This window comes from Panthera pardus, unplaced genomic scaffold, assembly GCF_024362965.1.
Source record: "Panthera pardus isolate Hobbes unplaced genomic scaffold, ASM2436296v1 HiC_scaffold_16, whole genome shotgun sequence".
NCBI classification, from domain to species: Eukaryota; Metazoa; Chordata; class Mammalia; order Carnivora; family Felidae; genus Panthera; species Panthera pardus.
Genome location: NW_026526721.1, coordinates 150,166,744 through 150,285,348, shown reverse-complemented (window position 1 = coordinate 150,285,348; position 118,605 = coordinate 150,166,744). Strand labels below are relative to the sequence as shown.

Below are 118,605 nucleotides of genomic sequence, written 5' to 3'. Positions count from 1 at the left end.
CCCAAGGAGCACTTTCCCTCTCCATGGTGGCTGGCTCAGCTCACACTGGCACAAGGCACACCCCACATTGCCAAGAAGTGCCCATGAATCATGTCCCCACCAAAAGGCCCCCCACCACCTACTCAGCCATTGACCTCTGTTTTCCCTTCCACCCAATGCCCTATCCTAACCCAAAGGTATCTTCAATTTATGCTTTGCAAGAGAAAGGCATGGCCTTGAGCTGGGAAAGTAGTTCTCCAGACCATCATGGCCATACATAGGACCGTGCCCGGGGCCTCACAGGGCTTGTAAGCCTGAAGGAATGAAGGGCTGGTTTGACATTTATTTCAAAATCCCTGATAGAGGACTTTTGTTTTTGTTTTTGTATTAGTGTATATCATTTCATATGGATATGATTCTGTTAAGTAAATTGGTTTTCAAAACAATGTCTATGACTACTCTGCATTTTGCAACTTAGAAATGAAGAAATATGATCATCACAATTTAAAAGAAACAGAGCAGATTTGACAATAAGACACTGTTGGAGAAAAGTCTGGTGAACTAGAAAAACATAAGAAGAAATTACAAAGGAGAACAGAAGGACAGAAAATCAGAAAGAGAAGATACACAGAAGGTAAAATGAAAACGTCAAACATCTAGTTGGGAATTGCAGCAGGAGAGGAGAGAGAGAATGAGGAAAGTCGGTGTCAAAAAGAAAAGGCTGAGAAACTTTCTGAAATTCTCATGCATCCACAAATTCAGGAATCCCACTGTGTACCAAGTAGATCAATTTTTAAAAACGTATCCTTTACGTTGTTGAGGAATCATGGAAACACCCAAAAACGAAAGTGTTCTTGAAAGCAGCCAAGGAGACAAGAATACCCGAGTGTTCCCATCAATGGTGACAGGAGACGGTCGAATGAGAAAAATGAATGGTCCACCCAGCTCTGTTATCCAAGAACTGGGATAATCTAAAGACTTTTCCAGAAAACAAAAAGTTAAGAAGGGGGTGGCAAAAGTGATGCCAGAAGGAGCTGTGGCCAAGAGTGCTCGTGGTCCACCAATGTCCATCCTTCCTTCTTCCGTAGTAACAGGTCCCCTGATTTTTGTAGCTGGGCATAGACTGAGAAGCTGGTACCTCAGATTACCTGGTGGTAGAATGTTTGGTCAGGTTTTATTACCTGCGTTATTTTGGAGGGGTGGACTACAATTTGATCGATTATGTAGCATTAGCGAAATGGTAGGAAAGATCCAGAATGATGGCCTATGTTGACCATTTTTTGACTGCTTGGAGCAAAGTCATGAGAGAGACAAGAACTCCAGCTAATTCCAGCCAGCCACTAAAGCAGAAATGGAAGGATCCAGAGTTTTGCTAATATAGGCACATTCTACCTCTGGTCTCCATATACTCAGCCAGATATTTCTGTTATAACAAGTCAAACAGTTATGAGCTATGCATCTGGAGGGGCAGACTTTAAAGGAGATAACATTCTCACTCATTGGAAAGATGGCGTGAAGGAAGGCGAGAGTAAAGTAAGATCCACGTGTTCTTTTCCATTACAAACCCACCATCAACAAGAAAGAAATCTGGTAAAATCAGATTATGGTAACAGGGCTTGGAACAGGAGCTCTCACACTCTCTGGTGGGGGCGTATAAATTGGTACAGTTTGGCATTATTTAGTAACATCCTTAGAGATGCATTCCTTGGTGGTAAACATTATTGAAACGAAGAAAGCATCCAATTTCTGCGGTTAAAACCAAAAAGAGGGGGAAAAAAAAGCATTCAATAAAATATATACAAAGAGCAGAGGGGGCATTTCGAAGATAAAGTGTTTCAATGAATTTGTTAATAAGAGAGGTTAACATGTCAGCTTTAGACTAGAGAATGTCGGGGCACCTGGGTGGCTCAGTCTGTCAAGCGTCTGACTTCATTCGGCTCAAGTCAGGATCTCACAGCTGGTGAGTTCGAGCCCCACATTGGGCTCTGTGCTGACAGCTCAGAGCCTGAAGCCTGCTTCGGATTCTGTGTCTCCTTATCTCTTTCTCTGCACACCCCCCTCATGCTCTGTCTCTCTCTCTCTCTCTCAAAAAGAAACACTAAAAACAATTTAGAATAGAAGAATGTCTCTCATCCCCACTCATTATATAATACAACCTTGCCACCATCTCATGGGTGGAATCTGTGTCCTCCTTTAACCTGCGTGGAACTTTGCAACTCCCTCCACTAATAAGCAACAGTGGAAACGATGCTGGGTGGTTTCCAAGGATCGAGCATAAGAGTGCCCACCCCCTTCGGCCTGGGTCTCTTGGGACACTTGTTCTGGGAACACAGCCAGCATCCAGTGCAGAAGCCCTCTTGGAGAAGAAGCAAGGCCCCCTGCTCCCAGACCCGCGACCGCCGCTGCTAGCCCACGGCCTGCATTCGCTTTCCAGGCATGGGGGTGATCCGGACTGGAAGTGGATGGGTCCGGTCTCAGCTTGAGCCATCTCTGCGGATGCCGTGTGGAGCCAAGGGGAAGTCATTCCTGTCAAGCTCTGTCGACACTTGAGTGTTTGTGAGCGGAAGAAATGAAAAAGCGGCTTCACTTTGGGAAAGTTGGTTCTTCACGATAGACAGCTGCTGTGATGGAAAATCCTCGAGGCATTTTCACCACGGTCAGAAAGAAACGGATGCCCGCTATCACCGCTCCTTTGCATCATAGCAATGAACTTCTCAGGCGATGCGGTTAGGCAATTATACACCACAAGAGCCAACGGTCTTTCCTACAGAATTGACGGTAAGCACTTCTCCGTGATATTTTAGCGTTTGTACCTATTGCATAGGTCAGTTATGTAATGAACTGTTACGTGGCCACCACGTAGTTTGTGTGTTTGTTTTCCTATTTTTTCACATTTTACAAAATTTCTCCTTTTACAAACACAGCTATCGTGAAAAATCCTTGCGGCTCGTGGACCACATGACAGGGACATTTTCTGAACTCGCAGGTTTAGTAGCGACAAAAGAGAGTTTGGGGGTTCAGAGTATCATCGCCCACCATACAAAGCACTGACTTTTGTTAATTGATTCATGGTTGTTTCTTTGCCTTTCACCTTAGGTGGAGAGCAACTGCTGACCTGTTTTGATTTCAATATCCAGGGAGAGGCGGCAAGGCTCACTGCTTTGAGTATTTCGCCATGCCACGAGAAATGGGTCTTGGTAGGGGCGCCTGGGCGGCTCAGTCGGTTAAGCGTCCGACTTCGGCTCAGGTCATGATCTCGCAGTTTGTGGGTTCAAGCCCCGTGTCAGGCTCTGTGTCTCTGTGTCTGTCGGATTCTGTGTCTCCCCCTCTCTCTGCCCCTTCCCTGCTCATGCTCTGTGTCTCTCTGTCTCTCAGTAATAAATAAATGTTAAAAAATATGTATTTTTTAAAGGAAATGGGTCTTGGTAGCATACGATCCCCTCTACCGGCAATAATCTATGCATAAGGTGATCAAATAAAAAGCCACTGCCTGCCAGTGCTGCAAAAACAAAGAGAAAAATACTGTAAACTCTTACACCTTGTAATTTTGCTACTCAACGATATTTGCTGAAAACAATGTGCTCTTCCTTGAGCTAGGAACATGGGGATCTATTTCTATCTTTTTTTTCTCCCTACCCTCCAGGAATTTACCCTGCAGTTTGGAAAGAAGACAAATAGAAAGGCATGTATCATGTGAAGGCACTAAAAAGCAGAGAGAGAGAGAGAAAGAGAGAGATCTATACCACTTCTTTTTTTCCTGTAAAATGCTTGGTTTATGAATTAAAGATACAGTACTTGAGAAAAACCTTCCATTTGCTTTTTCAAAGAATTTGTATCTTTCACCTTACCCATGCCTGTAGTAGAGACTACCATCTAAATTGGGAAAGTGGAGGAATTTATGGCTTTAGTTCATCTAAATCCACAAACCTAAGCAGGCCACCTGACAGGTCACTATCAGTCATCCTGTTAACCACAGGAGGGCAGAGGATCTCCGCATGTGACGGTTCCTTGCTAGTACTTTTGCAAACCCTGGTGAGGATCTGTGCCTTTCCCACCATCTGAGATCTGGTGCTCAGGACCAGAACGTGACACCCGGTGCTTAAAACGTGGCTTCTCACCTGTCACTCGGGCTCTCACCTTCACAAGGGATCCATCAAGAGACAGGTCAAAGGCTGGGGGGAAGGCGTCCCTTTTGTGACAGATTCACAAGGAATTGCTTGGAACCCCTCGTATCTTGCCAGTGATGGGCAATCCGAGGGGCTCAGTATCACCAGAGGACTTCCTCCAACTCAGATCAGTGGGACATTCACAATGAGAAGGCGTGGTTGGGAACGGGCGTCTTTCTCACCACACCTTCTTGAGGCTGAGAAGGACATACTGGCCCATCCCGGTTGCCATCCCAGTCTGAGCAGGCCCAGAATGACCCTATCTTGGGTTGCTTTTTCTTGTCTTTTGTCTTAGACGATTTCATTTTGTTCGAACCTTCCAGGACCCACGCTAGTACATTACTTACCAAAGCACAGACCCCAACCACCCGTTAAAATGCCATCTACCATTGTTCAGGAGACCAGCACCTTAAATATGAGACTGAAAATTTTCAGTGAAGTAAAGAATATCCAGTTTAACTCTGCACAAAGAACCTGGTGCGTATTATACACATCCCAGATTGAGGTCTGCTTTTGTGGAACAACCCAGATAAATCTAATTGAGTTCTTGTTCTTGCCTTCTAAAGAATCCCCTCAGACAGCAGCTTAGCCGCTCCACTTGGGAGGTGACAGCTTATTACCACTCTGGAACTCCTCTGGGGTGCCCCCCTCTCAAAGTCCTTAGCTCAAGGGGCTTTGAAGTATTTTCCAAGGTGAGAAATCCTTATAAGAGAATGAACTAAATTTCTCATAAAAACTGAAAGAAGTTTGGAATCAATGAGGCAAATAAAAGGGCAGTTAAACTGCATATTACCACTTGGGATGGAAAATAGAAATTGACTCTTATGAGCAAGACCAGGTTCTATGACTTCTAATCTGGTTCCAAAAGCTATTTCCAGTGAGGAGTCCTAAACATGTTTTGCGTTTTTTTTTTTAATCATTTATTTGTTTCTTTAAATGTTCATTTATTTTTGAGAGAGAGATAAAGCCTGAGCGGGGAAGGGTCAGAGAAAGAGAGAGGAAGACACAGAATCCAAAGCAGGCTCCAGGCTCTGAGCCATCAGCACAGAGCCCGACGCGGGGCTCGAACCCACGAACTGTGAGATCATGACCTGAGCAGAAGTCGGACGCTTAACTGACTGAGCCCCCCAGGCACCCCCCTAAACGTGGCACCTAAAGGGCAACATTCCTGTGCAAGTGCCATCTGTAGTTTAAGGGTCAGTCATGAAACTCGACCCATATTTCACAGAACTTTGCTGGACCCGCTTTTGGAATGGCCAAGCTGCTTCTATCAGACGATCTCGCACGAATGACTACTAAAATCTCTGCGGGGGAAATGTCAAAAACTGTTGCTGTAAGATACTAAAAAAAAAAAAAAAAAAGTAAGCGGAAAGTGGATCCTGGAAGGGAGTTGACCCCTACAAGAATTAAGCCACTGGATAAGTTTTCCATTTTTTGTAGCCGTTATCTTTTGTTTACCTCGGTCCACCGGAGCACAACAGCTAAAGCTGGAATGGAATCCGGCGGTCTTCCAGCAGGAGTCGTGACAACTAGTTGGAGGCAATTTAGTTAAAGTACCTGTAACCCCACTGGCACTTACTGGCCATCATCTCCTACAAGGAAAGGAATGCCTTTTCTGCCCATGTTCTCACACGTGCAAGGATGGCAATGTGTACCTGAGGCCGTTCAAGGACAAAGGACGCCTTTGTGACATGACCAGCCACAGGAGGTACAGCACGTGGCAGGCATCCGGCGACTGTTTCCTTCCTTCTCAAGAAAGAGTAACAACATTCTTAGAGTTCAGATGTCACCTCCCCAAATTCCTCTTTGGGTCGTCCCTTCTCTGAGCTTGGTTATTGTCTAAAAAAAAGAAGGGCGTCTGTCTACGGACGCTGGATCTCAAGTGTAAATCCCAAGTCCAAATCACTGCTGGGGAAAAAGAACAGCAAGAAGGAGTTTGGTGGGAAAAGTAGCTTTGGGGGGACACTTAATATTTGAAGGAAAAAGGACCCAGTGGCCGACAAACAGCTAAGGCTGCTTCTTTCGTCCAGAAACAGGCAGTGGTAGGATAAAGGCATCGAACCTCGGGCCACCTACGGAGGATTTAAGGGTCGTCCCTGTCCCGGCTACCGTCACAACCGGGCCTTCATAATTCTATCATCTTTGTTGACGTTCGTGCATTTGTCTGTTTCCACGGCGTGGGCTTCGGAAACTCACCTGTCCCGCCTCCGTGGTGGCTAAATCCACTGGTGAAGGGCTAAATCCAACCGCGTCTGTCAAGGTCTTTGTCAGACAAGACTGACTCTTGGTAAAAGCTCTTGGTAAAAGCGGCCAAGTCTGGTCTAAGCCTCGACGTGGAGAACAGGAGCTGCGTGTTGGGGATCAGGACACCTCAGGGTTTTCACGGCTCACACGATCCCTTTGTTCTAAGTCACTGAGGTCAGCCCTCGGTCTTCAGTGTTCCAGCCACAAGCGGGTAGCCCGTGAGCGAGCACTTGGCTGGGCAGCCGGCGAGACCTTCTGAGCACTCGCCCTCAGCCAGTCCGGGAAGAGCCCGCAGGAGGGAAAAGACGTGGCGGTGGGCCTGGGCTAAGCGCTCTCCTCGGGTCTCACCTTCTGGAGGAGTGAGATGGTAAAGCAGAGGGTGGAGAGAAGGTTGACTCTCTTCTCTTTAGGGCCCGGATCCGGGGCCCCTTTTCTTAGAAAAGCAAGCTCAGGAGCACCGCAGAGAGAGAATTATTGTAAACCTGACGTCCTGAGTGAACTCCTGAATGCGAAGTCAATCGAATGGGAGGACCATTTTCCGAGACCTCGCCCTGATTCCTCCTCCCGCTTCATTTTCAGTCTTCAGAAGTGCCTGGGCTGAGAGATCAGCCTGAGAGAAGGCTGGCCCGGTGAGTCAGCCCTGCGAGTGGCCAGAGCAGAGCATGGAGCCACGGAGAGGAGAAGGGGAAGCTGGGCGCCCCCAGCTCTCAGGGTCGCACGCTGTACTGCTGACGTCCTCCAGACTCTCCAGGGTCATCTTCTGAGGTCAACATCTGGATGGGGCAATCGGACCCCTGCAGCGACTGTGGATGAGGAAGGGGACCTGTCCAAACATGTCTCGCGAGGGGCGCCTGGGTGGCTTGGTCCATTAAACGTCTGACTCTTGATTTTGGCTCAGGTCACGATCTCCCAGTTTGCGAGTTCAAACCCAGCACTGTCAGCGCAGAGCCGGCCTGGGATTTCTCCCCCCCACCCCCTCTGCCCCTCTCTGGCTTGCACTCTCTCAATAGTAAGTAAATATTTAAAAAAAATTTTAACATGTCTTATGATAAACTTTTTTAAAAACTAAAACAAAAATTAAAAAAAACCAACCTGTCTCAAGGCACAGAGGAACTTGTCAACTTGAAGATTCTCATCCTGCACTCCCAGAGATTCCTGGCAATTCCCGGGACTCCATATTTCCAAGAGGTTCTCCAGGCCATTCTGACACAGGGGGGCTCCATGTAAAAAAATAATAATAATTGAGGAAACGCTTTTTTAGAAACTCTCGTGTGGAGGTGCTGTGACAGGGTCCGGACAGAGAAGTGGAAGAGGGAAGAGTGGGGAGAAGAAATAGTTTGAATAGTATACAAGCCGTCTGTTGCTACAGGGCACTGTACCTCAACTCAGTAACACTTGAAGTCGAGATTCCGCCGGGTGCTTCCTCTGGTCCGGGCCAGGCTCAGCAGACCTGGGCTGGGCTTCCTCACATGTCTGGGGTCAGGTGGCAGGAGGGCTGGGAGCTGGATCATTCCCGACGGCTTCTCTCTCAGCCGGGTCTTTATGGGCACCATGCCGTGTATCAGAAGAGTCGGGGTTTGCTCAAATGGAGGGAGGCAGGTTTTCAGGAGGAGCAGGCAAGTTCTGAGTTTCCTTTTGCTTCACCTTTGCTATTGTCTTATTGGCCAAAGCAAGTCCCCTGTCCAAGCCCAGTCTCAAGATGTGAAGGTTCCCCAAGTCTGGGTACAGGAAGGCATGAGCACATGCAGGGGCCGCGGTGACCCCGTGGAAGGATGAGAGGAGACAAGAGGCAACTAACCATAAGATAAAAAACTAGGGAAGTTCCTGAGATTGGGCGGCACAGGTGATCGGGGGCCCTGACCTCAGGAAGCAAGCAGGGTGACAAAGGCCACCGGGGCGCAGCTGCCCTGGGGGGAGGGTTTCAGAAAGCAGAGCTGTCAGAAGCTGAAGTCAGAGAAGTTCCCTGCCCCAGTCCCCCACAGCCTCTAACACTGGAGTCTGTGCTCAAACAGGTCGGGAAGGGCGCACAGGAATATGGGGGACTGAGTGCAGTCCCCTATCCCTCGCGGCACCGCGCGCGCGGCATCTCGGGGCTCCCGGCAGGGGCGGCCCTGGACTTACAGCGACCGGACATCGCCCCTCCCCCATCCCCTCCCCCCATCCCCCCCCATGCTAGGGGGCTCGGCCTCCGCGCCACCACACCTGCTCCTTGCCCCGGGGGCGCCCTCGCCCTGCAGACCACAGGGGCGCCGAGACCGGGGGGCTGCTCCAGGGCACCACGGTGCTCCCTCATCTGCCAGGGCCTCGGCGACTGGGGGCTCCTGTCGGATTCCTCCTCACTCCAGGTCCAGGGCACCAGCGGGCCCCCCAGCGCCTACCCTTTGGACCCCACCTTCCAGCCCTGTTTGTCTCGGGCCACCCGCACTGAGCGCAGGCCTCCCTCCCTCAGTGCTCTCAGCAACTGTCTACAATAGCCGGCCGATCCCCAAAGGCCCCCACTCAGTTCACGAGGGCACCCAGCCAATCCCCAAGGACACCCAGTCAGCCCCCAGGTAAAGCCAGCCCATCCCCAAGGGTTCTGGGTCAGCCTCCAAAGGCCCCCAGTCAGCCCTTAAAGGCCTCCAGCCAGTCTCCAATGGCACCCAGTCAGCCCCCAAGTGAATCCGGTCAATCCCCAACGGTCCCCTGCCAGCCTCCAAAGGCCTCCAACCAATCTCCAACGGTCCCCGGCCAACCCAGATCAGCCTCCAATAGCCCTCAATGACCCAGCATTCAGAATTTAATCTCCGTCACTGGTGGGGTGGGGCTGGCGCTGGGAGGGCCCTAGGGGACGCTGTATTTAAGTGGGGGCAGGAAGGCTGAGGAGTTGCCAACGAGGAAGGTCTGCAGGGTGTTGCAGGCTGAGGGGAGGAAGGTGCCTGGAGAAGTCATAACTTGGGGGAGCCTCTCTGGTTACCTAGTGTGCAGCTTAGAGCTGGGGGAGAGGGGAGTGGACAGCACTGGGCAGGAGAGTGGAAGAGGGTCAGGAGGCCTCTATGCTCGAATGGAGAGGGTTGAGTGGTGCGGTCAGATGTGTGGTGTGGAAGGAAGCTCTGGGGCCGGGGTGGGGGGGGACAATGGATGAAGTTCCTAGGCAAGTCCAGGGTGGGAAGCTGGCCAGGAGATTGTGTGGCTGAGCGACCAAGGAGAGGAGGTGGCCTGGGTTAGAAGACGGTCCTTTCGGGTGGAGAATTGTGGACTTGTTTTTAAAACTGTAAGTAAGAGGAACACACATCACAGACCAGTCGGGACAGTGGGGACAGGGCTTTGAAGACAGTGGGCCAAGGGTGAAGGTGGCTGAGTTGCCCCTGCCCCTACCTGAGATGAGGAAGCAGCAGTAAAAGAAGGTAGGGCTGTGGTGGGGAGGGGCGGGGGGAGGCCGAGTTCAATTTGGGAACGTTTTGTTTGTAAGCAGAGATACCCTGAGCCCATCCAGGATTCACAGGGAGAGGGGTCCAGGCTGTGGACATGGGGGTCTGATATGGGCTGGATTCACCAGCATGTACCGGAGCCACTGGATGAAATCAGAGAGCTGGGCTCAGCCCCGTCCCAGGGCCAGGTAGAGGGAGAGAAAGTTCCCAGGAGGCTGAGGGGGGCCAGGCAAGAGAAGAAAATCAAAAGTAAAGGTGTCTTAAAGGCTGATGGAAAAAAATCCGCCTTGGAATGGAGTTTGGAGTAGATATTCGGCCGCACTCGTGAAAATCGAAATGTCATTCTACCAGGAAGAAATGTCATTCCTGCCAGGAAGACAGAGGGAGGGAGCAGTCTATCCCTGCGGGCAATAATAAGGGGTGTGTTGGGCAGAATTTAAAAGGAGCTATCGGACCAAAAGCGTGTCTGCTTCTAATTGTCATTATTCACTAGGAGTTCTGACCAAAGGCCTTGGTAGAGTCCTCCCCACTCTAGCCCCCCGCTGCCTTAAGCCCCTCCGGCTGGGCACGGGGCTAGTGCCAACCTTACCGCTGCGTTGTTTGTAACAGGAACTCTGGGAACATCCTACATGTCCATCCACAGGGGAGACGCAGAACCAGAGATGGTCCGTGCATGTGATAAAAACAGGACATACGCCGGCTAACCAGGAATCCACATACCTATGTATCTGAATAGATTCTAAAAACACTGCTGAACAAGCAAAAGTAGACGAATATAGTCACGTGGACATTTTTTTTTTTTTTTAGTGAAAAAATACCTCCTGGGGCGCCTGGGTGGTTCAGTCAGTTAAGCAGTTAAGCCTCCGACTCTTGGTTTCGGCTCAGGTCATGATCTTAGGTTCGTGAGATCGAGCCCCGCTTGGGATTCTGTCTCTCCCCACTCTCCCTGCTTGCGCCTTCTCTCTCTCTCAGATAAACTTAAAACAAAGACAACAAAACTCCTATGTATTAAGGGGTATATGTATATGAATATAAAGTGTAAGGAGGGGCCTGGAGAGAGACACCCCAGAAGTGGTTATACTGAGCAGGACTTGAGGGCACAGGGGTTTAGAGAGATACCAAAGAGGATTTGAACTTCGATTTCCAACAAAGAAAACACACAGATGCAAAGTTACTGGTATAATTAAAAATGACACAACTGGAAGTAAACAAGTATTTTTTTAGTTTTTGAAAAATGTTTTATTTATTTCTGAGACAGAGAGAGAGAGAGAGAGGGAGCACAAGCAGGGGAGGGTGGAGAGAGAGGGGAACAGAGGATCTGAAGCAGGCTCTTTGCGGACAGCAGACAGCCAGATGCGGGGCTCGAACTCACACACGGTGAGATGATGACCTCAGCAGAAGTCAGGAGCTTAACTGACTGAGCCACCCAGGTGCCCAAACAAGTATTTTTTTAAAAAGTACCTATGATGATGGGGCATCTGGGTGGCTCAGTCGGTTGAGCATCCGATTTTGGCTCAGGTCCTGATCTCACGGTTGGTGGGTTCGAGCCCCGCATCAGGCCCTGTGCTGACAGCTCGGAGCCTAGAGCCTGCTTCGGATTCTGTGTCTCCTTCTCTCTCTGCCCGCCCCCCGCCCCCACTCTCTGTCTCTCCCTGTCAAAAATAAACATTAAAATAAAATAAAATAAAATAAAATAAAATAAAATAAAATAAAATAAAAGTACCTATGATGGAAAAAGGCATAAGCCTCTTTACTCCCAGATTGGCAGGCTTTCAAGCAGGCCGAGGCAGGGTTCCCAGGGAGGTGGGAGGTTTGGGGCCCGTCTGCGTCTCCTTGATGACCGTTCCTCTGTCTATACTGGCGCCCCCACCGACCTCTGCAAAAGGCCGAGAACCTTTGTAGTCTACGCCCAAGAAAGGAAAAGATAAGAGGGGGGCGTCTTCTTGATTCTGAGCTGACTTGGAGCCCCCCTCCTGCCCTTCCCCAGCCTGGCCGGCATCCCCGCTCATTCTGTCCTTTGCACAGTTCTCCAGCCGCATGCAAGATCAAGGCAGCTGAAAGCCCAGCCTCGGGACAGGATGCCTCCACTCTGGAAGAGGCGTCTTCTGTCCTCTGGCGGCCACCTGCTCATCTACAGGCCTTGGAGGGACAGTGCGTGTCTGTGTGAGTGTCTTAAGTGTGTGGATGTGTGTTTGTTGGCGTGGCCGCCCTGGAGAAGCCGGTGTGTTTAGCGGAAGGAAGGGGAGAGGTCCTCAGTTTAGCCGAGGGGACTGAGTATCCCAGATGTGTGGGCATGGGGGGGCCCCAGGTGGAGACCTCTGAAGGGAGTGGAGGAGAAAGAGATGCTTTCGCCTTCCCTCGGACCAGGCTCACGGGGCTGCCCAGAGGGCTCCGGGGGAGGGCACAGTGGCCAACAGGCCCCAGGATGCTTACTGAGGCCTCAGAAACGTTTTCCCAGGGAAGAGAGCCCTTTCCTACCACCCGCCGTGCTGCGCCCCGGTAGTTTTTTAAAAGTGCCTTTGGAGGGGAGCTGGAGCCCTGAGTCTTGGTAGGGAGGGGGTCACGTTGAAGCCTTTCCAAATCAACTGTGTGCCCAGGAATGGGAGGGTCACTCTTGGGGTAATCACGGCAGGCCGGGGGCTTGTGGTTTCCCCCCACTTCCTGTATCCCCTGTGAACCCTCCCCCCTCACTTCTTTAAGCCCCTCCCCCAGCCCTTGTTTCCCCTGTGACATCCTAGCTTCTTCCCATCCCAACTAAGGACGCCCCCTTCTGGCCTTGGCTGGGAAGTAAACCTGTATGCTTTTGCCACAGATATCAGAACGTTTGTTGCGAAGGACAACTCTACCAGGGCAGCGCGTGAAGGAAAGGAAGTTCTGGAAAACGTGAAATGTCATAACCATCCCCTCGAAGCATTCTTCTAAGAACATATTGAACCATGCAGAGAGGCCAGCGGGTGGCTGTGAGAGGCAGGTGGGAAACCCAGGGGTCGGAGGGGAGAGGCAGGTGCCCGCGCAGAGGGACCCGAAGGACGCTGTCATTTTTAGGAAGGGTGTTAATTTTAACATGGTGAGGGGAAAGCCGGGTGTAGAGGCCGGAGGCTGAGGAGCTGGCCCAATGGCACTGAGTAGTTAGTGGTGGCGGGGGTAGCTATTAAGAGGGTGCCATTTCTGTGTTTTTTTAATATACTCAAGAAGTTGTGCAACCTTCTTCCTACTCAATTTTAGAACATTTTCCTTATCCCGAAAAGAAACCACGCCCATTAGCAGTTATCCCCGATTTCCCTTTCCCACCTCCCTTCTCTTTCTCCAACCCTAGGCAACTGCTAATGTGCTGTCTCTATAGATACCTTCTGTTCTGGACGTTTCGTATAAAAGGAATCATACAACATATGGTCCTTAGCCCTTTGTGACTGGTTTCTTACTTGAGCATGATGTTCTCAAGATTCATCCATATTGTAGCATGGGGCAGGACTTTTTTCTTTAAGCTTATTTATTTTGGGAGATAAAGTGCCCTCCAACAAGAGCAGGGGAGGGATAGAGAGAGAGGGAGAGACAGAGAATCCCAAGCAGGCTCTACACCGTCAGGGGCTCGAATTCATGAACCATGAGATCATGACCTGAGCCCAAATCACAAGTCAGACGCTTAACCAGCTGAGCCACCCAGGCACCCCAGTGCGTTATTTCTTTTTCTTGCGGAATAACCTACCATCGTGTGGATATGCCACACTGAAAAAATCTGTTTCCCAGTTGATGGACACTTGGGTTGTTTCCACTTTTGAGCTGTTATAAATAATGCTATTACGAACGTTTGTGTACAAGTGTTTGTGTGGGTATATGGTTTCATTTCTTTTGCTCAGATCCCTAGGAGTGGAATTGCTGGATTATACCTTAAGAAACTACTAGACGGTTTTCCAAGGTGGCTGGGCCATTTTACATTCCCATCGGCAGTGGGCGATGATTTCTCTTTATGTCCCCACCAGTACTGGCATTATCTGCCTTTTACGTTGCGGTGTCGACGTGCACCTCCCTGATGACCACATGCCTATTGGCCATCTGTTTTCCTTCTTTTAGAGAGCTATCTATCCGGATCCTTTGCCCGCTTTCGAATTGGGTCCGTTTGGTTTTGAGTTTCCTGTAATGGAAGCATAGCACGTTTACTATGCTTTGTGTGATCTGTTTCCTTTCCTCGGTGTTATTTTTGTGCTTCCGTCAACAGTCGCCATGCTCCTGTCGAGTCATTCACGACACGTCCTGCTGTAACAAAACACCACGGACTGGGCAGTTTATGGTCAACAGAAATGTATTGCTCACAGCTCTGGAGACTGGAAGTTACAGATCAGGATGGCAGCATGGTCAAATGAGGGTCCTCTTCTGGGTCAGGGTAGAAGGGCTAGGGAGCTCTGTGACATCTATCTGTTAAGAGCACTGATTCCATTTCTGAGGGCTCCACCCCATGGCCTAATCACCTCCCAAGGCCCCATGTCCTAATACCATCACATTTAAGGGTAGGATTTCACCATACACATTTTGGAGGGCACAGACATTCAGACCATAGCAACTGCAATGGTCATTTGAATTATTTCTAGGTTCTGGCCATTACCAATAAGGGTGTTTGAACATTTTGGATAGAGCCTGGTGTGCTAGAACTTCTCCACTGTGGGTCTTAAACTCTAACTTATGTCAAATGGTTTCATAACTGTATATAAAATCCTATGAATAGCCACAACCCTCAGCACATTCTGTTGAAAACCCCATCCTTTCTTCATTGTGTAGAACTGTTACCTCTCAGAAATCCAGGGTCCATCCATGCAAGGTCTGATCCTGGTTTCTCTGTTCTTCCCCAGCTAGCTCTATGAGTCTGTCCCTAGGCCAATGCTACATTCTCCTAATTACTAAAGCTCTATGCTTTATCATGGCATAAGGTAGGGCAGATTTTTTTTACCTCTGGATTTTGGTTAGAGGAAGATCATATTTTGCATGGTCGGGGTCAGGGTATATACCAAAGCCATGGATCAGAATAAATGGGGAGATCCATTGTCACCAGGTAAAGCGATAGCTGTGATTGGAAAGAACACTTAATACAGGATTGGCCAGAGGGCTCGTGGTACAGAACAAAAGGAGTAAAGTCTTGGGGTGCAAACAGGACTCTCCATGATCCTTTGTTTTTCCTTCTTGTGGTCTTTTCCCCTAAAGGGAGGTCACAAGATTGTTCCGAATACTTCCCACTGTTCCTTGATCAGTCCTGTCTTCTGTATCCCCGCGTCAGAGTGCTGAAAGATTACTTACATCTTGGAAAATAATCATTAAAAGAGAAGGAGGATGTCTGGGTGGCTCAGTCAGTTAAGCATCTGACTTCGACTCAGGTCATGATCTTAGTTCGTGAGTTTGAGCCCCACTTCAGGAGAACACAAGCCCCTCTTCTCTCTCTCTCTGTCTCTCTCTCTCTCTCTCTCTCTGCCCCTTGCTCACTTGCACCCTCTCTCTCTCAAAAGAAAAAAAAAATAGGAAAATGCTTGCAGATTTCACCAAGGAGGATTATCACTTTGTACATCACAGAGAAAAGGAACTTAAAAACTCAGAGCAAAGTTCCCTGATTCTGATTATAGAAACAGCTATGGATTTCTCCACTTTCCTATGAATATAAGAAAGTGCTGTCCAAACCACACAGAATAAACTCTTAATCCTTCTTCAAATTAAATAGTCCACCTAGCATCTTTATAAAGAAAGGGAATAGCATTATGAGCAATGTAATAAAATAGAAAACACCAGAAAATCACTCCTAATGTGATTGAGCAGGGTTTGGTGAAATTGCGTTTCAGTTATTTATAGCATGAGTGAACAAATTCAAGATGCCAAATGCATTCTTAATGTAGGTCTTGTCAAAGATAGATTGTTAAATACAGAATTCTGACAACAGATCTAGGTGTCAGCTTGAGCTGGAGAAACTTCTGAACGGTCTGTGTAGAATTCTGTCCCCGGGGAGCCCTGGGCGGATGCTTTGGCCCTTGGAAACCACTGTGAGTAAGAGGTATGTCTCCACTGTGGGGTCTTACTTTGGCTTTCTCTTCTTTCCATTAGATAGAAAGTCAATAGAAGTCATATTAGATAGGTCTAGAACTGGGCCAGGAAGAGGTATCTACCTACTTTTATGCAGATAAATGAGTTTAACAGAATTTTCCTACCCTTCTTGTTTGGTCTAATAAAATATAGATATGTATATATTTGGTCTTTGTCCCCAGTTCCTGGCACAGAGCTCCTAAAATCCTTGGCAATTCCTGAGGGAGAAGAAGAGTGCCCTGTATGCTAAGATGACTCAAAGTGGGGTCCCCTAGATCACTTCAGGATGGCAGCTGCTCACCCAGAAAGCAGCCAGGTGATCAGAAGGCCAGAACTTTCAGCACAGCCCTAACCCTGTGACCTCCAGGGAGGCAACAGGGACCAGAGATTGTGTTCAATCAGCAATGATGGACAATTTAATCAATCGTGCTTAAGTGATGAAACCTTGATTTAAATAAAGAGAAAAAGAGGGGCACCGGGGTGGCTCCGTCGGTTAAGCGTCCCACTCTTGGTTTCAGCTCAGGTCATGATCGCACAGTTTTGTGAGTTCGAGCTCGCATCAGGCTCTGTGCAGAGCCTGCTTGGGATTCTCTCTCTCCCTCGCTCTCTGCCCCTCCCCCGCTCACACTGTCTCTGTCTCTCTCAAATAAAGAAATAAATTTAAGAAAAAAAGAAAAATAAAAAAAAAGATAAAAGGAAAATAAAGTATCCTTTAAAGAGCTTCTGGGTGGGGGTGCCTGGCTGGCTCAGTTGGGAGAGCATATGACTCAATCTTGGGTCTCAAGTTGGAGCCCACATTGGGTATAGAGATTACTTAAAAATACAAATACAAATAAGATAAAAACGTAGAGTGCTTCTGGGTTGAAGGACTCATCGGAATGTGGCTGTCTCAGAGAGGACACATGACATCTGTACAGACCACCCCCCACCCCCTGCACTGAAATATCTCTTCCCCATTTTTCTTCCATTTGACGATTCCTGAATTAGGTCCTTTTTTTTTTTTTTTTTTTCCCTTAAAGTTTATGTATTTGGAGAGAGAGTGAGAGAGAGAGAGAGTGGGGGAGGGGCAGGGAGAGAGAGGGAGAGAGAGAATCCCAAGCAGGCTCTGCGCTGTCAGCACAGAGCCTGACGCTGGGCTCAATCCCACCAACTGTGACGTTAGGACCTGAGCCGAAATCGAGAGTCAGACGCTCAACCCACCGAGCCACCCAGGTGCCCCCTGAGTTGGTAGGTCCTTTATAATAAACTAGCAATATAAGTAAAGCTAGGGGGCCATTTATTTTTATGTATAATAATTTATCGAGCGAGTCACTCCCGCATGTCACATAAGGAGATTCCTCTCAGAATTAGAAAAGCCCTCCACAGAAGACAAATTCCAATCCCACACTTATTGTCAAAAAAAAGGCAATTTTAGGGGCGCCTGGGTGGCTCAGTGAGTTAAGCGTGGGACTTCGGCTCAGCTCACGATCTCACGGTTCGTGGGTTGGAGCCCTACGTTGGGCTCTGTGCTGACAGCTCGGAGCCTGGAGCCTGCTTTAAATTCTGTCTCCCCTGCCCCGCCCACTCTGTCTCTCCTTCCAAAATAAATAAACATTAAAAAAAATTTTTTTAAGGCAATTTTAGAAAGCTTGCTTTGTCCTGCCTTCCAATGATCAAAGTTCCAGAAATATAAAAATCACCTTCCTGTTACTGGACAGAGGGTCTTGGGACCTCGCGATGGTACCATACACTATTTGTCTTTTTTGTGACTGGCTTATTACAGCAGCGTGTTTTCCTCACAATTATTATTACTCTTATCCGAAAATGAAAAACGAAAACACAGAACCTTGAGATAGAGTCACGATCTAGCCTCTTGAGAGCCATTTGATTAATGTGAGACTGAGGATTTTTTGTTTGTTTTCAGTGTATCTCCGGCCCCCTTGTTCTTCTGTTGCTCTTTTCTGGCCTTCTCTTGGGCTCCTCGTAACATTTGCAGAATTCCACCCTGATCTATATCGTGCTTTAGTATATCATTTCGTCAAAATTTGTTTGGTAGTTGCTCTAGATGTGACAATACACATACGTAACTTCTCGATTAGCCAAGTGCAGAAACCTTACTTCCATTTACGACCCTTTGCTTCTCACTTTTAAAATGTAATTGTCTTAAGTATTCCCACTATATACATTGAGAACACCCAATGGTGTTATTTTTGCTTCCAACCATCGTGTCTGATGTGAGAAACACATAAGTAGGATAGTCTATTTTATAATATCCCTATTTTTACCCAATTTTTACCTCCCCCCAACCTTAAAAAAATTTTTTAGTGTCTAATTTTGAGAGAGAGAGTAAATAAATAAAATTTTAAAAAAAAGATTAGAGGGGTGCCTGGGTGGCTCAGTCACTTATGCGTCTGACTCTTGATTTCAGCTCAAGATCTTGTGGTTTGTGAAATCAAGCCCCACATCTGGCTCAGTGCTGACAGTTAAGAGCCTGCTTGGGATTCTCTCTCTCCCTCTCTCTCTCTCTCTCTCTGCCCCTCCCCAGCTTGTGCGCTCTCTCTCTCAAAAATAAATAAGCATTAAAAAAATAGATTGGAGATAAGAAGGGTGCCCTGTTGTCTCAGAAAAGCATGTGACTCTTGATCTGCTGTGTGAGTTTGAGCCTCACGATGCGTGTGGAGGTTATTAAAAAAAAATAAACTTAAAAAGAAAAACTTAAAAAAGATAGGAGAAACTTTGTTTTTATGTGCTCTCTCTTTAACCATATCTTTTTTGTGTGTTTGTTTATTTTGAGAGAGACAGAGACAGCATGAGGGAGGGAGGGGCAGAGTGAGAGGGAGAGAGAGAGAATCCCAAGCAGGCTCCCCACTGTTAGTACAGTCTGATCTGGGGCTCGATCTCATAGACCATGAGCTCATGATCTGAGTGGAAGCCAAGAGTCAGCCGCTTAACCGACTGAACCACCCAGGTGCCCCTAGAATTTGACTTAAAAAAAAAAAAATTTTTTTTTAACGTTTATTATTGAGAGACAGAGCATGAGCATGGGAGGGGCAGAGAGAGGAGGAGACAGAATTTGAAGCAGGCTCCAGGCTCTGAGCTGTCAGCACAGAGCCTGATTCAGGGCTCGAACTCACAAACCGCGAGATCATGACCTGAGGACACTTAACAGACTGAGCCACTTGGCGACCCTAGAATTTGATGTTTAAACTTCTGATCCTTTCCCTCTTTCCCCACCAAAATAGTGTGTGTGGGCCTGGGGGGGGGGGAGTGAAAATGGGGGGTAAATGAAACAAGAAAGGAAAATACTGTTACTGGAAGTAGGTAAAAACAAATACAGAATTCTCCCTGAATTTTGTGTATATTTAAAAAAATTCTTCATAATAAAAACAAGTTACCAAGTTATCATGCCGAACACTGTGATTCACTGAAATCTACTGAGCAAAAAACCAAATCAATATTAAATATTTAAATGAATAAATGAAAACACTGACCGTAAAATACCATCTCCTCGGCATGTTTCCTGAAATAAAGATCGTGTTCAACCAAAGTTTTCATGGAATCGTGGTTTGGGGCCTTGTTGTTTTTCTTTTCTTCTAAACCAGTCGCTGCAAGTAAGTCATATTCAAAACGTTAAATTATTTGCAGAGAGATTCGAATCTCATGTTATAAAATAACTCTGATTGTGACCCACTATGGTCAAATCTGTACAAAGACTGAGGGCATTTGTCCTTAGAGTGTAAAACCACACTTTGTGCGACTAACAAAGACACTGCAGATGTTGAGAGACACTACACGTTCCTTATTTGCATGCCTGGGTGCCCTGCCCTTCAGTATTTATTTCTTCCAGTCACTGGTTCCACGAGACCAAGTCTATAGCCTCATGAGTGTGGACTTCATGGCTTTGCTGCGGGTCACTACGGTTGGATATGTGTCTATCTGCAGTGTCCAAATGTTCAAGCATAAAGTGGTTTTCCTTTAGTAACCAGTGTTGCACATTTATAGAATTTAACATATCCTGTATCCATAATCGGTTCATATTATCTTGTTTTTAAAAAAAGGTTTTTTAAGGTTTATTTACTTTGAGAGAGTAAGCGAGCAGGGGAGGGGCAGAGAGAGAGAGGGAGTGAGAGAATCCCAAGCAGGCTCCACACCGTCAGTGCAGAGCCCAACGCAGGACTCAATCCCACAGACCATGAGATCATGACCTGAGCCGAAATCAAGAGTCAGACGCTTAACCGACTGAGCCACCCAGGTGCCTCGTGTTCGTATTATTTTAAAAAAGAGTATATCTAGAAGCTAATAGCAGTCTAAAACTGAGTGGTGGGTAGCACCTTCATATGGAGAGGCCCCAGTCTCAGAAGCTGCTAATGCACCTGTTGGAGCAGGAACTGGTTATAGGACCAAGGACTGTCGCGGCATCTGCCTTAGCAGCAAACAGAAGCAAACACTTGGCTGAATCGTGCCAAAAGTTTAGGATGACCTAGGGCTCAGTTGGTCCAGGTGGGGAATGCCTTCCCTTACAAGGTAGATACAGCTTCCAGGTTTGATGAGGCTCCATATTTTATGAAGGAATAAAGGGCAAGGCTCATGGGAAGACCATCCTGTGGTCTGTACTTAGGTTGGGATCCCCCTGAAGTAGACCCAGGGGCAAGGAATCTAGTACAAGTAATTTACTGGGGTGGGGGGCCATCTCAGGAAGCCTGGGCACTTAGCAGAGTGGGGAAGGGAAACTGGGGACATCACTGGGTAGGCAAGTGCTGTGGCCAAGTGGGCGATCCATCCACTGGGGACTCTGGAGGCAGGTCTCAACAGAGAGGTGCTGGGCAGGGTGGGAACTGATTACCAAGTTCCTCAGGTTTAATGATAATTGTGATTTGCTAAAGCTTCAAACACTGAAGTCGTTTGGTGCTCCATTCATCGACTATTGAGCAGAGTTATGATGAATTTTGAACAAAAACACAACCCAAATTTAAAATAATTCGTTTACAGGAGGGGCCTGGGTGGCTCAGTCGGTTAAGAGCCAACTCTGGCTCCTGTCATGATCTCAGGGTTCTTGTGCCCCATGAGAGGGCGCAGCGCAGGCTCCGTGGAACCGGATGTAGATTTTCCTCCAATGAGGCTGCACTTGCCCAGAAACCAAACTTGGAGTCAAGAGAAGAGGAGGAGGGTCACTTGGAACTTTAGATGCAAACTGCAGTAAAGACTGTGTTAAAGATCGTCTGTTGTCAGTCACGTGTGTGCTGTCTACACTTAATGTAGACTTTAGATTTACAGGATCAGAAGCCAGATTTTTAGTGTGTCAAGGGGCAATAAGTTAGAGAAGCCAGAGGTATTATTCTATAATAATACAGTGTGGGCAGTGTGATAGGCACTTTTATTTTTGAAGCAGATTACATGGCAACTGTGATTTTCTCAAGGCACTTTCTCAACAAACTACCAGGTAACAAAATGGTACATTCTTGGCTGTTTGGCAAGCCTAAAATTAAAAACAAAGACAGTTCTTTTTTTTTTTTTTTTTTTTTAATAAGATTATTCCCATTAAGGTCGGGCCGCATCTCACTGTGTGTATTTCCTGTCTCTAGATAACTGACATCACTAACTAGAATCAGGGGTCCCTCACTGCAGCCTGCTGACATGTGACAGATACCCTTCTTGACCAACCTCAGTCAGGCTCCTTTGGTGCCTCTTTCCAATTAGGCCTCGACCTTGGGACTTCCAAGTCTGTCTTTGCCTTGACCAATTTGAACAAGAATCTGGCTAAGTCAGTTTATCGAGAATCCCCCAGCCCATCTCTGACCAAATTCCTCACCCCCACCACCTCCAGGTGGATGCCTGATCTCCCTGGCTCACCTGCAGCAAGGACACTGTCAAGCTGCTTCAGCCAGAAGTACCCCATCTCTGGGTACCCATCTCTGCGACTGTGAGATCATGATCTGAGCCGAAATCAAGAGTTGGATGCTTAAACAACTGAGACATCGGGGCGTCCCTTTCTTTCTCTTTCTTTCTTTCTTTCTTTCTTTCTTTCTTTCTTTCTTTCTTTCTTTCTTTCTCTCCTTCTTTCCTTCTTTCTTTCCTTCTTTCTTTCTCTCTCTCTTTCTTTCTTCTTTCTTTCTTTCTTTCTTTCTTTCTTTCTTTCTTTCTTTCTTTCTTTCGCCTCTTGGTAATTTTCTACCCACCAGTTCCTCCAACCTGCTCCTTGGCTATAAATCCCCACCGTCCCTATTGTATTTGGGATTGAACCCAGGTTTGTATCAAAGTCTCTTTCCCCCTATTGCAATAGTTCCTGAATAAAATCTATCTTTAACCCTACTGATAGGCTCCGGTTTTCTTTAACGCATCACACCGACACATTCATATCCTGAGTCTCTCCTTTTGCTAGAAGCCTTGCATCTTGCTACCCTGTGTCCACCTTTTCCCGCTCTAGCGGTAATATTATAAGGACTAAATCCACGCACAGGGCCCAGGAAGCTGAGTAGCAAAGGCATGTCTGCCGCAGACCGGGTTTTAACACAGCAACTTGGACAAAACCAGACCCTCAATTAGGGAACACAATGTACATGATTGCAGGTCCCCACTGGCCAGAACACAATTGTGACTGGCCCCTGGCTTAGTGCAGAGGGAGAGAGGGATTGGGTGTGGAGCCTGGGAACACACAGAGGCTTTGTCTGAGCGGCTGGCGGCTCAGTTGGTATCATAATCCTCTGTTTACCATCGAAAGTTGGGCTCTGTGTAGTCCAAGATCTACAAGACCAAGGTCAAAGTCTTGGAGGAGACAGGTTTGCTCTGAAAGCGAGGATTGAAGGGCAGACTAGAAACCATTGACTTTTGTTTCTCTCAGATGTAATCAACCAATTATTTGTCTTGTAATAATTAAATGCTCTTACAGTTATTTATAAAACTCCCTTCCCCCTCCCCCATATTCTACAGGAAAAAATAGCATTCTTGTTAGGAATCTGAAAATCTCTCGCTTGTCTTTTATCCTTTTAATCAAAAAGCAACTTTTACAACACATATTTTGATACATAATTTGATAGGGAGAAGGGCTTATCTAATAACGGTGGATACGACTTTATGTACATTTTGTACATTTCAGTTTTTAGGTGAAACATGGGGATGTCTTTATCTCACCGATGACTTTCCTAGAGTAATTTTCTCCTGTAGATGAGTCACTCATTTTATACTCATTGTCAGTCATCCCTCTAACAAAATATTTGCCATACTCTCTAACCTATTGAATGCTTGACTCTCTATGTGCTGATATAAAATAGTATTATGTCTGAGTGCTAATAAGTTGGGGTTTGTTTTTAGAGTGATGAAAATTTTATAGAACTAGGTAGTGGTGATGCCTCCACACCCTTGTGGACATACTAAAAATCTCTGAATTTTACATCACAGAATTGTGAATTCCATGGTATGTAAATTATATCTCAATTAAAACAATTACTGCATTTGTTGCTTAAAGGTGGCAGGTTAGGGGCGCCTGTCTGGCTCAGTTGGTGGAGCATGAAGCTCTTGATCTTGGGATTGCAGGTTCGAGCCCCACACTGGGTGTGGAGATTGCTTAAAAATAAAATTTTAAAAAAAATGTATTGTAGAAAAGTGCCAGGTTAACTCCACATGCTTATTTTATTTCCTCTCTCTTCCAAAAAATTATCAAAATTATGGTAGTAAAAAGTATCCTTTTAAAAAGTGAAGAATTAAAAAAATATTTTATTCCAGAGGGGCAGTAGAGAATTTTTTAAAAGTTTTAGCCCCCCAAGAAAGGGAGACACCAAAAGGTGAGCGATTAGAACCCATTTTGGGGACATACAGACTTGGTGGAGGAAAGTAACTGACCTGGCAGAGTGGAGGAGATTCCAATGTAAGTGCTCTCAAAGGGTGTCTGGGTGGTTCAGTTGGTTGGGCGTCCGACTGTTGATTTCAGCTCAGGTCCACAATCTCACGGTTCAGGGGATCGAGCCCCACGTGGAACTGTGTGCTGACAGCACGGAGCCTGCTTGGGATTCTCTCTCTCCCTCTCTCTCTGCCCCTCCCCCATTTGCATGCACAGGAGCACTCCCTCTCTCAAAATAAATAAATAAGCTTAATGTTTATTTATTTTTGAGAGAGAGAAAGACAGACAGCACACGAGTGGAGAAAGGGCAGAGAGAGAGAGAGAGGGAGACACAGAATCCGAAGCAGGCTCCAGGCTCCCAGCTGTCAGCACAGAGCCCGATGTGGGGCTCGAACTCACGAACTGTGAGATCATGACTTAAGCCGGTTAGATGTTGAACCGACTGAGCCACCCAGGCTCCCCTAAAATAAATAAATACGCTTAAAAAGTTTTAACTGCTTTCAGTGGCGATGGCAGAAAAAACAGGACAAATGTATGTGCTAGGATGCTGGGAGTGTCCACATGGAAGTGCCAGTCATGAAAGCCAACATCCTGAATGGATTTCCAGGTTCACTGCACCAACTTGCTCCGGTCACTGGAAGTTTATTATGGAGAAATTTCCAGACTCAGCATCTGTGGAGAGCAGAGGTGATGGGCAGGGCTTGCAAAGGGGACACATCCGCAGAGTCGTGCAGTCCCTAGCCTCTCCTGATCACAGAATCAGTAGCAAGATATTCAAATTCCCCTACCATCCCTACTCCTTCCAGGCTGGAGAACGCATTGCTCCTCCCTGAACAAACTGAATGACCCTAGGGGAAAATCTTCCAGCTACTTAGGTTTTCAAATCTGCCCACACAAAGGCCAGAGTGGCTGCCCATTGGACCACTCGTCAACAAGCCCTGTGCTGGTACTTGGGGCATCCAGTCACCCCCTGAATGCCTAACGGACAGAAAGAGACAGTGAAGGTCAGCAGACAAAGGAGGGAGCTTTCAACAGGAAGAGGAGAGATGAAAACAACAGAAGGATGAAGGAATCTGGAATAAGCTTGCTAATTCAATTTAAGGAACAAAGCCAACAAAGAAGCAAACAAAACAAAAGTAATGAACAAATCCCACATAGTATAGTTACTATCTTCCTGGGGCTTAGAGAAAAGACGATGTGCTTTGAAAGAGGGAACGTCAGCAAACAAGAAAGAATTGAAAAATCTGATCGCCGAAAGAAAATATACAATGGTATACAATGAATAAAATAAGAAAACTTCATGAAAGGTGGAACCAAAAGTCAAAGAACTGAAAGCTAGGAAAGAGAGGAATGAGGAACAATTTGGAGGATCCATTTAGTTTTCTATCATTACTTTTCAAGAGCCAACCAATAAAAGTTTTCAGGCAGAAGAAAGAAAGTGGACAGGGATAATGAATAAAAACTACATAAAAATTAAAGAATAGAGCGTTACAAATTTCCAGGGGAAAATGACCTACCAAGTGGGGATGAGAAAACACTCACGTTGAAGGAATGGGGGGGGGGGGGTTTCAGGACAATTAGGGTGAAAATAAGACCTTGAACATTTCCAGACATTTGTTAAAAATCACAAAAGGAGGGGCGCCTGGGTGACTCAGTCAGTTAAGTCTTCGACTTCGGCTCAGGTCATGATCTCACAGTTCGTGGGTTTGAGCCCCGCATCAGGCTCGCTGCTGACAGCTCAGAGCCCGGAGCCTGCTTCGGATTCTGTGTCTCCGTCTCTCTCTTCCCTTCCCCTGCTCGTATTCTCTCTCTCTCTCAAAAAAAAAAAAAAAAAAAACATTTTTAAAAAAATCACAAAAAGAATGGGAATCTGAAAGGCCTAGACCTTTTCAACAATAAGTTGCCCTGTAGGAAAAAAACACAGAAAAACAATAACAGTCACAATTCTGAGGAACTCTAGTTTTCTGTTTTTTAATTTTAATTTTTTTTTTTTTACTGCTTATTTATTTTTGAAAGAGAGAGAGAGACAGAGAAGGAGCAGGGAGGGGCAGAGAGAGAGGGAGACACAGAATCCAAAGCAGGCTCCAGGCTCTGAGCTGTCAGTGCTTGAACCCACAAACCATGAGATCATAACCTGAGCTGAAGTCAGACCTTTAATCAACTGGTGCCCCTTTAATTTAAAATTAAAAAGAATTTTTTTAAATTTGATTTTAGAGAGAGAGAGTGAGAGCATGGGAGGGGGAGAGGGAGAGAGAGAGAGAATCTTAACCAGGCTCCAGGCTCAGTACAGAGCCTGATGCGGGGCTCAATCCCATGATTCTTGTATCATGACTGCCAAAATCAAGAGTCAGATATTCGAATGACTGATCCACCCACGTGGCCCAGAACTCTAATTTTCAACACAGAATTCTATACCCAGACAAACAAGCAACCAAGTGTGAGAATAGAATAGAGCAGTTTTCAGGTATTCGAGCACTCGAAAAGATTCATTTTACATGTGTGGTAAAACCTTGGATTGCAAGTAACTTGTTCTGTGAGTTTTCCACAAGATGAGCAAACATTTCTAATAAATTTTAACTTAATAAACGAGCGATGTCTTGCAATATGAGTAGTAGGTGACACTGAATGTCACGTGATCACAACTGAGCCAATGGTTCCTGAAATTCACTTTGATATACAAGTGCTTTGGATTACAAGCATATTTCCAGAATGGATTTTGCTTGCAAACCATGGTTTTATTGTATATACATATATATCCTTTCTAAGGAAGATACTAGAGGTTGTGCTTCAGGAAAATGAGGGGGCAAAGCAAAAATGAGAATGACATGGGATCCAGGGCACTGGTGATCTATTACAGGAAAGCAATGAAAGGGAGTCCCCGCCCTGCACTGGCTTTGAGAGCATCCAGTCTAAAAACAGAACAATTAGAGAATAGACAATCACAGAAGACAATAGATGGAAATGATTATTTGATGGATAGGAATGCTTGAGAAAATTATTGATAGATATTTGAGAGATCTGCTGGAATATTTGGAAAAAAATGAATGATACATAAATAAAAAACTAAGCAAATTAAAATAAATAAATGAAAGCAAAAACAGGATAATTATTAACTCCAAAAAAAAAATGAAGTTGTAAAGAGGAAGGAAATAATAGAGTTGATTACAAGTTCTGTAGGAAATAATATCTATCATCTATCTATCTATCTATCTATCTATTTATTTTTAAATATTTATTTATTTTTGAGAGAGAGAGAGAGAGAGAGCACAAGCAGGGGAGGGGCAGAAAGAGGGAGACACAGAATCCAAAGCAGGCTCCAGGCTCCAAGTGGTCATCACAGAGCCTGACGGGGCTTAAACTCAAGAACCGTGAGATCACGACCTGAGCCGAAGTCAGGCGCTTAACCCACTGAGCCACCCAGGCACCCTCGTAGGAAATAATGTTTATAGGAATAGATATACTGACTGACAAGACTACATTCAGTGGGTGAAGGAGAAGAGAGAGCAAAGAGTAGAGAGTAAGAAAATGAAACCCTCATTAAGAAGTCAAAAGCCTACAATAAATAATAAGTATATAAATGGGGTGTGGTTCGGAGATGATGTTTGGTTTGGTTGGACCTGGCATGTGGTTTGATGTGCCATGGAGTTGGTATGGCGTGAGCCTTGGTGAGGGCTTTGACATGGAGTGTTGATTATGTGGGATGAAGAAGGTGGGGGACTGAAATATTCGAGTGTATGTGGAGATATAGTGTGGATGTGGGGTGCGCATATGTGTGGGTTTGTGTGTGTGTATAGTATGGCTGTGGCTCAGCTTAGCTTTTGTTTAGATTTTCCTTTGCCCTTTGTTTTTGTCTTTGTTTTTGTCTTTGTTTGGCCTTTGTTTTGTCTTTGTTTCACTCTTTGTTTAAACTTTCTTTGGCTTTTGTTTGGTCTTTCTTTAGCCTTTTGTTTAAACCTTGTGTGGCCTTTTTGTAGTCTTTGTGTGGCTTTTGTTTTTAAGTGGATCTTGGCTGAGAACCCATCAAAAATACCTTGTGTAATGAAAAACCCGGATATATAATCTCTCCCTATATATTCTGCATGCATTGAGGTAGCCTCAACCCCCCCCACAGGGACCCGATCCGGTGGAGCCTCTTTCACACAACTGCTACTTGAAGGTAAGGGAATTCCATAGTTTTTCATCTTCAGGTTGTACTTCATGTTCAAGTGGCAAGTGCACATTTTGGTGTGGGCCATTTCATTATATTCCAGGGGCAGTTTGGCGTAATAGCAGTCAAGATCGGGAGAACATAAGATGGTGGAGAAAACAAGAGCAGAGGACACCAAGGTTATTCTAATGTGAGCAGAGGGCCCTCCTGGAATGGGAATTGTCTGAGCCTGGGGAAGAGGTTCCAAACCCTAACTCAGATTCTTTCAGGTTTAAAGCTTGATGTTCCTGGAACTAGATTAATGGAGCCATTAGCTTCTTTTTCTATGTATGCGTTTATCATTTGTCACGATTTGAAAATGAGTTGTTTTCTTCTTATCTAGGAAAAAGTCTTCCTTCATGCAGCTGGGCTTATGTATGGGGGATACTTATGGAACAAGAAAGCCCAAATCTTGTTAGAATTTTGCTCCCTGTAGACTAACAACCTTAAATGGAAAGATGTTCAAGCTCAATCTTGTGCAGAATCTCTTAGAAACCAGAGTTTTCCAGTGTGTGGGGGGTAGAGCAAGGAAAGAAAAGATTATGTGTCATGGGAATAAAACAATTAACTTGGCTAGAGTACTAGGTGAAAAATAGGGAAAATCATTTTTACTGCTTTGTGAAATCAAACAGGAAGGAAAAAAACAGATCACTGTTATATGTACAGCTATGCTATTTTATGTTTATTTGGATTAGCGGGAGAATGCCTTCGTGAGTGGATTTTAAAAATTGTTTCGGGGGCGCCTGGGTGGCTCAGCTGGTAGAGCGTGCAACTCTTGATCTTGGGGTTGTGAGTTCGAGCCCCATGTTGAGTGTTGAGTCTGCTTTAAGAAATTGTCACAGATTTGCAGAAAAACTGCAAACCGTACAAAAATTCCAGATGTACTCAGATCACCCAAATGTTGACATTTTACCACATTTTCTTTGTCAGTCTCTCTCCTTTTTCTCTATAGACACTATATGTATTTTTTTCTAAGCCGTTTGAGATGAATTTCCAGACACGATCAAAACTGAAAACCAACATTGAGAAAATACTGTTATCTAATCCACAGACACGTAGATTTTGTCAATTGTCCCAGGTTTCAGTTCCAGATCATGCATGATTTTACTTGCCATGTGTCTATAGTGTCCTTTAGTCTGGAAGAGCACCTGAGACAGTCATTCTCGTTCATGACCTTGAGAAATTTAGAAATTTAAAGAGTATAGAGAAATTTAAAGAGTATAGGCCTTTTCTTTGGTTAAATGTCCCTCAGTATAGGTTTGATCTGATGTCTTCACATGATTAGGTCCAGATTAGGCAGTTTTGTAAGGAATATGCTTGCATTTCAGACTGTATGTCTCCAAATTTATCCTTGAATCTGATTGTACAGACTTCTAACTTGGGGTCTGGGTTTGCTAATGGTAACTAGAATTTTAAATGAGTTCTTAGGGGCGCCTAGGTGGCTCAGTCGGTTAAGTGTTTGACTTTGGCTCAGGTCATTATCTCACAGTTCATGAGTTCAAGCCTGGCTTTGGGCTCTGTGCTGACAGCTCATAGTCTCGAACCTGCTTCGGATTCTGTGTCTCCCTCTCTCTCAGCCCCTCCCCTGCTCACCTCTGTCTTTCTCTCTCTCAGAAATAAATAAACATTAAAAAAAATTTAAAGGAGTACCTAAAATCTTACAAGAAAACACACACACACAAAATCTAAAATCTAGAGCTTTTACAGATAATTCTCAAGTATTCATCAAAAGTGTGTAAGTGCTGCCCTTTTGTTAAAAATAACAATTGCAACAATATGTACATGAACTTGGTAGGTATATAGTGAAGTTTTTAACGTAGATTCTTTGCATGTGCTGGTTCATATCTACTGCTTTATGAGTGTTCATTTCGTGAATGTGATTGTTCCTTTCTAAGCATCCACTGAAAACATACAGTTCACAAAAAGTGGTCTTGGATAGCCACTCCAGGCCTGCTGGTGACCTTTAGCACATTGGCAGGGTGCTAGAAAAGAAAGAAATTTCATTCTATTTGCGAGAAAACCTCTGTTTGGAGGTGACTGACAGTTTTATCATTCTGAAGGTGGAGACTAACTTCTTAACAGACTTCCTCTCTTTTGGGAAAGTTATTTAAATAGATTCTTAAGATTTCCAAATAGAAAGCATCCATTTTTTTCCCCCTAGAGAAAATGCTGAAGTCATCATAACATAAATGTAAAGCAGTTGTTAACTTCTTATAGGATCTTTGTAGTCAAGTAAATGTATTATGGCTTTAACAGGACTGTTCCCTGGATAAGGTATATAGATATTTTCTTTCCTAATATGGAATTAGATTAGAAATTTAGAGTTCTGGGGGCTCCTGGGTGGCTCAGTCAGTTGAGCATCCGACTTTGGCTCAGGTCATGATCTCGCGGTCCGTGGGTTCGAGCTTCGTGTCGGGCTCTGTGCTGACAGCTCAGAGCCTGGAGCCTGTTTCTGATTCTGTGTCTCCCTCTTTCTCTGACCCTCCCCTGTTCATGCTCTCTCTCTCTCTGTCTCAAAAATAAATAAACATTAAAAAAAATTTTTTTTTTAAGAAAAAATTAAAAAAATAAAAAAAAAAGAAATTTAGAATTCTGGACATACAACTATTTACTATGGAGGAACTCAGCTTTTGGGAAAATGTAGCATTAGCTGTTTTGATTGTCTTATCTGGAAGTCACCCTGGAGTTTGAAAAAATGATTTTTACTTAGAGGATTATGTGTTCCCATAATGAGCCATCCTGGGTTGAAAAATGAGGTCCTCCTTCTCTCACTTAGCCAAAAGAATTGGGGGCCAGTACATGGAAGCCTTGGAGGGCCAGAAGAGTCTTATGGATGGGAATTGAGTTTCTTTCCACAATATAGAAGTCTGCTGGGCTGGGCTGGGCTGGGACCCTAGGATTAGTTTCCATTGTGTAGGCTCCAAAAGTGACCTCTTTTTGGCTATGCAGGCCTCTCTGATTTCTGTAACCCTGTTACCCCTGATGTACAGGTAAAAACTTGGAGGTATTAGCTGTGCTCTGGGTGAGTAAAAGACCAGTCTGTTTAAAAGTGTACTCAGGATTTTGTTTTTATTTAGGCTTGAGGAGGGCAGCAGACCAGAAGATGATTGCCATTGATAAGATTGTTACTCACAGTTACCAAAAGGAGGGCATATGCCTGACCATGCAGGGCCACATGAGGAAGCACCAGGGTGATCAGAAGCCAGAGGGAATGAGGGGAAAGCATGGGCAAGAGCTTTACTGTGTGTTTTGGAGGGAGGACTGGGTAAGGCAGTGTAAACAGGCTAGGTAAATTCAGGATGAGCTAGTTTGAATAATTTCAGTGGGTTCTGGGAAGGCCTGTTGAGAAGGGCTCTTCTGATTTGTCTGGTTCCTGGCCTTGGGGTGTTTAGGACAGGAATGCTGGCTTAATCTGCGGGACCTTGATAAAGAGGGTAATTGACAAGGGTAGGCTCTCGATTGGTTGGTTTGTATATGAAAGACATACTCATAGAGAAGTCCTGTGCGCCCCCAGGTATTCTAATGATGATTTTCTATTTCCCTCATTGCTTCTACATGTACTCATTTGAAATATTCCTTAAGGGAGAGTATCTCTTCGTTTGTTTTGATTTTTTAGATTCCACATTTAGATGTAAAATCATCTAGTATTTGTCGTCCTCTGTCTGACTCATTTCACTCAGCATAATACCCTCTAGGTCCATCCATGTTGTCACAAATGACAAGATCTCATTCTTTTTTATAGCTGAGTCATATTCCATTGCACGGATATGTACGTACCACATCCTTATTCATTCATCTATCAAGGGACGCTGGGGTTACTTTCATATGTTGGCTATTATAAATAATGCTGCAATAAATGTGGGGTGCATATACCTTTTCAAATTAGTGTTTTCATTTTCTTTGGGCAAATAACCCCTAGTGGAATTACTGGGTCATATGGTACTTCTATTTTTAACTTTTTGAGGAAACTCCATACTGTTTTCCATGGTGGTTGCACCAATTTGCAGTCCCAAAACAGTGCAGGAAGGTTCCCTTTTCTCCACCCGCTCACCAACACCTGTTCTTGTCTTTTTGATACTCGCCATTCTGACAGGTGTGAGGTGGTATCTCATTGCAATTTTGATTTGCATCTCCCTGGTGAGTAGAGATGTTGAGCATCTTTTCATGCGTCTTGTTGGCCACCTGTATGTTTTCTTTGGAAAATGCTTATTCAGGTCCTCTACCCATTTTTAAATTGGATTATTCCTCTTTTTTGGGGGGTGGGGTGTTGAGCTGCATAAGTTCTCTTTGTATTTAAGATATTAACCCCTCATGGGTGTTGACCAAATAAGAATTCACTGAAAATTTAAGAGGCACGTATCCTAGCAAGTAGAATTGTAATAAGGGAAACACAGATTCAGATAGAAACCTGAATTATGTTCAGAGAAAGACTAAGAGGGGACAGGGTTATAAAGGCAAAAGGTCACAAGTGCAGTTCTCAGTCAGGTCTGTTATGCAAAACAGGGATTGGATCGAGGTGAACTGGGATTGGTTGGGTTAATATGCAAATGAGGGATTGAGACGTGTCAAATCTCACTGGCTCCTTTGGGAGTTGAAGAATGGTGAAGATTCTGGTGTCTTGGTGAGGAAGGAGTCCAGCCCTAGGGCTTGTAGCTGGTGAAGAGTTCACAGTTCCTTCAGGAGAACGTGCATAAATTCCTTCTCCCTTATGGCCTCCTGGCCCTATTTTATTTCATTTTAAAGGTTTATATTTTTAAGTAATGTCTACAGCCAACTTGGGGTTCAAATTTATAACCCCAAGATCAATAGTTGAATGCTCTGCCAACTGAGTTAGGTAGGTACCTGCATCCCTGCCCTATTTTTTTTTTTTTTTAAAGAGATCCTTTATCTCGGCTCACTTGCTGTATCTTGAAATCTCATTTTCATTAGGTATGTTATTTGCAAATATCTTCTCCCTTTCGGTATGTTGGCTTTTCATTTTGTTCATGGTTTCCTTCCCTGTGAAAAGGTTTTCATTTTAGTGTAGTCTCAATAGTTTATTTTTGCAATGCACTTAAAAATTTTTTTTAATGTTTATTTATTTTTAAGAGAGAGAGAGAGAGGGAGTGCAAGCATGGGAGGGACTCAGAGAGAGGGAGACACAGAATCCGAAGCAGGCTCCAGGCTCCCAGCCATCAGCACAGAGCCCAGCTCGGGGCTTGAACTCATGAGCCATGAGATCATGACCTGAGCCAAAGCCAGACGCTCAACCGACTGAGTCACCCAGGCACCCCTTTGCAATGTACTTTTTAAAACTTAATTTAAATTGGGGCACCTGGGTGGCTCAGTCGGTTGAGCGTCCGACTTCAGCTCAGGTATGATCTCACGGTTTGTGAGTTCGATCCCTGCGTCGGGCTGTCTGGGCTCTGTGCTGATAGCTCAGAGCCTGGAGCCTGCTTTGGATTCTGTGTCTCCTTCTGTCTCTGCCCATCCCCCACTTGTTCTCTGTCTCTCAAAAATAAATAAATAAATGTAAAAATAACAAATTTTTTTTAACTTAATTTAAATTTAAAAGGAACATGATCATCTGATTTGACGGAGCAATCTTACGATAGTTTTTACAGTTAGTGACACAGAATTGTCAATTCCATCATTACAATGATTAGCTGTCAACTAAGACAAATTATCAACCAAGACAACTGTGATATTGTGATTTACAAGAAATATACATTTGGTCGTTCAAATGGCCAAAATAAATTTCTGTTGTGTATTTGGTTTTTATCTACAGTTTCTGACTCGAAGCTCCTAAAACGTTTGGAATTTCCTAGGATAAGGGCAATAAAGGTGTCTTTTGTTATGTTAATGAGGCGAGTTGGGAAAGCCCTTAGGTACCCTAAGGACGGGCCTGGTTGCCATGAGAACCAACCAGGTGATTAGAGGGATGGAACTCTCAGTCCTACTCCCCGACCTTGGGGAGAGAGCCGCTAAAGGGAGTTGACCAATGGCCAGTGACTTAGTCAACCTTGACTGTATAACGAAACCTCTCTAAAACCCCAAAGGCTTGGAGAGCTTCCCAGTTGGTGAATGCTTGGAGATGTGGGGACAGCAAAGTGCCTGGAGAGGGCAGGAAAGCTCCGCCCCTTTCCCCCAAACCTTGTCCTCTGTATCTCTTCACTTGGCTGTTGAAATGTAATAACTGTTTCCCTGGGTTCTGTGAGTCACTCTAGCAAATTAATGGAACTTACCAAAGAGGTTGTTAAAACCTCCAAGCTGTAGCCACTTTGTAGAAGCACAGGTAACATCCTGGGGTTTGCCACGGGTCTGGAGTCTGAAATGGGGGGGGGGGGGGTGAGAGACAGCCTTGTGGGACAGAACCCTTAACCTGTGGAATCTGATGCTGTTTCCCAGTAGCGTCAGAACTGACTTGAATTCCCCGACACCCTGCTGACGTCCAAGAATTGCTTGGTGTTGTGTGCATGGTGGGAGGACACCCCTCCCCCCACAACATTGGGATTGGGTCCAGGAGCCTTAAAAGAACACCTAATGGGAATTACAGGTTTCTTTTGCAGGTTATTTTTTGGAACTATAAGACCCCTTTGTTCAAACAACACTTCCAGGATTTGATATATATTAAGAAAGAAGGGCACAGATGGTTATGGATGGTCACAAATCTCCATACTGCATGGGCAAACAAAACTGATAAACTGATTCATTCATTAGTGCTATAAGCAAAACACCAGATTTGTCGTAAAGCTCCAGATTTACTAGGAGAAGTGACTGAAGAGTTTTTCCTTAATGACAGTGAATTAACTGGACATATAGCACTTTTCCTCTATAATGGTAAGACGGTCTTTAAAAAGTTTGCCTGCCATTTTGTAATGCTGTCCTCTTCCTGGCCCCCAACTGACAGTTCACATCTAAATTGAACATCATAATCCTTCTTAGGGCGGTGAGAGTGAAGCTCTGTGTATAGCGCGTTTGGATTTATGACAACTTCAATAACCAAAACACCAAATTAACCAGAATGCATTCTATTGCTTCACTTTCAGGGGAAAAAAGGAGCAAATGATACCAAGACAAGCTCATAACAGAGATCTAATCGCCAGAGGTGTACGGATGAAAACACAGGTACAAAATGAATTTCTTACACTCTTTTGGGTCTGCATCTAAATTATTGTATAATGATGCCTAGTATTCAAAACGTCAAAGCAGGATCAGCAAAAGACTGAGCAATCAAACTTTCCATAAGAGTTGAATGCTTCAAAAAAAAAAAAAAAGAAACTATTGCAGGTGTTTCACGGTATCCTGGATTTGGGGACATACAAATATGAAAAAAAAAAAGAACAAAAACACTTCTCTACAGCAAAGGGACCATGACCCTGGCCACCATTTGTCCACTTTTGGCAAACTCATGTCCTATGCATGGGGGAGGAGCCATTCTGTGAAAAAGAGACTTCCTTCCCCTGTCTTTAAACCCTACTCGGGGGATTCCTTCTATTTCTTTGTCTTAACTGAACCGGGACAGTCCTCTGATAACAAGGCTTCATCTGTCAGCCGGTCAAATGGGGGACATGTACGCCCCAAGTGGCTCCAGAGTTGAGTGAGCCGGCGTCCTCCTCCTTGCCACTTTCAGACCACTACTCCTTCACTCCCTAGCTGGTCTTCCCCACCTGGAAGCTTGTGCTCCCTTCCCTGCGCCCGTCTTCACTTGGCCTCGGGTCACGCCTCCTCCACCCATGTGTCTGTGGTCAGCCTCCCCATCCCTCTCTGCTCCGACTCCATCCATCAGCCCACATGACTTCAATGTTCCTGTGAATGAACTACTCACTACTCCAGTCAGTTACCCAGTCTGCCTCATCTGTCCATCGCATGCTACGGCACTCAACAATACTCGAAACGACTCCATTTCCGAATCAAATGGTGCCAACATCTAGCATTTCATTTACAGCCTTCCTTTCTTTCAACCTGCTCTGTTACGTTCCCCACGACCACTGTTCTTCGGCCAGGTGCTTTGAGTTGACTTTCCCTTCCGTCTCCCCGTCCCTCTATGTATCTATTCCTCAGTTGCCCCTTTCTGTCTATTTTCTTCCTATTCCTGGTAGATTCTGGAATCCATCATGTCAATGATTTTCCTGCAAATTCTCTGGCAAATCCCGTCCTTAGATGAACCATGTGTCTTTGCCCTGTCTGCGCCCTGGCTACTGAGAACAACTGGGGAAAAACACAGTGAGGCAGAAGGCTACCTCTATCGCTACACGTGAATAGTCTGTGACCCCACCCAGGCCATCTAAACTACCTGGCAGCCTGACCTTCAAATGTCTACAGAATCTCATTTATTTATTTAAAGAGGGGGAGAGAGAGAGAATCCCAAGCAGGCTCCATGCTCAGGGTCTAGCCCACAGCGGGGCTCAATCCCACCACCCTGGGATCGTGACCTGAGCCAAAGTCAAGAGTCGGACGTTCAACCAACTGAGCCACCCAGGTGCCCCTACAAAATCTCTTTTAAACGCATGTTATTCTTCTCAAATCTCCAACCGTCTCATTCTCAGCTTCTTTTGCCTCCCATTTCACTGGAAAAATGGAATCCATTCGGTGGGAACTTCATACAGCCAACTGCTTTCCCTCTTGCCTCCTGCGTGTGTGCTCTGCCCTCCCGTCTCCTCGGGGTTTCCTCAAGGACACTAATTACTTTCTCTCTTGTTTGATTTCAGTCTCTTCCTCTCTTAGTCCCTTCCCATCAGCACTCATGCTGCTCTTATCTGTCTCATTATAACAACAACAACCCCCCCCCCCAACAAATCAACAAATTGACCAGTCACCCCTCCGCTTTCCCAAAGTCTGGAAACTACATCTTCCTCTCCCTACCACTGCTCTCCTGCCCTTCATTCTCAGATCTCTGGCCTGAGTTGCCTACAGCGTCTCTCCGTGCCTTCAGCCCCGATTCTCTCCACAAATCCTCTAATCTACCTTCTGTCTCAACCACGCCATGGAAACAGTTCTTGTCAAAGTCACCAGTTACCTCTGTATCACTTAATTCAATGCGCTTTTTCTGGTCCTCCTACTACACCACCTCTCAGAATCATTCCACCAAGGTGTCCACTCACTCTTTGGAAACCCTCCTTCCCTTTGGCTCCCACAATACCACACAGCCCAGTTTACCTCCCCCACCCCCAGTTCTTCTCTTTACCCTCTGCCGATCACCTCTCCTCTGCCTGCCTGGAAACACCCTGGCACACCCCACCCTCTCCTCACTCCACAGTCTGATATCAGGGCAATCCCATCCCAGGGCTTCAGTTGTTCCCTATACTCCCACAACTTAAATTCCATCTTCTTTGAAATGCTCACTTGACATCTCAGCCTAGATGCCCTTCAAACACCCCAACTCAAGTGCACCTAAAACTCAACTCATGAGTCAGCCTCTTCCCCTAAAACTTCTCTTCTGGTAGATGCTTCTGCTGCTCAGCCAGTTCCTTGAACTACACACCTTGGACTCATCCTTGACTCCCCTTCCTGCTTCTTTGGTTAGATGAGTGATTTCAACGTAATAAGTAAATATAAAGATGGAAGGAAATAAATTGCAAAATGGAACCAAGATAAGTGGCATTTCCTCCATCTGAGGAAGTCTACCAGCGTAGCTGCTGTTGGGTGACTCACACTGTGTCCTTGGACACAAAATTTAGGTAAAGGGTAGTCGACAGCCCGGTGCTTGTTTCAGCTTCTCTCTGGCTGGTTCTTTTCTCTGTCTCCCTGAAACTGATGCCCTTGGAGAACCCAAGGCAGCTTCACAGCTCTCACCTTCCCCGAGTGGTCAGTGGAACAATAAATCAGCTGATCAGGTAATCCAGGTTCTTCCTTTTACCCCCTTGCTGTGACCACAGGCCAAATTAACATTTAAGTTTCTCTAGAAGATAATGCAAGTCTGGAAGATGGGTTCTCTGTACAGGGAAAAGATGGGCAAAGACCAAATTATGAGGAGTCTTGTGTGACATATTAACTAAGAAGCAAGGCGTTTGCCTTGTGACTAGGGAAAGACTCTGTTGAGTAGGGAAGTGGATACATGAGGAGACAAACTCATGCCTTTGGTTCTTTCTCCTGGACCCTCCTTCCCACCACCCCCCTCCCCCCCAGTTATAGAAAATTGTGGATTTATTGATCTATATAAAATTCTAGTGTAAAGTTCACATACCCATAAGTTAAAGCAATGTATTGCATACTTTCTGGAAGAAAGAATGTCATGTTATTAAAATTACATTCAGAAAACTACTGTACTACTTACACGTTTCTGTGGCTCCGCTATAATAAGCAAGGATTTTACCCCCAAAACATTTGCTAAATATATTATCTATGTGCTAAGGATATCAAACTTGGGTCACACTTGTTCCTTTTCCTAGAACAGCTGGAGTCAGGTAGCGTTTGTCGTCAGAAAGGGCTCTGCACAAGCGTACGAGATAGTGGTGTGTGAGTAGGGTGGTCCTGGGGCCACTGTCCTTTGTCCTTGTCACCTGGCACAGAGCAAAGCAACGCGGGCTTTGCTCTGTCTCCCCAGATGGGTGGTCAACCCCAAGATAATCGAGGCACTTCTATGCTGTTATTTTTATAGCGTCAGCAGATCCCCAAGTCAGTGTCGGAGTTTGGCAAGATGATGCTCTCTGTGGAAAAGCACCCTGAATCAAAAGAAATATTTAGATGAAATTTTCCATTACCGGGAACCAGTTTCCCAGTTCAAGAATCCACCGCTCAACATTCCTTCTACCGATTTGTAAACATCTTGGTTGCCAAGGAGATAGACACATGGATAAATGAGGCCAAACGGATAAAGGCCTCCTTAGAGACACAGCACGCAGTGGTTACAACCCAAGTTTACTTTCTGCATGTATTTTTGCTATTGCGGACTAATCCACTCGGAAGGCATTGCCTTTTAGCGCGCAAATCGACACTCAGAGGAAAGCATTACCCTCGGCCTGAGACAATGAGCAAGGCTTTAGGAACCGTTGAAGGTCTGTGAGGAAGGTGCCAAGGGTGGAATGGCTAAGCACTGCAGTGATAACTGTTTTCCAGAGCGGAGGAGCTTTGGAAGGCTGTGGTAGCTGAGCGAAGCCCTGGTCTGCAGTGAGGCCTCTGCCCCCCGCCCGGGTTTTATTCCAGAAACATCTCTTCCGCAAAGCGCCCCCGTGCATTCCTCACTGGTGCGCCTTGAACTCCAGCCCAGACCCTGTTCCCCGATTTCCTGTCCCTTCACGCTTCTGGGAGTCCCTTGTCACTCCTTTTTTTGGAGGGAGGTCAATTGGAATGGGCATCTATTATGTTTCCTCGCTGTCATTTTCTTGAGTCCTCCAGCCCCACGTGTGTATAGAATTAGTGGCTTTTAAAGTGTCCTCTTTTTCCTGTTTTGTGCCTGTTTTCATATTTAAAAAAAATTATCGTCTGGTTTTTATTTTATTTTTTTTTCCTTTAACATTCTGATTATGAAAACGCTGCCCTTTCATTGTGTTCCTGTATTTTTCTTCTGTCATGGCACAGGTCTTTTGCCTTGTAACTTCATGGCATCTTTTGTTCTATGACATCGTTGTGTTTATGATTTCTCTTCTTTCCCTTCACGTCCGCTGTGTTAGAAGCCACGGAGTGTCAAGGTTAGGAACACGGACTAGCTCACCTTGGTTGGGATCCTGGGGATCCAGTTGCTAGTTCTGTGTCCTGGGGTTGGTTTTCTGACTTCTCTGTATCTTTGCTACCGCGAGACCTACTGTGAGGGGGTGAGGATTCTGTGAGTTACACACATAAAGCCTTTGAACAAGTGCCTGGCTGGTATCTCCTAACATGTGTTCGCGATGATTATTCTCGTTGGGGTTATTGGTCTGCTTTCGTTTCGTCTCCCTTTTTCCATTTTCCGGTAAAAATAAAAATGGCACCTTGGTCATGAACCATGTTACTCTACCTACGTGGGTCTGTTTCTAAGCTCTCTGTTCTGTCCCCTTGATCTGTTGGTTCTATTTCCACGGCAACGCTCTCTTGTCTTAATTAGTACAGCTTATGATAAGTGTCTCCATCTTGTAGAACAAGGCCCAAAGCTTATTCAAAATAGTCTTGGCTCATCTCAGTCTTTTATAGGTCCGTAAGAAGTATGAAATCGTCTTGTCAATGACATGAAAATTTGATCTTTATCGGACTAGCGTTCAATTTATTAGCACATATTCAGCCTGCTTGTACTAACTGTTTCTTCCGCAGCCCTCAAAAAAAGATTTGCAAATTTTTTCATAAAGTTCTTGCATTTCTTTAATCAGATATCCTTCTACTTGTAGGTGTCCTGTGGTGTTGTGTCCAGCTTGAATGGATTCTTTCATTTTACATTTCTGATTCAATCTTCCTCATCTTTACAAATGGTTCTGATTTTGGAATATTGATCTTGTGTCCAGAAATCTTGTTGAACTTTCTTTTCAGTTCCAACAGTTTGTAGAGTTTCACGGTGTTTTGTTTGACTGGTTAGGATTTCAAGCACGGTGTGGATAGTGGTAGTGAGAGCATCCTTCCTGGGGTATCTGATTCAGATGAAAATGTTTCTAAGATTTCACCCACAGTAAGCCGTTATTTATAGATATTTTGGTAGCTAGCTTTTAATAACATTAAGAACATCCCCTTCCCTTCCTTCTTTGTTAAGAGTTTTTTTTTTTTTTTTGTTATGAGTGGATATTGAATTTTAGTGAACGCTTTCTTAGCGTTTGTTACTTAGTGTTTGTATACCCCCTTATTCTGTCAATATGGTAAATCAGACATCTAGCCTTTCCAAATCTAAAACATTTTGAGATTTGTATCTTTGGTTTGCACTATGAAACATGTTACCTATCAGATCGGCAAAAATCTGAGGGTGTAATAACCTACTTTTATTGCTGAGGTGATGGGAAAATGGCCTCCATCATGCATTGTTTATAGGATAGTAATTCGTACAAATCCCATGGGGAGCAAGTTGGAAAAAAATCCATCAAAGTCTTTAGAATTACAAATGCGTAGTCTTCCCTGAGTCAGTGATCCCACTGTTAGCGGTTCACCCCTCAGGTATTTGCACGTGGGAAATGAAGGGTGTATCGCTTTCTTCACTATAGCACCATTTGCAATAATAACAGATGGGAAACAACCAAACTGTTCACTTGTAGGAAACTAGTTAGGCTCTGATCCTTAACAATTTCGAGGCATCTGCCAATCCTTCTAGTCTGTTGTGTGTCATCATCACCCCTAGATCCTCATAAGCATCTCCGATTTAACATGTTTGGGGCACAGTAGGTGCTCAGTTGATATGTTGAATAAATGAGTGTTCACAACGGTACCCTTACCCCGCTCCCCCACGGCTTTCCTCACCTCAGTAAATGCTTCCACTGGGCATTCGCTCAAGTCATAGGCATGGCAAGGATGACTGCCCACGAACCCCACATCCGACCCATCCTCAAGTCCTATTGGTTTTGCCTCCGAGATCCACCTCTGCTCCCCTGCCCTGGCTGAAGTCCCTGTCCTCTGTCATTGGTCTCCTTGCTTCCACTCCCCCTTGCCTCCAGTCTACAATGCAGGAAGCCCGAAGGATCTTCACGGAACATAAACAGGAAGACTTACCTCTTCTAGTCAAGATCTTTCAATGCCTTCCATTCTTCCTATTCTTTATCTCACCTTCAAGGCCCTTCATGGCCTCCCCGCGCCTCCCCCTGAAGCCTCGCAACGCTCCAGCCATCTCCTTCCTCTGTTTTCTCCAGCACATCAAGTCTCGGGACCTCTGTCTGGAGCTCTGTCCTCCTCTGGCTCCCACTTATCCTTCAGATCTCAGACAGATGATCTCTTCTTCAGGAGCCCCGCCTTGGCCCCTGAGTCTAAAGTGGTCTCGCTGCTGTACTGTCTTTTAGTATCCCACTCCTTTCCTTCAGAGCCCTCATTACGCTGCAGTCATACATGTGTTATCTTGTTCATGAGATGGGCTGGCCAGTCTCCGTCCCTGTCCCCTGCACTCTATGGGCACCCAGACCTTCTCTGTCTTGTTCGCCTCAGCACTTCAGCATTCGGTAAATGTTCGAATGGATGGCTGAGGGGTGGTGTTGTGTTTGGCCACATTTACTTCGGGTCTTTTGCTGTGTATAATTTTTACATGTGACAGCCTGATGTCACCTGGCCCCCTCTGTCATTGGAGTCCACTGTGGTCACAAACTGTTCTAAAAGCCCCTCCTACACGTCAGAGGGAGCTCGCCAGCTTGAAGATTTGCCCAAGATTGCTTGAGGTCTCCAGAGGACCAGTATCTCATCTCTTCAAGACGGGGTCTGCGGGGTGGTTGGCTGGCTCATTTGGAAAAGCACGTGACTCTTGATCATGGGGTTGTGAGTTCAAGCCCCACGTTGGGTGTAGAGGTTACTAAAAAATAAAATCTTAAAAAATAAATAAAGGCAGGGTCTGAGTGTGCAGCCACCTTGCTGAGGGCCCCCTGGCTCTTGTCCCAGCCCCTACTGAGGCTGCTAGCTTTGGAGGTGTCCGGGGGTACTTGAGAGACTATCATATAGATCGTCAGCTGGTTTTAGTTGGGCTGGCTGGGTGCCCCGAGTCAATGCCATGCAATACATAATCTAGCTTCCTGTGGCCTTCACTGGATATTTTGGACATGTTTTCTATGTCAGTACAATCTCTTTCACCTTGTGAAAGGGCTGCCTAATATTCAGTCAATCTTCAAATGGCCAATGAATAATTCCATGATTAATCAATTATAAAATATTAATAATTCAACAAAAATCAAAGTGTGACCGATTCCACTGTATTTGCACAAAAACGCTAGGAAATCCCCTTGCCTCCCTTCTCTTTTTAATAAGCTAGCCTGATTAAAAAAAAAAAAAAAAGCCAGCCTGATTTTAAGAAATGTGTAGAATAATGAATGCTGTCCTTTTTCTGTTCTGACAACTTCTTGAAAGACCGTCCCCTGTTTCTGGGGGAACATGCAGGAATGAAGCTGGGGGTTTTCCTACCATTGTCCCCAGAGAATGTCCCTCCCAGTAAGTAAAAACCCATTTACAATTTTTCCCTCCATATTCTTACATTATTACTGAAAATGTATTTTATGTCTGTCTCCTCTCAAGGGATGAAAGGTTAAAAGAGTTTATTGCTCTCAAGGGCTTTGCTTTTCAGAGTACATGTTAAATTGTAAAGTGGAGGTAAGTTTAACAGAAATTCATTCAAGATTTATAAATATTTTAAGCACTTGAAGTTAATTCTCCATGCTCCAAGATAATTTAGTATTTTATTTTATTTTATTTATTTTTAAGATTTTATTTTTAACTAATCTCTACACCCAATGTGGGGCTCAAACTCACAACCTTGAAGGGTCACGATACTCCACTGACTGAGCCAGCCAGGTGCGCCTAATTTAGTATTTTATTTTATTTTTATTTATTTTTTTAACGTTTTTATTTTTACTTATTTTTGAGAGAGAGAGAGAGAGAGAGAGAGAGTGTGTGAGCCAGGGAAGGACAGGGGGGCGGGGGGGAAGAGAGATATCCCAGTAGTCAGTGCAGAATGTGATGTGGAGCTCGAACCCATGAACCGTGAGATCATGACCTGAGCCGAAGTCGGACGTTGAATGGACTGAGTCACCCAGGTGCCCCTAGTATTTTAAATACCAGACATTTCAGGGGCGCCTGGGTGGCTCAGTCGTTTCAGCGTCTGACTTCGGTTCAGGTCATGATCTCATGGTTTGTGGATTCGGGCCTCATGTCGGGCTCTGTGCTGACAGCTCAGAGCCTGGAGACTGCTTCAGATTCTCTCTCTCTGTCTCTCTGTCTCTCTCTCTCTGCTCCTCCCTCATTCATGCTCTCTCAAAAATGAATAAAAGTTAAACAAAATTAAGAAAAAAATACCAGACATTTCATCTTGTTCTTGAAACTAGTCTATGAGAATTACAATTGCTGGTACTTTCCATCTCTTCCTTACCGATTTTCTAATCGCTTGAAGGCAGAGAGGGTGGCGGGGGTGGGGGTGGGGTGGGGGGGGAGGGATTTAATGAGAATCTATAACCATGTGTCAGGAGGAGTTGAGTAAAGGAAAGAAAAGGTCTAGGAAGAATATGTCCTTATTTGCTCAAGCCTTCTCCACTTTGCAAATTTCTGCAGGAACTCTTCATCTTGTGAAGCTCATTCAAGGTTGGGGGAGAGAGGGAAAGTTAAGGAACAGGGATTCATGTTCTCTCTTTTCTCCAGATGAAGCCTGAGAATCATAGCAGGGGATGTGGTAGGGTGTCGTAGAAAGGTCCAGATAGGTGTGAAATTGTGTGTATGCGTGTGGGGTGTGTGGGGGTGGTGATGGGGAGGGCCTACTGACACACAGGAACAGTGAGGAGAGGCTTCAAGTCCCTGGGAGAGGCCTGCCGTCAGCCTCCAATGTCCAATGTGGCCCATGAGTGAGTGCACAAGTTTGGCTGGGGAGCTGTCTAGGCCAATGGCCCCAAGATAGATAGGGTTCTCCGTTCCCCACCCGTAGCTCATGCGTGGGAACTAGGGGTTACCTTGAGTAGACATGGAGAAGCTGAGAGGTCCACCTGTTCAGCTCGACCAGAATAGGGGGTTACTGAGCAGGGACGCTGATGAGCAGTGGCTTGGTGGGATCAGCAGTAACTTGTGTCATTAATGCTATGGCACCCCATGGCCAGCAGACGAGGACACTACCCAGACCAGCCACCCCTTCCCTCGTCACCATGAGGACTGTCAGCCTCCCTGTACCCTTATCCACCATGAGAAGGATCAGAGGGAGGTGGGGAATAGTTCTGCCCGGGAGCTGAACTTTAACTGACCACTTATTAGGAAGAGATAATTTATGCCAGAAGTGATCACGGTGGAATGAATTCAGAAGTTAGTTTTCTCTCTCCTTTCCCAGCCAATACAGCTACACCAATTATGCCATTATAGTGAGATGAAAAAAGTCCTTTCTGGGGGATACAACAGAGCTGATTTTAAATAAATTAAGAATTTCTTGCTTCGTTTTTTAACGAAGCATATTAAACATCCCATTCCTTAATCCATATGACACATTAAGTCCTCGGGACGGATCATTGTCTCCCTTTTGGAGTCTTGATATCTGAAGCCAGAGTATTGTTCTCACATGGGCTTCCTGCCCTAGATGATCGGGGTGAAGGCTTGCTTCCTGTGCTTCGCACGTTGAGTTCCTTAAACAAGATAAGTGCAGACCTTTGCTCATGGCTCTGAGGATCTGACTGCTAAGAACTGAAGGACTAGTGTGTTTCCCAAGTGCTGACCTGTGTCCACTCTTCACAGAGCCTGCACCCATTTCCACATTTGACTTCCTGTGCTGCCACATCAGCTCACTGCTTGCATTGTCTTTCCTTGTCAGAGGGACGGCCCAGGACAAGGGCGACATTCCACTTCTATTAAATACCTACAATTCTCTTTTAAGAAAACATGGTAGGAAGGGCAGATGGATGGGAGGAAGAAAATCCATTTTATTTATTTATTAATTTTTTAAGTATTAAAAATTTTTTTTAATGTTTGTTTATTTTTGAGAGAGAGACAGAGAGACAGAGCGCGAACAGGGGAGGGACAGAGAGAGAGGGAGACAAAGAATGTGAAGCGGGCTCCAGGTTCTGAGCCATCAGCACAGACCCCGACGCGGGGCTCGAACTCACGAACTGCGAGATCATGACCTGAGCTGAAGTCAGATGCTTAACCGACTGAGCCACCCAGCCACCCCTGAAATCCATTTTAGTTTTTGGATCTATGTTTTAAATTTAAATTTTAGTTAACATACAGAGCAATATTGGTTTCAGGAGTAGAATTCAGTGATTCATCACTTGCAAACAACACTCAGTGCTCATCACAAGTGCCCTCCTTTTGTACCCATCACCCATCTAGCCCATCACCCACCCATCTCCCTCCAGCAACCCTGTTTGTTCTCTATCGTTAAGAGTCTCTTGTGGTTTGTTTCCTTCTCTTCTCTCCCCCTGCCTCACCTTCCTATGTGTTCATCTGTTTTGTTTCTTAAATTCCACATATGAGTGAAATCATATAGTATTTGTCTTTCTCTGATTGACTTATTTTGCTTAGCATAATGCACTCTCGCTCCATCCAAGAAAATCCACCTTACGTTTAAGGTCCTAGTAGCCACCTGCAGTCCCCTTAGGGAAAAGTGAAGCCATGTTTAAACACATGTTTAAATACAGAGATGCTAGTGCCATCTCTAAGATGTGTAATTAAATGTGTGTGTTGACTAAAGCTTGCTAATTAATTTGCATGAATTAAGAAAAGATGTAGCAGGTTCACAGAGTCTTTGGAAATGCTCTTTCTAAAGAGCCCAGTTTTATAACTTTCAAGGTCAGGTGGAAAGGTCCCTTCCTGTGTTGCCCTTCTCATCGAACAGATTCTTTGCCTGAGCCAGAGCAGAGGTCCCTGCGGGGACGAGGGGACTGCTAAAGAGCATCGGGGGACAGGCAGCACTTGTGAGAAATGTCCTTATTCATTCTCTCATTTTAATCAAGTATCAACTGAACACCTGTTCTGAATCAGGCATTGAACAAGCCTCCAAGGACAGAAAATTTAAAGAGGTGGTGAAGCAGGCGTAACATAAAATTTCCAGATGCTTTCTTAAAATTATGTATAGCACACAAAGTTAGCGCTGGAAAGAGGGAGAAGCTATCATTTCTTTTTGGGGGAAGGGAAGGCTCTGGAAAGTTTCGAAGGAGTGACTTGCTTTTGAGCAAAGATGATGGAGGTGTTTTGCTGTGTAATTGTTGGGTGGGTAGGAAGCAGCGGGAAGGAGCCCTATGGACCAAGGTGCAAGGGCTTGAAATAATCTTACCACTTGGGAATGGGGGAAGAGCTGAGTAGGGCTGAATGCATTCACCAGGGGGCAGTCCCTTCTTGAATAAAGCCTATTACTAAAGAAAGGTCACGTTCTTCATGGACTTTTGTCTATATCTCATTGGCTACAATGTGATCACACAGTTGTATGTACTTAACTCAACATTATTAGGGTGCCAAACAAAATTCAGGTTTCTTACTGAAGGGAAGAGTGGATATTGGCAGTCAACTAGTCAAATGGACAGAAATGAGTTTGCTATTTTATTATTAGTAGTATTATATGATCTTGGAGAGCTTACTTCTTCAGGCCTTGATTTCTTCATCTCTAATATGGGTTAAGTAGGGACTAGCTAGAAGGATTACTTTGGAAATTAGAAATGATGGCTATAAAGCATCTGGGACATAGCAGGTAGTCAATAAATAGTGGTAGGGGCGGGGGGGGGGGGGTTCTTGTTCCCCTCTCTTTGGTTCCTCTCCTTCTTTTCCTTTTTCTTCTTCTTCAAATACCTGTCTTACTTTCCCTCCTCTTTTATTCTTTAAAAAAAATTTAATGTTTATTCATTTTTGAGAGATAGAGAGAGAGAAAGCATAAGCAGGGGAGGGGCAAGGAGAGAGGGACACAGAGAATCCCAAGCAGGCTTTGCACTGCCAGTGCAAAGCCATGAACTGGGAGATCATGACCTGAGCCAAAGACGGACGCTCAACCAACTGATCCACCCAGGCACTCCCTCCTCTTTAGTTTTAGAGTATGTGGAAACATCTGGAAAGCCTTGAGACAATATTTTACAGTTTTGAATTAAAATTCTTCATCCTGCCAGATAGTTCATATTATCTTTGCTGTGCAATTAGATGATATCTTTTTTTAAATGTTTTTTTAAATTTATTTTTTTAATGTTTTTGGGGGGGGGCGGAGAGACAGAGTGCAAGTGGGGGAGGGGCTGAGAGAGAGGGAGACATAGGATCCGAAGCAGGACCCAGACTCTGAGCTGTCAGCACGTAGCCTGATGCGGGGCTCAAACTCATGGACTGTGAGATCATGACCTGAGCTGCAACGTCGAATGCTTAACCGACTGAGCCACCCAGGCGCCCCACAAGTAGCTGACATCTTTTGTGAAAACATCGTGTAGTGTTTATAAAGATTTGCCATTAGCCACTAATGTCAGTAAAGATGTAATTCATGTTTGGATTAAATGTCATCAGAGATACACATTGAGATTCTTAGAGAATGTGTCTGACAAAGTCGTAGAATTAGACCATTCGAAGGAATTCTCGGGAGAGGGAAATGGAACTTATTAAGCAAATTATTTGCATTAGGTACAGTGCTAGGTTCTCTTCCTATTATCTTCAAAGGGCTGCTGATTTAAGCATTATTTTAAAAAAACTTTTTACGTAGGCTCCATGCCCAACGTGGGGCTTAACCTCACCACCCTGAGATCAAGAGTCACAGCCTCTACTGACTGAGCCGGCCAGGCATCTCTTAAGCATTATTATTATTTGTTCTTCCCTTCCGTTACGGACTGAATGTTTGTGTCCCCCCACATTCATATGTTGAAATCTAATCTCCAATGTGATTGTGTTAGGAGTAGACCTTTGGGAAGAGCTTCATGAGAGTTGGAGCCCTAATGAATGGAGTTAGAGTCCTCATACAAGAGATCCCAGAGAGCTCCCTTTCTCATTCCACTACATGAGGACGCAGCAAGAAAAATGCCACTTCTGAACCAGGAGGGGGCTTCTCGCTAGACACGGAATCTGCTGGCAACTTGATCTTGGACCCCCCAACCTCCAGAACTTTGAGAAATAATTTTTTGTTGTTTGTACACCACCCAGTTTATAATATCTTGTTATGGTAACCTATATGGACGAAGACACCCTCTTTTAGATGAGGAAACTGAGCATTTTAATTTGAATTGTACACGCTTGCAACTGAAATAATAGTGGTTTAAAGGAGATGCAACTTTGTCTCTCATGTAAAAGATATTCAGTGTCTGAGAGTCAGGCCAAGAACAGCAGCTCCACGGTCCTCAGACTCAGGCTCCTCCAGGCTTTGTGTTCCTCAACATGGCTTCCTTGTCGGGCTGAGCCATGATCCAATATGGCTGCTGTGCCCAAGCATAGATAATTCCAAATTGTTCTGGAAAAGACCATCCTTTCAAGCACATGTGGGACATTTAAAAATACTGACTAATAAAGCAAATCTCAACAATTATCAAAGAGTCATTATCGTACAGACCACTTTCCCTGACTAGAATGCATTAAAATTAGAAGTCAATGCGCACTTGGAAATTTCGCAACAGATTTTTAAAAACAATGGATGAATCAAAGAACTCAGTCATATTTAAAATGGAGTGACAATGGCTTAAGGTAATACTCGTGGTATCCAGCTAAATTTGTACTTACTGGGACAGTTGTAGCCGTAAAAGCCTATGTGAGAAATGTTTGACTCAAGAATAGAGAGGGGTGCCTGGTGGGCTCAGTCAGAAGAACATGTGACTCTTGATCTCAGGGTCATGAGTTTGAGCCCCATGATGGGTGTAGGGATTACTTAAAAATAAACATTAAAAAAAAAAAAAAAGAATATAGAAAAAAAAGACCCAAGGACATAAACGTAGAAAAAAATGGAAGAAAATAATATATCCCTACAGAAATTAATGAACTAGAAAAAAAATTAAAAAGAGCAAAGACAAGCAAGAAAACCAAGAGCTTGTTTTTGAAAAGAATAATAAAGTAGGAAAACTACTGGCAAGATGAATTAAGAAAAATGAGACAAGATGCAAATCAATGATATGAACTATAAAGGGGGCTGTAACTATAAAAATTATCACAGATTTAAAAAGCATAAGAATAGGGGCGCCTGGGTGGCTCAGTCGGTTGGGCGTCTGACTTCAGTTCAGGTCACGATCTCGCGGTCTGTGAGTTTAAGCCCCGCGTTGGGCTCTGGGCTGATGGCTCAGAGCCTGGAGCCTGCTTCTGATTCTGTGTCTCCCTCTCTCTCTGCCCCTCCCCTGTTCATGCTCAGTCTCTCTCTGTCTCAAAAATAAATAAACGTTAAAAAGAATTGTAAAAAAGCATAAGAATACTATAAATAATGTGCATATCTGTAAAACTTAAAATGGATGATTTTCCAAGTATATAAATCTGAAGAGTATATAAGGTATGGTCCTGCTTTTTATTAACTATATATTTATTTCTAAATATTACCAAATAAAAAAATGTCCAAATATTTTGTAAGTGGTTAACTATGGGATTTTTGTTATTTTTATCCATCCAAGTTTTCTACTTTTCAACAGTAAATATAGATTTTAAAACCCATTAAGGGCCAATTGGGGAAGGGCAGAGGAAGCACCCATGGGACACACTGTCTTCAGGACACTAGGGGTTTACATCCCAGTGCCCCATCATGTGTTTCTTGCTCTGGCAGGGAGGTCTAGGCCGCCATATTGTGTGATGTCCCCAAGCCCAGTCTCTATCCTTCCTTCTTTGGTGAGCTGTTTTCCCAACTTACAGTCTTTCTCACCCCAAGACATAGACCCTTGCATCTATGCAGCCTTATCCCATTATCTGGCCCATTTCCAGCCCCCCAAGGTCCAGTCTTTTGGGGGAGAGGAGGGTTGAGCACAGCAAGGCACAGACAGTGTTGGACCTCGTCAAAGGACAGGGATGTTGGGGTCATGCAGACATGGATTCATATCCCCTGTCTGCTTCTTTCTGGCTTTATGAAGTTGGTCATGATTTTTAGCTTCTCCCGTCTTTAGTTTGTTGGTGATAATGCCCATGTTATAGAAGGAGGTAAAGTATAGAAAGCAACCACCATACAATGGGTGCTCAGTAAATGTGAGTTCTTTCCTGTGCTGTTATTTGTGGTTATAACTAATATACTAGTAAGCCTGGAGTGTTGGGAAAGAATGACTCGCGTGTGTATTGCTGTTGCTTAGCGTGTGGGGTTCAACATTCCTGAACTGGAACATGGTGCGGGCAGAGTTGGAGAGGCAGTGCGCATATGCAATTAATCACGTACCCTAGCTAAACGCTGCATTTCCACTACGAGGAGAAATAGTAGCCAGAGCCTTTCCACAGACTATAAATATTATACTAAGGTAAGGCGGGGGGTGGGGGGGGGGAGGGGGTAGATTTTCAGCTGGTTGTCCTGGAAGAATGTCAAGGTTCCACGGAAGAGAACCTCTTTTCCTTTAGGGAATCACACACGGAGGGTAGCAGGAGGTGAGGCTGCCCCCTGCTGGACATGGTTGGGGAAGGCAGAGGGTGAGAAATGTCATGGAATGAGAATTTAAGAAATTTCCCTTGATGTGCTGGGGGAAGAAATGGCTGGGTGCGGGTCTGGACAGGCATGGGGTGGGCCAAGGCATCACGTCAGGTGGGTAGGAATTGAGAGTTCAGTCAGAGCGGGGACTCAGAGTCACAAGAGATTTTAAGTCCCCCTTTTACCCCATGCCAGTCATTCTTAAAAATTTGGGGCAAGTGCTAGATTTTCTGCTGTTTGTGTTGAATACCTGACCCTTTTGGGAAAAGAGGATTCCAGAAAGCTGGAGGAATTGGGGGAGGGTGTCTGGGTTGACTGTGAAAAGCCAGATAACATTGTCTCCATGTGTCAGGAGTGAAAAGAAATGACTCCTACAGGTTAGTCTTGCAGTGTTTCTTTATTTTCAAACCTGAGCTGAACTTTTTGCCACATTGTGTAGGGTATGGGTAAGGATTTGTCATGTCTTTAAGTATTTTACAATGAATCAGACCCTAAAAATCAACTTCAGTTTCTCATTGTTCTAAAAATGCCTGTTGGCACCGAGGGTTTCTTTGAGAACTGTTGCCCATCTCCTCTGCAAATTTGGAAATTTCTCTTCTAAGAGGCTGCTACTCCTCCCACCTCTCTGGCTGCCTCTGCTGTTCCTTCTTCCCTTGCCCCTCTCCCTGAAGTGTGAAGGTAGGCCCACTCCTTCACCCCTCCTGGGAGCCTTCCCTGGCCTGGCTTCTTGCTCAGTTCCTACTCATCACATCCATTCCCAAGGCTGTGCTTCTTCCAGAGGTGAGGGACTCTCAAGATGGCGGCTGTAGCTGCTGTGTTTTGGATACCCACCCACCTTCCACATGAATGTCCTGAAACAATGAACATATCCCCTCAGAGTAACGCAGTTGTTTTTAATGTATTCATCCTTAAACCCAGATCATCTGTTCTGTTTTCAAACAATTCATCCCTTCTCAGTGTGCTTCCCTCGACCTTTGTACATACGTCTACTGATCACCATCACACTGTTTGTAATAACGGACGGCACAGCTGTGTGTCTACCTTGACCTTGGGTTTGTTGAGAGCAAGGACTTTCTCAGTGTCTAATATATGCATGTCACCGTGTGTATTTGTTGACTCTTAATTGATTAATAGTCATTTACATGCCCTGCGTGCTACAGTGTTGTGGTGTTAGGTGGGACAATTACTGCATTTGTCCAAAAGGGTGTTGTAGTGATTCAATTTTTTACTCCTGTTTGGGAGGTTTTTTTCAAGACTCAAACTTCTCTTTGATTTCCTCCTCCTCCCCATCTTCCTCCTTCTCCTCTTTCTTTTTAACCCAAGTAAATAGTGAGATGCACAAAAATTAAGTGTGTAGCTCACTGAATTTGTACATACACGCGCACCCAAGCAATCACCTCTTAGATCAAGACCCAGAACATCTGCCCCCGGCCGGCACTTTGATGCCCCTTTCTTGCCAGACCTCACCTTCTCCAAACATAGCTATGTTCGGATTTCTAGCACTATAGACTAAGCTTTCCCTGTTTTTGAGCCTCATGTAAATCGAATCATACAGCTTATATTCCTTTGTGTTCAGCCTTTTGTTGGTTCAACATTGTGTTCGTGAGATGGAAACATGGCGACTGTTCTTTTTCATGACCGTGTAGTATTTTTTTGTATCAACAGTGACCACGGTTTTAATACCAACCTATTATTATTATTATTATCATTATTTTAAAGACGAGGTCTTTCTGAAACCTAGAATATTATTTTTCCACAAGTGTGTTTGGTTTTGTAATATTTTTCCTATCCTAAACGGGTCATTGACACGTAAGTTAAAAAGTGTCCGTTTTCGGAAAACATGATTGAAAAGTAGGCCAATAAAAAAATTAATAAGCCCTGAATCCCTTTCCGTAGAGCCGGGCCAGAAACTGAGCTTCCAGATTCAGGGTGTAGGACAAGGCTGAATGTGAATTTTGGACCGCGGGAATGGCCAGCCCTAGGCTCCTGGAGTAGAAAGCTCCCCCCTGACGTGCTGTTTCGTGTCTCCCCACCTCTCCTCGCATCAATGACTTCTAGTGAGATGAGTCAGAAAACGGTTAAGGAGGGCCCCAGACTCTCCAAGAACCAGAAGTTTTCGGAGCACTTCAGCATACATTGCTGCCCGCCATTCACCTTCCTCAACTCCAAACGGGAGATCGTGGATCGGAAGTACAGCATCTGTAAAAGTGGCTGCTTCTACCAGAAGAAAGAAGAGGACTGGATCTGCTGTGCCTGCCAGAAGACCAGGTAAGTGGGCTGCACTGTCCACTCAGCATCCGGCTGGGCGCTGGCTCCACGCCCCGTCCTGCTCTGCTCCGCGAGTCTGGGCCGCTCTTCCCCCAGTGCCCTGCGGTCGGCTCCCTGTTAGGTTCGGAAGGTACTGGAGGGCGATTGGAAGGTGGGAGGGGGGGGCAGGGCCTGCCTCCCTGTTTCCAGCTCCTGTCAGCATCCCTTAAGCAGCAGAGGAGAGCCATGGCTCCAGCCTCCAGCTTCTTTTGGCCCCCTCAGCACCAGCCGCCGGGCAACATCCCCTCAGAGGCCCAAGCAACAGCCAGCGGCACCCCCCGCGGTGGTCAGAGCACCGGCCAAGCCACGGTCCCCTCCGAGGTCCGAGCGTCAACCGCGCCCCCGCCCAGAGGTCCGACCACCACCAGCCAAGCAGCGCCCCCCTCAGAAGTCCAAGCAGCCGCCGCGCAGCAGCCCCCACAGAGGGCCGGGCACCAGCCGTGGGGGGTCCCCCATCAAAGCTTCTAGGTTCTGGTAACACCATCTCTTCCCTTTTGTTGCCCCAGCCCTAAGGTTAGTAGCTGTGTCCTATGTTTACTAACGTCTGGGTTACCTCAATGGCCCTCTGTTGGCCTTACCCAACCCCTGTCAATTCCCTGCATTAAATCCCCATGGTTGAAATACCTAGTGTGGCTTCTGTTTTCCTCATGGAGCTGCGGGTGTAGTCCTTCAGGGGACAGTAGCCGTTGCTTCTTTGGTCCGAGAGGACTGCAACCGATTACTGTATAAACTCAGAATAGCCACCCCAGAAACAGAGCACGTACATGAGGCCCTCCATCGCTGTGCCTCAGAGACAAGAAGGGTGACTCCAGGGATAGATGCACACGTGTAGAAAAGGAGAGGTTCAGCCAGTTTGTCCACCCGTCCCCCTGACACACTTCAGCTGCTGTTAATCTCAGCAGCAACATCATTCATTCACTTGTGCACTCATCCAACAAACAATGCATTCCACAGAGTTCCATATATCATGGTGGGGGGATGGGGATACGGCAGCGAGCAAGTCAGGTTGTGACTCACCAGGATGAAACAAGGGAGTAGTTGGTCACCGTGTAGGGTGTACGTACCTCAACATTGTTATAATCAGTAAGTACGCTGGGGCTATGGGAGCCTGGAACAGCGTTCGACCCATCTGGGCTTCACAGAGGAGGTTAGGCTAGGGTAAGTAGAGAATAAAAAGGAAGCTATGCAGAGAGAAGGTGAGGCAGAGATGTGTTTGTCTGTCTCATCTCAGGAGGGTCAGCTTTTTTTTTTTTAAATAGACTTCATTTTTAGAGCAGTTTTAGGGTCACAGCAAAATGGAGTGGAGGGTACAGAGATTTCCCATATAGTCCCTGCCCACACGCATGGCAGGCCAATTGTTTAGTTCTTTTAATATGTGGAAATGAAGCTGCTTTGTAGGTTAATGGCGGGCGCTAATTGTGTTTGAGATTCTCATCCTTACTCTGCATAGCCCGTTACTCGGGGTGCATGTCACTTGCTGTTTACCGATGTACTATGCAGAAGAATCCACGGAGGAGCGGATTAAAGACGCCCCCCCCCCCCCCCCCAGAGAATCCAGTTCCTTGGGTGACCCATGAGATCTGGAGATCTGCCTTTCCAACAAGCAACACCCCCACCCCAGCATAGCGACTCCGCTGGTATGCGGACCACCCTTTGAGAAGCGCTGACCTACGTCATCCATAAATAAGTGACCCACGTTGTCTGTGATGTGCAGTAAAGACATGTGGAAGGGGCCACATGCGTGGCACTAAAAGTGAGAGCATTAGAAAGGTGCAAGATGGGGTGAGGTTAGTTTGTGAAGGAGGTAAGAGCCCGCCAGTGTCTAACTCTGGAATAGGAAGCTGTGTGCCGGGTTACCGAGTCCTTAATGAGGGCTCCCCAAGGGGCCTGAGTCCAGGGGGCCTGGCCAGGTAAGTTGTGATATATGGGAGTGGTTAGGAAGTGTGAGAAGTAGAGAAAACCAATTGGGTACGAGGCCTGTCACCTGCGGGGATGGCTTCAAGCCACACCATGTGTAGTGAGTTGTGTGACGGCTGCTTGGGTGGCTGGGAGTTCAAGCAGGACATGGATAGGAGAGGAAGACCGTGAATGCCAAGTTCATCTGTCTCTACCCAGCGGAACTCAAGAGGCTGGTGTGATTTGCTTCCCTCAGTTAACTGTTCTCAGTGGGTATCAGGCTGTCCTTGCCTCCTCAGCCATTGTCGCTCCCCTGGGATGGGGGACCCAGCAGCCTCTGTTCATAGGGTCCCACGACACTGAGGATACGCCATTTGAGCCCTTCCTGAGATCCTCATTTTTCCTTCTCAGATTCCCTGAGGAGATGCACTAGAGCCATTGCTTTGCCACGAGTTTATTCCCCCTGTTGACACTCGTTGGCTATCCCAAATCAAAGGGGTGGGAGGAAGGTTAATGGGAAAAAAATTCACTCTTAGGCAGAGCTACTAAGCTGCACTTAAAGACAGGCTCAAAAAAAGATTTTCTGAAGCACACTTCCCTTCTGAAATGGTGCCACTCCTGAATTCTGACCTTTAAAGGTTAAAAAAGATATTGACAAAGGTCTTTCGGATCCTAAGTAACCCCCTTTGGGTAGATCTCAAGAACCAGAGAATATTCAAGACTTAGGACTGGTAGAATTCCTTGCAGCCCGACTGAACATTCTCATATCTGATGGGAGGAAACCCTGGCATCTCCGTCTTAATTTAGCCTACTCTCAATTCCTCAAGATTTTAGGATTCACAGGTCACCCTTGCCTTTAGGGTTGACACATGTTTCCTGGGCCAAGCCTCTTTTGGCCCCGCAGGGCTCTGCTTTGGGAGCGGAGGACCTGCGGTTCTCTGAAAGCCACTGTGGCCTGTGAGTGACTGGGGCCAAGTGCACATCTTCGAGCAGTGCTGTGTGTGCCTTTGACTCATTCTTTCACAGAATTTCTTGTACCACATTGGGCCCCGCACACCAGGAGCTTGGAGGACCGATCTCTTCCCACGTGTATTTTCTAGCTTATTCATCAAGACCATGTGCACAGCAATGCACCAAGCTCTGGGCAATCAAAGGAAATGACGTTCGCCCCTGGTCCGGCCGCCCGGATGGGATTTCGGAGCGGCCCCTCCCTCAGTGATGTTGTTCTTCGCTCCAGGAACCACGCTGAGCTCGGCTGTCTCTATCCCGGCCCACATTCAGGGGTCCCACCTGCCTGGTTCATCTCCTTCCCCAGCTTGCTTTTTCACTCTCTTGTCTCACTTCAGCAGGTGATAAAATCAAAGCCCAAGAAAGACAACCGTATTGCTAGAGGGTAAATGTTCTAAGTGACTCTCAGGTTCTCCACAGAATTTGGTCTTTCGGAGACAGGGTGCTTTAGCTTTGAGTCTCAAGTTGAAGCAAGCAGGGTTCGGTATTTTATTGACCACGCACTGTCCTGGCCGAGGCATGACAGGGCATTGCTTCTAAAGGTTAAGACAAACACACCCACTGAATGACTACATGCTATCTATATCTGTATCTATCTATCTATCTATAATAGTATAGTTTCGAGTTTGTTTGGAATTATTGGGACTGCCAAACAACAATCCAATTCTAAATACTTACATACTTGACAAGCTAGGACTTACTTCCAAAGAGCACTGACCCAGAGCAATTACTCTGAGGGTCTGAGAGTGTGCACTGACAGAACCACGTATTGGGGCTGAGGTTCAGACTGTTAGATAAGGGGCATCTGCCTGCTTTTCAGGAGTGCAGACCCAAGTTTATTCCAGACCCTTCTACGACATGACTTTTTGTCCTTCCTCATGCCAAGAGGTACATTCTGCTGTTTTGTACTTCTGGAAAACCGCAGACCATTTTCTCTTTCTTTGTGCAGGACTGGCCAAACTAACCCTTCTGGTCCCTTTTCTGAGCCCTCTCTGAGTTTACACAACCAAAGCATTGACTTTATATTCATGTCTTAGAAAGAATTTATTCCTTACGTGATTGTGGAAAAATCGCACCCAGGCATATATTATGCTTAATCACATCCCAATGTTTACACCCTGGCAATCTATTTTTGGGCTCATCAGCCAAACAGAATCAGAAATGCATCTACCATTTCCCAGGTAACAGTGGAGTTAGGGAAAGGTAACTCTCAGATCGGGCTCTGGTCTGCCTGCCTCTCAGATTGCATCATTGCTTTTATGAGTTTGGATGACTGAACTCTTGAGTCTTGCTCTACCTGAGGCATAGATCCCTTCCTGTCCAGGAGCAGGCTTCTACACATCGTGGCAGTCCCCATAGCATGGTGCCTGAGCAGAGCAGGCTCTCACGGAGGCCGGGATTAGCCAGAGAGGCCTCTGGTCCCATGAGCTGTGGGTACTCTTCCATTTGGACAGCTCCTGCCTGGTTCCATGTCCCCAGTCTAGAGCGCATGGTTAACCACTCTCTCTAACAACCTTAATGCCATTGTTGCCCATCCTCTGGCCACGCTCATCCCACAAATCCTTCACCTAGATCAAGTTGATGCCCTACGTGCGCTACTCCAGCCTCCAGCTGATTGTTGATAGAGTAAGGCTCCACGGTGGCAGACAGCTGCTGAGCACAGCTAGGAGAAGCCCGTAGCCTTAAGGGTTGGTGCCACCATGAATGGATGAGCACCAGCCTCTCTCCAGACTAGTTTGCCTCCACCAGCCCCAACATGTTTATCAGGATATGCATCTGTCTTTAAATCCTTTCTGTCAGTCCCAGAGGGGGAAGCATTTTTTCCTGATCAGGTCAACCCCTCCTTCCACCATTCATGTGTGATCTGCGTGATCTTCCTCTCCCAACTCGTGTTTCCTCCGGGGTCTTGCTGCATTTCCCCAACAGCTTCAGCCTTTTTCTATGGTCTCAAGAGAAAGTGCTTTAGCTTTTAAACATGCTCAGTCATCTCATAATGACTGAGTTCGCCTCTGGCCCTGTCTGGTCTCTCCTTTTCTCAGGCAAATTAAAAAAAAAAAGTATCGTAAATTTGTCACCTTTACTTCTCTAAATTGCATTTACTCCTCAACTGAGTGTGCCCTGATTCTTCCCATAGCACCTCAATGAAATTTCTCCTGTGCAGGTTCCTCCAGAAGCAACAATGCTCCGGCAAGCAGTTCATTTGGGGGGAGGGGGAGGGAGGGAATGCTGGAGGAACAGGGAAGTGAGACAGAAAGGAAGCAGCTAATAGAGAGTGTGTTATCAAACCAGTTCTCACTGTGGGCTCCCAGGGCTTAGTCCTGCTAGGGAACCCTAGTTGCTAATGTAGGACGTGCACTCAGTTTTCCCAGCCAAGTGGTGAAAGAGCTGGGGTATTTATACACCAGGCCCTCGGTCATTGGCCAACTAATACTGCTTTGAAGATAGTGTTAATTCCTTGACACTTCTGGCCTGCCAAGCAGATGGCAAAGTGAGCTGCTGTAGCAGGAAAGAGCCCACAGGCAGAGAAAGGCATCTGGAATTTCAGCCAGTGTGCACATAGTGGTAAAGGCAAGGGGCCATAGGCCAGGTACTAGCAGCACCCGCTTTAACAGCTTCCCTGTGTTCTTTGTGTTGCTTTGCTAGATGAATGCTCAATCCAGTCTTTATATCGATGGTGCTGTCTGTCAAATTTGTTGACTACTCACTCACTCAGTCATTAAATTCTCTGCTGTCTTTAGGGGTGCCTGGGTGGCTCAGTCAGTTAAGCATCCGACTTTGTCTCAGGTCATGATCTCACTATTTGTGGGTTCGAGCCCCACATCGGGCTCTGTGCCGACAGCTCGGAGCCTGGAGCCTGCTTCCAATTCTGTGTCCCCCTCCCTCTCTGCCCCTCCCCTGCTCTCTCTCTCTCTCTCTCTCTCAAAAATAAATAAACATTAAAAAAAAACTTTTAAATTCTCTGCTCGCTTGCCTTCCATGACCCTTCTATTTCCTAATTTACCGTGTGAACTTTTCTTCTGCCTCCGTTGTGAATCCTTGCTCTTCTGCTAATTGTGAAACCTTGGGATCCTCTGGGGTTTTATCCTGAGCTTGCTGCCTGGGCAATTTTTTCTTCTTTCATGATGGGCACACTGATGACTTTCAAACCTTACTTGAGCCCTGACATTAAACCCTGGGCCCATTTGCCCAGCAGATCAACTTGGATGTTGTCAAACCCAACCATCTCCACTTGACTTCTTTCCCACGAAGACTTGTTCTTCCTCTTATTTACTATCTCAGCAAGTAACGCTACTGCCCCTCCCAGCACCCATATTGAAAAGCTAAGCTCCATCTTAACTTCCAAATTTCCCCCCTAACACATGACTGCCAATTTTACTTCTAGATTTTTTTCCCCTATAACTTAGAGTACATTAAGGGCCAATGGGAAGGGGTATGGACATGAGAATGAGACTGGAAACAAAAGAGGGGGCATGGAGATTGTTGGTAGAGTAAGGCTCCTTCATAGTATGTGTGGAGGGACTGGCCTTTGATGGGAGCAGGAAAAGCCATTTGGTTTTGCAAAGGAATGAGAAAGACCCATTAATGGGCATTAAGATGAAGGCAAGTCCTACTCAAGGATGAGAGAGCCAGGGGGTGGGTGAGAAGGTTAGAGTTTTGAGAACCAGAGACCAGGCTGGGGAAAGTACTGAGGGTTAGCTCAGCTCTGATCCATGGAGCTGCATATGAATCTTTTGTTCTTATGGAGATTATTCTCCAGGATGGGAAACCAGTTACCATCTCCACAGTCTCCAGCAGCATCATCCAACTCCACATCAAGTCTTCTTTTCTTCCAGTTTGCTTTGCCAAACGTTCCCACAGCAACTGTTCTTAAACTTCACCAGGAACCCCTAGTGCTCTGACCCTTGTTTTTCTTTCTCCATTCACCAGACTCTCCTTTTGTTCTCTAGGTAGTTTGATTTTTATATTTATTATATTGTATAGGATTGTATTGTATTGTAAATTATTCAATTTATGAAACTAAAAGGAACGCAAGTTCTCTCACTTCCCCTGCCCCCTACTCCCCACCCTCCACCTCTGGCAACCACCAATCTGTTCTCTTTATCTATGAGCTTGGTATTTGTCTTTCTCTGTCTGACTTATTTCCCTTAGTGTAATACCCTTAAGGTATATCCATGTTGTTGCAAATGGTAGTCATTCTTTTTTATTGCTGAATGATATTCCATTGTATATATAAATTTATTAATCCATTCATCCATTGATGAACACTTATTAATCCATTCATCCATTGATGAACACTTAGGCAGTTTCCATATCTTGGGTATTATAAATAATATGGCAATGAACACGGAGCTACATATAGCTCTTTGAGTTAGTGTTTTCATTTTCTTTGGATGAATATCCAGAAATGAAATTGTTGGATCATATTGTAGTTTTATTTTTGAGTTCTTGAGGAACCTCCATGCTGTTTTCCATAGTGGCTGTGCCAATTTACATTCCCTCCAACAGTACACAAAGGTTGCCTATTCACATCTTTACCAACACTTGTTATTTCCAGTCTTTTTGATAATAGCCATTCTCATAGGCGTGGGTGATATCTCATGTGGTTTTGACTTGCATTTCACCGATGATTAGTGATGTTAAACATCTTTTCATGTACCTGTTGGTCATCTTATCTCTTCTCTGAAAAAATGTCCATTCAGACTCCTTTCTTCCCTCTCCTCCCTCTCCAAATTAGGAGCTGTGGCTCAACATTTTAATCTCTTTAAAAATACCCTACACCCCCCTACCCTCTGAATATCCATCTCATATTTTTGGAAAAACTCTAACTTTGGATGAATGCAGCCATCTGTCTTCACCATGTCGGTTTCCAGGCAGCTGAGTCTCACTGGAAAATAACACATAGCAGGGCAGTGGTAGTTGGGCATAAGTAGAATTATGCCCATAATATCACGTAGCTTGTTAAGTGTTAGTTTTGCGCAGTCATAGTTAAGTTACCTGCATGCAGACAAAGGAGGAAGCCATGGACCCCAAAAGTGTCATGTATATATGTGAAATACACTACCCCCAAACACGTGCCCTACATATAGGAGGTTTGTTGAAACATAATTTGCATGCAGCAGAAGTCGACCTTTTCAGCAAACAGTTCTCTGCACACCATTATGTAACTACCATCCCAATCAAGATGTTAAGTATTTTCATCACCCTCTCCCCCAAATTTCCCTCATACTTCCTCTTTTCAGTCAATCCCCAAGCCCCTGACAACCACCAATCTGTTTTCTGTTCCTACGGTTTTGTCTTATAAGTCTAAAATGTCATATAAATGGAATCATACAGTGTGTATCCTCTTGAGTCTGGCTTCTTTCACTTAGCATAATGCATTAGAGATTGAACTATTTGTTGCACAAATCAGCAGTTTTATTTTCATATTTATTTCTGGGTAGCATTCCATTATATGCATGTACCTATCATAGTTTTCCATTAACCAGTTGAAGCATATTTAGGTTATTTCCAATTTTTGATGAATAAAGTTGCTGTAAACATTCATGTGAGCGTAAATTTTCTTTTCTCTTGAGTAAATACCTAAAACTGGTATTGCTAGACCATATGTTAACTGCTAAATTGTTTTCCAAAGTGGTTGTACTATTTTGTATTCCCATTAGCAACATGGGATGCTCTGCGTGCTTGTCAGCACTTGGTATTGTCAGCTTTAAAAACTTTATCCACTCCGATAGGTGTGCAGTGCTATCTCATCGTAGTTTTAATATTGTATTTTCTTAATGCCTAATGGTGTTGAGCATCTTTAAATGAACTTATATATCATCCACTAAAGATGGGTGATATTTGTTTATTGGTCAGGTGTGTGTTCAATCTTTGGCCATTTTAGAAAGTGGGTGGTTATTTTCTTGTTATTGTGTTTTGGAAGTTTAAAAAATATATCTGGATATATTTTAATGTATATGCAAATATATCAAATTTAATATATTTATCAAATACATGTTTTGCAAATATTTTTTCCCAGTCTGTGGTTTGCTTGGCTTGCTTTCTCATTTTCTTAACAACGTCTTTTGAAGAACCAAAGGTTTAATTTTGATGAAGTCCAATTTATCATTTTTTTCCTTTTATAGATCATGCTTCTTGTATTGTATGTGGGAATTCTTTGCCTAACACAAGGTCACAAAGATTTTCTCTGATGTTTTCTTCTAGAAATCTAAAACTTTAGGTTTACATTTACATTGTTGTCCATTTTGAGTTAATATTTTGTAAATGATGTGAAGTATGGATTGAAGTTCAATTTTTTTTGCATATGGATATTCAATTGTTCCAAGACCATTTTTTTTTTTAGAAGATTCTCCACTAAATGACTTTTGCAATTTTGTAAAAAAATGGGTTGACTATAATGTGTGAGTTTATTTCTGGACTTCCTATTCTGTTCTGTTAACCTATGTATCTTTCCTTTCAAATTTCAACTTGATTACTGTTGCATTATAGTAAATATTGAAATCAGTTTAATGTGAATTCTCCAACATTGTGCTTTATTTTTGAAATTGGTTGTGACTATTCTAGTTCCTCTGCTTTATCATACAAAATTTAGGGTCACTGTGTCCATTTATATAATATATCCTGGTAGAATTGAATGGGATTGTATTGAGGTTATAAATCAACCTGGTGAGAATTGCAACCATATTTAATACATGAACATAGTATATATCTCTCCATTCATTTAGATCCTTCTTGTTTTGCGGTTTTAGCACATAGATCTTGTACATATTTTGTTTGCTTTATAATGAAGCACTTTATGTTTTAGGTACTATTAACATAATATTTTTTCTATTTCAATTTCCCATTGTTCATTTCCAATATATAAAATATTATTGATTTTTGTATATTGATCATGTATCTTGTGATCTTACTAAACTCACTTATTATAGCTTTTTTCTGGGGTAGATTCTGGTATTTTCTACATTGACAATCATGTTGTCTGTGAATAGAGAAGTGTTTTTGTTTTTCCCCTTTCAATAGGTATGCCTAGTTTTTGTATGGTTTAAACTATTATTTCACTGAGAACATTTTCTTCTTAGAGAAATAGTTTAACAAGATTAAGTCCTTGCCAAATTGGCTTTCTGGATTACTAAAAGGAGTTAGATCCCGAATTAGATGATCAGTTATGTGGACAGTCTTTATAATTTTCATTCTTCAGAGCTGTGCTACAAGAAGATGAGTAGGGCATTTTATATAGGGTTTGACTCTTGTGTAATAACTACCTGTTATTTTCCTATTGTGAATTGGTCAGTGGGGATGATGTGCAGAGTATTTCATGTAGGCAAAGAAGTCCCCTCCTGTGTCTGCAGAATCATCATTATGCTAGGGAGCCTTTGCATAGCCCTTTGATTTAAGAGCCTTCACACTTCTGGCTGATCAGATGGCCACCTCCCCCCTTGGCTCATCTGGAACCTTCCACTGCTACATTTCAGACCCAATAGTGTGCATCCCTCTTGCTGGAGTGTGCCTGAGTCTGGACCCGAAACTCTTATATCCCCAGAGTCTGACTCAGGGCTTGGCTGATCTTACTGACTGAATAAGACCTGGAAATACAACCTAGCTGTCATTCTGGCACAGCGGGAAGGGCAAGGACTCTGATACGAGGTTTGAGTCTGAGCTCTTCTGTCAAAGTTATTCTTGGAAAGCTCTATTTTTCCCATCTGTAAAATGAGGATGTTATCTTCCCCATGAGTTATCATTGTGAAGGACTTAGTTCATCATCTAATCCTATTAGGTAAGTTGAAGTTATTAGAACTGTTATTTAATAGATACATTGTGTCACTTCATCGTGGCCCCTAGCAGATCCTCCTTAATTCCGTTGCTTCCTCTGGTTGAAATGGAGTTCAGGGGCGATTGCTGCCCAAACTGGCCATCCCCCGCGGCATCCGTGTGGCTGCCACTGTCAGTGGAGTGCTAATGAGAAAAATTAGGTGCTCACACCATCTAAGATGCCAGAGTGGCTGGTTGCAGTGCGACCTGCACAGGTGATGCCTGGGATCTGTGGGCTTCCATATGCCTGCCAGCACCCGGGGTTTTGTATCTGGCATGATTTATGGCGGGGTCTAATATGAGCGGGCAGTCCCCCGTCTGAAGGGCATGCAGGCGATCCAGCAAATGTACAGTGATTCTCTTCTCAAATTTCAAGGGATGCATTCCAGCCTTCTCAGGCTACCATTCATTCCAAGAATTCCAGCCGAGTGTTTCTTTATTTTTCTCGGTATCCAGCCTTGTTAGCTTGATATGTAATTAGGGGTTTTGGAAAATGTTATTGCTAACACCTGAATACGAACTTTATTTCTGATTTTTAACCCTCCCCCCCCCCAAATTATAGGAAAAGCTGTGTTTCTCATAAGCTTAGTTTTCAGTGTGAAAGTATTGTACATTCCTAATGCACGTATCTTGATGGGGTTTCTTCTTCATTTGGTTTTTTTAAATTAAGAACTTTGGTGACGTTCTGTAATTATTTGACATGCCCTCATTTCCCAGGTGGCCACGTAGAGTTCTGCTGTCTAAATAAATTGTGGTTAATATAATGCAATCCCTCAGTTGGAGAGCAAGTTTGCAAGCAATTGTTGTCCAGAGCCACATATTTATAATGTGTGTGTGCATGTGCACGTGTGTGTTTAAGTTTACTTATTTATTTGAGAGAGAGAGAGAGAGAGAGAGAGAGAGAGAGAGAGAGAGCATAAGCAGGGGAAGGGATGAGAGGGAGGGAGAGAGAGGGAGAGAACCCAAGCAGATTCCATGCTGTTAGCACAGAGCCCACCGTGGGGCTTGATCCCATGAACCACAAGATCAGGACCTAAGCCAAAATCAAGAGTCGGATGCTTAACGGACTAAACCGCCCAGTTGCACCTATAATGTTTTTAGTGGTGTTATTTGAAACACAGTCTGTTCCCCGTCAAAATAGGAACATGTCAATATGGTCACAATTTCATAATGTGAGTTCATATACCCTAAGTGTATATATGTATACATTCATTTCTTTATGTCTATGGCCAGTAAAACTAGGTTTTTTGTTGTTTTTTTTTTAGGAGTAGAGTGGTATTTTGATTTCCTTTGTGGTTTTATGTATTTTAAAATTATCTGCAATGATTAAAGTGTAAAGCAAGAATTATTATACACAAACATAGAAGAACTTCAAAAGAATATCTTCTTCCTGGCCTGAGCCAGGGGAAAAAATTACATTATTTTGGCCAGATGCTGCCAGAATTGGGAAATTAAGCAAAGGGATATTAAGGTTAGATTTCCCAGGAGAATAACAACCCCAAAGGTAGTCTACAAATTCACAATTATGTTAACTGAGCACAGAGTGTTTGTTCATCACTTAGCAACACTGTGGATTTTGTTTCTCTTTGTAAACCAGATTGAAAAGGAAGAGCAAGCCGACCCCACGGAAGAAGTGAGGGGGCAGTTTCAAGCGAATGGACCACCTCAGCACCTGGACTCACTGCTTCTTGACCCCCGTGCCCTTGGGCAAGTTATCTGGCTTCCAGTAGGATGCAGGGACAGACACCGGCTGATGTGGCAACAGCTGATGCCCACAGGCTCCTCGGTGCGGGGCCGCCTGGAGGTGAGAGGGGGCGTCTCTGTGCGTCATGCTCCAGTTGGTGGTTCCCAGCAGTGGCCCTCGGGCTCCAGAACCCAGTGCATGGCTTCTATGGTCTCAGCTGCAGTCTTTTCTCCCTGAGAACATGCACAGGCTTTCAACGTCTTTAGATCAGGATGGTCAAGTGACAGCCCTTGTATTGTCCTCCAATCTCTGTTCTCCTCCCTCTCTGGCATCCTGTTGCCTAATCTGACTTTTGATCCTTGACCTTCTTCTTTGTAATTAATCCTCTGCCTGGTTCCTCTCTTCCCTCTGCCTTCGGGTTCCCATTTGACCTCCTTAATCAGTTCCCCGCACTGGCACACAGCCAGAGACACAGTTAGCTCTGGGGAAGATCCAAGTCCTTTTGAGTAAGATATTAGGTGAGCAGATGAACCAGGCGTGCAAAGAAATTCCCAGGGAGGGTAGGGGTTGTCCAAGTCCACATGTCGGAAGCAGCCAACGTGCTGTGTCAGAGCTGAGAGTAACATTGTGAACAGGTAGCTCCTTCCCACTCCCCGGGCCTCTGTCTCCAACCTCACACAGGGATTTGTGAATGCCTTCTTCTGATCCCTGCCTGGGTGAGAGCATACACTCTCAGGCACTACCTTTGAGCCTTGTCCAATTCATCTGGACAGTCCCAGATTCAGAACTAAGTGCTTCAACTCGTTGTAACCTTGAGAAAGTTATCTGGGCTCACTCAATGACTTACCCTTGCCCCTCTCCCAAAGGTTCCTGGAGGCCAGGCTGCTAAGAGGGCCCCTCTGTGAGGCCAAGTTGCTACTCTCCCACCCTCCCACCTCAGGACTCCAGCAGGTGGCCCCAGGGCCTTTCACAGGACCAGAAGGGGTACTCAGAGAGTTGCTATTTCCAGACCACAATGCCCCAAATTCTTGGGGAGGGCTGAATCCCTCTATGCTGTCTCTGGTTGGTGCCTCCACATACTATAGTGGGGTCAGGCAAAATAGGAGAGGAGAATTAAGTGTGGGAGAGGAGAGGAAGTTAGGGTAGATAAGCAGTCCAAGACTTCTCTCCCTATGTGGGAGGTTATCCCATGATATGTGTAAGTCTGAAACCAATTGTAATGGAGTAGGGTTAGGATTTGACTTCTCATCTCTGATTTGCTCCCACTATCTATGGCCCCAAACTCATGGAAAGAACTTTGACCTTGAGTATGGGATCTCCATCAGGGACATAGGAAATAATCCCCTGACTCTGCCTTGGTTAGATCACGTTCCCTACACACACACGCACACACACACACACACACACACACACACACACACACACAGACGCTTGGTGGGGTTTGCCCCTGGGTTAAGTGGAGGACTTTCAGATCATCTTGCTTTCCTGTGGACTGGCTTGTATGTTTGTGTATATGTTGGGAAACTTGGCTTTGGGGAAATAGTTTTGGGCTCTCATGTTCTTTCCCAGGCACAAATACTAGAGAGACCCCCCAAGTCTCATTTCAGTTCCATGCTCCCTGGGGACCCTGACCACTGAAGCTGATTATGAGAGAAGACTGCACACTAATAGACTCCCTTCAGGGACTTGACTTTGACTTAGGGATCCACCATTTGCCCGGCAGTGGCTTTGAAAGAGTCTTTCATCATGGATCACTTTCCCTACTCACCTCAGAGCTGGGGGATGGAAGGAGAGGGGTTGGAGAAGGCTCATCTCTCTTGAGTCTCCAGTGGGATCCATTCCAGAAGCCATCCCTGCTTGTTTTAAGCCCAAGCTTGGCTAATTTGTTTGTTGGCTTTAAAGTTGGGCCTGAAGGGTGAGAAATACAGGCAATAGATCCAAGCTCAACCCCTCCTGAACCCCTCCAATGCTTTTCTATTAGGAGGCCAGTGGAGGGAAGCTGAAGCCATGACCCAGTCCCTAGGGCATAAGGCTCATTGCCTTTCCAGGTCTGGCCCACCCCACTTGTGATTCAGAAGCCCTTTCCCTACCCAGCAAGACCACACTTTCCTGTCTTCCTTCTTTTGTCTCCTTTTGTATGTGTAAATAATATGTTGTGATAGCTACTCAGTGCTTATACTCATTCGGGTCTGTTCTTATGCACTCTGCCTGTGATGCTCTCGTCCAAGATCTCTGCACTGGTGACTTCAGCTCAAATATCATCTCGGAGATGTTTCCCTTGGAAACTCACTGCGGTTTCCATAGTTACTCTCTATCTCGTCACTCTAGTTTTGTCAGTTGTGTTTGTCTTCACAGCACTCATCACCCTCGGGAATTATCTTGTTCATTTATTTGCTTGTTTACTGCTTGGCTGTCCTTCTGCTCCTAATGTAACTTCCATGACCACCAACACCTGTTTCCTGCCACATCCTCAGTTCCCAGCGCTAGGAGGAACTCAATAAACACTTGTTGACTGAATAGATGTTTGCTTGTTGTTTTTTTAAAATAGGAATGATTTTTCAGAAGTTTAGATTCTTTTGAAAAGTCAAAAGTGTCTACTGTACTTAGTAACAAGGAACCATTGGTGACATTTGAGGGCGCTCTTGGAGTAAATAGGAGGCGATGTGACCATGAAGGGAAGCAGGGCATAGGGCAGTAGCTGGGGTGTCCCATGAACTCAGGAGACACTTGAGCTTGGTGAAGTCTGGTGGGAAGGAAACAGCAGAGCAGGTGTGCGAAGGAGGAGGAAATACTGAGTCAAGAACTGAGGAGGCAGGAGGGAGAATCTGGGGCACAGGTGAGGGGATCAGGCATGTAGCAGGAGTCCCTTTTCAGTGGGAAAAGGGGAAGGAGAAAAGAAGTGTGTAGATTCTGGTGGGTTGGCAGGGTCAGCGGTAGGGGCTCAAGGGCAGTTCCTGCCTGTGGCTTTGATCTTCTCTTGAAGTTGGAGGTGAAGTGACCTCTTCACAACGGGGTTAGTGGTGGTGTCAGGGGTCAGAAATATGAGGATGGTGGAGACAATTATAAAGAGATAACTTCATCTCAAGTTTTTGAAATATACATATTTTTAAAAAAAACCCTTTGCCAGAGGAATTTAATTAACCAATTAATTAACAATTCAAAGCAACATTTTGCCACTAAGTCACTGCATACGACTTCATATTTAGATGTAAATCCTAGGCCTAAACTTGAGTCCCATATGGTCTCAGATGGAAGAAGAAGGAATAGGAGAAAGAAAGGCAGAGTCTAATCTTCTCAAGGAATAAAGAATCACGAGGAAGCTTTCACAAGGGGAAGCTGCAAAAATTCTGACAAATCATAGCAAGATGGGGCTGTGCTGTGAGACAGTAATTTGCTGAACGTCCATCTGGACTCTGTTCTAACACCAGAAAGATGTAGCAACTCAGGCCTGGAAGGGTCCAGGGAGGCTTCTGGACTGATTCCATAGCACAAGTCTCCGTTTCATTAATAATACCATTAGCAGGTACTTATGAGCTCTGCTTAAACAAAATGAAGTGTTCTTAATGGCTAAAGATGATTCCATTGACCCAACGGAACAGTGGGCAGTTGCAACTTGGAGAGATTTTGCATACTCACTCTTCTTGTTTGTAACATAGGTACACACTTGTAGGAGTGTTGGTTAAGGGTAGTGATAAAAATATCTTCTTTCTATTAAATATCAACTATGCATCCATCCTATACTACATAGTGTTTTGTGTTTGTAAATGGCTGCCATGAAACCATGACCTTGGGCTTCTTGCTATCATGCTGTGATCTAGAAATTTCCAAAATGAGTTTGATGGAGACTTAGGGGTGCTTGGGGTACCATGTTATGAGATGAGAAGGAGGTGGAGCCAACGTGGCTCCAATCTGCATCCCCACATCGACTAGGCAGATTTTAGGGTCTCTGTTGACTTCCAATTTTATATAGATAAAGGGTTGCACTGGGATAAAAGAGTCTGACAATCTTCACCGTCGTGACTGAAATCAAATACTGGTAAAATAATTATGCTAGTGACTTTCTATATGATTTGTTAAATCAAAGAGTGTACTATTTGGCATTGCATCATAGGTTTGGGTTTAATTGACTGGTATTTCAGTGACAACTTATTTCCTTTTAGGCAACAATTCACCCACCACCAAGTTGAGTGTTTTGACCTTTGATCAACTGGCTAGGTTTATCCAAAGTACAGATGAGCAAAAGTACTAGATTAGCAAAGAGTCTTGATAATTATACCTGTATTTTATTTTTAAGCAAATTTATGTGGAAGTATTATATTCAACATGGTACTAAAAATCCATTTCTGTTGCATAAACTACGTGAACTAAATAGACTACATTAATAATACATAAAATAGGTTTGCGGAGAGTGGAGAAAATGGGAAGGCATAGCATAAATGGTGGTCTTCATCGCAAATCAAATATCTATTATATTTGAATCATTTGGTTCAAAAAGATCTCTGCACAATAGAACTAAGTTCTAAAACAGTGTTAAATCTAAGTACCAAAGTCATATTCACATTGGAGTTTGAAGCACATTCATTTTCCCAAGAGTCCATTCGTAACCACAGCTGGGGGCTGCGAGGTCCAGGGGTGGAATCTTGAGAGGCTGGTGCACTTCCCTCTAGAACCCAAAGGTTGTAAGTATTTTGTAGAGAGAAAAGTAGATAACCTCAAGTAACTAGGATCTCGAAAGAAGGTACTTTTACAGCAAGAGGGTCTAGGTTTCTAAGGTTTCCTTTCCTTCTAAGGAGGAAAGGTTGGGAGTGTCTGGGTCCACGCCTGAGAAGGTGGTGATGGCAGCTGGAAGTCTTTCGTGTGTTGATTAATGACGGATGTTCCTTATAAAGATAGGAAGTGATTTGCATCAGCGCTAGCCAAACCCAGCCAAACCCGCCCTCCCTGCAGAAAGTAAGAGATATTGGGCCAGTCTTTGTTAATGAAGCCTCTAGGGCCACTATTAAAGGCCGATATATTAACAGATACTGAAAATGGGCCCTTGGCCCGGGTGGTGGTTCACACACAGCCCCCTGTTCACCTCCAGGCAAATCTGATTAATGCTGAAGTGAAGATACCCCTACTGTGACCGCCATCGCCCTGCCATCGAGGAGGGTTGGGTAGTCTGTCTTTCAGGGGGTGTGAGACTCAGTAGACATTCTGGCAACTTTCCATCAAGGAAGTTATGTTTGCCTGCAGATCAGAGGGTGAGTTTTTCCTGACACCTCATAGGTTACCCAGGTGGCGGCCCATTCACAGCTAATTCAGTCCTAGGCATGCCTCTTCCATAGCCGGAGAAAGGCGAATGGCACAGTGGGCAGTGAGTACCGGGGCAGTCACTCACAGGGAGTGTCCCATGGGAGCCAGCCTGGCTTCAGGGACCTCTTATTGACGGGAGTTCCTTGGCGATCTTCCTGGGTTTGGTTTTATTTCTGAGATCTCTGAAGCACACCAGTCTCTGGGTTTGTTACTTGCAATTCCTGTCTCAGGAAGGCAGCACTCTCTTCCTATCCGGGAAGAAATCTTAATGCATCAAAAGGAAAGAGTTTGGTCTCTTAGGCTTTCTTTACCGCCACGTGGTGAGCCAACAGATTGCTACATAATCTATTTTCACTGCATTCGCCCTCTGTTTCTCGAATTCTCGGTAAACATCCCTTTCTGCAGCTGACAGCCTCTGTTCTTTCTCTCTGGCTTATAAGCTTTCTGAGTCAGACCCTTTGACGGAATCTTAGTTTTCTGCTGATAGAGATCATGAAGGACCGTTACTGCCAGCTGCAAGATTTTGCATTTAATTTTCAACTAGAGCTTTGGCTACAAGCAGTAAAAAAAAAAAAAAGAAAGAAAGAAAGAAAGAAAGAAAGAAAGAAAAAGAATAATTTTCCAACTTTTGTCTTCCAGTTGATGTCTTGCTGACATCTCATTATTTGGCTCGGAATGTAAATGGTGTCTGTTTTCCTCAACTCTTGTTACTGTGGATTTTGGTGCCATCTGATATCCCTGACTCTCTCCCTTCTTCCTGTGGGAATCTGCCAATTCACTCCTATTTTTAAAATGACCCTGTTTATCTCCTTCCCTGTGATTTTTCTCCGCTGATGCAAAGATGAACGGCCAGTGGTTTGAGATGCAGAGCACATTTATTCAGAACTTCAACTTCATTATTTTCCTAAGCCACAGCTTCTCTCTGAGCCCGGAGATTCTCCTGATTTGCTTGCTGATCTCAGTAGGTACGGCTGGGAGGGTAGAGACAGCCAGGGCTGTGGGGGGGACCACAGCCTTCTCTCCACTCCGCCTCCCCCAACGGCTACGCCTTCCTCTTCAGCTCATGTCTTCCTTCCGGTTTCCATCTCATCTGTCACTCATCTGTTTTCCTACAACTCAAATTCACGAAAGACTTCGGTTTTTATTTTTATTTATTTTTATCTTTTTCTTTATTTGTTTTAGTAGGCTCCACGTGTAATGCAGAGCTCAAACCCGATCCTGAGATCAAGAGTCGTGCACTCAACTGACTGAGCCAGGCAGCCACCCCAAAGGACCGTGGTTTTTAGATTTCTTTTTTTAATATTATTTTATTTTATTATTAAAAAGATTTTTTTAATGCTTATTTATTTTTGAGAGAGAGGGCGGAGGCGCAAAGAGAGAGGGGTGACAGAGCCCCCGAAGTGGGCTCTGAGCTGAGAGCAGGCCGCCAGATGTGGGGCTCAAACTCATGAACTGCGAGATCATGACCTGAGCCGAAGTCTGATGCTTAACCAACTGAGCCACCCAGGTGCCGCAATTATTTATTTATTTTAAGTGTTTATTTTATTTTTGAGAGAGAGAGAGAGAAAGAAAATGAGTGGGGGAGGGGCAGAGAGAGGAGGACAGAGTATCCGAAGTGGGCTCCACTCTGACAGCAGAGAGCCCAACTCAGGGCTCGAACTCACCAACCACGAGATTATGACATGAGCTGAAAATCAAGAGTTGGTCACTCAACAGACTGATCCACCCAGGCGCCCCTGGTTTTGAGATTTCTAGCAGGGCTACCAACAGCCTCCGTGCATTTTTATTGCTCTGGTTTTCACACTATCTTCACTGCCCCTCCCCCCCCCCCCCCCCCCCCCCCGCCCTCGCCCCAGCTTTTGTTCCCAGCTGCTGAGATTCTGCCCAAGCCTGAGTCACCCAGATCCCCACCGTCAGGAGACCAAGGATGATCCAGATGGGCTGATGACCCACAGACGGTTCATTCTCACTCCATGTCCTTCCAATTTCAGTTTTCCTCACCTTCCCACATGGCGTGGTGCCACCAGGCCTTGCAAATGTGGTCATCTGAGTTGGGATGGTTACATCATGGCCGACTCTACCTCCTTAACTTGCGTTCACCTGCAATTTTAATTTGCTGGTACTTGCATTGTCTCATGTCTCCAAAAGTCCTCAGTCACATACTTGAACCCAGGTTCTCATGCGATCCCCACCCTTTTCTTCTGGTGTAAGTTTCACTTCGGTGAACTCTTGGAGTCCCAATAAGAGAACCTCTGGAGTCCAAAGGACTTCGCACCAAATGTGCATGTGGGTGGGAGAGGAGAGGGAGAGAGATTCCTCCCTTTTTGTGGCTTCTTTCCTTCTGTGGCTTCATGTGCCTTGGGAGAGGTGGTTTCTTTCTCTTCCATTCCTTGTCTTCCCCTTGCTCAAAATCATATGCAGGTGGAAGGTAGAGGCCCCATGGCAAGGGTAAACCTAGTGATGCCTCTTACCCATGCAGAACGAGGTTTGGTTGGCATGTCATTCCAATTTCCTCTCTCTGCTGACTTGTGAAATGCAAGTTGCTGTGAGATGAAAAAGCGTTCATGTACATACATCACCCAAGAAAGCTTCATATAGCTGCTTCTTAAGGCAGCTCTGCGTTCTGAACATTTTTAACCCTCTCTGGGATATGACTCCTTTAGAACAATGTTATATAGTGACTTGCTCATACAAAGATGCATTATGCCAACCAACCTGTTTAACCTAGGACATTATTTACACAAGAGAAAAATCAGGCATGTGTGTGTGTGTGTGTGTGTGTGTGTTTTCTTCCTAGATATAGAACTCATTTTGTCTTAAAATCTGAGTCCCCATTTAAAATGTTTAGGCGACTACTTGGACTTTGCTCTCCACCCGTGTTTTTTTAGGAGCCCTCCTTCTTTGGGACCCTGGAGCAGTAAGCACTTTTGTGCTTATATCTAAGAGATCAAAATAAAAGTGCCCTCAAGTCCAGGGACAAATGTACTCATCACAAGTGTCCTTGGCCAACAAGGCCAATATTTGTTGACTGAATACATAAGGAAAATATATTGAAGAAAAATATCATTTAGAGTTTTATTATTTTAGTAAAGACTTAGAAATGAAATTTCCAACCATCAGAGCATGAGAGCCCAAGCTCACACAACTATTCCAGAGGATAACTGAGTTCACCTAAGTATAAGCTGCCATTTCTTCCATTCATCCGGGACTGGAGACCAGGGTTCACAAGGTGTATTGAGCATGCCCTGTGTTGACGAGTGCTTGCTTTATTGGTTGATAGTGTTGTGGTGGGAAGTGTATGGGTATGGGTCTGGGCCAAATCATTTTTCCTCTGGCCCGAGCAATAGTCTACGGGTATTCCTATTTAGGTTTTATCCGCAATTAATATTTATAAAGTAAGACTTCATTTGAATACGTTAACCTCTCAGTATAATCTGACTTAATATATATCTTGATTTTTAAAAAATTAACTCAATTTCTTGGTATTTCTTATCGTGTTATCTACATCTTGGCTGTTTTGCAAAATTTCAATACCTTCAGATAAGAGCAAATATAGTAAATTAGTGTGTTTTCCAATTGTTGGTGTTGAAAGCAGTGCCTCGAAGAAAGTTTCAGGAAAATGAGCAAGGACACTGGATTCTGGAAAGGGCATTTGTGTGCAGGAAAGAAATTGAGCGGGGACATGGCTTTGCTTCTCACTAGCTGCATGACTTTGGACAAGTCGTTTAAGCCAACGTTCCCTTCTCAGGGCTGCCTTGCGGACTAAAGAAGATAAAATTTTGAGTTTAAAAGATTTAGCACACTTACATGGAAATAAGCTTTCAGAAGGAATATTATAAAGGGTGCTAGTTGACAGAGGTCAGCTTACGCATTTTTAGTCACATAGAACTCCGGGAACCTCAATACTGTGATTAAATAGAGTCTAGGTGGCCTGTTGATTGGTATAGGACAATACTTAGAGGCACTTTGGACCGGGAAAAGGATGTGTTGGTTCCATACTCTGGACAGAGAACCTTGCATGCACTACCTGTAACCCCCCCGGCTAAACAAACCCTGAGGTGGGACGGCCTTGAGGAACACGAGATATTTGGCAAAGCAAAACACTTTATCTTGCCAAGTGGGGTTTACAATGTTAGTGTACGATTGTAGGATTGCAGAGCCAAAGGGCTCTGGACAAAGAGGGGGAGTTCAGGAATTATGGGACAGAAGAAGCAGGAAGAAACTCCAAAGGAATAAGGTGGGTGAAGAGAAAGACTTTGGAAAGGGAATACAAGACTTGATGGCAAAATTTAAGTATTACCAAATGGCTTGTGAGGTAGTCTTTGCTTAAGTGCCTCTTGAAATCTTCAATTTTTTGAAGGATTTTTTGAAGTAGGATTTTTTTTTTCTTTTTGGGATGCATTAACATGTTGAGCATGAATTTTTTAAAATGTTTATTATTTTTGAGAGAGAGAGAGACCAAGCAAAGTGGGGGAGGGGCAGAGAGAGAGGGAGACAAAGAATCCGAAGCAGGCTCCAGGCTCTGAGCTGTCAGCACTGAGTCTGACCCAGGGCTCGAACCCACGAACCATGAGATCGTGACCTGAGCTGAAGTCGGACACTTAACCGACTGAGCCAGCCAGGCACCCTGGTTGAGCTCAGGTTGTGATCTCACCGTTCGTGAGTTTGAGCCCCACATCGGGCTCTGGGCTGACCGCTCAGAGCCTGGAACCTGCTTTGGATTCTGTGTCCCCTCTCTCTGCCCGGCCCCCACTTGCACTCTGTGTGTGTGTGTCTCTCTCTCAAAAATAAATACACATTTAAAAAAATTTTTTTAAAAAGTAAAAAATGAGCTCTGACTGGAACCTCTTAAGTTGTGCGTCTCTCTCTCTTCCTCAGAAAGCTTCCTTTCAGATGGAAGCGACCAAAAGAAACAGGATGCAGCTTATATGTTTGCTTATATACATACTCTTTGACCCAATCATGTGACCAGAGGGCATGAGGTTCTAGGATTTGCCCAGCTTCAGACACCTACCCAACCGTGGTCAAGGAGCCGTACCTGTTTCTGAAAAAGGTGGGGGGAGGCCGATCGAGGCCATGCAGGTACAATCCTGGGAGAATAATATAGAGTTCTAGTGTGACAGGTTTCTTTTATCCCAACAGCCTTGTGAAGATGTCATCCTACTGTCTTCTGACGGCCAATGGGAAATACGTTGTCAGTCTGCCTGTCCTTCCATTGTAAGTAAACCGTATTTTCCCTTTGATTAAGATTTTTCTCTTTGTCTTTCATTTTCTGAAGTTTCACTCTGATGTCATTAAATACGGATTTATTTTTATTTATTTTGCTCAGGACTCAAGTTTCTTCAATTTGAAGATACATATCTTTCTTCAGGGATGCATGAAAAAAAAAAGAGAGATTGTTGTATAACCATCATAATGGCAAAAATTAAAAATTATCGTGTTGGCAAAGATTTGGGGAAAATTCTGATAAGCCATTGATGAAAATTTATAAATTATCGTGGTACTTCTGGGGTCCAATCTGGGGATGCTAGCAAAACAGGATATTGTATAACTTATGATCAAGCAATTATTTTAAAAAAGCAATTATAATTTTAGGTACTGATCCTGGAGAAAACTTGCATTTATGGGAAAAGGAGGCACACATACAGCTGTTCAGCAAAGCCTTGTTTGCCATTGGCAAAAAAAAAAAAAAAAGAGAGAGAGAGAGAGAGAGAAAGGGAAAGAAATTAATAAAAATGTCCACTAATAGGAGAATGAGTAAATCAATGATGGTATGTTCATAAATAAAATTTTGAACAGCAGTTAAGACAAAGTGAAACATATATGCCTACACCAGATAAACACATTTGGAAGACAAATGAGGAATAGAAAAAGCAAATAGTAGATGGTAACTGCAATCTGATGCCCTCTGTGTACTTTTTAACCACCCACAGTATTATATTTCCACAGTAAGCAGAAACCATGAGCTCTCAAATGCTCTCTATAATGGAATCAACTTTTAAAAAATGACAACAAAATGAAAACCTATCCAAGAAATATCCAAGAAATATCTATCCCCCTAGAAGTCAAAAGGAAGATCTGAAATGATTCCTGGTTTGAAGAAATAACAAAAATTAAGTAAACAGAAATTAAAACCTGTATAGAAACGGTCAACATTATTAGCCAGACACAAATGTGTTTGGAGGGATAAGTGGGAGACTAGTGATCAGCCTCGGGTCTCTCCAAGGTCACAGGTCTTAGAAAATAGAACCTTTTCCCTGAGTCCATTTTGGACCTGGCTGGTGCTGTGGCTTCAGCAGGTGTCTGACATGGGGACAAAGGCGTAGAGTTAGAGTATATCCTCCTTCCCAACCTTCCTATAGTAATAGGTAGGAAAGCACAGTAGAAGATAATGGAATGTTGTAGAATGTGGAGGGATGTAAAATGGGCAGTATTAGGAGAGGGAGGCTCAGAGTACAGGAGAGTGAGGGCATCCGAAACAGTCTTGTGCTGGGGTCTGGGTGGCCAAGCACAGGCAGATGTCTGTAGCTCCAACAAGGCCGTGGCTCTGTGTCCTTGAGCGAGCACAGCCCGACCCAGCCAAGTTTCAAAGGCAAGTGGGAATACGGGGGTAATGCCAGAGGAAGTCTGCTCAAGGTGTGGGGCTGGGGGGTGAGGGAAACCAGAGATTAGGGAGGAAGAATGCTGGACTCCAATGAGATACAGCTCAGAAGCCCATACCTCCACAAAGAAGGATCAGGCCACATGCTGTCCCAAGGCAGCTGGAAGGTGAGGCCAGGGGAGGCCACTTCTCTGGGCAAGTGGCAATAACAAGGCAGGGGAATTGAACTACACAGAGCCTTCAGGTACAAATGTTTCTCCTGCCTAAACTCAGGTGCTAAACGAACAACAAAATGAGAACCTCTACTATGAACACTTTTCAATGATAGATATGAGAGGCCATTACATTCCTGGGAATGACACCAAGGGGTGCCATGACAGACAAATTAGTGGGTCAGTCCCACTCAGATCCAATAAGGAAACTTAATATTCCTTTGGCCCATTTTAGATTTTGGCAAAGCCAGACCTCGTACTCAGAGCTTGCTTGGCTCTATCCTCCATATCATCCAGAAGATACAGTTATTACAGAAAGCAAAATTGGGGCGCCTGGGTGGCTCAGTCAGTTAAGCGTCCAACGTCGGCTCAGGTCATGATCTCACGGTTTTTGAATTCGAGCCCCGTATTGGGCTCTCTGCTGTCAGTGTGGAGCCTGCTTCGGATCCTCTGGTCCCCTCTCTCCCTGCCCCTCCCCTGCTGGTTCTCTCACTTTCTCTCAAAATAAATTAAAAAAAATAAATAAAATTTTAAAAAAAAGGAATGCAAAGTTGAGAAGCCAACACATTGGTGTGTATTAATTCATGTAAACTTTGGATATTAGCACAGAAATGTAATGACTAGAAATTACCAAATTCTCTGTGTTTGTCTGTTGTGGAAATAAAACCCCCTGGGGATGGATGAAAAATATCTGGAAATTACTTGAAACCGGTGGATAACTAAATGGATGTTACAACTAAAACGTGCTATAATCCAACTGTATTTTTTTGTCTTCTAAGGGTTGGCTTTGGCAAGCACCGTGCAGTGAATATGCAAAAAAAAAAAAAAATATTACATAAAGCCCCAAAAGCTGTTTTATGTAAACTTCCTGACTGGGGGATTTTTGACCATAATCTTTGGTATATTAACTCTGATAATTCTGTATGTTAATTGATTTCATGTTCTGACGTTTTGACTGGTTTGGGGAAAACTGAATTGTCCCAAGGTTGAACCCAGAGTTGTGCTGGTAAATGTTTAACGGCTGGCTCTTTGGGTGGAAAGCCCTGATTTGCAGTGTTTGCCAATTTCCGTGGCAGAAATACGTCCACTATGGCTGATTGCAAGCCATGCGCGTGATGTCACTGAATGCAGAATCGGGAGCCATGTATACCGCCGACCCTTGTAAGTTGGCGTAGGCCACTGTATGTACCCAAGGGCGTGTGTGAGACTGCAGTTTTTTACTAAAACTTCTGCCCCATAGATAGACAAAGGCACTAGTGAAAGAAAAAATATATAAAGGGAAAATAAAATAAATTCAAGTTGGGAGCTCAAATGGTGATAATTGACAGTGGATTTCTTTTTAAGAAGCGGTATTTGTGCATAGTCCGCATTTTATTATCTTTTATTATGCGAACGAGGTATCGATGTATCACACTGAGTGTTCGGAACTCTGTTTCATTGGTGTTCTCCTAGACGAAGGCTAGGGCTTCTTCCCTTCCAGATGTTGGTGTGAAGTCAGCATGACCCAAGAATCAATGGCACTTGCGTACCGTGAAGCCAGTTTCGGGACGGCTGAGCTGAGGTTCAAGACAGAAGAAAAAATATGGAGCCTTCTGAATTTGGGGGAGACAACGCAATTTAGACCCATGGTTTGGTATGATAATATAGTGGGTTTTTAAAAAATTAATATTAATGAGGGGCGCCTGGGTGGCTCAGTCGGTTGAGTGTCTGACTTCGGCTCAAGTCGATCTCGCGGTCCGTGAGTTCAAGCCCCACATTGGGCTGTGTGTTGACAGCTCGGAGCCTGGAGCCTGCTTCGGATTCTGTGTCTCCCTCTCTCTCTCTGTCCCTCCCCCACTGGCTCGCTCTCTCTCTCTTTCTCAAAAATAAGTAAACATTAAAAAATTTAAAAAAATTAAATTACATTGATAGTAATACAAACAAGGAAAATTAGTTGTTGAACAAATGAAATGGATTAATAAACTCTTCTGTAAGGGCAGGGCAAGAAGAACTTATTAAAATAGAGGTGAACTGGAAATCTCAATAAGAATTATAAGCATTTTTTTTTTTTAATTTTTTTTTTCAACGTTTTTAATTTATTTTTGGGACAGACAGAGAGAGACAGAGCATGAACGGGGGAGGGGCAGATAGAGAGGGAGACACAGAATCGGAAACAGGCTCCAGGCTCCGAGCCATCAGCCCAGAGCCTGACGCGGGGCTCGAACTCACGGACCGCGAGATCGTGACCTGGCTGAAGTCGGACGCTTAACCGACTGCGCCACCCAGGCGCCCCAAGAATTATAAGCATTTTTTAAGGGAGGCTTTATCTGTTCTGTCCCTACAGTGATTCACGCTGTTGGACATTTTTGCTATCATCCTGCCAAATTCTAGTCAGAATGTGGAAGAAGCTGATTTGTAAAACTGTGGCTTCTAAAGCTATTCTCCAGTGAAAAAAACAAATGCCCTTGGAGGATAGTTGATTTCATATTTCTGGGCAGGGAAAAAAATCAGGATTAGTTTGCGGCTCCTGGATGTTGAAAGAAAACAAGGTTGCCTTAGGGTATCAGAGAACCGTAGTCCATAATGATGTAAAATAAATAGATAAATAAAAAAGATAAAACAGAACTGGCCGAGAAACATACCTGGTCTCTGAAATTGTTTACTTAAAAAGCTGTGTGCTGATGACTACAAATTATGTGAGGCCTACACTTAAGGTTTTAAAACCAACAGCTGGAAAATGCCAGATGCTAGTTTTCTCTATGAAGAGATGGGCTGGTAGCAGGAGGGTGTCAGAAGGGGCATCGCAGGACATTATCAGTGTGCCAAAGATCTCCGTGAGATGCGGTTGGCTTGATTAGCCAAGGATGCCAGCAGATTGGAGAGAACCAGGATTTCTGGATATTCCACCAATGACCTGTAAGAGTTCTTTGCCTCATCTTTCCAGTAGTAAATCACCATCTTCCCTAAGCGTTGCCAGCAGCGTTTGCACGGTGGATAGAGGCATCCCCCGGAATTGACACGAAGTTTAATCAACTAGCCAGCAGATGTGCACTATTGCAAATTATGTCGTGTTGTGCTGGCCATTTATCCAACAAGGATCCACTGTGCACAGGCAGGGGCTCTACATCCTATTTCTGTATCACTTTTATTACCGTGTGGCTATGTGCCTCGGATAGCAAATCGGAGCCAGCTTCTCTACCTGACTAAGCCTCACCCGAAGGGGAGAAAATCCTACAGGTGTCACAAAACGTTAAATGGACACTGATGAACAAAAAATTTTGAGTGGGCAATACCAAACAAAAAAAAAAAGCATGCTGGTAAAAAAGTATCAAAGGTATTTAAAAAGGAAAACGATAAATTAAAGAGAAAATATGCCATAATAATGTAAATTTTAACCGAGCTTTTCTTTCTAAGGAGATTTTAAAATTAAAGAAGGAAAAGAGATCCTTTTGTAGTTCGTAAGTGTGACGATTGGATGTTCACGCCGTTGTGTGACATGCGCCTCCCTTAAACCTTGTTACGATGTCGGCACATTACCCGTCTGATGTGGAAAAAAAAATAAAGAAAGAAGGAAAAGAAATAAGTGAAGGAACAGAAAGTACAATGATAAGGAGTAAGTTTGGTCATAAATATATGAGGGAAAAGACGCTTGCATTAAAAACAACCAAAAGTACCAAAACCAAGTGGAAAATGGGTCAACACCATGCGGGTTGATGTGTCTGTAAGTAAGAATTAAAGGTATGATGAAACCAGTGAAGAAAAGGTCATTTAACACCAGTTGGTGCCTCTGATAACATCCCGCTCTTAGCAAAATTTGTATCTGAGACACATACTGTGGTTTATTCTGCAAAATTGGAATGGGACCAACTAACAACAGATTTATCATCAAGAAAGGATGGGACAGTTGCCCGGCATATGCAAGTTAGGGGGTCAAACCACTTTCCCCAAAGGAGGTGGTAATGGAGGTGTGCTTTGGGCAAGAAGTCAGCAGCGCTGTGGGACAGTCTGATGGATGTGTGATGGAGGCACCCGGTGAAGACACAGTGGGAATAAGGGAGGAACAAAGGAAAGAGGGTGTTGGCTTTGTAGAACACATAGATCCAAGGGGGGGGGGGCTTCAAGCCTGTGGGCACCACCCATGGTCAGTGTCAATGACTTGGGGTTGGCAAGTTCTCTTTGTTTAGACTTCTCCGCCATGGGGGTCACCGTGAGGATTACAAGTCAGATGGGATTCGTAGTAATGGAGAAAGTCTACTGCTCTAAATAAACTGTCCTTGCTCCCACCATCTCTGAGGGACAAGTGGGACTCCTGGAGAGAAGGTAAAAAGGGAGGCTGTCAGCATATGAACATCCCTCCTTTACTGACTCTTTAAATAACTGAACAGAACGTGTAGCAATTTGAGGGATATTGTTCTGGACACCACTGAACACCTACTGCATGGATGTGTGTGAAAAAAAAAATCCAGAAGGCTCTTTCTCTAGGCCTTCTATAAGCAGGAGAAACAGGGATATTTGCAGGTGGTGAACAGCAACTCGAAGAGAAGAAAAGGCTGACTTATTGGTGATTGTTGAGCAAGGCTGGGTTGTCAGCCCCGTTATGTACACTCAGAAAAACTTAGGGCTATTTTGAAGAGTTCAAATTCTTTGCTTCACGGATCGGGGACTTGAAGTTGTTTTTGGAACAGATATGTAAATGCTGTCTCCTTTCTGTAGTCATAGGCTGGTGAATCGATAATCCGAATAATGTTCTACTTACAAATGCACTCATTCCTACCCTCACTCTCCCACTTCCCTTCTTTGCTTCTCTGTTCATACTGAATGGTTTATATTATGTAGTTTTTTGATGATGCCCCACTGCTTCCTGGTTCTTGCCATCACTATCTGACCCTTATGTGGCCCAGCTGTGGCTTTCCCTCTAGGTCCTGGGCCATGGCTTCTACTTGGCACTGAGGATCTGGGCCATCTGCTTGGCTTTGCTCCTCTGACTAAATTCTAATACCCATGGGCCTCCATGCCCCCATCCCAAGACACAAGTGGACCAGATTACTCATCTCTCTCATCGTGGGTCAATCTTTCTCTGTTCTCTTATATTGCAGAAAGAATTTTGTTTGAATTAATTCTTCACTAATATTAGTGTAACACAGAATGGATCCTACAGTTTCTTACAAGAGCGGGTGAAGTTTTGGAATAAGAAATGTTCCCATGCATAGGCGTCATCTGAGTCTGTAAGAGAGCTCATGTTCTAAAACAATTCCTTAGAACCACAGACCTGTAGAAGGAGTATAGACATCAGTCTATAGTCCAACGAGCCTAATTTAACAGGGGAAAGAAAAAAACAAGTTCCAGAGAGGGTAGATGAATTGCCATGAGTCTCTCAGAAAAGCTTCACTGGCAGCCACACTTCCTGGCCCACTGTTCGAGACACTTTCTATCATTAAGAATGCTTTAGGTGGCGTCTGGGTGGCTCAGTCGGATAAGCGTGCGACTTTGGCTCAGGTCACGATCTCACAGTTTGTGAGTTCGAGCCCTGCCTCAGGCTCTGTGCTGACAGCTCAGAGCCTGGAGCCTGCTTCAGATTCTGTGTCTCTCTCTCTCTCTCTGCCCCTCCCCGACTTGTGCTCTGTCTCTGTCTCTCAAAAATAAATAAATGTAAAAAAAAAAAAATGAAAAAAAGAATGCTTTAGTAAGGTACATCATTCTGGAGATCGTGAGGACAACTTTGAGTAGGGAGGGAGGCAGAAAAAACATCTAGGAGGCTGTTGTGAAGGTCCAGGAAAGAGATGATGAGGGAATGGAGGCTAATGTTGAAGGAGTAGGCAGTCACTCATTCATTGGACTCGAATTTCCTCACCCGCAAATGACACAAAGATCCATCTACCCCATCTGTACCATTTCCAGGGATCAACCATTCCAAGCCGAGGTCATATTGTATATACGGAGCCATGAAAGGGATCTCCAGGTGGTTCAGTACGGGTAGCATGTAGGAGGCATGTAGGAGCAAAGGGGGAGATAATCCACTCTGTGGAATTAGAGTTTCCTGGCAAAGTCTGCAACAGATGTTCATTGCACCCAAGGGCTCAGCCCTTGGGAAGTTTCCAGAGGAGGATCCGGCACAGCTACTGAAAGCTCCACCTAAAGAGAATGCAAACACAACGACCACAGCTTCCGTCTGAGAACCGGGAGCCATAGCACAGTGGGCAGAGGAGGCGATGATGGAGGCCATGGGGGGACACCTGGAGCAGGGAGGAAGTGGGTGTCCCAGACCATGGCCAAGAGCAGTCCTGAGAACAGGGGGAATAGCGCTGAGGAAACAGGAGGGTCTGAGGCCGCCCCACTGGATGGAGCACACACTCGTTCACAGAGTCTTAAATGTATTTATACGTCAGAGCCAACTCAGCACGCACTGGACACTGTTAAGTGTTTACTCGCAATGAGCAATGCTTCCAAATGTGGTTTTCAGAACAAACCGATCGTTCCCATGCCCGGCCGAGCCACTTACCCATCAGCACAGACCATATAGCCACCATTTCTCCCGTTGCACTGACATGTGTTAAGGATTTACTGAGCTACGCCCTATTAGGTATTTCATAAGCTGATAGGCTACCTTATTGAGTCATACTTCAAGCTCTTTAAACATATCATATTTTAGACGAGAAGAAAAGAAGCTCCGGAGACCCGCCCAGAAGTCACATAGCTGACATTTAGAGGATCTGAGATTCTGACACATGGGCAAGCCCTCTTTTCCCGGTAAATCTCAGAGAGCTGATGCTGCCTGGTGTCCGCCTCCGAGGCTGCCAGGCCTTGGGGTTCCTTCCCTCAGGGACGGGTGATTCCCGCTGTTGCTGTCCCCTCCCCCGTGGAAGTGGCTGACCTGCTCCTACATGCTGCTCCTACATCGTCTGCTCTTTGGAGCAAGACCAAAGATCAGAGGCCCCAGCTTCACATGGGAATCTGTACTGACCGAAACACTGGTTCTCACACTTTCCGGCCTTGCTCCTGATTTGGGCCACAGCCTATTCTCCCCACGTATGCTCCATCATCTGTCTCGTTCATCTTAATTAAAAAAAAAAAAAAGTCATCATTTATTGATGGCTTACTGTGGGCCAGATACCGAACTTTAGCTGTATTTAATTTTCACACAGCCCTTTGAGACACATCGCTTTGTTATCCAAGTTTTAGAGAAGAAGAAATAAATCAGCCCAGCGACGTTAATAAGTCACTCAAGGTTCCGTAATTAGTCAGGAGTGAAGCTGGGATTTGAACCCAGCAGACCGGAGCCTGGCTTTGTTGACTTCCGTATTGACCTGCCATCCCCTGAGGTTCTTGATTTTGCCTCCTTGCCTGACTCCAGACACTGACCACAGCTCTTGCAACCCAGAGGAGGCTGGGGAAGGCAAGTTAGATGTGTGCCCAAGAAGAAAACCTGATTTTGATGAACAATAAACTGTCCCTGCCACATTCCCCTTCTGATGAGTAACAGCCTGCATCTTCGTGCTTTAACTTTCTTCTTCAGTTTGCTTTCCTGAGTTTTCCAGGGCTCAACTGTTAGGTATTTATAGTTTTCTACTTTATCGAGTGGGTTTGTTCTTTTAGGCCTGTGGAAGGTGGCAGGAAAGAAATTAAGTACGTGAGTGATAGTACAAAGAATGTACAATAAAGTATAAGAGGATGCCTGATTCTTCATCCATCTGTGGAAGGGAACATGGGGAGATAGTAGGTTGTCGGGTTTTGAAGAAAGGGCTACATTTGGGTAACGTGCCGGATCGTACAGGAGTTAGGATGCACCCTGGACGTTGCTCACTTCTTTATTGATATTTCTATAATTGTAATCTGGGTAACCAGATACCCTTCATGAGACTAGGCACATGATAGATGTAGATGACTGAGGAAGGGAACATCCATGCTTATCTGGAATTGTAGTTACGGATTTTTTTTCATGAAGACAGAGCCAATAAAAATCACTGTATTTATAAACATTCCATATAAAAAAAGGCAGGGTCTTTCTCATTTCCCTTGAAATGTTATTCTTCATTCTACCTTCAGTCTTGAATAAAGATTTCTTGACTTGGGGGCACCTGGGTGGCTCAGTTGGTTGAACATCTGACTTTGGCTCAGGTCATGATCTTGCGGTTTGGGAGTTTGAGCCCCTGGACTGATTGTGATTCTCTCTCCTTTCCTCTCTCTGTCCCTACTCCACTTGCCTGTGCACACCCTCTCTCTCAAAGAAAAATAAACTTCAAAAATTAAAAAAAAAAAAAAAGAAAACGAGATTTCTTGACTTGAATTTCATTAGTAAAACTTGTCAGGTTAATTAATGGAAATTCATGTATCGGACAAATGTATAATATTGAAAAAAGAATTAAAGCTTTGTTTGTTGTTACTGAGTAATCTCCAACACCTGAATGAAGAAAGCGAGGTCCAGGGAAGTTAAAGGAAGTCCTGGTTGATATTCATAGCAATGCCTGCTCAATTTCAGATGGAGGGTAATGGGAAGACTTTGCTCCCTTCCCAAAGAGAGAGTTGTGTTTTGTTTTGTTTTGTTTGTTTGTTTTGTTTTGTTTTGTTTTGAGAGAAAGCCAAGTCTTCTATGAGAGCCACATAATTGGGTTTCTACTCAGGAACTTCTGAGAAAGAAAAAAAAAATCGAAATAAATCTCCTTAAAGAAAAATATACCTGCAGTTCCAATATGAACTTGTTTGCATAAGACGGTAATCTTCTCTTGTGTATTATGAGATCGAAGGATGAGGGGGGGAACGTGTTAAATATCACCTAAGCAAATAAAAGAGACAAGTAAGATCTAAATTTCAAGAAATTGGGGTTGCGAAGGCAACCGAAATCAGCACAGAGGCTGCTGGAGAGAAGTGAGTAGAGGGGCGGCTGGGTGGCTCCGTTGGTTGAGCGTCCGACTCCGGCTCTGTCATGATGGGTCATGATCAGTCATTATCGGTCATGAATGGTCATGATCTCACAGTTGGTGAGTTTGAGCAGCATCAGGCTGCTTGGGATTCTCCCTCTCCCTCTGTCTCTGCCCCCCCCCCCCTTTAAAATAAATAAATAAACTTAAAAAAAAAGAGAGAGAGAAGTGAGTAGAAAGGTGGCCCTCTGGTAGCGGATGTCAACAATGCACTTCCTGTAGATCAGGGCTGGCACAAGAGCATTTCTTGCACGTATCAGGGGCTGAAGGATCTGGGAAGTGGGGTTGGGGACTGAATGGAGACTATGTGGGAGAGCAAAGGTAGTGACAATGCATGGTAGAAACTTACACATCAGGCAGAGGGCTAAATTTTTTATTATTAGAAAATACATGATCTTTGATGCTAAAGAACATCAACAAGGAAAATGCATGATGGAAAGCAAGCAAAGGCAAATCTCAGAAAACACCAAAACAAAAAAATGAAACAAACCAAAGACCACCTTAAAACCTAAACAACAAAAATGGGAACTTCCCAAAAACAGACAGGAGAATCCAGCTAGTCAATGCTGAGGATAATAAAAAGTAGTTGACCAAGAATCATGGAAAGATAAAATAATTTAAAAAATCAACAGAATTTATCAGATTAACAATATTTTGTTTAAAATAAAATGAACATTTTAACCAAATATTTTGTCTTGAGTTAAAAGAAAAAAAAACCTCTTTAAAATTTTTTTTCTAATGTTTACTTAGTTTTGAGAGAGAGAGAGAGAGAGAGAGAGAGAGAGAGAGAGAGGAGGGGCAGAGAGACAGGGAGACACAGAGTCCCAAGCAGGCTCCAGGCTCTGAGCTGTCAGTACAGAGCCGGATACGGGACTGGAACTCACGAACCTTGAGATCTTGACCTGAGCTTAAGTTGAACATGTAACCGATTGAGCCACCCAGTCACCCCAAGAAAAAAACAAACTCTTAAAAAACAAATTGCCCCTATGAAGGGAGATTCCCAAGCAGGAATACAAAAACCCAAGGGAGGAGATACAATGTGAGCTGTCCAAAAGAAAAAGAAGAAAATAAAAAGCAATTACTCTGTACAAAGCAACCTTGTAACACCCCGTTGGTTTGCAAACTCCTTGGGAGCTTCTCAGGTGTAATGTGACACTGGGCCCTGAATGCAGAGGGCAGGGAGAGAAGAGAAAGCAAGAGGCAGGCCAGCCACTCCAGGCTGGTAGGTGGCCGCTTCAATACGGAAGGAAACTTACGAATGAGGCTTGCCTTGGTAGGCAGCAAAACGAACGGATTTTTTTGCGCCCGCTTGCCAAACCTTAAAAGTTTACACAGAGAGAGGCCTTAGTTGGGTTTGGTCACACATACCCTGCAGGTGTCCTCAATACCACCTCGCTATTTCTTGGCGCAGCGTCTGGGAGCGGGAAATGCACAGAGAAGCGCATTCTGAGGACGGGGGTGGGGGGTGAGGAACTCTGAGTGCCCAGGCCCAGCTCACAGGTCAGCCCGCAGTTCTAATCTCTCCATGACCTTCTCCAACACACCCTCGTTTTCCTTTTAATCAGTAAATTCCGTCAGCGAATGTTTGTAAGTTCCAGCCGAGTCAAAACGGCCTCAGGCATCCCCAAGAAGGGAGGGGCAAGTTCAGACCAGTGTCACCTCATCTTTCCCACAAACCTTCTGAGGAAGAAATACACACCAACAATTAACAACTGCAAACTGCAAAACTCAAGAAGGTTTAGTAATAAAATAGAGCAAAGTCCCAGTATACTTCTTATATTACTAAATGTGAATAGGTTCAAATCACCTATTAAAAACTATTTTCAGATTAAACCACAAAGCAAACTATACCAGCAAAACATCTAAAATAGAGTGATTCAGAAAAACTAAAAATAAAAGGAAGGGCAAAGTTACACTGAAACAGGTCCCCACCTCGACTGAGAAAAGACCAGCACTGTCACGATCTCAATATCAAACAAGAATATTAGTTCATGCCAAAGAGTATTAAGTGAGACTAGTGCTTTTTATATAACAGTAGTGTGGGCTTGATTCAAAAGTAATGAATATCTACTCACAAAACAATATAACGTTAACATTGGTTACACTGAAACTACAGGATATGAAAGCAAATAATGATCAAAGTATAGTAGATGGCTTTGACTTCTCTCATCCATAACAGAGCAAGTAGGCAGAAGAAAGAAGCCAGAGTACAGAAATCTTAGTAACACAATTAGTGAGATAGATGTCGTTGTCACGTATGGATGTAATTGACAGATATTATTCCTGAAAATATAGGTGACTATGGAAGATCAAGAAAATTGACCATTTCCTAAACACATACAGGGGGGCAACAGGTACATGAAACGATGCTCACCATCACTAATCATCAGGGAAATGCAAATCAAAACCGCAATGAGATATTATCTCACACCCGTTAGATGTCTATTCTCAAAAAGATAAGAGATAGCAAATATTGGTGAGGTTGCAGAAAAAAGGGAAACCTTGTGCACTGTTGGTGGGAATGTGAACTGGTACAGGCACTCCGGAAAACAGTATGGAGCTTCCTCAAGAAATTAAACATAGAATTACCATATGATCTGGCATTCCCACTTCTGAATATATATACAAAGGAAACAAAATGGCCATCTCAAAGAGGTGTGTACTCCCCTGTTGCAGCATTCTTCACAGTAGCCAAGATATGGAAACAACTTAAGTGTCTGTCCATGGATGGATGTATATAAAAATGTCACACACACACACACACACACACACGAATATTATTCAACCATAAAAAGAAGGAAATCCCGCCATTTGTGACAAGATGGATGAACCTGGAGGCCATGATGCTAAGAGAAATAAACCACACAGAGGAAGACAAATAAATAGTTTGTGGGATCACCTATATGTGGAAAAAAAAAAACCGAGCTCATAGAAACAGAGTGGGATGGTGGTTGCCAGGGTCTGGAGGGTGGGGAAGCTGGGGAGATGTTAGCCAATACAAACTTCCAGTTATAAGACGAATAAATTTGGGGGATCTAATGTACTACATGATGACTATAATTAATAATACTGTTTTGTAGACTTGATATTTGCTAAGATAATAGATCTCAGTCTCATAAAAAAAAGAGGGGATAATTAACTCTGTGAGGTAACAGATATTAATTAGCTTGATTGTGGGAGTCATTTCACAATGTATACATATATCAATTATCACACTGTATGCTTTAAAGATAATTTGCATTTTATTTGTCAAGTATACCTCACTAAAGCTGGAAAACAATCCTTAAGTTCCACAATGCAAAAGAAACAAAAAAAAGCAAAAGAAAAAAAGAAAAAGATTAATAATGATGACACCCAGAAAGACCTTTTCCTTCTCCAATTTATTTATTTATTTATTTATTTATCAAAAAATTTTAATGCTTATTTATTTTCGAGAAAGAGAGAGAGATTGAGAGAAAGAGCGAGCAGGGAGGAACAGAGGGAGAGGGAGACACAGAATCCAAAGCAGGCTCCAGGCTCTGAGCTGTCAGCACAGAGCCGGACATGGGGCTTGAACCCACAAACTGTGAGATCATGACCTGAGCCAAAGTCTGACACTTAACCAACTAGCCACCCAGGTACTCCTCCAATTTAAAAATACCACCGCAGCCTACTAAAAATAAAATTAAGAATTTAAAGCCTGGGTGGCTCAGTTGGTTGAGCATTGGACTCTTGGTTTCAGCTCAGGTCATGATCCCAGCGTCGTGGAATTGAGTCCTGTGTAGGGTTCCACACTGGGAATGGAGGCTGCTCAAGATTCTCTCTCTCTCTGCCTCCCCTGCCATCCCCCGCTCTCCCTCTCTCAAATAAAATTTAAGAATTAAAAAAGGAGGGTGCTTGGCTGACTCAGTTGGTGAAGCAGGTGACTCTTGATTTAGGGTTTATGGGTTGGATCCCCACATTGGGGGTAGAGCCTACTAAAATTTTTTTTTAAAGTAAAAAAAAAAAATACCACCACCATCATATCTCTCTCAAATAATTTTTGGTTAAAGAGGAAATAGAAACCAAAATTTCAGTGTTTGGTTGGAAACAATTGAAACAATGTTTTCATTGGAAAACAATGAAAATACTACAAATCATAAGGGATACAGCTAAGAAGCCTTAAACTCTAATTTCAAGAAAAAAAACAAAGAATGAAAGTAAGTGAAATAAACACTTTACTCAAATGTTCAAAAGTAAATAGGTAATCCAAAGAAACGCAGAAGAAAGGAACAATGAACATAAAGGCAGAAACTGACCAAGTGGGAAAGGGAAAACCAAGTGTTTTCTGAGTGGTCCACAGAGAGCTTAAATAATGATTGCGCCCCAGGCCAAAAATGTGGCACAAGCTTTCCTCAAACTGAAGAAAAATACCAAGGTAATTGATGTTGTCAAATGAAATTCTCTGCCAATTGGCAACCTGATGGATTAGGAAGAGAACGTGTTTAGCCAACATTTATCGAATTTGTTTCGGTGCTTTGCCAGAGCACCAATACAATGCCAATGATGCTGTGGGCTGAGAAGAAATTCATTAAAATTCAAGGAACCAAAACACCTTTCTCAAAGGTATTTGAAAAATGCCAGCCTTTCACCTCACTCAATTTTAATAGACTGGTTCTGTGATTGGATAGTTTGGGGCAAAAAACTAATTTTATGTGTTATGCTGACTGATCATGGAGTGTCCAGTTTCAACATTATTTCTGGGCGTTTTTGTGAGGGTGTTTCTGGGTGAGATTAGTATTTGAACTGGTGACTCAGGAAAGCAGATTGCCCTTCCCAGTGTGGGTGGGCACCATCCGTTTTGTTGAAGGCTCGGAAAGAACCAGAGGCAGGGAAAGAAGGAGTTTGCCTTTCTTTTTTCTACCTCACGGTTGAGCTGGGACATCTCATCTCATCTCAGGCCCTCAGATTGTGATATACATGATCTGCTCCCTTGGTTCTCAAGCCTTTGGACTTGGACTGAATGAAACCACTGGCTTCCCTGGGTCTCCACCTTGCAGACAGCAGATCCTGGGACTTCTAAGTCTTCACAATCCTGTGAACCAATTCTTCATAATTTATTTCCTCTCATATATATGTACCTCATTGGTTCTGTTTCCTGGAGAGCCCTGACTAATGCACGACAAACCGTATTCCGTTTATGGGGAGTAATAGTTCTGAGTAGCATATTAGGAAACTCTGGTAAGGATTCTACCTTTCCAAGCAAACAAGTTTCTACAGTATCTCCTAAAGTGATTTGACCACAGAATCCTTTTTACACATAACATCTCTTAATACTCCATGGAGCACAGGTTGGGATATGCTGTCTTAGAGTTTGCTCATTTTATAAGAGTAGATTAGGAAAGCTGCAAAATATTCTTTTTAAGAATACCATCGATATGTATTCACTCAGTGGTCAACCCTCTAATATGTATCAGTAGCAATTTATCTTAATTGTCTAACATGACCTTAAAAAAGCTAATTTGTGAATTTCCTTCTCCAGGAAGGAAAGGTCCTCTTCCTGCCAAATTCTTTCTCAAGGTATTGATGTTATCTGGAATGCAGTGAAAATTTATTGACCTTTGCTGATGATTATAACCTTTGTAGCTAAAAGGTGACTTAGAAGGGAAGGATTAGAAACAAGAAAAAAGCTCTTAGAAAATAAACATTGAAGATGTATATCAGTTTCTAAATAAAGCTAGACTTCTACAGATTGTTATTAAAGTCTAGAAATCAAATAGTAAGTCTTACAAAGGCTTTCCTTTTTATATTATAAAGTAGTTCTGAGAACAACTACCCAAAGCCATCATCTCTAAGAGCACTCAGACCAGGTGAGCCAGCACAGGCCTGGGGCACACAACTGGGAAAGGGAACAGACCCTCCTTCTGCTCCTGGCCCCAACATGGGGCTCAAAATTATAACCCCCAGATCAAAGTCACATGGTCTTCTGACTGAGCCAGCCAGGCACTCTCATGAGTGACGTTTTTACATTCCAGAGTGCATACCTAACCTTCTTCTTGTTCTTCCAGCTCTGTGCGCTTTTCTTCCAGCCCTTATGCTCTCCTTATTCAAATGCAGCAGATGACATAGAAGGAGGAGCTGTCCAGGATACTGAGATCAGTTAAGAGGGCCCTGGTCCCAAGCCATGAATTATTTGGTCATTTCTGAAGATTATATACCAACATGATGCTACTGATATACTTTCTATGGGCTTGGAAGTTGCCTTTTTTTCCCTCATCAGTGGTGGGCAACTTTCAGGGTGGTGTGGAGACTACGTGGGCTTTGGAACCAAGCAGTTGAGGGATTGGTTTCAGCACCATGACTTTCATCTGTGAGACCCTGAGAACATCATTTCTCTGAGTCTCAGTTTCCTCATCTGTGTAATAAAAAAATATTATCCTCTCAAGAGGATGGTTGAAAAGATTCCAAGTAATAAATGTAAACTGTTTATTAAAGGTCTTGACATCTAGTAGGTGCACACAAAATGATAACCAGATGGTAATAATAATTATTATTTAAGTATTTATTTATTTATACAATTAGTGTTTATAGAGCACCTGCTCTGCACAAAGGCTCTGAGGGACAGAGATGACTAAGATATGCTTCCTGACTTCTAGGAAGTTTCATTTTTGTTGGGGAGGTACAATTTAACTGTTTTATCCAGACTCCAAATCACTTCGGATCCAAATCACTTATAGGAGATCCTAATCACTTACTTAGACAGTGACGAGGTATATTCAATGCCCATTCAATGGAGGAAAGTCACTTGTTTTAAACAGAAATTCTAACCCTAAGCTTGGAATTTTTTGCATTGTGCTCTGGGCTGTTGAACCAAATCAGCCAGAAAACAGCCATTGGGTAGCACATTTTGGATTAAAAATCATCAATAGCCTATGTGGTTAGAGGAATGACTGGAGATGCTGTCTTAATGGTTTGTGGCGGAGAAAGACTCAGAGTGATGTGGTTATAATGGAAAAGGCACAGTGTTAGAGTCAGTTACTCTCTGGGAGATCAAGTTATGAATCTGCATATTGAGCTCAGGATATTTGCTCTTTCTCTCAGGATTGCTGTGAGGACCTAATAAAATGTGACACTAAATATAAATAAAATGCAGTATCGCTAGAGTTGATATTGCCTCTATTGTATATATTTTTATATTTTATATTCTTTTTATATGGTACTTTTAAAATGCAGTGATCACAGATCTGGGTGTTTTTTTGTTTTTTTTTTTTTTTTGTGCTCCTCACTTGTCAGCAAGACTTGACAATGAATTAGTCAAAACCATCTATGATGGCAGGAAGATAGATGCTTCAAGGAGAGCCACTTGGCACTGTTACTGCCTGTAAGAGAAGGATCCAAACATTTTTAAATTTCTATGTTTTCCAAAACCACCTTGAAATCAAGTGTTTTAGAGAAACAGAACCAAGGGAGTGTGTGTGTGTGTGTGTGTGTGTGTGTACACATATTAATGGCTCACACAATTATAGAGATTGAGAAGTTCCAAGACCTGTGGCTGTAAGCCAGAGTCTCAAGAGAGCTGATCGTGTAGTTCTTGTCTGAGTCTGAAGGCCTGAAAACTGACGGTATAAGTTTCAGCCCAAATGCTGGCCCAAGACCCAAGAAGAGCCAATGTTTCAGTTCAACCCAGAAGGCAGGCAAATCTGCATCCAGGCAGGAGTTCTCTTACTTGAGAGAGCCTATTTGTTCCATGTAGGCCTTCACTGATTGGTTGAGGCCCATTCACATGAGGGAGAGCAATCTACTTTACTCAGTCTACTATTCAAATGCTCAATTCACCCCCAAACACCCATAGGCACCCAAAATAATGTTTGGCCAAATACCAGCATTCTGTAGCCCAATCCAGCTGATATGTAAAATTAAACATTACATCAAATAAGTTTTGTTTTCACTTATACTGATACGGTTTTCAGAGATTGGAAAATTGCAGATTTTTAGAACATGTAGATTGAAATGGATACAGAAAATCTAATTGCGAAGGCAAATAAGGACCCGTTACACAACAATAATAAAAAAAGTCCTTGGTTCTAAAAGAACAGGGGTATTTCATTTTCCCAAGAATTTGCTGTCCAAATAGACAGCCATTAGAGGGAGCTCTGATTGCAGCGTAGAAACAAGATTATTCTCCATGAATTGATAGTGTTAACTTGGAATTCCAAGTTTCCATGTTTTTAAGGAGACACAGAATATATATAAATACACACACACACACACACACACACACACACACACACATATGTATGTATATAAACCCTGAATTAAAACCAAATAAGTATCTTCTAACACCATCATTTTGTATATTTGACCTTAGTGAGATCACCCTTGCTTTACAGGGCATGAGATCCAAAACAACGCAGAGACAAGGCTGGGTGGGGTGGGAAAGGTGCTAGGTCTGATTTCCAGCCACATCATGTGTGCCCTTGAGTCAGTCACCTCTCTCCTCCCCTGGCCTATTTCCTCTGCTGAACAATGAAGATGACAGACATTAGTGTTTATGACACGTCAGTACCTGTGGATGGAATAATGTTAGGAGAATTTTAAAAATTTCTTTTTTCAAAAGACAACCTTCTTGAAAATGTTACGTTCTCGAAAGTCACGTGGATGATACACTCACAGTCAAAACCAGCTTTCTGCCCTGCAGTTCCTGAGATGTGTTGACAGTTATGTTGGTACCGAGTGATCCCTGTCTTGAAGTGACAGCAGTGAACTTTTAATGTGTTGCTAAGCCTCTCTGGAAGCTTCAGGTTGGTGTTATCAAAATGACGACAGTTGGCTTATAATTAGCATCGTACTCGTGTTATAAAGACAAATTTTCTCTTCAGCAGAGATTGTATGCAATTGAAAGCATTGTTATACAAGAAGGCTTCAGAGTCATAAGTCATTTTGCAAACTGAGATTCCGATTTGACATAATAAAAAGTATTGCAGAGGAATGATGTACCGACTACTTTCCTGTCTTTCGCTTCTCGGGCTAATGAGAAGAGAACAGAACAATATTATGGGACCAAGACATTGTACAAGTAAAAGCCACATGACAATAGACTGTACTGAATAAGCCACATACAACAAAGAGTTTTAGAAAGTTGGTGGTGGGTTGGAAAGAGAAAAGAAGCCTTCGGTCCTCCTTCAACACTGTATGATAGACAAGCCGAACTCAGACCTGGATCACAGCAGGCGGAAATACACTCATAGAAAGTAAAAACCTTGTACAGATCTTGGTTTTGTGCCATCAACTCAGAGCAGCTTAGTAGCAGTAGCTGGGAAGATTTTCAATAAGTCCTCATTATTTTAGACTGCACAATTTTATCGATTGTTTCGTTATAATAATAGATCATTGTTAAAAGAAGAAAGCAATGACTCAGCATGCTCAAAAAGAAAATTAGAATAGGCCGACAGGTAGGAAAAAAAAACCAACTTCACAAATACATTTTTCTATTATTAAACCAATATCCACGTTTTAGTTTAGCAAAACGGCATCACCCATTGTAACATTAAACTTCTAAATTTGAATGAAGGCAGTTTTGTAGTTTTGCTTCTGAACTATTGTCCTGAAAATACATCATGTCAAGAAGAAGGTGCTAATTATGTATTTGCGTTCACACCAAGTCTCCTTGCTGCTTATCAAGAATGCATGCCCTTGGCGTGGCTTCCGTGAGTCTCTGCTCTGTGGTCTTAGCCTCGTTCCTGCTCCTGCACTGTCCTAGAACCTGGCTAGATGGAAGGAAAACAGAAAATGCTGGGGTCAGCAGGAAAGTTCTTCAAAGTGGTTAATCCATTTACAGATCACTGGGAATGGACTGTGCCGTGCTAAGTCGGCATTCTGGTATTTCTGCTCAAGCACATGATTCTGTAGACAACAGCTGATGGTGTTTTGCTGGCAAATATAGCTTTGAGCTCCTTTTGCTAGCTTGGCCCTAACTCAACAAAGTCTTGACTCACAAAAAGATGCTAAGAAAGAGAATATGCAGGAAAGTGTTAAGCAAACCTCGGAATAAGCAAACCTTGGAATTAGAGAGAACGTTGCATATTCCATTCTTAAGTGTGGTAATGGCTTGGGACTAAAAGGGAAAGGACAAGTGTAGGGGGCCACGGTTTACTGGGACTTTCCATAGCTAGGGTCATTTACATTTTAGGAGAAGGGTGTTTACTCTCAGTGCCTATATTCGATCTCATTCTTACTGGTGTTGAGAACTTTTATATTGAACTTTTGCTAAGAGAGGCCGTCAGTTTTTATCAAGAGTGTGTTTACTGGTCTCATAGAATCTCTACCCCTCCTAGAAAGAAGTTGAGATTAGGTCTTACCAGTCCTCCCCAAGGGACCGGGGCAAGACAGAACTGGGTCCCTGTGGAGGGAGCAGGTGGGCGGTAAAAGAAGTAGGAGAGTAAGGGAGAAGAGGCAGGTGCCTATCTGAGATGTATTTTGGATGGATCAAATGTGGCCAGAGGAGAACAGTAAGGAACATCTCGCTGAAACAGTGACAGTGGTATGTGAACATGATGTTTAAGTTTCATGACAATCTTGTGAGGCGGGGATTATCATACCCATTTTATTATTATTTTTTTAAGTTTATTTATTCATTTTGAGAGAGAGACGGGGTAGGAGCAGAGAGAGAGGGAGAGAGAGAATTCCAAGCAGGCTCTGCACTGTCAGTGCCGAACCTGACATGGGGCTCAAACCCATGAACTCCAAGATCATGATCTGAGCTGAAATCAACTGACTGAGCCATCCAGGTGATCCCCATGCCTGTTTTAAAGCTGAGAAAAGTCAGCCTCAAAGAGCTTACATGAATTTGCCAAAGGTCGTCAAACTAGCCAGTGGCAGGGCTAGACTTTTAACCCCAAATCTACCTGACACCCATATCGGGCCCTTCTCACCACACCATCCTTCTCCTCTATTCTCTACCTCTCCTAAACTCTCCGTCTGCTTTCCTCCCTCTTACCTGCAGCCCTTCTGACTAATGGGGCGCAGGTAAGAGATGCAGACTCTGGGCACAGCCTGAAGCTCTGTGACTGGGGGATGCCAACTGCAGCCAAGATCCATAACCCACACATTGTGGCAGCATGTTCTACACCACCCCACGCCTACTGAGTCAGAATCTCCATTTTAGCAAGATCCCTGTATGATCAGCCAGAGCATTAAGGTTTGAGAAATCTGCTCAAACCTACTCAAGTAACCTAATTAGATGGTGATGCAAATTTTAGGGCTCTATCGTCAATAGAAAAGAGAAAAGACCATCAATTTAAAAGCTCACCGTCTTAATTAAGGAATACAATTCAGTGGATTCATTTCTGTAACAGGTAACAAGGCAGTTGTAAGTTTTAATAGACTTGCATGGAGAATATCCAGATCGCTATTTTTTTTTTTTTTATTTTAGAGACAGCATGAATGGGGGAGAGGGACAGAGGGGGAGAGAGGAAGAGAGAGAGAGAGAGAGAGAGAGAGAGAGAGAATCTTAAGCAGGCTCCGTGCTAAGCATGGATCTTGCAATCCATGCGAGAGATCATGACCTGAGCCAAAATCAAGAGTTGCATGCCTTAACCAACTAAGCCACCGAGGCGCCCCTATCCAGATCACTATCCGCTGAACACTTTCTATATGCCAGGCACATATTTCATCCATTTGCTTCTCACAAAATTCTTGTAAGATCCATAAGCCTCCATTCACAAGCAAGGAAACCAAGGCACAGGGAGATCATGTGACTTGCTCAAGTTCCCACCTTTGGTCAGTGCCAAGGTTGGAACTTGAATCCCAGTCTCTAGACTCTGGGTCAATCCTCTTCTGACTAGCAGGCAGGACTTCCCAGGAGTTCACCCCAGAGAAGATGGGAAGAGAAGATGCCCCTCACTTCTACTGGCTCACCGGAAATAGGGACCAGGGCTCAGGGGTTCAAAAGTGAAGCTCACCCCATGTCACATGGCAAAGTAGCAACCCACTGACTCTGTGGGTGGCTGAGCTGACAAGAGCCAGAGACTCCTGGGCAGGTGAAAGCCATTATGTCCTATAATATGATTTGGAGATATTTATGCATAGGGATACAGTATATTCTTCTGTATCACCAGGAAGAAGCAGCCCTCATACTAAACATCAAATATGCTGGTCTCTCCAAAGCCTGTAGGACTTCCAGGAAGTGATCAAATGTTATTTCAGATTTCTGGTAATGTACAAGGGATCTAGAAACATGAAGCTTTAGGCTTTTGATTAAATATGGCAGACTTAACATGCATGATTATCTCCATTTCGCCAAGAAGCCCCAGTATAATGGCTGTAAAGGGATAACAAATAAAATGAGTATAAACAAAGGAACCCTTATGTTTAGGAAAACATGGGTTTTATGGTTGTGAAATGGAAGGACTTGGGAAAGGAGAACAGAAGGAGAATTAATTGCTCTGAGAAACAAAGCACCAAATTCAGGAATTGCCTTCCAACAGGGAGGTCTGGGGGCTCCTGAGAACGAGAAGAAACTCTGAGAAGGAGAAAATCATGACAAGGAGGGCGCTGGTAAGCAGTGTCCCAGGGAAAAGACATCAACGGGTGGATTGTGGGGGCGATGAGTGAAGAATAGTAAAATGTCAAATACTCTATTTTTGATGTTTCCTGTCCCTCCAGTCACCTGTCACTTTTCCCAACTAACCACTTAAAGTCTGTAATACGCGTTAGGTTGGCGTGGGCACTCTGGGAAACGGGGAGGGGCTTATCCACACCAGAACAAAGCCGGGAGGAGAGGGCAACAAGGTTGGGAGGAGGTCGGGGGGACCAGAAGTCAACACACAGGATCTTAGAGTCAGAGGGAGCCAAGTGTAGCAAAACGTCCTCTCTCTGACTCCTTACCCACTGTAATTGCAGAACCTTCAGTAAGGTAGTACATTATACACACCTGTTTGGGCCACTGCTAATCTGAGGAATGAAGGGAAGGTGGCTGTTTCCTGTCTGGGGCAAAGTGAGGTGCACAGAGAGGCAAGACAACAAATAGGGTCATCAGCAGGAGGAATTTGGAGTGAGGGGTCAGTCTTTCTCTCCTGCCTGAACTATGGAAATTGGTCGCCCGAACTATGGAACTTATGGAAGTAAGTCTGCCATATTTAATTGCCAGCAGACTTGGGGACTGAGTAAACTACAGATACCAGGTCTCATTTCATTCATTTAAGTGAGTGATTTAATCCTCACTTAACCTTATGAGATTAATTTTTATCTTCCCCATCTTACAGATAAGAAAACCGAGGTTAGTGAGTTTCGGTATCTAACCCAGGATAATGTAGCTTAAAAGTGACTGAGGGAAAATTTGAGCTCAACTTTGTATTACTCACAAATTATCTACAATTTGTATTCTGGGTTTATTCACTTACAACATTTGCATCTGGACGGGGGGACTTCCACCATCATAAAATTGTATATTTTATTTTAGTCATTTTTAAAGTTTATTTATTTACTTTGAGAGAGTGAAAGTGGGGGAGGGACAGAGAGAGAGAGAGAGAGAGACAGAGAATCAGGCTCCACACTGTCAGCATGGAGCCTGGTGCAGGGCTTGAACTCACGAAACTATGAGATCATGACTGGAGCCAAAACCAAGAGTCGGGCACCTAGCCAATTGAGCCACCCAGATGCCCCATAAAATTGTATATTTTAAAGGCAGCATCAGTGGGCTCATAAATACCTTCCTCTCCACTCTTGCCTTCGTTGACCTTGACCTCCTTGGCAGGTCAGGGCACGGGCCGGAGTGAGAAATCTGAAAATGAAGTGTGATCCTATCAACATTCTCTGTCTTTGGTTTACCCCATCGCTTGTGAAATTGGGGTGAGCCAGTGTAAGGGACGGAGTGCCAAGACAGACGCTGTCCCTTCGTATCTTAAAATAATTGCCAGTAGGTTTCCAGAGCTCTCAGTCAGATGGGTGCAGATCCCTTGGTCAAGAACATCAAATACCCTTTTGTGTGTCTCTCCCTATTTAGACCTAGCTCCAGGAAAATGGGCAGGAATCATATGAGGTTCATTTCCTAATTTCCCACAGACCAAACCCAGAGCTGTGTACCTTCTGTGTGAACTGCGACCACTTTTTGAAACTGAATTGGGTTGAACCCTGCTTCCCCATAGATAAGTCCATCTATCATTTCTGCAGAGCCTACTGAGAAGTGGATGGGAAATAAAACTCCAGTCTGTAAAGCCTTAATAAAACTTCTCTCCATAAACTTAATTATTTATTTATTTATTTTTGAGAGAGAGAGACAGAGAGAGAGAGAGAGAGCGCAAGCATGGGAGGGGCAGAGAGAGGTGGGGGACAGAGGATCCGAAGCAGCCTCTGTGCTGATAGCACAGAGCCCAATGTGGGACTTGAACTCATGAACGGTGAGATCGTGACCTGAGCTGAAGTCAGACGCTTAACCGACTGAGCCACCCAGGCGCCCCTCCATCAACTTTTAAAAACCAACAACAACTTCAAAACCTGCATGAAGGGACACGCTCAATACGCTACACAGAATAAACCCCCTTTGGGGCCCCCTCCGCATCTCTGCTTTGCTACCACACCGCTTCCTCTATCTGTAGCGATGAGATCTTTGGGGTGAACAAGACGGTTTGAGTACAGCTGCCCAGTGGGCTGGTCGGGCTCAGGTTACCCATGTGAAGTGTAACTCAGTCGCCGTGTTCTAGGGGGGCAATGACTGTTTATAGATTAGTTCATTGTCCCATAAACATGACTCAAGTTTTAGCTAAATTCCCATGTTAACTAATTGCCTCAGAAGGCAATTCTGTTCTCAATGCCAAGAGAAGACATTCATTCAAAGAGAGGCACACATTTACTCCACCTCAGTTTTGATGTTCAGGAAAATGCATGGATCCGTGGCAAAGGGGTGCAGATGAACGTGTAAGCAGTGGGATCCGACTCCACGGCCCTTCCAGATGGTCGGAACTCTGTGGGATGCACTCCAGCAGATGTCTCTGTCGGCACTCACTGGAAGGATGGGAGCGTGTTTTCTCCACCCGGGCAGTTAGGGTTTGGGTATCATCTTCTGTTGTTTCTTGCCCAAGGACGAAGTGGCTCAAAAATGATAGAAGCCGTAGCGTTTGACGATTTGTCAGGAGGAAGCTCCCAGATTGTCTCCTTACTGCTAACACTCTGGGAGCCAGGACATGGGTCTGAGCCTGGGACTCCCCTGCTTTGTGAAAACCTTTCCGAGATTCCCAGCTACTCGGCCTCGGAGACGCAGCTCTGGTTCCTTCCCTCCCATCCCAGGGGATTAGCGGTCACCTCTTCTCTGCCATCATAACCCCTGGACCCTGGGAAAGGAGCTCTGTGCCTGAGTTGTAGAAGGTACTGGCACTCCTGTATTACTCCTGTCAGTTCGATGCGGATAAAATTCAGCATTGACTTGTGATTAAAAAACTAGCAAATCTATACTACAAAGAACTTCCTGGGGCACCTGCGTGTCTCCGTTGGTTCAGAGTCCAAGGGTCTGACTCTGGATCAGGTCATGATCATCTCACAGTTTGTGAGCTCGAGCCCCGCGTCGGCCCCTGTGCTGATGGCTCAGAGCCTGGAGCCTGCTTCGGATTCTGTATCTCCCTCTCCGTCCACCCCTCCCCCAATCACACTCTATCTCTGTCTCTCTCTCTCAAAAATAAATAAACATTAAAAAAAATTAACAATAAAAAAAGAACTTCCTTAATCTGATAAAGAGTATCTATGGGTAGCCACAGCAAATACCCCTTTCCATGGTGAAAAGTTAAAAGCGTCACCTTTGAGGTCCAGAACAGGACAAAGACACCCACCATCACCACTGTGCGTTGACATTGTTTTGGAGTTCTCAGCCAGAAAGGAAATAAAGAAGCAAAGTGGACGTTTTTAAAGACATGTGCACAGGAAATGCTGAAGAAATCTATAGACAAATTAGAATTAATAAATAAATCTTGCAATTTACTTGCTACAGAATATCTGTATCTATGTTGATATATCTAGATATAGACATTCCAAATGAATTTGTATATTCTGAAGATGTCTTTTACAACACTTGACAAACTGTCGAGTTTATAAGGAATTGCAAGGGGCTGAGAAGAGCCAAGATAGTTCTGAAGAAGAAAAACGAGGTAGAGGACTTGCCCTACCAGATATCAAGATTGATATAAAGCTTTAGCAGTCAAGACAGTTTGGAACTGAAACAAGGAGAGAAAAATATTCCAGTGGAACAGAAGAGAGAGTCTGGAGGCAGACCCGTTCTTATATCAGTATCTCATTTATAAGGAAAAGTCATTGAAAATCAGTGGAAGAAGAAAGACTTTTCAATAAATAGTGTATGGTTCAATAAGGTGTCTGGTTACCCATGTAAGAAAATAAAAAGGAATCTGATGCATCTTGACAACATACACAAGAGTCAATTCTAGGTGCATTAAAGTGAACACTATGGAGATTTTAAAAGATACTCTATACCATATACCGTATACTCTGAAATCTCACCTTCCTAGTCAACCTCTCTCTCCCAGGATGTTGACTTAAATATTCTTACCAATGTGATACAGAATTAGTAATTAACTAATTAACAATTAATAATTAATTAATTGATGAAGCAGACTTCTAGACTTTTCAGAGGTCAAGGACAAATTTCATAGACTATAGCAACAATTGCTAAACTTCACACTTCTTACAAGTGTCCTTTGCTAGAAATAGCATAACACTTTAAAGAAGTTTTTTTGGTGTTTATTAATTTTTGAGAAAGAGAGACACAGAGCATGAGCAGGGGAGGGGCAGAGAGAGAGAGATGCAGAAAGCGAAGCAGGCTCCAGGCTCTGAGCTGTCAGCACAGAGCCCGACGCGGGGCTCGAACCCACAAACCACGAGATCATGACTTGAGCCGAAGTCAGGCACTTAACCGACTGAGCCTCCCCCGTGCCCCACATAACACTTTTATCAAGCAGGCTACTATCTTTTTTCAGCAGCTCTAGGGTGAGATGAACATTTTTCCGTCTTATTTGGATCTGTTTTTACCAGTTGTTAGAAAAGTTTGTAAGTATCAAGGTCAAGTGCCAGAGTTCCATTAGTCTGTCCCAAAGGAAAGAAAAACAAAAACCCGATGTGAGCAGCTCAAAACTTACAATATGGAAAGAAAAAGGATATGTCATGATTGTTAACACATTGAATGTGAGGTAAGAAATGTTTTGCATCTATAAGACCAAGCTGACACCCCTAGGCAAGGTCCTAGTTTATTTTTAATATTTCTGGTTATTCTGTTAACCCTCCCAACCAAGGGTTTTGTTTGTTTGTTTGTTTTGGTTTTTGGTTTGTTTGTTTTTGGTATAAATGAGAGAGTTTGTAAGTCACCACTGATCGAAAGTTGTGGCCGAAATGTTGAGTATACATCCAATATCTGTGGCTCCGCCATATCCCCTGGTCTCCCTTCAGTTAAATGGAGTCATGTGACTATTCGTGGCTAGTTACAGTATGGTTAATTACACGGCGTGACAGGGATTATGCAGATGGCGCTAGGTAACTAGCTCTAAGCTGTGAGCAGAAGTGACGCATCAACTCTCGTGTCTGTCTCCTCCTTGAGACCGTAAACTTCTTTTAAAGAAATTTTTTTAAATCTTTATCTATTTTTGAGAGAGGGAAAGAGATAGAGCGCAAGCAGGGGAAGAACAAAGATAGAAGGAGACACAGAATCCGAAGCAGGCTCCAGGCCTCGAGCTGTCAGCACAGAGCCCGACGCGGGGCTCGAACTCATGAACCATGAGATCGTGACCTGAACCCAAGTCAGACGCTTAACCGACTGAGCCACCCGGGCGCCCCTGGACTGTAAACTTCCTGAGGGCAGAGACCCTCCGTCTCTGTATCTCCAGGTGTGGTGATAACTCAGTGGATAGTCCCATCCATCCTGATCTGTATGTTGCTCTTTCTGAAGTCCATCTGCTGACTGCAGCTTTCTTTCCCAGTTTCTAGACCTAGTCTTTAACGAATATTTTTCATTTATGTCCCACAGGGACTTTAAACTCTCCGTGACCAAACCTGAACTCATCGTGTCTTTTACCCAAACTGCTCCTCTCCCAGGGCCCCCTACTCGGTGTGTGGTACCATTTTCTGCCTCTTTGCTCAAACCAGAAAATGGAAGGCATCCTTAATTTCAGGTCTTCTCCTACCAACATCGCTCTCCCTCATCCCCCGGTCCCCCAGTTGTTACTCTGTCACGTCAGCTTCCCCAATGGCACTCAGATCTATTCACTTCTCTCCATTCCTGCTGCATTCATTCACTCAGGGCATCATCATCTCTCATCTGTCATCTCTGCGTTACAGAAATCACATTTCTTGGAGTCTCCCTACCTTCAGATTGGCCCCCAGCACCTAGAGCCATGTCTGGCATGTGGCCAGCCCTCGCTAATTGCAGACGGAATGAACACATGACTCTACATTGATGCATGAGTGTGTGACTCAGCCATGTCAAGAGGAGCCTCGTCTGTTTAGACCTGTGTCTTCCAAAGACCCAAGAAATGACTTGGGGGCTGCTTCTCTTTGAACTTGGGACTGGATTAGCTTTTTTTTTTTTTTTTGGAATAACTTCCTTGACATGTGCCGCCCCAACAGCTTTGAACACATTTGCATGCCACTCACGTCAGTTGAACCCCACGCTCCCCGATGAGATAGACACCTTCGGGAGCCCCTTTTTGGAAACTGAGTCTCTCTTTTGCACAGAGGTAGAGAGGCTAAGTGATTTTCCCAGGGTTACCGAGGCTGTTAGGAGCAGAGGCAGGGCTCAGGCAGAGGCCCGTGGCCTCCAAAGCCTGGCCCGGTTTAGCCGGATTTGGCTCGTGCTCAGGGGAACGCGTGCTCCTCAGAGAGCAGCTCTGGCAGTGGGATACTGAAGGCCAGGGAAGCCCGGTGCAAACTTCTGGACCTCTCTCTGCTGGCCAGAGGTCTGACGCTTCATCCGCACAGCCTGGGGAGCCCGGCAAAGGGGTCAGTGAAGGGAAGCCTGGAACCTGTGGGCTTGGGGCTCTTCCTCACCGCACTCTGTCAACCATGATGGGCAGTAATCGGGACTGCCGGTGTCCCAGATTGCCACCGGGCGTGTCACAGAGATGAAGTGCCTCTCTGCTCGGTCCTTAGTTTGCTTTCTGGAAGCCCAAACTGCTGGAAATGTAGAAACGTCACTGATGAGATCTACTTGGTCAGGGCAGAAAATTCAGAATTGGGAGCAATCGCAGAAAGAATTGTTGCCGTCAGCTCGATGCCGGGAAGTGGGCTGTGGACAGGCAGGGATGGTGGAAGGAAAGAAGCGAGGGCATCCCCAAAGGTCCTGCGGCCGCCTGAGCTCTGGAGGGGGTCCACATCTTCCCAAGGCAACCGCGTGCTGATGTGCACGCTCCCCGTCCCCCCCACTGCCGTGTGCTGGCTGGGAGCAGGAAGACTTCACTCAGGTGACTTTCAGCACCCCCGAACTCTCAGCCCTCGAGGTGCTGTGCCGGGCCCTGGACACGGAGCTGAAGCAGTAAGGGCCCTGCTCCCTAGAAGCTGGGTCTAGCTGTGTCGACAAAACCTGGATGTGAAGAGCACAGTGTGAAATACAATGTCAGATGTTTCACAGAAGAGATTCTGACAAGGTCCTTGGGCATCCGGGGCTGGGGGAACCAGGATTTCTTCATGGCGGAGGAGGCTTAGACTGATATGTAAGATTTGGATAAGCGGAGAATGAGAACATTCCTGAAGGAAAGAGCCACATGGACAAAGACAAGAACGAGGCTTTGTGGCAAGGAGTCTATCTGTTAAAGGCTCCTCAAACTCAGCAATGGACAGCCCAGCAATTTCGATGCCATTCAGCCATCTCTGGAGTTTAACTTCTGCCCCCGGTGGCTGGTAGCTAATAGTTTCTGCAGATTCTGGGGCCTTGTGGCTACTTGGTTCCCAGCTTGTTAGTTTCCCCAGAAACAATTCTGCCAGGGGTGCTCTCCAGAGCACTGGGTCCTGTCACCTCCTGCTGGGATCCCCTGCAGCCAAGTTGTAGCACACGGCGTATCCCCCATAGTTAGCGCGCTGTGCCCGTATCCCCCCTTCTTGTTACTGTGTTTGTGCACACTGGCTCCCTGTGTGATTTCCTCCCAGCGGCCAGCACCTGCGCTATGTCGAGTCTTCCCTCGGGCTACAGGTCCCCTTGGCCAGTGCCCGTGAAGAGCCAGACATGTGCTCCCAACCCAGGGTCAGCCCTTGACCAACTGTTGAGAGATGCGGGGTATGAACACTCCATCTTCCTTGTCCCTGAGGTGTGCCTAACCGGTCTCCAGAGCCCCCTGCAAGTTTGAGCCCAATTTCACTCTGTGGGACCTTGCTTGATGTCATACTTTGCTTGGCATGTTTTCCCTTTTTTTTTTTAATGTTTATTTATTTATTTTTGAGAGAGAGAGAGAGAGACAGCAGGCAAGGAAGGGGCAGAGAGAGAGGGAGACAGAGAATCTGAAGCAGGCTCCATGCTGTAAGTGCAGAGTTCGACTTGGGGCTCGAACCCACAAACTATGAGATCAAGACCTGAGCCCACTGAGCCACTCAGGTGCCCCGGCATTTTTTTTTCCTTTCTTGATCCTACTTCTCTTTCACCTCCCCAGGTTTTTCTCAGAAGCATTTCCTAACTACTTTCATCTGAATTCTCATACCAAGGTCTGCCTTTGCAGAACCCAATTAGACATATTGTCTAGTATGGAAGGCAAAATCATGGCTCCTCAAAAGGTGTCCCCCCCTAACCCCTAGAACTAATGAATATGGCAAAGGGATTTGTGTATTCTGACCTACAGAACTTTGAGATAACACACTTGTGTTCTTTCTTAAGCTGCTGAGTTTGTGGTAATTTGTTAAAACAGCAACGGAAACTAATATACTAAGATTTCCCCTAAAAAGTATACACACTCTTTGCATGTTCTCATGGTCATTTGCACCAGTAACGTCATGGGTTGTGCTCTTAATGGGAAGACTTCAAATCCAGATACTGATATACGGATTTATGATGTTGGTTGACCGTTCTCAGGTCACTCCTTTCGGATTTATGATGTTGGTTGACCGTTCTCAGGTCACTCCTTTTGTCCCTTCACTGATCTCAGTCTGGTTGCACTGGGGCAATCCTTTATTCCCTCTGTTTAACTCCCACCCGGATTTTATCAGTGAGGAATGGTTGAACGCTTCCGGCAGGCTCTGACGCGGGGCCCCATGTGTGTTCGCTAAGTATTGATTTGCACAAATGAGTGTGTAACTCAGGAATTTGCGTGTCATCTTTGCACAGGGGCCATGATAACCTTCTCCGCATCCTTCTGATTTTAGTATATGTGCTGCCTGAAGCGAGCTCTGAATGTGAGTCAGATATCAGTGGTAAAATTTCCTGTGCTGCCCGAGGCAGCCATTTTGCTCTTGTCTATACCGAGCCTCTTAAGATGTTTGTCTCCTCTGCTAAAGGTCTGAAGCCATGGAGGGGTCACTTTGTAGTTTTTGGAATTCCACTCAAAAATTCCCATTGAACATATCAATTCTCCCAAGTCCCGCTGCCTGGTTGTCATATGGAAAGCAGTTCTGTCCCCCTGCACATAAATAGAACCTGCCCTTTGAGGCTCCTCTCAGTCAAATTTTATCATGTAAGTGTATTTAGAGACTATATTTATAACTTCACTCTTTCTCTCAGGTTTATGGAAAGACTCTTGGCTGAACAAATATAGCACAGGTTCTGGATGTGCTCTGGTGAAAACACTCACTCCAACGTGCGGCACATAATCAAGTCCAGGATGTAAAGCACAATAGATTCTTCTTCAGCTGTAAGACCAAAATATCTCTCTATGGAGCTTCTCATCACGTGTCCTGGGTGGGGATGTTACCCTGTCTCCCCGGGTTTTTGTCTGAATTACTTTTCTACCAACTCAGGGGCAAGCCTTAGGTCCCTAGATGCCTGTGGACCTGCTATCTCTTCTCCATGCCCTTGGGTGACCAAGCCCTCCTAACTCTGGGAAAGAAACAGCCATCGCCTTGTGCCAGAGAAACTCACCAAGATGCATCTTCTAGATTAAACTATATTGGAGAGCCTTTTGATGGCAGACTTGCCCAGTGGGGAAAGGGATGTCCGGAGACTTCGGGAAAATTCCACTAGGACTATTCAACCCAACAAATCCAGTTGCCTTCTTTTGTGGTGACTTGAGAGGGGGCCTTCCTCTGGGAGGCTGGGTCATGTGACTTTCTGTGACAAGTATGTCCCTGTCCTTGAATCCTTCCAAGTCAATGCTGGTGTTGCCTGCAGCCCTTCCCTCTGGACCTTCCCCTTGTCCCTTTAATTCTTTTCTCATCTACCAGAAGACTCACATTCATATTGAAGGCTCTTTTCCCTTTCCCCTCTGTGTTGTTGTTGAAGCACACCTGCCCTTTTACCAATTATGGGATGTTGTTTTTGGTCTTCCTTCTAACACAAACTCATCCAAGCATTAATGCTCTGTATTCTCCTTCTCTAATATTTTTATCAACGTGCAGCTGTGCACTCGTGCTGTAGCCTCAAGGATTCTTCACCTCTCAGAGCCTTCCAGGCATCACCGCTCTGTGAGTCAGGAGCTTTTTCCATCCCAGTGTCTGGTTCTCTGATGATTGGGGATGAATGAAGGGTGATGGAAATGATAATCTGAGTCACACAGCTTGAGGTGCTCTTTCCCTCTCTGTCCCCACCTCCAGAGACGTACCTCTGGCTGTGAACATGTCCTAGGCCTATGGTGATGGTGGGTGGTATTAAGGGGACACAAAGTCCTCCCCAAAGAGGCCTCGCGTGGTGGCACTCTTCCCCTTCACTGACCCTCGGCTTCTTCATCTGCACTCATTTTATCAGCACCCTGAGAATGGATTCATCTCTCAGGCAGGTTTCACATTAATAAAGCTCATGAACGGGACCGAAGTTGAAAATAAACAGGCCAGATTAGTAGTTGACGAGAACCATCTCAAGAAGTAGAATATTTCACGTCCAGCTGAGACCCATGCTATTTCCCTGGAGAAGAGTTACCGCAAAGCTAAACCATAACCAGAGCCCCAAATCTGATTTGCAGTGAGAAATCCCTACTGTGGAGAGAAAATTCTGAAGCCCAAGGGAGCCTATAAATTTCCCATGGGCGGTCTTGTGCAGGGAGCCAAGTAATTTTACGGTCGACTGGTAAGGGTAGAAGCAAAACAAAGGGAGTCAAAAAAAAGAAATGTTCAATGCCATTAAGGACATCAGAGCGGGATGCTTTCTTCTTATGGTTGGGAGAGGCTCATAGTGGCCATCCAAGAATACTCAGAGTCTGTTAGCCATGATTTGCCATGTCTACATCCATCATTAGAGTAGAGATGTCTTCACCCCCCAACCCTAATGCTCTAGGTCTACCACGTGTGAACCTCTCTCCGCTGGATCGTGGTAGCGTCTCACCATCCTTGTTCGCCTTGGTTCTCCTGTTTCTGCATGGCTGAGCAAGCCCTCTTCTAATGGAGATTCCTCCTTTAGATGCCAATACATTCGATCTCATTAGAGTGAGAACCTGCCAAATAGAGATCCGTGTTGACTCCATAGTGTAGGTTTTTTCCACTTCATCACCCACTGAATTTACAATCTGGCTTGGAGGGAAAATTTTATTTCTCTCATTCCCACGTTCTCACAACATGAACCCCAAACTTCTATTTTTACTCTTAGATGTATGTATGTATGTATGTATTTAAATTTTATTTAAGTCCAAGTTAGTTAGACTCTCCAATAAAGTTTAATCTAGAAGATGCATCATCCTAACAAGTGCCCTCCTTAATTCCCATCACCCATTTAGCCCATCCATCACTCAACATCCCTCCAGCAACTCTCAGTCTGTTCTCCCGTATTTAGGAGTTTTTTATGATTTGCCCCCCTCTATGTTTTTATCTTATTTTTCCTTCCTTTCCCCATGTGAACCCCAAATGTCTTAGAAAGCCACCAGGCTCAGAGTCCTTCTCGACCACTTCTTGCCCTGACACCTTCTAGAAGTTCTAGGCTCCATGTGGATGTACAAGGCCTCCATGGGATAAAGACACAGGAACAACCCTTCGGCCACCATAAGATACAGCCCCCAGCTGGCAGACCAGCAGCTACTCTGATGTCTGAAAGCTACAGAAGACACACAGAGGGAGAAGGGAAGGAAGTTTTACTTTCTTTCAAACAACCACAACAATAAAAAAAACCAACAACCAGGGCTGGTACATGGGATAGAGCAGGGGCCACCTAGTGACATTTGTTTGGCTATACTCCTCTGCCTTATTGTAGTGACAACTTTTACTAGATCCTGGCAATTGACTACCCATCAACTTCTGGTTTCAGTGCAGTTGTGAGTTTCCAAATTTTGGTAGTATTTCTAGGTTGGGGAAGTCTCTATCAAGTGCTTGTAGCTTGATTTAATCATAAACAGAATTCCTGGTTCTGCAGTAGATTTTGAAGTTTGTAGCTGCAAAGTCCAAACCTAGAACTTTATAAACTTCAAGGATAAACAAAAGGCATTGTTACTGTCCTGGGTTTCTCTCTCACTTCACCTAGGAATTTGGGTGAGCTAAGCTTTGATCAAAGAGCTCTGATCGCTTTAGATTCAGCTAAAATAGGTGAAGGTAACTCCACGTGGGGAGCCATCGGAAATGTTGGTATTCATGTTGGCATTTTCTTTTTTTAATTTTTTAAACGTTTATTTATTTTTGAGAGAGACAGAGACAGAGTGCAAGCTGGGGAGGGGCAGAGAGAGAGAGGGAGACTCATAATCTGAAGCAGGGTCCTGGCTCTGTGCTATCAGCACAGGTCCTGACACGGGACTCGAACTCAAGAACTGTGAGATCATGACCTGAGACGAAGTCTGCCACTTAACTGACTCAGCCACTCAGACGCCTCCAAGTTGGCATTTTCTAAGAGTCTGTTGACTGCAACATCAACTTTTTTAAATTTCAGAAATAGGTCAAGTTTAAAAGGACTTTAAAACTTTCAACACTCAGTGTCTGCCATGGGGAATGAAGACTAAAAATACTAAAAGTAAATATTTTGAGACAGTGTTCTTCATGGGGAAACTGAATCGCTTTCAAAGGAATTTAACTGTGCTTTTGGCTTTCTGTTTAGGTTCTTTCATTGACTGTGATGTGTTGGAAAGAGAATGAGCTTGGAGCTGGTCAAAACAAGTAGGAAAGCCAACCACGGGAGCTGAGACAAACTGGTTTTACTTCTCTTTGAAGTTTGCTTTGCTCCACCGTGAAAATGTGGGGGATGATAGCAGGAGTCAAAGCATAATGTGCAAAAAGTGGTCCATAAATGTTAATTTCCTCCCTTTGCAGCATCTTTGTCTTCTTTTATTTTTAAAATAAAAATTATGCCATTCACAATTGCACCAAGAAGCATAAAATACCTAGGAATAAATCTAACCAAAGATGTAAAAGATCTGTACGCTGAAAACTATAGAAAGCTTATGCAGGTAATTGAAGAAGATATAAAGAAATGGAAAGACATTCCCTGCTCATGGATTGGAAGAATAAATATTGTCAAAATGTCAATACTACCCAAAGCTATCTACACATTCAATGCAATCCCAATCAAAGTTGCACCAGCATTCTTCTCAAAACTAGAACAAGCAATCCTAAAATTCATATGGAACCACAAAAGGCCCCGAATAGCCAAAGTAATTTTGAAGAAGAAGACCAAAGCAGGAGGCATCACAATCCCAGACTTTAGCCTCTACTACAAAGCTGTAATCATCAAGACAGCATGGTATTGGCATAAAAACAGACACATAGACCAATGGAATAGAATAGAAACCCCAGAACTAGACCCACAAACGCATGGCCAACTAATCTTTGACAAAGCAGGAAAGAACATCCAATGGAAAAAAGACAGTCTCTTTAACAAATGGTGCTGGGAGAATTGGACAGCAACATGCAGAAGGTTGAAACTAGACCACTTTCTCACACCATTCATAAAAATAAACTCAAAATGGATAAAGGACCTGAATGTGAGACAGGAAACCATCAAAACCTTAGAGGAGAAAGCAGGAAAAGACCTCTCTGACCTCAGCCGTAGCAATCTCTTACTCGGCACATCCCCAAAGGCAAGGGAATTAAAAGCAAAAGTGAATTACTGGGACCTTATGAAGATAAAATGCTTCTGCACAGCAAAGGAAACAACCAACAAAACTAAAAGGCAACCAACGGAATGGGAAAAGATATTTGCAAATGACATATCGGACAAAGGGCTAGTATCCAAAATCTATAAAGAGCTCATCAAACTCCACACCTGAAAAACAAATAACCCAGTGAAGAAATGGGCAGAAAACATGAATAGACACTTCTCTAAAGAAGACATCCGGATGGCCAACAGGCACATGAAAAGATGTTCAACGTCGCTCCTTATCAGGGAAATACAAATCAAAACCACACTCAGATATCACCTCACGCCAATCAGAGTGGCCAAAATGAAGAAATCAGGAGACTATAGATGCTGGAGATGATGTGGAGAAACGGGAACCCTCTTGCACTGTTGGTGGGAATGCAAATTGGTGCAGCCACTCTGGAAAGCAGTGTGGAGGTTCCTCAGAAAATTAAAAATAGACCTACCCTATGACCCAGCAATAGCACTGCTAGGAATTTATCCAAGGGATACAGGAGTACTGATGCATAGGGGCACTTGTACCCCAATGTTTATAGCAGCACTCTCAACAAGAGCCAAATTATGGAAAGAGCCTAAATGTCCATCAACTGATGAATGGATAAAGAAATTGTGGTTTATATACACAATGGAATACTACGTGGCAATGAGAAAAAATGAAATATGGCCTTTTGTAGCAACGTGGATGGAACTGGAGAGTGTGATGCTAAGTGAAATAAGCCATTCAGAGAAAGACAGATACCATATGGTTTCACTCTTATGTGGATCCTGAGAAACGTAACAGAAACCCATGGGGGAGGGGAAGGAAAAAAAAAAAAGTGGTTAGAGTGGGAGAGAGCCAAAGCATAAGAGACTGTTAAAAACTGAGAACAAACTGAGGGTTGATGGGGGGTGGGAGGGAGGGCAGGGTGGGTGATGGGTATTGAGGAGGGCACCTTTTGGGATGAGCACTGGGTGTTGTATGGAAACCAATTTGACAGTAAATTTCATATATTAAAAAATAAAAAAATAATAAAAAAAAAATAAAAAAATAAAAATAAAAATTATGTTGGGGTGCCTGGGTGGCTCGGTCGGTTGAACGTCTGACTTCGGCTCAGGCCATGATCTTGCTGTTTGTGAGTTTGAGCCCCGCATCGGGCTCTGTGCTGATGGCTCAGAGACTGGAGCCTGCTTCGGATTCTGTGTGTCCCTCTCACTCTGGCCCTTCCCCACTCGCGCTCTGTCTCTCTCTCTCTCTCTGCCTCTCAAAAATAAAGAAAAAACTAATAAAAAAATTTTTTTAATAAAAATTATGTTTATGGGGGCACTGGGGTGGTTCAGTCAGTTAAGCGACCCACTATTGATAGCAGTTCAAGTCTTGATCTCAGGATTGTGAGTTCAAGCCCCACACTGGGCTCTGCACTGGGCATGAAGTCTACTTAAAAAATAAAATAAAATAAAATAAAATAAAATAAAATAAAATAAAATATTTATATAGATTTTTTTCTCCCCAGAGAAAAATGCATTTCGAAAATAAAAGGAAATGTGATAAAACAAACAATCACTGTAATCCTTTGATTCTATGAATATCATTAAAATTCACCTGTCTCAAATGGTGCACTTGGGGTGATTTGTAGTATACTCAGAATCCCAGAAAGAAGGCAAAAATTTCCTTTATTTTGAAGGTAGTTTAAAAGGAACACCACTGTCACGTGTTGACACTACTCAGGTATTTTCTGGTCTGGTAAAAAGACAATTGGTCACATGAAACCCGACACCAAGAGTCCTGTTGCCCGGGCAAGCAGTGGAATAACTGAAACGGAGACATTTGTGCCTCTGCATTTTGAGGTGATTCTCCTGTTGTTCACCCACACTGGGGATGTTTCTCTCTAATCCTCTCACACATAAGCTCTTTTTTTTAAATGTCTATTTTTATTTATTTTGAGAGAGAGAGAGACAGAATGCGAGTGGGGGAGGAAAAAGAGGGAGAAAGAGAGAGAATCTCCAGCAGGCTCTACGCTCAGTTGGGAGCCGAGTGCAGGGCTCAACCCCATGACTCTAGGATCATGACCGGAGCCAAAATCAAGAGTCGACGCTGAACTGACTGAACCACCCAGGTGCCCCTCCCACATAAATTCTTAGCTGTCTTCTCATTTGAGGAGAGCCTACAGATCACTTTGGGAAATCATTTGTTATTTTTTCGCAGTCGAAGAAACCGAGGCACACGTGCACACAGCTTTCGTGTCTTGCCTGAAGTTGTACAAGATAATGACAAACCAGAAGCCAAGGCTCTGCACGGCCAGGCAGGTTCCCCCACCCAGATGGTCTGTGCTGTGCCACCTGCAGCAACTATTTGCCTACAGTCCTGCATGAAGCTCATTAATATTAATGTTATCAACACCCAGGAATCTATTTTAAGGTGCTCTAAGGTAACAATCTGCCCACATGCATTACTTTCTTTTAGGTACTTTAATCATTTATAATATCCAGCCAATAACAATTTCATTATAAATGGATTAGTGAGCACATTAGAATCATTACTACCTGGAGTTGCCCACCTTGGGAATCTTTTATTCTGGCCTCTTTAGTGAGAGCTTCAAAACCCCTGACATCATGTCAATTAAATCAGATTAACTGAAATTGGTTGCCGGGGCGATATCACAGCTCTAGGTCACAAATGTATGTTCATTATTTATAAGCCCTTTGAATATGACTATACATTAGTAATAAAATAATCCAGCCTTGAAATCAAGGATTACTAGTCAATTCATCTTACATAACTTTATAAAGCAATCTTACCTTCTAACCCAGAGATAAAGTGACTTAAAATCTACTGGTGAATATGTACAGATGTTCTCGCAATGTTCTAATATCTCTAAGACAGAAAACACTGCAGGAATAGGGGACAAACTCCTCGCTTCCTTTCTCTTATCTACCTTCAGACAAGCACATAGAAAATATTCCCAATAGCCAGAGAATGTAACCCAGTTCATTCCTACTTGGATTCCCAATTGGATTTGCGTCTAGCAACAATGGGAAGAGAACACATTCAATATCTACAGCCTGAAACATTTTCCATGAACTGCTGGAATGTTCCCCTACCACTTTGCCTAAAAAGATGACAATCTTCATGCAAAGTAACAAACTGTTGGTGTGAATTGGAAAGGTATGTGACTTTGGTTAATATTTATTTCTGAGTGACAAAATGTCAGTCATTATTTAATAAATGTATGCACGCGGTAAGAAAACCTAAGTAAAAACATATGTGAAATTAAAGCTCAGTTTGAACATTAAGATTCCCTAAAACTAAATTTTCTTTTCTTCTGTGATATAATACATTTTTAAATGAGACTTTAAATTACTATTTTTGGTTTCATATTGTTGCTGATAATCTTCCTTGTTGTAAAATCTACTTTGTCTGAAGTCTATGAATCTACTCCGGCTTTCCTTGGCTTAGTTAAAAAAAAAAAATGGTGTATCTTTCTCCAGCCTTTTACCTTTAACCTATTTATGTCTTTATGTTTAAAGTAGGTTTTCGGGGCGCCTGGGTGGCTCAGTCGGTTAAGCGTCCGACTTCAGCTCAGGTCATGATCTCGCGGTCCGTGAGTTCGAGCCCTGCGTCGGGCTCTGGGCTGATGGCTCAGAGCCTGGAGCCTGCTTCCGATTCTGTGTCTCCCTCTCTCTCTGCCCCTCCCCCGTTCATGCTCTGTCTCTCTCTGTCTCAAAAATAAATAAACGTTAAAAAAAAATAATAAAGTAGCATTAGACAGCATACAGTTGAGTTTTGCTTTTTTATCCAATCTGATCATGTCTGTCTTTTAATGGGCATATTAAACTATTCACCCTTAGAAATGATTATTGATATGGTTGGATTAAGACCTACCAGCTTGCTAGCTGTCTTCCATTTGTTACATTTGTTTTTGTGCTTTTTTCCTCCTTTTCTGATTTTTCTGGGTTTAACTGAACATTTTTATGATTTCTCTTTATCTCCTCTATTGGATAAAGAATATTACATCTCTTTTTAAATGTTTTTGGTGGTTACTGTAGGGTTTACAGTATACATTTATAAAATATGAATCTGGTTTCAAATAATATTATACTGCTCTGCATGTAGTATAGACTCTTACATTCCTTATCCTCCCACCCATGTTGCTATGGGCTGAATGTTTGTGTTTCTCCTCCAATTCATATGTTGAAATTCTAATGTCCAATGGGGGTCTTTGGAGAGGGAGCTTTTGGGGGTTTCCTGAGTCATGAGGGTGAAGCCCTCGTGTATTGGATTGATGTTCTTATAAAAGAGACCCACAGAGTCTCCCAGCCCTTTCTGCCTTGTGAGGGTACAATGGAAAGGTTGTGATATGGAGGAGAGTATTCACTCACGCATGCTGGCACCCTGATCTCAGACTTCCAGCCTCCAGAACAGTAAGAAATAATTTCTGTTCTTTACAAGCCACTCAGCCTGTGGTGTTTTGTGACAGGAGCCCAAACGGACTAAGGCACATCCCTTGTGCCTTCTGTCATACCTCTTACTTTTACACATGCTGGAAACACACAATCATTGCTATAACTTTTGCTTTAAACAGATTTTAAACAGATAAGAGAGGCAATTAAAAATAAATGTTTTATTTTACCTATATTTATTCCATTTCCAATGCTCTACATTTCTTTGTGTGGATAGTAGTTTCTGGCTATATCAATTTCCTTCTGTCTGAAGAACTTGTAGAGTAAATCTATTGACAATGAGTGTCCTTGATATTTGTCAGTCTGAGAAGGTCTTTACTTTTGAGGGATATTTTTGGTGAGTATAGAATCATGCAATGGCAGTTTTTGTCAGCACTTAAACAAAAAAAGCCATGGTTTCTGATGAGAATTGGTGATCATTCTTATCCTTGTTCCTTTATAGGTGACTTGTTATTTTTGGACGGGGGGTGCTTTAAAGATTTTGTCTTTGTCTTTGGTTTTCAGAAGTTTGACTATAATATGCTTATGTGTGTTTTCTTTTTTTCCTTTTTCCTTTTATGCATAGATTTATCCTGCTTGGTGTTCTCTGAACTTCTTGGATCTGTGGTTTGGTATCTGTCACTAGACACTTTCCCCTTAAGACTGGGAGCAAAGCAAGAATGCCTCTTCTTACCTTTGCTATTTACCATTGCACTAGGAGACCTAGCTAGATCATCAAGGCGGGGGGAAAACAAAGCATACAGTTTGGAAAGAAAGAATAAAAATGTTCTTTTTTGCAGATGACATAATTGCCTTTGTAGAAAATCTTGTAGAAAAAAAGTCCTAGAACATAAGTGAGTTTAGTAAGTTTGCAGGATACAAAGACAACACACAAAAATCAACTGTATTTCTACATACTAACAATGAGCAATTGAAAAGTGAAATTGTAAAAAATAATACCATTTATAATGGTTCCAAAAAATGAAGTGCGTAGCTATAAATCTAACAACAGCTCTGTGTTGTGATAAGTATAAGATCTCTGTGTTGAAACTTATAAAACGCTGAAGAAAGAAATCAAAGAAGACCTAAATAAATGGAGAGATATATTATAATGATGATTTGGAAGGCTCAACATAGTAAAGATGTCAATTCCCTCAAATTGGTGTACAGATTTAATGGAATTTAAATAAAAATTCAAGTAGGAGTTTTTGGGATATAGACAAGCTGCTTCTAAAATGTGTTTGTAAAGCCAAAGGAAGTAAAATAGCCAAAATAACTTGAAAAAGTAAAATAATGTTGGAGGAATTACAAATACCCAATTTTAAGGGTTAATATAAAGCTACTGTAATCAAAATAGTACACTATTGGCAAAGCTATAGGCACAAATATCCACTGGACAGAACAGAGAGTCTAGAAATATGCCCAAACATATGTGGCCAGTTGA

The 118,605-nt window shown here is 44.1% G+C and overlaps 1 protein-coding gene, 2 long non-coding RNA genes and 2 other non-coding genes across 9 annotated transcripts; 3 read left to right on the top strand and 2 right to left on the bottom strand.

The window, feature by feature from the left end:
- Positions 1-19,332: 19,332 nt before the first annotated feature.
- Positions 19,333-39,958, bottom strand: LOC109248784 (uncharacterized). Its single transcript, XR_002072255.2, has 3 exons — positions 39,488-39,958; positions 34,080-34,162; positions 19,333-19,440 (listed from the first exon to the last, which is right to left on the bottom strand). It is a non-coding gene; the product is annotated as an uncharacterized LOC109248784 (long non-coding RNA).
- MOBP (myelin associated oligodendrocyte basic protein) lies at positions 27,691-65,695 on the top strand. Of its 4 annotated transcripts, XM_019418778.2 has the most exons (6): positions 27,716-27,825; positions 27,920-28,006; positions 34,884-34,962; positions 52,973-53,182; positions 53,444-53,689; positions 65,532-65,695. In XM_019418778.2, the coding sequence occupies exons 4-6, from the start codon at positions 52,977-52,979 to the stop codon at positions 65,569-65,571; spliced, it is 492 nt and encodes a 163-aa protein (XP_019274323.1). In that variant the 5' UTR covers positions 27,716-27,825; positions 27,920-28,006; positions 34,884-34,962; positions 52,973-52,976; the 3' UTR covers positions 65,572-65,695. The 4 variants fall into 4 exon arrangements, with proteins under 4 accessions (XP_019274322.1, XP_019274324.1, XP_053759938.1 ...); XM_019418777.2 differs by lacking the exon at positions 27,920-28,006 and having other exon boundaries at positions 27,691-27,825; XM_019418779.2 differs by lacking the exon at positions 27,920-28,006 and having other exon boundaries at positions 27,691-27,825; positions 53,444-53,695; positions 65,532-65,644.
- A 1,825-nt stretch (positions 65,696-67,520) lies between these two features.
- On the top strand, positions 67,521-76,320 carry LOC128777346 (uncharacterized). Of its 2 annotated transcripts, none has more exons than XR_008422642.1 (3): positions 67,521-70,861; positions 76,056-76,130; positions 76,243-76,320. It is a non-coding gene; the product is annotated as an uncharacterized LOC128777346 (long non-coding RNA). The 2 variants fall into 2 exon arrangements; XR_008422643.1 differs by lacking the exon at positions 67,521-70,861 and adding an exon at positions 71,502-71,878.
- Positions 76,321-81,148: 4,828 nt separating this feature from the next.
- On the top strand, positions 81,149-81,252 carry LOC128777525 (small nucleolar RNA U13). Its single transcript, XR_008422770.1, has one exon. It is a non-coding gene; the product is annotated as a small nucleolar RNA U13 (small nucleolar RNA).
- A 26,576-nt stretch (positions 81,253-107,828) lies between these two features.
- Positions 107,829-107,936, bottom strand: LOC128777472 (U6 spliceosomal RNA). The gene has a single exon (XR_008422729.1). It is a non-coding gene; the product is annotated as a U6 spliceosomal RNA (small nuclear RNA).
- Positions 107,937-118,605: the final 10,669 nt, after the last annotated feature.

Excerpts from the sequence above, each read along its gene's own strand:
- MOBP (XM_019418777.2), top strand. The coding sequence starts at position 52,977 with ATGAGTCAGAAAACGGTTAAGGAGGGCCCCAGACTCTCCAAGAACCAG. Across the intron at positions 53,183-53,443 it reads TGTGCCTGCCAGAAGACCAG|CACCAGCCGCCGGGCAACAT; the intron begins GTAAGTGGGCTG and ends TGGCCCCCTCAG. Across the intron at positions 53,690-65,531 it reads TCCCCCATCAAAGCTTCTAG|ATTGAAAAGGAAGAGCAAGC; the intron begins GTTCTGGTAACA and ends TTTGTAAACCAG.